Source organism: Haliotis rufescens, unplaced genomic scaffold (genome assembly GCF_023055435.1).
Source record: "Haliotis rufescens isolate VD_foot unplaced genomic scaffold, xgHalRufe1.0.p SCAF_135, whole genome shotgun sequence".
In the NCBI taxonomy this organism is placed as follows: Eukaryota; Metazoa; Mollusca; class Gastropoda; order Lepetellida; family Haliotidae; genus Haliotis; species Haliotis rufescens.
Window position 1 is genome coordinate 208,343 of NW_025963819.1, and position 144,179 is coordinate 352,521.

Genomic DNA, 144,179 nt, shown 5'->3' on the forward strand with positions numbered 1-144,179 from the left:
GCGATTCGTGGCTTGCAACGCGCCCCATGTGTTCATTACGCGGGGTTTTCAGAGGAGAGGAGGATTTTCGAGGGATCCTATAATTTTACATAAATGTGTCATGTAAGTAATCAGAAACAATCTGACAATCTGCATACTAGATTTTGTTTTTATGTTTTCCAATGTAACTATAGTGTTTACAATAGACGATGGAAAATATCCATTCTCACCCCCGAATAGTATTGGTGTGTCATAGGTCGGAGGTCAATGTGCGATACCATAATACGTCATCATTAATGCTGTAAGAATATGATGTCATCACATGACGTCATTCACGAGACGTGTGGCCGCCATTAAGCAGTGTACCAAAAGAACACAGAATAAACCATGTGTTACAAGCAACACAGATGTCTTTATTCCATATCAACATTACATTCTGGCGACGATACTTGTGAAGTGTTTGAATGTGTTTGAAATACAAATATCCTGTCTTTCTGAAGTTTCGATGTGCATCTGGATCCAAACACAGGACCGCGCCGGACAAAATGGCTGTGCGTTGTTGATGTACTATGCTGGACCAAATGTGGATGACATATTTGACAGATTAGAAGGGACAGGTAATAATGACCATTATGAAATTGCGAAAACCAAACTGAATATTTCATGACGGTTGTCAATACTGCATTTGAACTTCATTGTTTTCGAAATGCGAAACAGCGTGATGGAGAGAACATTGATGCATATTGTACACGTCATCGGTTGTTTGCGAAATCATGTGACTTCGATAACGTTGGTTAGGAAACGTGCACAAATTGAGCTCAGTGGCACATCGCGGAGACCACGGACCTATATAAACGGTTATACAAGTCCGTGCGGAGACCAAGGACCTATATAAACGGTTATACAAGTCCGTGCGGAGACCACGGACCTATATAAACGGTTATACAAGTCCGTGCGGAGACCAAGGACCTATATAAACGGTTATACAAGTCCGGGCGGAGACCACGGACCTATATAAACGGTTATACAAGTCCGGGCGGAGACCACGGACCTATATAAACGGTTATACAAGTCCGTGCGGAGACCACGGACCTATATAAACGGTTATACAAGTCCGTGCGGAGACCAAGGACCTATATAAACGGTTATACAAGTCCGGGCGGAGACCACGGACCTATATAAACGGTTATACAAGTCCGGGCGGAGACCAAGGACCTATATAAACGGTTATACAAGTCCGTGCGGAGACCAAGGACCTATATAAACGGTTATACAAGTCCGTGCGGAGACCAAGGACCTATATAAACGGTTATACAAGTCCGTGCGGAGACCAAGGACCTATATAAACGGTTATACAAGTCCGTGCGGAGACCACGGACCTATATAAACGGTTATACAAGTCCGTGCGGAGACCACGGACCTATATAAACGGTTATACAAGTCCGTGCGGAGACCAAGGACCTATATAAACGGTTATACAAGTCCGTGCGGAGACCACGGACCTATATAAACGGTTATACAAGTCCGTGCGGAGACCAAGGACCTATATAAACGGTTATACAAGTCCGTGCGGAGACCAAGGACCTATATAAACGGTTATACAAGTCCGGGCGGAGACCACGGACCTATATAAACGGTTATACAAGTTCATGCGGAGACCACGGACCTATATAAACGGTTATACAAGTCCGTGCGGAGACCACGGAGAAGGGCCCTCAGCTAAAACCTTGTTTTGGAAGACTTACTTAGTGCAGAATAATCGCCTGAATTAAGTGAATTCCAGGCATCTGATGTGGAAAAGTCGGAGTCGAATTCTATAAATTGCGTCTCCCGTGGAAGAAGTAGAAATAGACATCAGGGACAACGTGGTCGTGGTTCCCGGAGATTCAATCATCGCAGTCAGTCAAGGAAAAGATTCAATAGAAATTCAAGTCAATCATAAGACAATCATCACCCAGAACCACAATCACAAGCGTCACGAAATCAAAGACGGTCAGAGAGCCAACACAGTTTCATATCAATAACATGATTTCACATTTTTATCAACATTTACTTCACATGACTTTCCTTTTACAATAAAAAACAAAACTACGTCTGCCTTTGTTTGTAAACAAATATGGCTGACCATTTGAGATCTGACTGACAGGAAGAATTATTAGAAAAACTCCACCTCTGAACACGACAAATGTCTTTGTTGTTAAAACTGCATATGGCCAGATTGAAGTTCCACGATTCATAGTGCATGTGTTGCCAGTAAGTGTTTCTAGTGCGCTAAAGCCAACACCACGAAGTCCGGGTTTGCCAGCGTCTGTGATCGCTGTTTGACGAATTTTTCGACCACCCGAATCTGGACTAAGTACAGACAGGTTGGCCTTTGTGAACGATGATGACATCGATAAGATCCAACTGCCAATGAAAATGAAACACACTAAGAAAGACGGGAGCAGGTCAAAACGGCTTCAAAGGGTAAAATCAATACGGCCATAAAGAAGTAAGAACGATTACAACCCATAGTCAAAAGGGCCACCCAAAGTAAGAACGGCCACCCCAAAAAAGTCTTAACCCTTAGCCTAAACAGGACATGAATTTAGTTCACAAAAGTATACATACAAGCGTAATGGCACAAGGAAGGTGAGACTAAATATTAATCTTAGCCAATTTTTATTTCAGTACGCAAAAAAGATGGTTCCGAATTCGGACTGTCTACTTTGAAGGAGATCAAGGGTAGTATAGAGCGCTACCTTAGCGACATGATGACAAACATCTGCTCGCGAAATCGATGCACTTTGCTAAACGCTGGGAGGTTTTAAAATCAAAACAAAAATCAAATTACAAAAGCAAGGAAACTTACCCGTGGGAGCTGATCCTGTGTCCGATATTGAACTAAATATACTCCGTGAATGCGGACAGCTTGGCACCAAGTCTCCAGATGCGGTGTTAGTCTATCAACATCTATTCGACCATCATGCTAATGAATCACATCAAAATATCAACAAACTCCTGTCAACTACCACTGTAGGCTATGGCCACCCCACACGCGTGCTTGACTAGTCACACACGATGTTCATAGAACTTGCTGTCCGGCTTAAATTGTAACGCCGGTTCTGTTGTTCCTAGTTTCGAGTGTCTCACATCTGGGTCAAGTCGCGTCATTCATTCCGACACTGATACAGCAATCGTACTTTCCAAAGTTTACCTACTTTTCCTATCTGTTCTCTCACAAACAAGACCGCCTCCGTGGCCTAGTGGTAGAGCGTCCGCCCGGAGAGCGGAAGGTCCGGGGTTCGATCCCCGCCCAAAAGACGTTAAAAGATGGTACTTGTTGTTACCCTGTCTGGCGCTCGGCATTAAGGGGCTAAAACAAGGACTGGTCGGCTCGGAGTCAGTATACTGTGTCTGAGTGGGGTATTCATGTTAAACTGCGGCATGGTATTTCAGTGGGCTAGCACTATAAATCGGCATCAGTCCGGACTATTACAAGCAGCCACACACACACAAACACACACACACACCCACACACACACACACACACACACACACACACGTTAAACCCCATTTCACGTCACCTTTAACAAACAAGACTTCTGTACATTCCTTCTATGTTGTTAGAGGTTTGGGCATTTTTTTTTTTCGAAAGACACATAAAAAAAATGACAGGTTTCCCACGTTTCCTCTTCTCAATGTGAGGGGGCACGGGTGGCCCAGTCGTCTAAGGCGCCGCGATTCGCTGTGCAGAGTCGCGTCCCTTGGGCACGCCAGAAACCTATGATTGTGGGTTCGAATCCCGGTTCGCCCCGATTATGTTTCTAGGTTTGTCAGCACCATACCCTTGCACGTGGGTTTCACTGAAGTGGTAAAAGTCTGAGACCTGCATCACTTCGGGCTTTCCTCCCACATTAAGCTGACACGCCGTGATATAACTGTAATACTGTCAAAAGCGGCGTTAAACCCAACTCACTCACTCACTTCCCAATGTGAAATGCATGTCAATGCTAATGCACGACGGTGGCTGTCTGTCAAAGACGAGATCTTGTCAAAACAAGCCTTGATTAAAAAACCTGAACATTGTTTGAAACTTGTCTTCTTTATCAATGCTAGATAGTGTATTCTACAGAAATCAGACAGAATTCTACCTGTTTTAATGATATCTTTGAAGGTTTTTTAACAGAACTATATTTTTCTTAACAACATGTTAACACGTAATGTGGTTGGAGTGAGTGAGTGTTTTTTCACACGCGGATTGATACGAAGCAGATGATTCTTAACCGCGACATTTATTCTTCTTGAAATATTTCCTTGAAAGGATTATGAGTAATAAATAGAATAACCCACCTCGTGTGTTATTCTATAAGTAATGGTTGTAATTTTCTAAACTGTGCTAAGTTTTCTATTTTCTTCTGATCAATCAATTATGAAATTAAACTGTAACTTGGCACGAGACATGCAACTACTTCAATTAAAACAAAACAAAGAACCACAAGTTCTGATATGTACATTTAATACCCACGTGGTGAGTGAGTGAGTGAGTATGGTTTTACGCCGCTTTTAGCAATATTCCAGCAATATCACGGCGGGGACACCAGAAATGGGCTTCACACATTGTACCCATGTCGGGAATAGAACCCGGGTCCTCGGCGTGACGCTTTAACCACTAGGCTACCCGACCGCCCCCTACGTGGTGAAGATACAGGTGGTAAGATACTAAATCCGTACGTCACACGTGTGTCGTACAAGGCTGACGTTGTTTTATTCGTTTTGATTGAATAACCGTGACCTCTGTCACATCGGGACTACTTTTTCATTCATAAAAAAATCATGAGACGTCATTCATTTGCAACCATAAGCAATCTCATGAGAGCGAGAGATATTTACAAACACTTTATTAAACCAAACAAGATAGTCACACGCATCAAATTCGGTTTGCATTCTATATAAGCTTTTACAGACACTATATAATCGAGCTATATCCATTTACAAAGTACGACTACCGATCTATAGATCGAGGGTCCCCATGAGCGTGACCCATGCGCACCCGACCACTTTCACAACTTTAAATTTGATTTAACGTAAAAGGATAAGCGTGGTGAAATGAAGTGAGTTTAAACCATCTGGTCAGATATATAAACTTACATGGGATGATCCGCTTGTGCCATCAGTGTCCCCTTTGAAGAGTATTTTGTGGCGCTGTTTCGGGAGTTGTTGAGCAGTGACCATCATTCCGACAGACTGCTACCTTTAGACATCTCCATGGGATGGTGTTACTTTGAGAAAATTAGGGGAGCAGTGACCATCATTCCGACTGACTGGTACCTTTAGACATCTCCATGGATTGGTGTTACTGTGAGATGTTCAGGGGAGCAGTGCCCATCTTTCCGACAGACTATTACCTTTAGACATCTCTGTGGGATGGTGTTACTGTGAGATGTTTAGGGGAGCAGTGACCATCATTCCGTCTGACTGGTACCTTTAGACATCTCCATGGGATGGTGTTACTTTGAGATGTTTAGGGGAGCAGTGCCCTTCATTCCGTCTGACTGGTACCGTTTGACACCTCAATGGGATGGTGTTACTGTGACAAGATTAGGGGAGCAGTGACCATCATTCCGTCTGACAGGTACCTTTAGACATCTCCATGGGATGGTGTTACTTTGAGAAAATTAGGGGAGCAGTGACCATCATTCCGACTGACTGGTACCTTTAGACATCTCCATGGATTGGTGTTACTGTGAGATGTTCAGGGGAGCAGTGCCCATCTTTCCGACAGACTATTACCTTTAGACATCTCTGTGGGATGGTGTTACTGTGAGATGTTTAGGGGAGCAGTGACCATCATTCCGTCTGACTGGTACCTTTAGACATCTCCATGGGATGGTGTTACTTTGAGATGTTTAGGGGAGCAGTGCCCTTCATTCCGTCTGACTGGTACCGTTTGACACCTCAATGGGATGGTGTTACTGTGACAAGATTAGGGGAGCAGTGACCATCATTCCGTCTGACAGGTACCTTTAGACATCTCCATGGGATGGTGTTACTGTGAGAATATTAGGGGAGCAGTGCCCATCATTCCGTCTGACTGGTACCTTTAGCCATCTCCATGGGATGGCGTTACTGTGAGACGATTAGGGGAGCAGTGACCATCATTCCGACAGACTGGTACCTTTAGACATCTCCGTTAGATGATGTCACTGTGAGAAGATTCCGAGGGGAGCAGTGACCATCATTCCGACTGACTGGTACCTTTAGACATCTCCGTGGGATGGTGTTACTGCGAGAAGATAAGGGGAGCAGTGACCATCATTCCGACTGACTGGTACCTTTAGACATCTCCATGGGATGGTGTTACTGTGAGAAGATTAGGGGAGCCGTGATCATCATTCCGACTGACCGGTAGCTTCAGATATTTCCATGGGATGGTGTTACTGTGAGAAAATTTGGGGAGCAGTGACCATCATTCAATCTGACTGGTACCTTTAGACATCTCCGTGGGATGATGTTACCATGAGAAAATTAGGGGAGCAGTGATCATCATTCCGTCTGACTGGTACCTTTTGACATCTCCAGGGATTGGGGGTAGTTGAACTAATCTAGACTGGGTGTATACTGCTAGTATACTGTGATCCCATGCTACAGAAACCCTACCATGTGGTTGCTTTGCATGTACAATCGGAGCCGACCAGTCTTGTTTTTTCCACCGAACACAAGGCCGTGTAACAAAAAATACCATCTTTTTACGTCTTTTGGTTTAATTCGGTCAGGCATTCAAACCACCGACATTCCACTCTCAGGGCAGACTCTCTTTCCACTACACCACGGAGGCGGTCTGAATAAGGATAGGGGACGTTATCGGTTACATCTTTCTTCTTGACTATACAATCCATTGATCGATATTGTGAGTACGATGGGGTAAGATGAGTTATCAAACAAGTCTCCGAACCTGACTAAACAATCCATGATGTCGCAATCTCTTGGTCCAACTGACAATTTGATTTATTTTCTTTGGTTGTTGGTACATTTAGTGCAGTAAAGTAAGCATTACCTTGAAAAGAGGGAGTGAGTGAGTGAGTGAGTGAGTTTGGTTCAACGCCGCTTTTAACAGTATTACAATTATATCACGGGGCCGAACCAGGATTCGATCCCACAATCATAGGTTTTTTGGCGTGTCCAAGGGACGCAACTCTGCACAACGAATCGCGGCGCCTTCGGCGACTGGGCCATCCGTGCCCCCACCTTGAAAAGAGGGAGTTGGTGGTAGCACTGCTTTCAACAGTATTTTGGGTGTCAGCTTAATGGGAGGAAAACCCGAAGTGATGCAGGTCTTAGACGGTTACCATTTTGGTGAGGCCCAAGAGTATAGGTGCTGTAGTGTCAAACCCGTAACAGTGATCGATATTGTGACCAATGCTGTCTGGGTACGATAAACCACCGACGGCAACTCCCGACAGTGTTCTGGTAGGTAGCATGTTGCAGCCAAGAAGGTTTGAAGCTCTGTGTATTTTGCATCAGATTAGGTTTCTCACATACTTGTAGCGAGAGTGGACCAATATGGCTATCATATGGCTAAAGTATGTGACTCAGCTGATTGTCAACGTATCGCGATGGCGGGCGCCATTGCGTGATGTCACATCAGCCAATAATTGATGTGACCAAAACTTGGTTAGTTGCGAGACGCAGTTATAAATAGTGAACCTTGTGCAGACAATACCACTTCCTTTAGTATGAGAGTCTAAGAGATTCATTGGGTCAGTATCGTACTTGTACTGAAATCAGTTTTGACAAATAGGAACATCACACATTTCCCAGCGTGCACCTGGATTCGTAGTGTAACACCACAAGAATCCGTTACGTGCTGGGTCACGGCAGTAGTTAGCAGATCCTGCTACAGTTTGGGGTGTGTCAAAGCCTGGGACAGCAAACTTGGCGTCTGTGTTTCTGTCGTGAGTGTGTGGCTCCTGAGCATCCCACCGCTGGCAGGTCTTCCCGGATTTGGTTGTTGACTGAGTGCCAGTATATAACACTCTTGGACCATATACCACCCCACAGCCGGATACTGTAAAAGACAACAGAAATACATTGATACATAAAGTGATGCCAATACTCACATGTCTTCTCTGGTGCATTGCTCTTCTACGGTTATACAGACAAATACCACCAAGAGAAAGACTAGCCAAATATGCATCTGTTCACTGAATGGGCAGTAGTAGTATTCGTAGTGGTAGTAGTAGAACACAAGTAGTAGAAGTGGTAGTGGTAGCAGCAGTAGCAATAGCAGTAGTAGTAGTCGTAGTATCAGTGGTGGTAGTAGTAGTGGTAGTAGAAGTCGTCGTATCAGTAGCCAAAGTGGTAGCAGAAGAGTTGTAGTATAAGAGTAGTAGTAGTAGCAGTAGTAGTAGTAGTAGTAGTAGCAGTAGTAGCAGCAGCAGTAGTAGTAGTAGCAGTAGCACAGGTAGAGTAGAGTAGAGTAGTGGTAGTAGTTGTAGTAGTAGAGTGGAGTGGAGTGGAGTGGAATGGAGTGGAGTGGAGTGGAGTGGAGTGGAGTGGAGAGGAGTAGTAGAGTGGAGTGGAGTGGAGTGGAGTGTAATGGAGCGGAGCGGAGCGGAGTGGAGTGGAGTGGAGTGGAGCAGTAGTAGTTGTTGTAGTATTAGTCGTAGTAGCAGGAGTAGCAGCAGCAGCAGTAGTAGTAGTAGTAGTAGTAGTAGTAGCAGCATAGTAGACTAGAGTAGTAGTGTAGCAGTAGTAGTTGTTGTAATAGTAGTAGCAGTAGTAGTAGCAGTAGCAGTAGCAAAGGTAGAGTAGAGTAGTGGAGTGGAGTTGAGTGGAGTGGAGCGGAGTGGAGTGGAGTGGAGTGGAGGCGAGTGGAGTGGAGCGGAGCGGGACGGGGCGGGGCGGGGCGGGGCGGGGCGGGGCGAAGCGGGGTGGGGTTTGGATGGGTGGTGTGGGGTGGGGTGGGGTGGAGTGGAGTGGAGTGGAGTGGAGTGGAGTGGAGTGGAGCGGAGTGGGGCGGAGTGGAGTGGAGTGGAGTGGAGCGGAGCGTAGTGGAGTGGAGTGGAGTGGAGTGGAGTGGAGTGGAGTGGAGTGGAGTGGAGTGGAGCGGAGCGTAGTGGAGTGGAGTGGAGTGGAGTGGAGTGGAGCGGAGTGGAGCGGAGCGGAGTGGAGTAGTACTAGTAGAGTGGAGTAGTAGTAGTAGAGTACAGTAGTAGCAGAAGTAGACGTAGGAGTTGTAGCAGCATAGTAGACTAGAGTAGTAGAAATATTTCTCGTCTCTAGGATTTCTGTTTACATTTTAAAACGAGTATTCTTACGGCTCATATTTTGGCTTAAACTTAAAAAAAAAAAAGTATTTAAAAAACTCTCACGTCACAGTTATGAAAGTGTGAGTGAGTGAGTTGGATTTAACGCCGCTTTTAACAGTATTCCAGTTTATCATGGCGTGTCAGCTTAATGTGGGAGGAAAGCCCGAAGTAATGCAGGTCTCAGACGTTTACCACTTCGGAGAAACCCACGAGCACGGGTATGGTGCTGACAAACCTAGAAACATAATCGGGGCGAACCGGGATTCGAACACAAAATCATAGGTTTCTGGCGTGCCCAAGGGACGCAACTCTGCACGACGAATCGCGGCGCCTTAGACGACTGGGCCACCTGTGCCCCCTGTTAAGAGGAAATTAATTTATCACAACCGCATAACATCCATATTTTAACTGTGTTTGTTTTCAGAAACAAAACATTATACACAAAAACAATGTCTATATGAGTTTTGTACATATATGTTATTGTATTGATCTTATCTATTTCTTCATTTATTTATTTATTTATTGATTATGCACGGAATGCTAAAACTAAAATTAAATAATGACACCAAATAGATACTTCTTCAAATAATCTATGTTGAGATGAAACATAATAATTGACGATTGATCAGCTGCATTGTGCCGATGCATTGATCAATTTTTAGTGTCTGTATACATAATTATCTTGGAAAATATATCAAAAAGACCCTGAAATGTTAAAACTTGTAAACAGTTGTAAATATCTAAGCATTTACAAATGTATCATCAGTACACAACCATGGCGGTATTTTAAGTTCAGGAATAAATCTATAAATGTCATTGGAAAGTTTCTAAAATCATGTTAGAACCATTACAGCTTTATATATTTTAATATGAATTATTTATTAGAGCAAAAATCTTTCAAATATCCTAAACGTAATGCGTGAGAGTAATACTGAAAATACCTATTTATTATCATATCAATATATATTATTCAGTAAAGGTGATCCACGATATCTAAAGATGTTTTCGTTGGTTGTTTGTTGTTTAACGCCCCACTCAGCAACATTCCAGCTGTATGACGGCGAACTGTAAATAATCGAGTCTGGACCAGACAATCCAGTGATTGATATCATGAGCATCGATCCTCGCAGTTGGGATACGATGACATGCATCACCGAAGTCACCGAGCGTGACCACCCGATCCCGAGTTAAGACGTACTGCGTCATTCACAATAATCATTGTGAAGAGGAGAGTCCTCAGCCTATACACGTCAGCATCATACACCTCAATATTAAAGGTAAAGGCACATTGTGATCCTTAACATTACTTTAAATAAAAGATACCGAGAAACCTCATGTGGCTTGTTGTAAAATTTTCCACCGTTTCCTGGGTCACGGGAGTAGACAAGGTCAAACGGATTTAATAATATGCCAATAAAAGTCACATTATAATTTCATAATAGTTGTGATTACTGATACTGATTGTGTTTAGTCTGCATGTGGCAGGCGAAATATTTCAAAATGTTCTGTTATTGTTTTGTAACGACAAATTATCAGTAGACTTCCCTTGTCTGGGACATCACATCCAGTGACCTTTGCACTTAGTAAAACATTGCTGTCATATTTCGCGATGTTTATTTTCGTTTCTCTCTCGTCACATTGATATGAAAATGAAACACTCGTTGATTTAGAAGATCGTCAACTTTTGCGTCTAAGGCGCCGCGATTCGCTGTGCAGAGTTGCGTCCCTTGGGCATGCCAGAAACCTATGATTTATGTTTCGAATCCCAGTTCTCCCCGATTATGTTTCTAGGTTTGTCAGCAAACGTCTGACACCTGCATCACTTAGGCCTTTCCTCCTACATTAAGCTGACACGAAGTGATATGACTGGAATAATGTTAAAAGCGGTGTTAAACCCAACTCACTCACTCACTCACTCACTCACCCACTCACTCACTCACTAACTCAATTCACATTCAGGAGGCTAAAGTTGACGGCACATGAGATGCTACTTTATGAAGCAATTATAGTGACTAGTGTCACTGATATTGATCAAGTCATTTATCAACGTACACGTTATGTACATACTACACTCTCTTTGTTTATATTGTTTATTTATGTGTCCCTAAAACTGTGTTTTATATTTAAGGTGAATTAGAACGTAACCAGTGTACAGCACGAACGCTGTATCTTCACAATCGAAATACTGTCCTCTTTGATGCACAGGGTCAGTCATGCACGGCGTATGAAACTGTTCAATGTACATACAATCTTATACAATCTGATACAACGTAGGGCTATGTTATCTATTTAACCATGCTTATTTTAGTTTGGAACCGAGCGCGCAGCCTCAAGTTTGTTGACTGACGTGTGTAGGGTGCCTAAGTGACGTTGCTTCATACTCACCTCTTCAATTGAATGTGTTTAGTGTTATCTCCGGAATAGTGTTCTACAAGTTAATATGCGATGCTACAGTATAATCACTAGACTTAGACCAGCTTTTTGGAGGTTAGTGCTGTAGGGTGTTATCAAACTCACTCAGAAAGGATAAACAGTGCTGTACCGCATAGGGTGACATTTTGGAGGCGGGTAAATAAGTTTGGACCAGACAAACCAATGATTGACAAGCAGGAACATCCAGTAACCAGAAGACAAAACTAACACGGTAAGAATGCCGTGTGGGGTGGCTAGGTAATGGCTTCAATATACTCACCACTGCGCACGTCCGAGTTCCCACAGGTTTCATCCCTGGAAGCCAGAAAGTTGTCCACGGATGTCTTAAAGGTGTCGTAGTTGACCAGAACCCTACAGTAGTCAGTGGATTTGGTAGCATATCCACAAGCACACACCAAGACCACACAGAGACAAAGTCGGAACACCATGCTGTTGACAGGGTCGTTTCCTTTAAGGACTGAATGTCATCCGAGTGAATGTGTGCTTGAGTGAGAAGTACTTTATCTTTATAGCCAGACTTAGCTGTCAATCAAAATATTATACACATGTAATATGAATATGAGTCATGTGATGGTACCTCTCGTGATATTAATATGCTGCATGACTTGCGTATTGGTACTTGTACATTGAACTGACAAACAATACCAAGTGAAGTAAGTTTCAGCTGTAACTGAAGTAGGCCATTAGTCCGGTCCTCTCTAGCATCCTTCTCCTCCCAATGCACGCACTTGTCTATCAATTGTCTGACACTTATCTACACATTGTCTAACACTTGTATAATGATGGTCTAACGTTTGAGCAAAATGAGATCAGAGTTAAAGGTTTACTGACCTAAATTGCCAGTCAACATTTAAGTAATATCTAAACACTTGGATAGGCAAAAACTGTTATAGTTTCTACACACGTAGATATGTTTTGTCGCGTTAATTACGTTTTAAATGTATTTCACACACACACACACACACACACACACACACACACACACACACACACACACACACACACACACACACACACAGAGGAAGATATAGAGATACATCCCACTAGGGTATAATTACATGACTTTTGACGACAAAACAAATCTGAAATTTTCAAAAGTTGTCCCGCGAGATGAAAGGTTGAACAATGTCCATAATTTCAAAACAAAGAAATATCTGACTTGAATTCCTAATACGAATACATCTTGAAGGATATTGACAAAGACCACTTGTCCCCAAGTGTTTGTGCACGATGCCATAGCGTCAGGCAGTTGCTTCATGGGCGTCAATCCCTGTTCAATGACGAATCAAGACCCTTTGCCGAACTGGGGCACAGAACGAATGTTTGTTTGTTTGTTTGTTAACGCTGCACTCAGCAACATTACAGCAATATGACGGCGGTCTGTAAATAATCGAGTCTGGACCAGACAATCCAGTAATTTAAGCATCAATCCACACAATTGGGACACGATGACATGCATCAACCAAGTTAGCAAGCCTGACCACCCGATCCCGTTAGTCGCCTCTTACGACAGCATAGTCACCTTTTATGGCAAGCATGGGTTGCTGAAGACCTATTTTACCCCGGATCTTCACGGGTCCACTTGCAAGTGGCATAGACGTTGTGCTGTGTTATTTCATCCGGTTTGGTGGCCTGGTTATGTAGCACTTGCTTGCCTCGGTTTATGGGCCGAAACCATTCTAAGATTTACCAAATGAAATCATATACTCATTTTAAATGTGTAGAAATTACTTGGAGGTAAATCCCATGTAGCAATCATCACTTACTTATGATTGTATGCTTAAAATATTTCGTGAAGTTATTTTAACTTTTTGTATTTTCATTTGCATTTCATATCCTGAAGCAGCAGCTTAAAACTATTTTGTGTTGCTCAAAGTTACTTTAGGTCAAGTTTTAACTACTTTTTCTAATTTTTTTTTTTTCTGTAGTCTTAATTTAAATTCAGTTTCATACTGGAATTACAATTGTGTCTTTCACACTCACATGTTTTTAATTGTAGAAATATCCAAATTAATGGTGTAATTAAATAACATTTATAGATTTATTGTCGGCTTTTTTTATAATAAATACATAGAGAATACTACACTCATTCTCGTTAGATACCATAGAAAGTTCACTCGTTTTGTAAAAATGGTATAAAGAGAATGAGTGTGGTATATTGTATTTATTAGCCACTTTAAGTATATATTTAAGTGTTAATACATAACAACTTTCATTCGTTGACAGACCAAACTGAAACCGGTTGCAAAATCTGGATGCGTATGAATATTGATATATGCCCAAATATGGGCATTGTTGACATTTCTATGCATACGCATTGGCAACAAGCGCCTGCAGTTGTGTTTGTAAACATAACAGCACCGACGCTCAAGATCCTTTTGGAAGAAATTCTTCAACTCCTGGTAATTCAAGCGCCATGCTGTTATTACGCAGGACACCTCCAAGAAAACTTGAAAGTTCACATTAGCGCCGCGCTTTGAATATCGGACCAACAGTCGGTCACTCGCACTGCCGGGGTCCCGTCTGTGCATTCAAAATGGTTCGGTTTTCTTGGTCTATCAGCTGAATTTTAATCATGTCCGTATCGTTTTGGAAGAGAGAATCATAGTGTTCGCCAAAGACATTCATGTTAACTGTACCACCCTATACTGAAGACGTGAAAATCAACAAACCCAAGTCTGCTTGTATGTCAGTGACAGCTTCGAACGAAGGGCGACCCGTGAAGATTCCGGGGTAGAATAGGTCTTAAGCAACCCATGCTTGCCGTAAAAGGTGACTATGCTTGTCGTAAAAGGCGACTAACGGGATCGGGTGGTCAGGCTCGCTGACTAGGTTGATGCATGTCATCGATCCCAATTGCGTGGATCGATGCTCATGATATTAATCACTGGATTGTCTGGTCCAGACTCGATTATTTACAGACCGCCGTCATATAGCTGGAATATTGCTGAGTGCGGCGTTAAACAACAAACCAACCAACCAAAAATCGAGCGAAGGGTAAGGTCACTACCGGAATAAGAAAAGACAACCGTGATCTACTCACAGCATTTTACGCTAGAGATAGGGAATGTTATTGTTCACATTTGGGATATTTTTGGTCACGAAATCAGAAATCAGACACACTTCTACGGAGTTTTCGAATGATTTGTATCGGAAATGTTCACTTTGAGTGATCTGGTCATGCAGTCGTGAACAAACAACTCCCGAAACAGTGCCACAAAATACTCTTCAAAGGGGACACTGATGGCACAAGCGGATCATCCCATGTAAGTTTATATATCTGACCAGATGGTTTAAACTCACTTCATTTCACCACGCTAACACACACACACACACACACACACACACACACACACACACACACACACACACACACACGTGCATGCACGTCGCTATATAAGTGCAATAATCTTGGACGCGACGTTAAACCCCATTTCACCTCACCTCTAACAAACAAGACTTCTGTACATTTCTTCAATGTTGTTACAGGTTTGGGCATTTTTTTCGAAAGACACATAAAAAAAATGACAGGTTTCCCACGTTTCCTCTTCCCAATGTGAGGGGGCACGGGTGGCCCAGTCGTCTAAGGCGCCGCGATTCGCTGTGCAGAGTCGCGTCCCTTGGGCACGCCAGAAACCTATGATTGTGGGTTCGAATCCCGGTTCGCCCCGATTATGTTTCTAGGTTTGTCAGCACCATTCCCGTGCTCCTGGGTTTCACTGAAGTGGTAAACGTCCGAGACCTGCATCACTTCGGGCTTTCCTCCCACATTAAGCTGACACGCCGTGATATAACTGGAATACTGTAAAAGGCGGCGTTAAACCAAACTCACTCACTCACTTCCCAATGTGAAATGCATGTCAATGCTAATGCACGACGGTGGCTGTCTGTCAAAGACGAGATCATGTCAAAACAAGCCTTGATTAAAAAACCTGAACATTGTTTGAAACTTGTCTTCTTTATCAATGCTAGATAGTGTATTCTGCAGAAATCAGACAGAAATTTACCTGCTTTAATGATATCTTTGAAGGTTTTTAACAGAACTATATTTTTCGTAACAACATGTTAACACGTAATGCGGTTAGAGTGAGTGAGTGATTTTTCACACGCGGATTGATACGAAGCAGATGATTCTTAACCGTGACATTTATTCTTCTTGAAATATTTCTTTGAAAGGATTATGAGTAATAAATAGAATAACCCACTCGGTACAAGAGATTACGGAAAATATGTCACTCGTGAAATTAATGTTTTAACTTTAAAACATTAATTTCACTCGTGACATATATTCCGTAATCACTCATACCTCGTGTGCTATTCTATAAGTAATGGTTGTAATTTTCTAAACTGTGCTAAGTTTTCTATTTACTTCTGATCAATCAATTATGAAATTAAACTGTAACTTGGCACGAGACATGCAACTACATCAATTAAAACAAAACAAAGAACCACAAGTTCTGATATGTACATTTAATACCCACGTGGTGAGTGAGTGAGTGAGTATGGTTTTACGCCGCTTTTAGCAATATTCCAGCAATATCACGGCGGGGACACCAGAAATGGGCTTCACACATTGTACCCATGTCGGGAATAGAACCCGGGTCCTCGGCGTGACGAGCTAACGCTTTAACCACTAGGCTACCCGACCGCCCCCTACGTGGTGAAGATACAGGTGGTAAGATACTTAATCCGTACGTCACACGTGTGTCGTACAAGGCTGACGTTGTTTTATTCGTTTTGATTGAATAACCGTGACCTCTGTCACATCGGGACTACTTTTTCATTCATAAAAAAATCATGAGACGTCATTCATTTGCAACCATAAGCAATCTCATGAGAGCGAGAGATATTTACAAACACTTTATTAAACCAAACAAGATAGTCACACGCATCAAATTCGGTTTGCATTCTATATAAGCTTTTACAGACACTATATAATCGAGCTATATCCATTTACAAAGTACGACTACCGATCTATAGATCGAGGGTCCCCATGAGCGTGACCCATGCGCACCCGACCACTTTCACAACTTTAAATTTGATTTAACGTAAAAGGATAAGCGTGGTGAAATGAAGTGAGTTTAAACCATCTGGTCAGATATATAAACTTACATGGGATGATCCGCTTGTGCCATCAGTGTCCCCTTTGAAGAGTATTTTGTGGCACTGTTTCGGGAGTTGTTTGTTCACGACTGCATGACCAGATCACTCAAAGTGAACATTTCCGATACAAATCATTCGAAAACCCCGTAGAAGTGTGTCTGATTTCTGATTTCGTGACCAAAAATATCCCAAATGTGAACAATAACATTCCCTATCTCTAGCGTAAAATGCTGTGAGTAGATCACGGTTGTCTTTTCTTATTCCGGTAGTGACCTTACCCTTCGCTCGATTTTTGGTTGGTTGGTTTGTTGTTTAACGCCGCACTCAGCAATATTCCAGCTATATGACGGCGGTCTGTAAATAATCGAGTCTGGACCAGACAATCCAGTGATTAATATCATGAGCATCGATCCACGCAATTGGGATCGATGACATGCATCAACCAAGTCAGCGAGCCTGACCACCCGATCCCGTTAGTCGCCTTTTACGACAAGCATAGTCATCTTTTACGGCAAGCATGGGTTGCTGAAGACCTATTCTACCCCGGAATCTTCACGGGTCGCCCTTAGTTCGAAGCTGTCACTGACATGCAAGCAGACTTGGGTTTGTTGATTTTCACGTCTTCAGTATAGGGTGGTACAGTTAACATGAATGTCTTTGGCGAACACTATGATTCTCTCTTCCAAAACGATACGGACATGATTAAAATTCAGCTGATAGACCAAGAAAACCGAACCATTTTGAATGCACAGACGGGACCCCGGCAGTGCGAGTGACCGACTGTTGGTCCGATATTCAAAGCGCGGCGCTAATGTGAACTTTCAAGTTTTCTTAGAGGTGTCCTGCGTAATAACAGCATGGCGCTTGAATTACCAGGAGTTGAAGAATTTCTTCCAAAAGGATCTTGAGCGTCGGTGCTGTTATGTTTACAAACACAACTGCAGGCGCTTGTTGTCAATGCGTATGCATAGAAATGTCAACAATGCCCATATTTGGGCATATATCAATATTCATACGCATCCAGATTTTGCAACCGGTTTCAGTTTGGTCTGTCAACGAATGAAAGTTGTTATGTATTAACACTTAAATATATACTTAAAGTGGCTAATAAATACAATATACCACACTCATTCTCTTTATACCATTTTTACAAAACGAGTGAACTTTCTATGGTATCTAACGAGAATGAGTGTAGTATTCTCTATGTATTTATTATAAAAAAAGCCGACAATAAATCTATAAATGTTATTTAATTACACCATTAATTTGGATATTTCTACAATTAAAAACATGTGAGTGTGAAAGACACAATTGTAATTCCAGTATGAAACTGAATTTAAATTAAGACTACAGAAAAAAAAAAAATTAGAAAAAGTAGTTAAAACTTGACCTAAAGTAACTTTGAGCAACACAAAATAGTTTTAAGCTGCTGCTTCAGGATATGAAATGCAAATGAAAATACAAAAAGTTAAAATAACTTCACGAAATATTTTAAGCATACAATCATAAGTAAGTGATGATTGCTACATGGGATTTACCTCCAAGTAATTTCTACACATTTAAAATGAGTATATGATTTCATTTGGTAAATCTTAGAATGGTTTCGGCCCATAAACCGAGGCAAGCAAGTGCTACATAACCAGGCCACCAAACCGGATGAAATAACACAGCACAACGTCTATGCCACTTGCAAGTGGACCCGTGAAGATCCGGGGTAAAATAGGTCTTCAGCAACCCATGCTTGCCATAAAAGGTGACTATGCTGTCGTAAGAGGCGACTAACGGGATCGGGTGGTCAGGCTTGCTAACTTGGTTGATGCATGTCATCGTGTCCCAATTGTGTGGATTGATGCTTATGTTGTCAATTACTGGATTGTCTGGTCCAGACTCGATTATTTACAGACCGCCGTCATATAGCTGTAGTGTTGCTGAGTGCAGCGTTAACAAACAAACAAACAAACATTCGTTCTGTGCCCCAGTTCGGCAAAGGGTCTTGATTCGTCATTGAACAGGGATTGACGCCCATGAAGCAACTGCCTGACGCTATGGCATCGTGCACAAACACTTGGGGACAAGTGGTCTTTGTCAATATCCTTCAAGATGTATTCGTATTAGGAATTCAAGTCAGATATTTCTTTGTTTTGAAATTATGGACATTGTTCAACGTTTCATCTCGCGGGACAACTTTTGAAAATTTCAGATTTGTTTTGTCGTCAAAAGTCATGTAATTATACCCTAGTGGGATGTATCTCTATATCTTCCTCTGTGTGTGTGTGTGTGTGTGTGTGTGTGTGTGTGTGTGTGTGTGTGTGTGTGTGTGTGTGTGTGTGTGTGTGTGTGTGTGTGTGTGAAATACATTTAAAACGTAATTAACGCGACAAAACATATCTACGTGTGTAGAAACTATAACAGTTTTTGCCTATCCAAGTGTTTAGATATTACTTAAATGTTGACTGGCAATTTAGGTCAGTAAACCTTTAACTCTGATCTCATTTTGCTCAAACGTTAGACCATGATTATACAAGTGTTAGACAATGTGTAGATAAGTGTCAGACAATTGATAGACAAGTGCGTGCATTGGGAGGAGAAGGATGCTAGAGAGGACCGGGCTAATGGCCTACTTCAGTTACAGCTGAAACTTACTTCACTTGGTATTGTTTGTCAGTTCAATGTACAAGTACCAATACTCATGTAATGCAGCATATTAATATCACGAGAGGTACCATCACATGACTCATATTCATATTACATGTGTATAGTATTTTGATTGACAGCTAAGTCTGGCTATAAAGATAAAGTACTTCTCACTCAAGCACACACTCATTTGGATGACATTCAGTCCTTAAAGGAAACGACCCTGTCAACAGCATGGTGTTCCGACTTTGTCTCTGTGTGGTCTTGCTTTGTGCTTGTGGATATGCTACCAAATCCACTGACTACTGTAGGGTTCTGGTCAACTACGACACCTTTAAGACATCCGTGGACAACTTTCTGGCTTCCAGGGATGAAACCTGTGGGAACTCGGACGTGCGCAATGGTGAGTATATTGAAGCCATTACCTAGCCACCCCACACACGGCATTCTTACCGTGTTCGTTTTGTCTTCTGGTTACTGGATGTTCCTGCTTGTCAATCATTGGTTTGTCTGGTCCAAACTTATTTACCCGCCTCCAAAATGTCACCCTATGTGGTACAGCAGTGTATATCTTTTCTGAGTGAGTTTGATAACACCCTACAGCACTAACCTCCAAAAGGCTGGTCTAAGTCTAGTGGTAATACTGTAGCATCGCATATTAACTTGTAGAACACAATTTCGGAGATTACACTAAACTCATTCAATTGAAAGTGGTGAGTATGAAGCAACGTCACTTAGACATCCTCCAAACTAAAATAAGCATGGTTAAATAGCTAACATAGCCCTACGTTGTATTAGATTGTGTAAGATTGTATGTACATTGAACAGTTTCATACACCGTGCATGACTGACCCTGTGCATCATAGAGGACAGTATTTCGATTGTGAATATACAGCGTTCGTGCTGTACACTGGTTACGTCCTAATTCACCTTAAATAAAAACACAGTTTTAGGGACACATAAATAAACAATATAAACAAAGAGAGTGTAGTATGTACATAACGTGTACTTTGATAAATGACTTGATCAATATCAGTGACACTAGTCACTATAATTGCTTCATAAAGTAGCATCTCATGTGCCGTCAACTTTAGCCTCCTGAATGTGAATTGAGTTAGTGAGTGAGTGAGTGAGTGAGTGAGTGAGTTGGGTTTAACACCGCTTTTAACATTATTCCAGTCATATCACTGCGTGTCAGCTTAATGTAGGAGGAAAGGCCTAAGTGATGCAGGGCTCAGACGTTTGCTGACAAACCTAGAAACCTAAATCATAGGTTTCTGGCATGCCCAAGGGACGCAACTCTGCACAGCGAATCGCGGCGCCTTAGACGCAAAAGTTGACGATCTTCTAAATCAACGAGTGTTTCATTTTCATATCAATGTGACGAGAGAGAAACGAAAATAAACATCGCGAAATATGACAGCAATGTTTTACTAAGTGCAAAGGTCACTGGATGTGATGTCCCAGACAGGAGAAGTCTACTGATAATTTGTCGTTACAAAACAATAACAGAACATTTTGAAATATTTCGCCTGCCACATGCAGACAAAACACAATCAGTATCAGTAATCACAACTATTATGAAATTATAATGTGACTTTGACGATATTATTGGCATATTATTAAATCCGTTTGACCTTGTATACTCTTGTGACCCGGAAACGGTGGAAAATTTTACAACACGCCACATGAGGTTTCTCGGTATCTTTTATTTAAAGTTATTTTACGATCACAATGCGCTTTTACGTTTAATATTGAGGTGTATGATGCATTATGCTGGTGTGTATAGGCTGATGACTCTCTTTTCACAATGATTATCGTGAATGACGCAGTACGTCTTTACACGGGATCGGGTGGTCATGCTCAGACTTCGTTGATGCATGTCATCGCATCCCAATTGCTCATGATCCAGACTCGATTATTTACAGACCGCCGTTATACACGTGGACTATTGCTGTGTGCTGCGTTAAACAACAACCAACCAAAGAAAACGTCATTAGATATCGTGGATCACCTTTACTGAATATGATATATTGATAAATAGGTATTTTCAGTATAACTCTCACACATTACGATTTGGATATTTGAAAGATTTTTGCTCTAATAAATAATTCATATTAAAATATATAAAGCTGTAATGATTCTAACATGATTTTAGAAAATTTCCAATAACATTTATAGATTTATTCCTTAACCTAAAAATACCGTCATGGTTGTGTACTGATGATAGATTTGTATATGCTTAGATATTTACAACTGTTTACAAGTTTTAACATTTCAGGGGTCTTTTTGATATATTTTCCAAGATAATTATGTATAAAGACACTAAAAATTAATCAATTGATCAGCGCAATGTAGCTTATCAATCTTCAATTATTATGTTTCATCTCAACATAGATTATTTGAAGAAGTATCTATTTGGTGTCATTATTTAATTTTAGTTTTAGAATTCCGTGCGTAATAATAAATAAATAAATAAATGAATAAATAGATACAATAACACATATGTACAAAACTCATAAAGACATTGTTTTTGTGTATAATGTTTTGTTTCTGAAAACAAACAGTTAAAATATGGATGTTATGCGATTATGATAAATAAATTCTTTCCTAACAGGGGGCACAGGTGGCCCAGTCGTCTAAGGCGTCGCGATTTGCTGTGCAGGGTTGCGTCCCCTTGGCACGCCAGAAACCTATGATTTTGTGTTCGAATCCCGGTTCGCCCCGATTATGTTTCTAGGTTTGTCAGCACCATACCCGTGCTCGTGGGTTTCTCCGAAGTGGTAAACGTCTGTGACCTGCATTACTTCGGGCTTTCCTCCCACATTAAGCTGACACGCCATGATAAACTGGAATACTGTTAAAAGCGGCGTTAAATCCAACTCACTCACTCACTCTTTCATAACTGTGACGTGAGAGTTTTTTAAATACTTTTTTTTTTAAGTTTAAGCCAAAATATGAGCCGTAAGAATACACGTTTTAAAATGTAAACAGAAATCCTAGAGACGAGAAATATTTCTTTATCCCCAAGTTTCACTAAATCTATTTGAAATATAGTGATTTTGTACCCATAATAATTTGGCATAAGTTTTGATTTCAGCAACCTTAAGTTATTTTACAATCACTTTCCAGTCAAAAGAATACAATTGACTAAGGTTTAACTTATTAAACTGGCCTCAACTGGGGGTTCTCAGGTAAAAGTTTCAACGACATATTTAATATTCCGATGAATTGTCATTGCAATGAAATCCCAATAACAACAGTATATTGTTATTATTATGTCATGTCAATATGTTACATCACTCCTCGACGCCCTCATTGACAGAATATAATTAGGTCCAGCTTAGAAATATCTGTCGAAATAAAAGAGAAGGTTTTACTTTCTCTTTGTAAATTTCAAGAAGGCGTTCTATTCGATTAATAGAGATCTGCTTTTTGCAGCGAAATTAGGCTGATACGTTTTTAACTCGAGATATTTCCGTTTTCAGGTAAATAAACTATTGGAAATCTTGAGATTTAGCAAGCTGAGCATTTCAGCATATCATACGTAATTTAAAGATGTAAAAAGCCTACTCGGTTACTGCGATGTTCATTTCCGGGTGTCCTTATGCTGTTCGCCTGCATCATTTTGAGCTTTAAGGATGACTTTCATATGCTGTTATAGTCATACACTACACAGCCGATTGTCCAATACCGTGAGTGAGTTGAACAGTATTCCAGTTATACATTTGACACGGTGTGTCAGCTTTATGTGGGAGGAAAACCCGAACTGGTGCAGGTCTCAGACGTTTACCACTTTGATGAAACCAACGAGCACGGGTGTGGTGCTGACACACTTGGAAACATAATAGGGGCCAACCGGGATTCGAACCCACGATCACTGTACTAAACAAGTAAGTGTAATCTGCATAGCAGAGGGATGTGTCATCTCAATTAACTTGGTGATATGGTTTGACAATGGTTACTTATCATTACTATGTTAGCCATTGTGTGTTGAAATGATTCTAATTCCTTATTGCAGATTTAGAATTATTGTGGAAAATTGGTTACCTGTTTCATATTTGTTACTAATTATCTCCTCTCCTGATGCACAAAATATTGGAATATTTGACAGCATCTTCTATGAGGTGTCTGTCTTTGTTCACTTGCAGAACTGTGGGCTACATAACCAGGTGAGCTACAGTGCCATGTGCCAGTTCTTAGTATGCACAGGTTTGTTATCCGATTACAGTAAACTATGGTTATAACGCTTTCAAAGGGACCACTATTTTTAGTTGGTTGTAACCGTAGTTTTTTATGAGCATATATACAGCAAATGTACAGCACATGGACAGGATCATAACACATTTCAATATATCAGTCAGTTCGTTTTAAGCGTGTCCGTTATAAACGTACTGTATATCAACTAGCTCACTCCTTAAGGTATGAAGTTTTAACTTCTGAATTATTATCTTCAAGATGTAGGCCTACGTACCTCATATATATATGATGTATGTAGGCCTACATCTTGTGAACATATAACATTGTGTACATGGGAGACTTATGGGATATTTCCTGTAATTTGCACGCTTCCTGTAATATTAGCACGCCTACATCCGAGGACTGCAGGATTGTTATCACATTCTCCCTTGGATTAGCATTAGTTTGAACATTGTAAAATGGGAAATATTTTGAACGAATGCAGCATATCAGTGAATTCATTTTTAATCACATGTTAGTAACATAATGTGCAAAAGGATAAAAGCGCAGCGTCTTTTCGATGTCTGCTCTCCTCCCTATACCATACATAATTTCCAGTTCGCCAATCCTTTATAAAGTCAGCATACGTCCATGTTCTATCAATAGCATACTTAACAAGAAGGGCTCTATGTGAACAAACTCTTCAACATGTTTGTGTTTGACAATCTTTAACCCTTTAATCTTTTATCAATTCATTTTACAACCTTTCAGTGTCACCACCACCCTGAAACCATAAACAAAATAATATATTCTTGATATGTTAAGCCCATGTTTATATTCCGACTGCATCTAGCTCAAATAACACTGTCTTGAGACATACTAAGGAGTTTAAACCAGTATTTTGTACATCTAGTGAAAGTAGCAACATGTCTTGAATAGCAAAATGAAAATTATATCTGTGAGGTCGTGTATATATTTAATTGACGTTTTCTGTGAGCTCGTATATGTGACAATTTCACGTAGTGTGTAATTTGCAAGGGTAGGAAAACTGAAATATTTTTGAGGGGTAATGATAATTGCTTTAGTGACAACATTCACTAAAACTGTTCTTTGATGGATGGACAAAAGTGATACTTGATTGAGAATGGTTTTAATTAGGGTTGAATGACAAATAGTTCGAAAATGTCCATACTGTCACCAAGATGAAATTGTCTGATGAGGTATCTCCAATTATAATTAAGTTCTTTGTTTTTGCACATTGAATCAAACAATGAATCTATGAATCTATCCTAAAATGACAAATGTTAAAGATAATTATGCATTGAAAACTATAAATATATGTTATCAGAATAATACACAATAACTATTTCAGTCATAAGAAACTACACTGACATAGAGTTTATCTTATATTTCTTATAAAATACGTGCCGCCATTTGAAGTTGCTGGAACATATACTTTTGCATATTATTATATTTTTGTTATATATTTGTCTATAACAGTTATAGACATCTGTTATAGAGAGATACTAAGGAGTTTAAACCAGTATTTTGGGCGAAAACAGTTACAGAGTGGACAGATGAGTTACGTGTCTGATTTAATGTACACACAATGAATAGAGAAACATATCCTTGATTCATTCCATCTAAACATACTAAATATACAAATGGTTATTCTGCCAAACAAAACAATATAGATGTGATTTTTGTCTGTAACAGTTATGAACATCTGTTATAAAAGTGTGGGGTAAAACAGTTACAGTGTGGACAGATGAGTTACAAATCAATATAGATGTGAGATCGTGGGGACCAGCTGGCACTATTACCGTATGGACATTAGTTGTAACGGTATTGGCATCTGTCAACACAGGAGTAACATATTGTAAAATCTTACAGGGAAACAGCTGCTAGAATATTGAAGAGATGAGACATTGTCTTTTATGTCACCCCTTCCATAACGAACGGCGGTACATAGAGACAACTGTCACCTCTTCCATAACGAACGGCGGCACATAGAGACAACTGTCACTCCTTCCATAACGAACGGCGGTACATAGAGACAACTGTCAACCCTTCCATAACGAACGGCGGTACATAGAGACAACTGTCACCCCTTCCATAACGAACGGCGGTACATAGAGACAACTGTCACCCCTTCCATAACGAACGGCGGTACATAGAGACAACTGTCATCTTTCCATAACGAACGACGGCACGTAGAGACAACTGTCACCCCTTCCGTAACGGCGGCACATAGAGACAACTGTCACCCCTTCCATAACGAACGGCGGTACATAGCGACAACTGTCACCCCTTCCGTAACGGCGGTACATAGAGACAACTGTCACCCCTTCCATAACGGCGGTACATAGAGACAACTGTCACCCCTTCCATAACGAACGGCGGTACATAGAGACAACTGTCACCCCTTCCATAACGAACGGCGGTGCATAGAGACAACTGTCACCCCTTCCGTAACGGCGGTACATAGAGACAACTGTCACCCCTTCCATAACGAACGGCGGTACATAGAGACAACTGTCACCCCTTCCATAACGAACGGCGGTACATAGAGACAACTGTCACCCCTTCCATAACGAACGGCGGCACATGGAGACAACTGTCAACCCTTCCATAACGAACGGCGGTACATAGAGACAACTGTCACCCCTTCCATAACGAACGGCGGTACATAGAGACAACTGTCACCCCTTCCATAACGGCGGTACATAGAGACAACTGTCACCCCTTCCATAACGAACGGCGGCACATGGAGACAACTGTCACCCCTTCCATAACGAACGGCGGTACATAGAGACAACTGTCACCCCTTCCATAACGAACGGCGGTACATAGAGACAACTGTCATCCTTCCATAACGAACGGCGGTACATAGAGACAACTGTCACCCCTTCCATAACGAACGGCGGTACATAGAGACAACTGTCACCCCTTCCATAACGAACGGCGGTACATAGAGACAACTGTCACCCCTTCCGTAACGGCGGCACATAGAGACAACTGTAACCCCTTCCATAACGAACGGCGGTACATAGAGACAACTGTCACCCCTTCCGTAACGGCGGTGCATAGAGACAACTGTCACCCCTTCCATAACGAACGGCGGTACATAGAGACAACTGTCACCCCTTCCATAACGAACGGCGGTACATAGAGACAACTGTCACCCCTTCCATAACGAACGGCGGTACATAGAGACAACTGTCACCCCTTCCATAACGAACGGCGGTACATAGAGACAACTGTCATCCTTCCATAACGAACGACGGCACATAGAGACAACTGTCACCCCTTCCATAACGAACGGCGGTACATAGCGACAACTGTCACCCCTTTCGTAACGGCGGTACATAGAGACAACTGTCACCCCTTCCATAACGGCGGTACATAGAGACAACTGTCACCCCTTCCATAACGAACGGCGGTACATAGAGACAACTCTCATTCTTCCATAACGAACGACGGCACATAGAGACAACTGTCACCCCTTCCGTAACGGCGGCACATAGAGACAACTGTCACCCCTTCCATAACGAACGGCGGTACATAGAGACAACTGTCACCCCTTCCGTAACGGCGGTACATAGAGACAACTGTCACTCCTTCCATAACGAACGGCGGTACATAGAGACAACTGTCACCCCTTCCGTAACGGCGGCACATAGAGACAACTGTCACCCCTTCCATAACGGCGGTACATAGAGACAACTGTCACCCCTTCCATAACGAACGGCGGTACATAGAGACAACTGGTTAACTAACATCTATTAACAGTTTGGGCATATTCAGCAACAGTCTGAACATTTAGTTCTACTACAAATGTACATAGTCCTAACACATTCTCAGCAATCCATTATCTGTCAACACACAAACAAATACTGAATTAACACATTTTTGTTGAACAGGTAAATAATATCTTGACATTAAGAACATTAAGAGCGATCTGTAAATGACCTCAAAAGGGAAAATGTGAAATCCACGAAGGATTTCTAAAAAAATCCATAATTATTTGCTATATTTCACCTAGAATTGGCCCTAGTTTTGGTTCAGGAATGCCACACAAGATACTGGTGTCAAAAGGGTACCATCATCTGTCCTTCTTTTAGGCCTACACAAACAATTGTTTTTGTTGATATGTTGCGTGCATTCTACTACAGGTCATGTTACTCACCACAATTTGAAAAAATGTTTTCTATGAGCTTGTGTACATACAATGTATATATATTGTTATCCGTGGGTTGGTGTATACGTTTAATACATACAACCATGATACTGTTTGCCGGTTTGCAGTTTAACGCCGCACTCAGCAATATTCAAGGAGGTATATGACGGCGGTCTGTAAATAATCGGGGCTGGACCAGACAATCCAGTAACTGATATCATGAGCATCGATCAACGCAATTGGGATACGATGACATGCTTTAACCAAGTCAGCGAGCCTGACCACCCTATCCCGTTGGTTATGACAAGCATCGGTTGCTGAAGTTCATATTCTAACTCGGATCACGGGTCTGTTATCTATGAGTTCGTGTATATATTTAAGACATGTTATCTGTGGGCTTGTGTATATATTTTATACGTGAAATCGGATTGCAGGCTTTATTGTTGCAATCTATAGAGTAACTGAGTTGCCTCTGTATAGGGTAAGCATGGTCATCTGTGACTAATTCTACTCCAGAATACCCTGGGGCAGTAACCGCCAAGGATCATGTTGATTTACTGCTTCGCATATTTTACTTTCAGAAAGCAAAGAAACATGTCTGGACGCTGTGGACAACCGTATAAATGACCTCGAGAAGGAAGTCGGTAACTGGTCATTTCTTAAATAGCATTATGTTATATGCGTTCATACTGTCCAGGGGGCACGGGTGGCACAGTTGTCTAAGGCACCGCGATTCGCTGTGCATATTTGCATCCCTTGGGCACGCCAGAAACCTATGATTTTGGGTTCGAATCCCGGTTCGCCCCGATCATGTTTCAAGGTTTGTCAGCACCATACCTGTGCTTGTGGGTTTCACCGAAGTGGTAAAAGTCTGAGACCTGCATCACTTTGGGCTTTCCTCCCACATTAAGCTGACACGCCGTGATATAACTGGAATACTGTTGAAAGCGGCGTTAAACCCAACTCACTCACTCACTCACTCAGACTGTCCTGAAGTCGTCACAGGGGTGTAGTAGATAGAGCGTAAATTCGATGGTTCAGTCCCCTGGCCATTTCGGAACAAAGCAGGTTCAACTGTGACTAGGCGTGTCAGTGGGCTAGACTTAAGAACGACTACGTCCGCACTGGTTCATGCAAGTTGACATAATCGTAATACCATTTCACTTCCCCTCGCCTCGTTTCTTACAGAAGGTATAGTGAAATGTTTTTTTCAGTTACCGTTGGATATATACTGACGGACAAAAGTACCTATGCTTTATATAAAGCGGTGTAATCAATATGTTTAAACCTAATATTTGGTGTCGCATTCATTATAGTAAAGAGGTTTTAGAATGTCCATAAAACCGTCTCCTTTGTTAATGTTTGGTTATTCGCCTGATCATTCTGTTATCTTAAAGGGCAAGTTCACACGGAAATGAACCTATTTTTCTTGTACTTTTTCCACATTACAAGTGTTAACCTAGTAGTGTCATAGACAAAAATATAAAAATATCACAATTAATTAACATGTGTTTGCATTTAAACGATTTATATTTTTCACATTTACCAAGAGTTCTATTTTCATAACAATAACACCATTGCTTATGCCCCTTGCAATATGACGTCATTGGTGCCAATTGATAAACATTATGACGTCATCATTCGCCTGATCATTCTGTTATCCTAAGACATTCATTGCCAACATCCATACCCAAATCACAATGTCATTATGACCCCTAAGATACAGGCAAGGCAGTGGCGGTGCATTGAAGACACCAGATGATGATTGGAAACAGCCTTGGGAATCTTGTTCCAGATATCAAATAAGATTGAGCTATATCTATTACACCACTCCACAAGAAGCATAATTACTTTTGTCTGTCGGTATATATCTAACGGGAATTGAAAATAAGGGACTGAAATTTCCGCTCTATCTACTGCACCACTGTGACGACTTCAGGACACTATGAGTGAGTGAGTTGGGTTTAACGCCACTTTTAACAGTAGTCCACACCAGATGATGATTGGAAACAGCCTTGGGAATGTTGTTCCAGATAACAAATAAGATTGGCACAACTGAGCTAGCGTTACCTGCTGGTTCTGGTCCTGTCGTATGCATCGTTTCATCTCATCTCAGACTTGTTCTATGTAGAAGAGGTCATGAGAAACAACCGGCCACGGCAGTACAGCAACGTTATGCTGCCTCACAAAGTCTGTTACAACACAAGCAACGTGTAACCGGACGTTATCCTGCTGCAACGTTACGTCCCTGCATTTGCACAAAGCTAGTACATGATCTCGAACGGTTTCGGTTCGTCGGTAGCGTACGCCATTCAAATTGCAGTTTACATTACGAATATATAACGGTATATATAGGTCGGCCAGCCACGGGAATAACACGCCGTATAACATACGCTCCATCCAATCACTATATAACAACCACCAGATATATACCAGCGTGTATTCGACAACTTACCCGTATTCTTAGAGCTGGGTGTTCCGGGTAGTCTACCCAGTCACACAATTACAGACATCTGTGGGTGTCCGGGTGTCTGGTCTGGGTACAGCTGACGTCGCCCTTCTGTGTTTATTTAAGTATGATAGGACACTCAGTGGTGCAATCATGTGTGGTAACTATTTATACTTGGTTAGGGCAGTTGCGTGTTTATTTATAGCCCTGAATGAGATTTCAGATCCTTTTGTTGACGGCAAATATCCAGTTGGGAGCCACGTGGAGCGGGCATTTACTATGACCGAGACACAATGTGATGATTCAGCTTTATGTTGTAATGTGATGTTTCTGTCGTTTTAGGATTGGTTATAGATTTACGAAGAAGAGGAACCTGAATAGCGCTCCCTTGTTTGCACAGGCATTGTGTGGGTCTGTTGTTGTATCTTAGCAACCATCAACAAAGAGATCAAGGGAAGCTACTCTGGTTTTCATCTCTTGTCCCTTGAAGACAGGACCGCCGTGGTCTAGTGGTAGAGTGTCTGCCAGAAGGCGGAGGGTCCGGGGTTCGATCCCCGGCCGCGTCATATGAAAAGACGTTGAGACATGGTATTTGTTATTACCTTGTCTGTTGCTCGGCATTAAGAGGCTAAAACAAGGACTGGTCGGCTCGTAGTCACAATACTGTATCTGAGTGGGGTATCCATGTAAAACCGCGGCATGGTATCTCAGTGGGCTAGCACTATAAAATCGGCATTGGTCCGGACTAGTACAATCAGCCACAGACACTGACACAGACACAGACACAGACACAGACACACACACAGACACAGACACAGACACACACACACACACACACACACACACACACACACACACACACACGCTACTGCTAGTATATAAGTGGAATTATCTTGGACGCGCCGTTAAATCCCGTGTCACCTCCCCGCACCTCTTGAAGACAGAACTCTACCGGTCATAGTTCGGCCATGCAGAAGTAATCGGACAAACTAGTGGTCGATAGCATGAGCAGCAAACCATATTGAAGGTCGGAAGCGAGGATCAGGTGGCATTTCCTTCCATTTCCGCAGTTTTAGAAATCACACTTTTAGATAATTCCGCAAGAAAGGGAATGAAAATAATAAAAAATAAGTGGGTAAGCAGTTTATTATTTAGAAAAATGAATAAAATAATCATAAGTTTTACAAAACGCAGCAAATTATATTCACGTGTCTTGATTAACATCGAGAAACAAATTACAATAAAAGCTACGACTAATCACGGATAAGCTCAACCTTGTGACCCCAACGGAAGGTCGGGGTTCGATCCAAAAGACGTCAAAAGAAAGTACTTCTTGTAACCCTTTTAACAATATTCCAGCAACATCACGCGGGGGACACCATAAATGGGCTTCACACGTTGTACCCATGTCGGGAAGCGAGCCCGGACCTAGGTGTGACGAGGGAGCGCTTTAACCACTAGGCACCGTCCCCGACATTGATAGGTATACAATGTATGAGAACAAGGTCCAACAACGATATAACATAGGATACTACTGTCTCTGAAATATGAAAAAAAAATAAGAAAAAAATGCCGAACAATACAATACTGCACATCCCATCGTAAAATGAAGCAATAAGTTTAGGCACATGTGACATTGGATCGACTTTAGACTAAAGCAAGATAAAATATTAAAACATATGTTATACAATCTTCTTTAAAGGTAACATATTTTTGTAATATAATTCTGGTATATTATTTGCATTAACAAAATATGGTAAAAATATTTGTAACCACAATTTTAGCTTGACACCCGGTAAATAAAATATCCGATAAAGGACAACAACAGTCGGGCAAGTCTTGAATTCTTAACAAATTCTCCGTGTGCATTTTCAATTACACACTTCACAAAACAAATCTAATACTTTGTTTTCCGTCATTTCAGATGCTAAGCGTATTAGCGGTAGTTGTTAATGCACTGATTTGAGCGTCAGACGTGAAAGTACCGTTAGAAAATAAACAAAACAAGTAAGGATCATATGAATATTGTTGAGGGGATGTTTTTTTAGACTTCATTACAAAAGAATACCCCCCCAAAAAGTCATGATCGCTCACTTATTTTGTTAAGAATAGCATAGTACTGTGCCTGTTCTCCTATGGAGACACGTGTATCTTACAAGGTTCGTGGGGCGGTCGGGTAGTCGAGTTCGCTCGTCAGGCCGAACACATCGGTTTCGATTCCCCACATGGGTACAATGTGTGAAGCCCATTTCTGGTGACCCCGCAATGATATTGCCGGAGTATTGCTAAAAGCGGCGTAAAATCAAACTCACTCACTAACCCACTACAAGGGTCGACCCGTGAAGATCCGGGGTAGAATAGGCCTTCAGCAGCAACTGCTTGCCGTAAAAGGCGACTGCTTTTCGTAAGAGGCGACTAACTGGATCGGGCGGTCAAGCTCGCTGACTTGGTTGATGCATGTGATCGATCCCAATTGCATGGATCGATGCTCACGACATCATCCACTGGATTGTCTGGTTTAGACTCTATTATTTACAGATCGCCGTCATATAGCTGGAATATTGCTGAATGCGGCGTTAAAAAACAAACAAACAATCCACAAGGTTCGTTTCTATGACAACGAATACGATCCTTTCTGTTTCGTGCGTATTTCAGGTATAATGACAGTCCATGTGTTAACATGATTAGCTCTGTAACAACTCAGGGCGACATACACAGCAGTGCTATTCTCAGTATGGTACAGAGCGATTACGATCCTTCCTGTTTCGTGTGTATTTCAGGTATAATGACAGTCCATGTGTTAACATGATTAGCTCTGTAACAACTCAGGGCGACATACACAGCAGTGATATTCTCAGTATGGTACAGAGAGATTATTGCATGGTATTCTGATTTAAGAAATTAGTGTCAAAATTCCTTGGCGAGGTTAAGGTAAATATACTGAACAAAAGTTTTTGGGGATCATGAACATTTTGGGGGATATTTTTATGAGAGTGTGTGCTCAGTCTTTGCTCCAAACAATGTCCCCCAAATAGTCATGATCCCTAACTTTGTTTGTTCAGTATATATGAACTCTGACACGTGTTTTTTGACACAGATAAGTATAATCATCTCCTCTTGGTCCATTATTAATTAGCAACTATACATCATGTCCGTTGTTTATCCTAATTATTATTTATGTGGGGAAATGGGAACATTTAGAGATCATATTTGAAGGAAACTAAATACTGTTGGAGCGTGACCTTAAGCATAGTGTGGAGGTCATATAAATCAGGCAAAGTTAGCAAAGCTGGCGGCGGAGAGTCGGTGGATGGATGGCCACACTCGAAAAGTAGACTCCTGTGAGCTCAGGGACTTAGAATACTCCGAAACACAGGTGTGTTCTTGTCTTCGTTTACCCAGCGGCGAATGGGTACCCGGTAGGATGAGAATAGTGAACTAAGCTGGGCGTTTATATTCCCAATGCAACTTACATCCACACTGGATAGCAATTTCACATTATTAACAGATTTCCAATTATTGTAATTTGTAATTTTCTGTTTTTGTATTTGAGATTGGTAAAGAAGTCCCCAATATGTGGTATTTGTCACCATTCCTCAGCGTTATACAAGAGGGATATTTTCAACAAAAGGGATATTCTCAACAGAAGGGATATTCTCAACTGAAGGGATATTCTCAACAAAAGGGATATTCTCAACAGAAGGGATATCCAAATTTGGGTGCCAATTAGACAATTATTCATCAACATTGATATGGACCCACATGCACAAAGCAATCTTAGCGATAACTCCAACACTTTAACACATGCTTACCACAGGTTTTGTACAAGTGGGTCATGATCGTTTGACTATACGTTAAACCTCGATAGTACAGACACCTTGGTAATCTGGACAGAGAGGTAACCACGTAAACAAAGTAACATATCAAGACTACGACCCGCATCAAACCAACGGAAGTCATTGTTACCAAGGCAACACAATGTTTAACCTAATGTACAGTGTTACCATAACAGCTATTTACTAATATGTAAATCGGTAATCGTTTGTGGTTGCGGCATTGGCTACGTAACCGTCATCGTTGCTGAAGTCGTATTTTGCCGAAACAGTCACTAAGTTCACTGTAACAGTCTGTAGATGAAGTTTCTGCAATACTGTTTCTGGGTGTTGCTGAAGTCGTAATTAGCTGAAATATCACCAAGCTCTCTGTAACAATATGTTGATGACGTTCCTGTAACGTTGTTTCCATGTGTTGCTGAAGTCGTAATTAGCTGAAATATCACCAAACTCTCTGTAACAATATGTTGATGACGTTCCTGTAACGTTGTTTCCATGTGTTGCTGAAGTCGTAATCAGCTGAAATATCACCAAGCTCTCTGTAACAATATGTTGATGACGTTCCTGTAACGTTGTTTCCATGTGTTGCTGAAGTCGTAATCAGCTGAAATATCACCAAGCTCTCTGTAACAATATGTTGATGACGTTCCTGCAACGTTGTTTCCATGTGTTGCTGAAGTCGTAATCAGCTGAAGAAAGACACTGAGGTGAAATGCGACGTTGCTTCAAAGTTGATAAGAACGTTGTGCCTGCTTTTACGTTACATGTAACAGCCTGTTGATGAAGTTCCTGCAATGTTGTCTCTGGGTGTTGCTGAAGTCGCTGTAGATACTCAGAATCCTTTCATCGCTTTTCAGCTGAGTCAACTCCTGCTGTCTGTGGATGGAGCCAAGGTCCTGATTGAAAAGACGGCTGTCCAAATTCACTGACCCCTGGTCACCACAGTAGATCACCGTCACGTCGGCTGAAACAGGAACGTGTGTTACTGCCACTCCCTCTAACATGGGGGGGGGGGGGGGGGGTAGTTTCATGGATAAAGCGTTCGCCTGTCACGCCTTAGGCCGGAGTTCGATTTCCCACATACATACAGTGTGCGAAGTCCATGTCTGGTGTCACCCGCCGTGGCATTGCTGAAATATTGCTTAAGCGGCGGAAAACTGAAGTTCCTCACACAACTCTGCTTAGCTCAAAGGAAAACTGTTCTGAAACAACTTCCCGTCACCACACCATTCACTGTCTACCCCAGACTCAATTTCTCAGCTTACCTCCTGACACAACTTCACAGCTTACCCCTGACACAACTTCACAGCTTACCCCTGACACAACTTCACAGCTTACCCCCTGACACAACTTCACAGCTTACCCCCTGACACAACTTCACAGCTAACCTCCTGACACAACTTCACAGCTTACCCCCTGATACAACTTCACAGCTTACCCCCTGATACAACTTCACAGCTTACCCCCTGCCACAACTTCACAGCTTACCCCTGACACAACTTCACAGCTTACCCCCTGACACAACTTCACAGCTTACCTCCTGACACAACTTCACAGCTTACCCCCTGACACAACTTCACAGCTTACCCCCTGACACAACTTCACAGCTTACCTCCTGACACAACTTCACAGCTTACCCCCTGATACAACCTCACAGCCTACCCCCTGACACAACTTCACAGCTTACCCCCTGATAAAACTTCACAGCTAACCCCCTGATACAACTTCACAGCTTACCCCCTGATACAACCTCACAGCCTACCCCCTGACACAACTTCACAGCCTACCCCCTGACACAACTTCACAGCTTACCCCCTGATACAACTTCACAGCTTACCTCCTGACACAACATTTTTGCTCACCCCTGATACAACCTCACAGCCTACCCCCTGACACAACTTCACAGCTTACCCCCTGACACAATTTCACAGCTTACCTCCTGACACAACATTTTTGCTCACCCCTGACACAAGTTCACAGCTTCCCCCTCACACAACTTGACCCCTCGCCCCCCGTCACAACTTCACAGCTTACCTCCCGACACAAATCCACAGCTTACCCCGTGACACAACTTCACAGCTTCCCCCTTACACAACTTCACAGCTTATCCCCTGACACAACTTCACAGCTCACCCTCTGACACAACTTAACAGCTTACCTCGACACAACTTCACAGCTTACCCTCTGACACAACTGCACAGCTAAACCCCTGACACATCTTCACAGCTTACCCCTGACACAACTTCACAGCTTACTCCCTGACACAACTTAACAGCTTACTCCCTGACACAACTTCACAGCTTACCCCCTGACAAAACTTCACAGCTCACCCCCTGACACAACTTTACAGCTTATCCCTGACACAACTTCACAGCTTCCTCCTGACACAACTTCACAGCTTACCTCCTGACACAACTTCACAGCTTACCTCCTGACACAACTTCACAGCTTATTTCCTGACACAACTTCACAGCTTCACCCTGACACAACTTCACAGCTTACCTCCAAACCTCCAGAGACTCCGCACAGTGGTCACCCTGAGATCGCCCAGCCCCTTGGTCGGATCCTCCAAGATGACGTTCCGCTCGTTGAAGTCGACAAAGACGAGGAAGACACGCGACCCCGGCAGCTGTGTAATGTCTGTGTGGCGTCTGATGACCCGAGAGTGGATGGTGGGACATGGTTGCTTCACAGACTCGAACACAGACCTGGTCTGGTCAGCATGTCTCCCCTCTGTCTCGGTATGGAAGGCCACCACACACACCGAGTCCTCCATCGGCCGGCTCCACTGCAGCTCGTACAGCTCCTCACGACGGGAGCCCCTCTGCTGAGAAAAAGACACATTGACAACTCCTCGACAACACCAACCAATCGGGAGCACAGCCATTTACTGTGCAGAGTTGCGTCCCTTGGGTACGAGAGAATCCCGGTTCACCCCGATCATGTTTCTAGTGAATGCAGACTCAAGTTTGGTGAGGTATGGATGTTCCTGTAGACGGTGCACCAAGGCGACTTTCCTGGAAGTCAAGTATATCGGGTTGCGTCCCTTGGGCATGCCAGAAACCTATGATTATGGGTTCAAATCCCGGTTCGACCCAATTATGTTTCTAGGTTTGTCAGCACCATACCTGTGCTCGTGGGTTCCACTGAAGTGGTAAACGTCTGAGACCTGTATCACTTCGGGCTTTCCTCCCACATTAAGCTGACACGCGGTGATATAACTGGAATACTGTTTAAAGCGGTGGTAAACCCAACTAATTCAACAACCAATCACCGACTTTCTGGTTAACTGATACGGGTCATAGTACGTCCTGTTTGTGTGGTGTGTTCCTCTTTTGAGAAACACCCCAGTAGTAGTAATAGTATAGGTAATTGTAGTTGTAGTAGTAGTAGTAGTAGTAGTAGTAGTAGTAGTAGTAGTAGTAGTAGTAGTAGTAGTAGTAGTAGTAGTTGTTGTTGTTGTAATGATGTTAGTGGCAGCAGTGGTGATAGTAGTTGTAGTAGTAGTAGTTGTTATAGTAGTAGTAGTAGTTGTAGTTGTAGTAGTAGTAGTTGTAGTAGTTGTAGTAGTAGTAGGAGTAGTAGAAGTAGTTGTAACAGCAGTAGTAGTAGAAGTAATTTTATTATTATCATTCGTAGTAGTGGTGACAGTAGTAGCAGTAGTAATAGTATTAGCAGCAGTAGTAGTAGCAGTAGTAGGAGTAGTAGTAATAGTAGATGTAGCACCTGTACATTGTTGCGGGAGGCTGCTGCTGTTGATGCTGGTGCTGTTGACGATGCTGTTGCTGATGACTGAGTCTGCCTCACATACATCACTACAAAGACGACGGCAATTATGTTCAGCAGAGTTAGAAGGAAGGCGAAATCTGAAATACAAAGACATACTCTGATAAATATTCACATGAATACTGATTCTATCATGCAGTTGGAAACTACTCGTTTCTGATTGATCAATCACAATAAACCCCCTCTGATTGAAACAGCTGGTAAGACGGCCGCATCACCGCGGAAAACTAATTTTCATAGAATAGTACTTTTTCAGTCATTGTTGGTAAGCATATTGAAATAATGATATCTCCAATTGCAGGTTACAGAATGCAAAGTTGCTGTTACTACAATATTCAAAGGATGTGTGACAATTTTCGGCAGGAAAACACGAAAGAAATCTTCAAAGAGAATGTATTCTAAGTTTTGGCGACAAAAGCGAGCTTGGAATTTGTCGCTTCTCGGGATACGACGGTGACGTCATATCTCTTGCGTCACAATGAGCGATATGACATCATAATGTTGACGTGTGGTGTTGAGCGAAAGCTGCGCTAAAATTTAATATTTGAAACCTCACGCTGCGCCTTCGGTTCCAAATTCAATCTAGCGCGGTTAAATCTGCAGGTAACCTATCTCTACATTGAAAGCACACAATATTTATCTCCTCATTTTAGTATAAACGTAAGACACACAAATAATATCCATCTAGATTTGAATTTGCTAGTTTCAAAATTTACATAATTCTTGAACACAGGATATCAAAGGGCATTGTATATAAATGAGGGATTGAATACATTTGCCTTTACTGCTAAGTCATGTCTACACCTGCCTACATTGCTGAATGCTGTCTACACTTGCCTACATTGCTGAATGCTGTCTACACTTGCCTACATTGCTTAATCTTGTCTACACCTACCTACATTGCTGAATGCTGTTTACACTTGCTTACATTGCTAAATCTTGTCTACACCTGCCTACATTGCTAAATCTTGTCTACACCTGCCTACATTGCTAAATCTTGTCTACACCTGCCTACATTGCTAAATCTTGTCTACACTTGCTTACATTGCTAAATCTTGTCTACACCTGCCTACATTGCTAAATCATGTCAGCACTTGCCTACATTGCTTAATCTTGTCTACACCTGCCCACATTGCTGAATGCTGTCTACACTTGCCTACATTGCTAAATCATGTCAGCACTTGCCTACATTGCTATATCTTGTCTACACCTGCCCACATTGCTGAATGCTGTCTACACTTGCCAACATTGCTAAATCATGTCAGCACTAGCCTACATTGCTTCATCTTGTCTACACCTGCCTAAATTGCTACATCCTGTCAACACTTGCCTGCATTGCTAAATCCCGTCAACACTTGCCTACATTGCCAAATATTGTCTTCTGTTGCCTACATTGTTAAATCATGTGTACACTAGCCTACATTGCCAAATCTTGCCTACATTGTGAAATCTTGTCTACTTTTGCCTACATTGCCAAATCGGTAACACCTGCCTACATTGATAAATCCTGTCTACACCCTCCTGCATTGCTAAATCATGTGTACACCTGCTTACACTGCTAAATTGTGTCTCAAGTTGCCTACATTGATAAATCATGTCTACACTTGACTACATTGCTAAATCTTGTCCACACTTGCCTATATTGCAATAGCATGTCTACACTTGCCTACATTGCTAAAACTTGTCTACATTTGCCTCCATTGCTATATCTTGTCCACACTTGCCTACATTGCTAAATCTTGTCTACATTTGCCTACATTGATAAATCATGTCTACACTTGCCTACATTGCTAAATCTTGTCTACATTTGCCTACATTGCTAAATCTTGTCCACACTTGCCTACATTGCCATAAATTGTCTGCACTTGCCTACATTGCTAAAACTTGTCCACACTTGCCTACATTGCTAAAACCTGTCTGCACCTGCCTACATTGCTAAAACTTGTCTACATTTTCCTACATTGCTATATCTTGTCTACACTTGCCTACATTGCTAAAACTTGTCTACATTTTCCTACATTGCTATATCTTGTCTACACTTGCCTACATTGCTAAAACTTGTCTACATTTGCCTACATTGCTAAAACTTGTCTACATTTGCCTACATTGCTATATCTTGTCTACACTTGCCTACATTGCTATATCTTGTCTACACTTGCCTACATTGCTAAAACTTGTCTACATTTGCCTACATTGCTATATCTTGTCTACACTTGCCTACATTGCTAAAACTTGTCTACATTTGCCTACATTGCTATATCTTGTCTACACTTGCCTACATTGCTAAAACTTGTCTACATTTGCCTACATTGCAATTTCTTGTCTACACTTGCCTACATTGCTAAATCTTGTCTACATTTGCCTCCATTGCTATATCTTGCCTACACTTGCCTACATTGCTAAAACTTGTCTACACTTGCCTCAATTGCTAAAACTTGTCTACATTTGCCTCAATTGCTAAATCTTGCCTACATTGCTAAAACATGTCCACACTGGCCTACATTGCTATATCTTGTCTACACTTGCCTACAATGCTATATCTTGGCTATGCTGCTAAATCTTGTCTACATTTGCCTACACTGCTAAATCGTGTCTACACCTGCCTACATTGCTAAATCATGTCAACACCAGCCTACACTGCTAAATCATGTCAACACCAGCCTACACTGCTAAATAGTGTCTACACCAGCCTACACTGCTAAATAGTGTCTACACCAGCCTACACTGCTAAATCATGTCAACACCAGCCTACACTGCTAAATCATGTCAACACCTGCCTACATTGCTAAATCGTGTCAACACCAGCCTACATTGCTAAATCATGTCTACACCAGCCTACATTGCTATATCTTGTCTACACTTGCCTACATTGCTATATCTTGGCTATGCTGCTAAATCTTGTCTACATTTACCTACACTGCTAAATCGTGTCTACACCTGCCTACATTGCTAAATCATGTCAACACCAGCCTACACTGCTAAATCTTGTCTACACCAGCCTACATTGCTATATCTTGTCTACACTTGCCTACATTGCTATATCTTGGCTATGCTGCTAAATCTTGTCTACATTTGCCTCCATTGCTATATCTTGTCTACACCTGCCTACATTGCTAAAACTTGTCCACACTTGCCTACATTGCTATATCTTGTCTACATTTGCCTACACTGCTAAATAGTGTCTACACCTGTCTACATTGCTAAATCATGTCAACACCAGCCTACACTGCTAAATCATGTCAACACCAGCCTACACTGCTAAATAGTGTCTACACCAGCCTACACTGCTAAATAGTGTCTACACCAGCCTACACTGCTAAATCATGTCAACACCAGCCTACACTGCTAAATCATGTCAACACCAGCCTACACTGCTAAATAGTGTCTACACCTCTCTACATTGCTAAATCATGTCAACACCAGCCTACACTGCTAAATAGTGTCTACACCAGCCTACACTGCTAAATCATGTCAACACCAGCCTACATTGCTAAATCATGTCAACACCAGCCTACACTGCTAAATAGTGTCTACACCTCTCTACATTGCTAAATCATGTCAACACCAGCCTACACTGCTAAATAGTGTCTACACCAGCCTACACTGCTAAATAGTGTCTACACCTGCCTACATTGCTAAATCATGTCAACACCAGCCTACACTGCTAAATAGTGTCTACACCAGCCTACACTGCTAAATAGTGTCTACACCAGCCTACACTGCTAAATAGTGTCTACACCTGCCTACATTGCTAAATCATGTCAACACCAGTCTACACTGCTAAATCATGTCAACACCAGCCTACATTGCTAAATCATGTCAACACCAGCCTACACTGCTCTAGTGTCTACACCTGTCTACATTGCTAAATCGTGTCAACACCAGCCTACATTGCTAAATCATGTCAACACCAGCCTACACTGCCAAATAGCGTCTACACCAGCCTACACTGCTAAATAGTGTCTACACCAGCCTACACTGCTTAATAGTGTCTGCACCTGCCTACACTGCAAACACGAAAACGTCGTTTTTTCCCGTATATGGTCATTGGACGGAAAAACGACGTTATTTGGACGTTTTCAAACCATCGTTTTTCCGTCCAAATAACGTCGTTATTTGACATCGGAATTTACTGGGAGAGAACGATAGCGTTAAGCTCCTCCCTTTCTTGATTGACATTGTCAATCAAGCAACAGCGTCTACCGGTATTTCTACTTCTCGGTTTTCATTGGTCAGTCCCCGCGTGTTAGATTACAGGCCCGCGTTTGACGCAGCACTCGAAGCGCTTAGCGGAAGTATTGAAATCAATCTTTCTGCGCATGCGGATTACTTAATGCCTTGACCAAATTTTCCGTTCTGTGCATGCGCGATTTCGCGTATTGTTTCCTAGATTTAATGTCACCACTATTTGACAATGGTTCATAAACACAGTCACGTGAAGGTTCGGAATCGTAACGAGTAACTCCATTTAAATTGAAGAGTATCCCCAGTGATATTGGAGATTCCAAGATGAAACTATTCTATGGCTATCTAGGCTGCCACCCAAACCGATCTAAACGGGACCCGATAGCTTATTGTATGCTATATAGTCATATGGAAGTGGACAAGAACTATACATTGTATTCCGGCCGATCGTGTTCTTGCATTTACTTATAAGTCAGGAAAATGGACTTAAAAGGGGAGTTGTTGAATGTAATTATTTTAATTATTAAATGTTGCCTATACACTAATCTGGACGAACTTCTCATTGTTCTGTTTATGTCATCCTATATACTATTAGTATGTTACCGTTCTAAAGTCATCCTCTAACATAACATTATATTGTTCATAGTATCAAAGTTTAATCAACAATATCAAGAGCAGCGATTTAAACCACTGAAACACCCAAACACAAGGCTGTTATCAAGCGCTAGTGCAGACGTGATGCATCGTAAAAACTGTATCGTGATGTCTTCAGAAATACAATTATACTACGAGATAGTACGGCTAACGCTGACTCACCGGTGGAACAAAGACAATATCGCTAATACAGATATAACGTATTTGAATGTTAATACTAAAGACAAACAATCATTATTTTTGCAGTGACGATACAACACGTATACACGTTTATTGTTAACTTTCATCAGTTTTGCTCTTCATTTTAATAACTTTGTTTTCACATATATATGTAGCAGTACCCGACAAGCCTGTCATACATAATTATGGGGCAGTTTTCAATCTTGTACTGACTTACTCTGGTGTTAATGAGCGAAATTTATTGGCTTGTGTGTAAAACCCCGTTTTTCTGGTAATCCTATTATTACTTAGTTTATTTCTATCTAATGACACCCTGTACTCTGGATCATGGCTCCGTGACTATCCATAACAATGAAGATGAACATTCAGTTCAAGTAAATGAATGAGTTTGTTTGGACGCTACAGTCAGTCAAAAAACCAATGCTGTGAGGTTTGATAACACACTTCTAAAGTTCATATGCTAATCCATCTGGGAATACCCCCCACTCAATATGACCTTACCCCCAACGCTCCAACCCCCCCCCCCCCCCCCCCCCGCACGCACGCACGCACGCACACACACACACACACACACACACACACACACACACACACACACACACACACACACACACACACACACACACACGCATTAATTGTTTTGTTAAATGTATCTTCGAGAGTCAGTAAGAAAATAGAAATAACTGCCTTTGTTCTGTAAACCTCACCAAGTTTCAGCTTTCGCCTCTTCCTTTGTGGACTGAGGTTTCACATTTGTAAAATGATCTCTCTTATCTGTCTGTACCATCAACTTAACTGCCCTCACCCCCTGCAGTTTTCCCGTCCCATATTGCCAAGCAGGTGACCCACAAGGAGGAATACCGCCCTCCCTCAGTCCAGTGATACTGTGCCTAGCACAATATGTTGGGGATATGTAGCCTTGCTGTGGGCAAACATTTTGTAACAATTTGGCAAACTTTGATATGTAAACAGCAAATATTATTCAGTTTTATTTCAACAAAAACGGAACAAATCGGATCCTACTTATTTTGTGGATACCATAACAATAAATCAAGCCAACAGATCGTTTGAGCTGGCATGAATATAAAAAATAATTAGCAAGTCGATAGTCATAATTCCCTCTGTTTGTCCCACGTGAAATGTTCTTCATAAATAGAATAGATGGCTGATAGACGTTCGACCGAATAATATCATTTGCTAACTTCAACTGTTCATCTAATTTCCATGAATGTATGTTACATAGTTCATATGTTCATGGGCTTCTTCACTGAATGTATAGTGTGGAGGACTACTTCACTTGAGGATAAGTAACATAAATAATGATGATAATTATGATAGTATTGCCATTATTATTCCTTCAGATTATTAAAAAAAAGTTATTATGTTTTCATAGAGAGAAAGAGGTATGGAGATTGTGAGATTATTTTTAGCATCGGAATTGTTAGCATAATTCTTAAAGATATTATGTTTTGTTTGTTTGTTGTTAAATGCTGCACTCAGCAACGTAAGGATATTAAAACATTACATTTCGGTTCAGTTGTATTTTTATATTTGTATCATTTTGCAAATGTTACAGAGACCTGATAAGGGATATATAATAATGTATAGTCGCTATTCTTAAAGTAAGAACATGTTAGATTTATCAACCAGAAATATTGCACACAAGAGGATAATCATATTTCATGACACTATTCAACGTCGAAGTCAACGATATCTGTGTATGTTATTGCTACATGACACGGATACGTCATGATAAAGCAATTAGAAATTGGCATTTGATGATATACGATAGCTACGCGATAAATCAAAAAGAACAAAGAAGGAAGCGATATTTATTTCACGATAAAACATTGTTCTATCATGACGTCATTTATTGAGATTCGAACATGCACTCGCAACTTGAAAAGTAAAAATTGTAAATTTGACCTTATTTTTGAGAGGTATGTGTCTAGTGAGTTGTTCCCAATAAATGTTGCTGGAGAATCCGAAAGTGAGAGTGATATGACAATCGGTATTGGGAGAAAAGGTACAGATGATTGGCGGGAAAATTGTGAGAATATGCGGGACCAAACTCAAATCCTAAAAAGGATTTATCTAGCATGGCCGCTGTCGGATTCTATTCAAGGAATCGTCATTATTTAAGTACGGGTAAATATTGTAAAGCGTGTATTGTTTCCTAATTTAACACCCTAAAAGAGGCTGTACGTAATGTTGACATCTCTTATAGAAAGAAACGAGTCTCGGTCGTTGTTTATCGTACAATAAACAACTCCCACTCGTCGTTTGTTTCTTAATTACATGACCATATACACTAACATTATATCTTTTCATGTTTATCGGTCAACAAAAGCGACATAAGCATTTCCATTATCATGAGAAACCCTTGCCAAAAGTAGCGCCAACTGCACCATTGCGACAACATAGGAGCATGTTTCATGATTCATCATAATAAATGATGACATTGGATGCTCGCAAAAACGCGAGCTCATTCCGATCCACTAGTGGCACCCGCCACAAACACATCCAAGGGCAAGCCAATTGTTCACCCGAAAAGGCAGAGACATCTGACATCATTTTTGTCATTGATACGTCAAACCTGGAAATGCCGTCTACACGTCCAACACAAAGCCCAAGCCAGGACCCAAATACTTCAAACCCGGCCAAAGTTCTGTTAATTACATACATTTCCCCCTAACCTTAAATAATCTATACTAGTTCTGAAGTAAATCGTATTTACCCGTATGAATCGTCTTATGTTATTTATTGCCGATAAACAGAATATGCACACTTTCTGAAAGTACTGTGTGATAAGTCACGCACCAAACCTATACTCTCGATATACATGCTGCTCTTACTTAAAAAAGAATATTGGGTTGACAAGATACGTATATTAAAGTACCATGCTTTCCTGATGTGCTCTCATTCTAATTTGAAATAATGGCATAAATAGTTACCACTCATCTTTCAATAGTTTTCAAGGTTGGGTTAATCACGAACATATTTGAATATGTACAACATCTATACTTACTTATCTTTATACTTAAAGGCATCAGGTTTGTCTGTCATAAGACCCCGAAACAAATATGTCCAACACAGCCCAATATTTGGCTCTTGGCTCCTTGTTCTTATATTTTATAAGTATTGTTTAAACAACTGTTTTTTTCTGTAAAATATGTTCATTTCAGAAATTAGATGTTATTCTAGCATCAGGTCTGTGGTACGTTTACTGCATCAGCATAACATTAAAACGATATTACATTATATAAATCCACACAGAGGAATTGCTTAACATTTATCTTTTAAGGAAGAGTGACGGACGACTTGCTTTATACATATAAATGTGGACATATATGTATGGACATTTGGATGATACAGATATATACCTCCTTAAAGATAGTGTTCGTAGATGACTGTAGAAAATGGAATAATTATGTGAGTAATCGGGTTAATACCACGTTCAGCAATATTTAGCCATATTGCGATATTGGTTTCCAACATACAAGACGGACCATGAAATTATGACTTGAATTTGGACCTGGCTTTCTGGTGTGATGTAACACCCCAGAATCTCCGGTAGGAAAAGGGATCAAAGCACGAATTAAGATCACGAGATGATACTGATGTATACATCTGGACATATATTTGCGTAGTATTACTACCTTAATTCATCAGTATATATGTATTTTGCATAAAAGGATATTATAGGATCGACGCTGACATGCGCATATAACCTATTCACCAGTGCTGTAATATTTCATTTCTTCTGACACATATCGACACGAGAAATTATATTTAAATTTAAAAGGAGCCCAAGTGGGATAGAAATTTGAGTCTGAACCTGTTGAACAAGGCTTGTCTCATTTTGGGCTATAGCATTGCCGCAAGGCCTGGGCGGAAGGGAACACCTGTTTGCACCCATTAGATACCAATCACAACTTCTCTCTCCAAACGAAAACAAAATACGAAAAATGTCGGAAGTGTATCCTTCTAATTTTCTATTTAGATACATGTTTTAACTTTAAAGTAATTATATGTATCTCATGTATTATTGGTATCTGTGATGCTGGTACCGTTTTGTTGTCATTGTGTAGCTTTTGTGGAGTTATTATGAATATCAAATACATGCCTTGAAATATGGACTTGTGAAAGAACTCATCATTGAATCATTTGCATTTAAATTAATGCATATACCATTTACTTGGCGTGTATGGACATATTATCCATCTACTTATACACACTTATTATGGACATAAACAGAATTTCATTGTACCTTATTATTTCAAAAATACACGTGAAGATCCGGGTTAGAATAGGCATTCAACAACCCATGCTTGTACGAAGGCGACTTGGCTCGCTGACTTGGTTGATGTATGTCATCGTATCCCAAATGCGTAGATCGGTGCTCTTGATGATAATGACTAAATTGTTTGGTCCAGACTGGATTATTTACGAACCACCGTCATATAGCTGGTATATTGCTGAGTGCGGCGTTAAACAACAAACAATCAAACAAAATCTATATAATTATTAAACACCTTCCAACAATGAGAAATTAAACTTATATTTTCTAAATATTCTGTTATATTTATAACATAATTTGATTCATAATTTAATTATTGCGTTGCTTTCTTCTCTGTCATTCAATGTGCATGTTCAAACCCCTAAACTTTTAATATTTCATTTTTCATAAATGGCTACGTTAGTGCGTTGCCTAGATCTCTCGTTACCTATTCACAAGAATAGATTAAAATAATTTGTTTTACTATCATATTTCTGTTTATCTAATTCATAATACGAAATTGATAATTCATTTATAATAGTATAGATCATATTCGCGTATATCACTATCTGATGCTAAGGTTTTATTTCAGAAAATATAATTAATTCAAAATGAAGAAAGATACACAATTTGCCTTTATTTGACTTTTAAACTGTACAAAGTATGATATAATGATCAGAATGCCTGTAACGGGTAGTATTTAAGAAAGAAATATTTGTCGAGAAGTCCCATTTTTCAGATATGCCCTTCAGTAGTATTATTGTTTATCTCCAGAGAGAGGTTTACATTGTAGTTCTCATTATTTGTGGATAATTTAAAAAGCAACATAGAAAATATATATGCTACCATGACGAAAGAATACAGAGTATACATAACTCGCAATTCTATATATTCAGCAAACAGCCCAAAACCGAAACTCCACAACATATCCGATTACACTGATTAAGGCTGTCCCAGTTCTCCATGCGATACTGACGCCCGTTCGTCTCCCAGACCATACAGAATAAATTTAAAAGGAATCCAGCTCAAGTCTAGAACGATTTGGCAAGACTAGATTGCCTTAATTCTATCCATGAAAGTAAGCATTAATACAAAAATATTGTTCTTGTCTGCTTCAGATTATATTTTGTAGATACTTATTTTAACTAGGAAAATTGTACTGACACCGGCGCTGTCCCTATTGAAGCTATCCATAAGAATTTCGAATTGCCGTCCATTGTTCGATGTCAATACATCGATGACAAGTGAGGATATCATAAAGTAATCGTTGATGCCGCGCTACACTTTGATAAAAAATATAATCAAGTTGACTGGTGTGTACATTACTACAGTGAACATGTACATGATCATGCCCTATTAATCAAATGCCGTAATGTCAAATACTAATTTATTATTGTGTGATGAATTTAACTGGATCAGTGGTTACATGTGATATTAATATTCCATCAATTTCTTTCCTGGTTGGTCCATCCATGTCTACAAAATGAAAATAATACAATTAAAATGGAGCATAGAACAATTCTTAATTTCAGGCTAGGGCTGTGGAAATCTAGACTTTCCCAATCATTATAGACTTGAGTTGGTCTCATGTTTTACATTATTCTCTTGGGTCAACGTCACAGCTCATACCATACACTAACAAGACCAGCTTGCCCCCCGCCGGAGCTCCCGGATTTTGGTTATATCATCTAACATGGCCAACTCTGCTCTTAAGTAAACACAGAACCTAATCAGCGAGGGGTCCTTTATCATCCCTATGTGGCTGCGTATAAAAATCTGATATCTTTTCCCAAAGACCTGGTTAATAATATATTTTCTGCTGAATATTCGAAACAAATAGAGTGAGTTGGTACTACATGTACATATGTATACGGTTCTATTTTAAATGACTGCAGCGCTCCATTATGAAAACAATTTGTTTTAACGCCACTCTCAGCAGTATTCCAGTGATATATGACGGCGGTCTGTTGTATATGAAATATATACAAATTGAATCTTGAATCTTGAAAGTTGTAACATTTCCGCAAATAAGTATCACATGCAGTATACAGTATATCAACTGCAATATACTGTATACATCAGTATACAGTGTGTCGCGAGCTCTGCGCTGGGCTGGAGCACACATTTCCTACCCCTCTCCCTTCGGCAAACACATCACTGGGGTTGCAACGAGGTCACAGGTCAGGCGTGCACTCGTCAGTTGTCTAATACGGTCAAGAGTAAGATCTTCCGGAAGACCACTGCACTGGAGGTATGTGGATTATTGAGGAGGTACTACGTGTTTGGAACTGGGAGTTGAACACTAAGCACTTTTAGAGAAGAGCTCACAATAAAACGTTATGGACTCGCGGACGGACTTGTGTTTTCATTTCAAGACGTACATTTATCAGGTTGAACTTCCTAACTGTAACAATAACTGAACTTTACGCCTTTTATACACATTTGTGATGGGGCGACAATACGACAACAAGACATATTTTGACCTTGAAAATGTCGCGTTACGGCATCGTCGCCCTTTTGTAAAATAAAGAAAAGGATTATCAAAGAGCTACAATGCGAACACGCGACAATGCGACAAATGGCCAATTGTCGCGCTTTTTTTAATTTTGACACGTTTTGCTTGTTTTTGTAAAGGCGTCAATGCGACAACGAGACAATGTCCCTTCCATAGTAATCCGTGCAAATAAAACTGAGTAATGAAATAGAAGTCTGACATGCCAGTTAAAAGATAGAGTGTTGCAGCTTCTGATTTCATAGATCTTCAAGAAGGGTTATCAATATGGGATGGGTGATGAGTTCAACTGCATACTCTGTGATTAACAATAATGCTCCGAGTCAATACATTTTGTCAAATGTATGACATGTATTACGTGAATGAACATATTGTTTATACTCGTCCATGTTTTTGACGGACAAAATAATTTACATGCTCGGTAAAACTGAGGACGGGCATCATTGTGTGTTTCCGTGCTTTGTTCAGGTGAACAATTGACTTGTCCTTGCATGTGTTTGTGACGGGTGCCACTTGTGTGGCAGGATACGCTCACCTTTTCCCGAACACCCATTGGATGACCTGAACCACTTCGGATTTTTATCCCACATACAGTCTGATACACCATGATATAACTGAAATACTGAAATACTGAAATACTGAAATACTGTACAGTTGAAAATGATGTTTAATGCGATTACCGTATTGTGTTACTGCAACTGTTCATATTTTGTGGAGTGATGTTATGTAATATGTAAAAGAAAGCATATTCAATTGTCCAATTGATTTGAATAGAATATACTTGCGTCAGTGTATTTTATCAACGCCCCAAATCGTAATTTAAACACATAAAATAACAGATCACGCATGGTGCCTTGACTTACTACTAGATTTAATGGGCCACCCCGGAATAAAATAGTTCCCCCCAAAGCGAGGAACATATGTTTTAGTATGTTTACAAGAAATATATTCCAAACAATATCCTCATTAGATGAGAAGATCTTTTACAGAATTACCTCAGTAAGTCAATTACAATGACAGAGCGTCGTAATACATTTACATCAAGTACAATACGTCAAAATGGCCGACACGATAAACGTGACGGGAGATATTTCCGAAGTTGTTAATTAACCTGTGGCTACTTCAAGCCTTTGGCATCACTGATCAATTGGCCGATCATTGAAAGGTGATTGTGAAGATGTGTCAAATAGATACTAAGGTAAATTCATAGATTTCTGTAAATTGTCACTGCGACAGTTTGGATTTTTTTTCGTGTTTTTTCTCTCTGGGATGGGTTGTAGCGAGGGTATCCTTAAATGGGCTTGCAACCACGCTTCTGTATGAATTCGTACCAGGGAATTCCAAGGGTTTTCCCCAGGAATGTGGAAGTAGTCAGTGTTTACGCCTTTTCAAGAATACAGTCACGTGAAGAACGTCATGTGACCGACCTCGCGTCCAAGTCGTATATCTTGTAAACTTCACTTTAAAAAATTAGTTATTGTTATAACCAAATGAAACACAACCCATGATCCGATAGGGGTAACTGTACATAGCCGTTACCACAATAAACTTAGTAACATTGTTTGGTTTGACTTCTTGGCGCGTGTCTGAATTCCATTTACATGTAACATATCCTAAAACTAGCTTATCAGCAAATCTCGCTGCACAGCGCGCGACAGATACTAGAGCAAGGCATGCCAGAAATACGAAACCTAAAGCGTCCGAAAGGAAGCCTTGGACATCACGTGCGTCGTGGGACCAGCGCCATCTGATTGGCCGTTAACAGTTGTACAAGGCGGAGCAAAAAGCATCGTTTTTCCGTCCATTTTACGCTTGAAAAACTCGACCCTTTTCTGGACACTTTCTAGACGCTGACCAATTAATCAATTTTAATGAATTTTTAGTCGTTTTTCCGTCCAATGACCATATACGGAAAAAAACGACGTTTTCGTGTTTGCAGTGCTACATTGCTAAATAGTGTCTGCACCTGCCTAAATTGCTAAATCTTGTCTACACTTGCCTACATTGCTATATCTTGGCTATGCTGCTAAATCTTCTCTACATTTGCCTACACTGCTAAATCGTGTTTACACATGTCTTCATTGCTAAATAGTGTCTACACCAGCCTACACTGCTAAATAGTGTCTACACCAGCCTACACTGCTAAATCTTGTCTACACCTGCCTACATTGCTAAATAGTGTCTGCACCTGCCTACATTGCTAAATCTTGTCTACATTTTCCTACATTGCTATATCTTGTCTACACTTGCCTACATTGCTAAAACTTGTCTACATTTGCCTACATTGCTAAAACTTGTCTACATTTGCCTACATTGCTATATCTTGTCTACACTTGCCTACATTGCTAAAACTTGTCTACATTTGCCTCCATTGCTAAAACTTGTCTACATTTGCCTACATTGCTATATCTTGTCCACACTTGCCTACATTGCTAAAACTTGTCTGCACCTGCCTACATTGCTAAAACTTGTCTACATTTGCCTACATTGCTATATCTTGTCTACACTTGCCTACATTGCTAAAACTTGTCTACATTTTCCTACATTGCTATATCTTGTCTACACTTGCCTACATTGCTAAAACTTGTCTACATTTGCCTACATTGCAATTTCTTGTCTACACTTGCCTACATTGCTAAATCTTGTCTACATTTGCCTCCATTGCTATATCTTGCCTACACTTGCCTACATTGCTAAAACTTGTCTACACTTGCCTCAATTGCTAAAACTTGTCTACATTTGCCTCAATTGCTAAATCTTGCCTTCATTGCTAAAACATGTCCACACTGGCCTACATTGCTATATCTTGTCTACACTTGCCTACAATGCTATATCTTGGCTATGCTGCTAAATCTTGTCTACATTTGCCTACACTGCTAAATCGTGTCTACACCTGCCTACATTGCTAAATCATGTCAACACCAGCCTACACTGCTAAATCATGTCAACACCAGCCTACACTGCTAAATAGTGTCTACACCAGCCTACACTGCTAAATAGTGTCTACACCAGCCTACACTGCTAAATCATGTCAACACCAGCCTACACTGCTAAATCATGTCAACACCTGCCTACATTGCTAAATCGTGTCAACACCAGCCTACATTGCTAAATCATGTCAACACCAGCCTACACTGCTAAATAGTGTCTACACCTCTCTACATTGCTAAATCATGTCAACACCAGCCTACACTGCTAAATAGTGTCTACACCAGCCTACACTGCTAAATCATGTCAACACCAGCCTACACTGCTAAATCATGTCAACACCTGCCTACATTGCTAAATCGTGTCAACACCAGCCTACATTGCTAAATCATGTCAACACCAGCCTACACTGCTAAATAGTGTCTACACCTCTCTACATTGCTAAATCATGTCAACACCAGCCTACACTGCTAAATAGTGTCTACACCAGCCTACACTGCTAAATAGTGTCTACACCTGCCTACATTGCTAAATCATGTCAACACCAGCCTACACTGCTAAATAGTGTCTACACCAGCCTACACTGCTAAATAGTGTCTACACCAGCCTACACTGCTAAATAGTGTCTACACCTGCCTACATTGCTAAACCATGTCAACACCAGCCTACACTGCTAAATCATGTCAACACCAGCCTACATTGCTAAATCATGTCAACACCAGCCTACACTGCTCTAGTGTCTACACCTGTCTACATTGCTAAATCGTGTCAACACCAGCCTACATTGCTAAATCATGTCAACACCAGCCTACACTGCCAAATAGCGTCTACACCAGCCTACACTGCTAAATAGTGTCTACACCAGCCTACACTGCTTAATAGTGTCTGCACCTGCCTACATTGCTAAATAGTGTCTGCACCTGCCTAAATTGCTAAATCTTGTCTACACTTGCCTACATTGCTATATCTTGGCTATGCTGCTAAATCTTCTCTACATTTGCCTACACTGCTAAATCGTGTTTACACATGTCTTCATTGCTAAATAGTGTCTACACCAGCCTACACTGCTAAATAGTGTCTACACCAGCCTACACTGCTAAATCTTGTCTACACCTGCCTACATTGCTAAATAGTGTCTGCACCTGCCTACATTGCTAAATCTTGTCTACACTTGCCTACATTGCTTTATCTTGGCTATGCTGCTAAATCTTGTCTACATTTGCCTACACTGCTAAATCGTGTCTACACCTGCCTACACTGCTAAATCTTGTCTACACCTGCCTACACTGCTAAATCGTGTCTACACCTGCCTACATTGCTAAATCATGTCAACACCAGCCTACACTGCTAAATCTTGTCTACACCAGCCTACATTGCTATATCTTGTCTACACTTGCCTATATTGCTATATCTTGGCTATGCTGCTAAATCTTGTCTACATTTGCCTACACTGCTAAATCGTGTCTACACCTGCCTACATTGCTAAATCATGTCAACACCAGCCTACACTGCTAAATCTTGTCTACACCAGCCTACATTGCTATATCTTGTCTACACTTGCATACATTGCTATATCTTGGCTATGCTGCTAAATCTTGTCTACATTTGCCTCCATTGCTATATCTTGTCTACACCAGCCTACATTGCGAAAACTTGTCCACACTTGCCTACACTGCTACATAGTGTCTACACCTGCCTACATTGCTAAATCATGTCAACACCAGCCTACACTGCTATATCTTGGCTATGCTGCTAAATCTTGTCTACACCTGCCTACACTGCTAAATCATGTCTACACCTGCCTACATTGCTAAAACTTGTCCACACTTGCCAAAATTGCTATATCTTGCCTACACTTGCCTAAATTGCTAAAACTTGTCTACACTTGCCTCAATTGCTATATCTTGGCTATGCTGCTAAATCTTGTCTACATTTGCCTACACTGCTAAATAGTGTCTACACCTGTCTACATTACTAAATCATGTCAACACCAGCCTACACTGCCAAATCCTGTCTACACCAGCCTACATTGCTAAATCGTGTCAACACCAGCCTACATTGCTAAATCATGTCAACACCAGCCTACATTGCTAAATCTTGTCTACACCTGCCTTCACTGCTAAATAGTGTCTACACCTGCCTACACTGCTAAATCATGTCAACACCAGCCTACACTGCTAAATCTTGTCTACACCAGCCTACATTGCTATATCTTGTCTACACTTGCCTACATTGCTATATCTTGGCTATGCTGCTAAATCTTGTCTACATTTACCTACACTGCTAAATCGTGTCTACACCTGCCTACATTGCTAAATCATGTCAACACCAGCCTACACTGCTAAATCTTGTCTACACCAGCCTACATTGCTATATCTTGTCTACACTTGCCTACATTGCTATATCTTGGCTATGCTGCTAAATCTTGTCTACATTTGCCTCCATTGCTATATCTTGTCTACACCTGCCTACATTGCTAAAACTTGTCCACACTTGCCTACATTGCTATATCTTGTCTACATTTGCCTACACTGCTAAATAGTGTCTACACCTGTCTACATTGCTAAATCATGTCAACACCAGCCTACACTGCCAAATCCTGTCTACACCAGCCTACATTGCTAAATCGTGTCAACACCAGCCTAAATTGCTAAATCATGTCAACACCAGCCTACACTGCTAAATCTTGTCTACACCTGCCTACACTGCTAAATAGTGTCTGCACCTGCCTACATTGGAAAATCATGTTAACACCAGCCTACACTGCTAAATCTTGTCTACACCTGCCTACACTCCTTAATAGTGTCTGCACCTGCCTACATTGCTAAACCATGTCAACACCAGCCTACACTGCTAAATCTTGTCTACACCTGCCTACACTGCTAAATAGTGTCTGCACCTGCCTACATTGCTAAATCATGTCAACACCAGCCTACACTGCTAAATCTTGTCTACACCTGCCTACACTGCTAAATAGTGTCTGCACCTGCCTACATTGCTAAATCATGTCAACACTAGCCTACACTGCTAAATCTTGTCTACACCTGCCTACACTGCTAAAAAGTGTCCACACCCGCCTACACTGCTAAATCATGTCAACACCAGCCTACATTGCTAAATCTTGTCTACACCTGCCTACACTGCTTAATATTGTCTACACCCGCCTACATTGCTAAATCATGTCAACACCAGCATACATTGCTAAATCTTGTCTACACCTGCCTACACTGCTAAAGCATGTCAACACCTGCCTACATTGCTAAAACTTGTCCACACTTGCCTACATTGCTATATCTTGCCTACACTTGCCTACATTGCTAAATCATGTCAACACCAGCCTACATTGCTAAATCTTGTCTACATTTGCCTACACTGCTAAATAGTGTCTACACCTGCCTACATTGCTAAATCATGTCAACACAAGCCTACATTGCTAAATCTTGTCTACACCTGTCTACATTGCTACATCATGTCAACACCTGCCTACATTGCTAAATCTTGTCTACACCTGCCTACACTGCTAAATAGTGTCTACACCTGCCTACATTGCTAAATCTTGTCTACACCTGCCTACACTGCTAAATAGTGTCTGCACCCGCCTACATTGGTAAATCATGTTAACACCAGCCTACACTGCTAAATCTTGTCTACACCTGCCTACACTGCTTAATAGTGTCTGCACCTGCCTACATTGCTAAATCATGTCAACACCAGCCTACACTGCTAAATCTTGTCTACACCTGCCTACACTGCTAAATAGTGTCTACACCAGCCTACACTGCTAAATCTTGTCTACACCTGCCTACACTGCTAAATAGTGTCTGCACCTGCCTACATTGCTAAATCATGTCAACACTAGCCTACACTGCTAAATCTTGTCTACACCTGCCTACACTGCTAAATAGTGTCCACACCCGCCTACACTGCTAAATCATGTCAACACCAGCCTACATTGCTAAATCTTGTCTACACCTGCCTACACTGCTTAATAGTGTCTACACCTGCCTACATTGCTAAATCATGTCAACACCAGCCTACATTGCTAAATCTTGTCTACACCTGCCTACACTGCTTAAGCATGTCAACACCTGCCTACATTGCTAAAACTTGTCCACACTTGCCTACATTGCTATATCTTGCCTACACTTGCCTACATTGCTAAATCATGTCAACACCAGCCTACATTGCTAAATCTTGTCTACATTTGCCTACACTGCTAAATAGTGTCTACACCTGCCTACATTGCTAAATCATGTCAACACAAGCCTACTTTGCTAAATCTTGTCTACACCTGTCTACATTGCTAAATCATGTCAACACCTGCCTACATTGCTAAATCGTGCCTACACCTGCCTACACTGCTAAATAGTGTCTACACCTGCCTACATTGCTAAATCTTGTCTACACCTGCCTACACTGCTAAATAGTGTCTGCACCTGCCTACATTGGTAAATCATGTTAACACCAGCCTACACTGCTAAATCTTGTCTACACCTGCCTACACTGCTTAATAGTGTCTGCACCTGCCTACATTGCTAAATCATGTCAACACCAGCCTACACTGCTAAATCTTGTCTACACCTGCCTACACTGCTAAATAGTGTCTGCAACTGCCTACATTGCTAAATCATTTCAACACCAGCCTACATTGCTAAATCTTGTCTACACCTGCCTACACTGCTAAATAGTGTCTGCACCTGCCTACATTGCTAAATCATGTCAACACCAGCCTACACTGCTAAATCTTGTCTACACCTGCCTACACTGCTAAATAGTGTCCACACCCGCCTACACTGCTAAATCATGTCAACACCAGCCTACATTGCTAAATCTTGTCTACACCTGCCTACACTGCTAAATAGTGTCTACACCTCTCTACATTGATAAATCATGTCAACACCAGCCTACATTGCTAAATCTTGTCTACACCTGCCTACACTGCTAAAGCATGTCAACACCTGCCTACATTGCTAAAACTTGTCCACACTTGCCTACATTGCTATATCTTGCCTACACTTGCCTACATTGCTAAATCATGTCAACACCAGCCTACATTGCTAAATCTTGTCTACACCTGTCTACATTGCTACATCATGTCAACACCTGCCTACATTGCTAAATCTTGTCTACACCTGTCTACATTGCTACATCATGTCAACACCAGCCTACATTGCTAAATCTTGTCTACATCAGCCTACACTGCTAAATAGTGTCTGTACCTGCCTACATTGCTAAACCATGTCAACACTAGCCTACACTGCTAAATCTTGTCTACACCTGCCTACACTGCTAAATAGTGTCCACACCCGCCTACACTGCTAAATCATGTCAACACCAGCCTACATTGCTAAATCTTGTCTACACCTGCCTACACTGCTTAATAGTGTCTACACCTGCCTACATTGCTAAATCATGTCAACACCAGCCTACATTGCTAAATCTTGTCTACACCTGCCTACACTGCTTAAGCATGTCAACACCTGCCTACATTGCTAAAACTTGTCCACACTTGCCTACATTGCTATATCTTGCCTACACTTGCCTACATTGCTAAATCATGTCAACACCAGCCTACATTGCTAAATCTTGTCTACATTTGCCTACACTGCTAAATAGTGTCTACACCTGCCTACATTGCTAAATCATGTCAACACAAGCCTACTTTGCTAAATCTTGTCTACACCTGTCTACATTGCTACATCATGTCAACACCTGCCTACATTGCTAAATCGTGCCTACACCTGCCTACACTGCTAAATAGTGTCTACACCTGCCTACATTGCTAAATCTTGTCTACACCTGCCTACACTGCTAAATAGTGTCTGCACCTGCCTACATTGGTAAATCATGTTAACACCAGCCTACACTGCTAAATCTTGTCTACACCTGCCTACACTGCTTAATAGTGTCTGCACCTGCCTACATTGCTAAATCATGTCAACACCAGCCTACACTGCTAAATCTTGTCTACACCTGCCTACACTGCTAAATAGTGTCTGCAACTGCCTACATTGCTAAATCATTTCAACACCAGCCTACATTGCTAAATCTTGTCTACACCTGCCTACACTGCTAAATAGTGTCTGCACCTGCCTACATTGCTAAATCATGTCAACACCAGCCTACACTGCTAAATCTTGTCTACACCTGCCTACACTGCTAAATAGTGTCCACACCCGCCTACACTGCTAAATGATGTCAACACCAGCCTACATTGCTAAATCTTGTCTACACCTGCCTACACTGCTAAATAGTGTCTACACCTCTCTACATTGATAAATCATGTCAACACCAGCCTACATTGCTAAATCTTGTCTACACCTGCCTACACTGCTAAAGCATGTCAACACCTGCCTACATTGCTAAAACTTGTCCACACTTGCCTACATTGCTATATCTTGCCTACACTTGCCTACATTGCTAAATCATGTCAACACCAGCCTACATTGCTAAATCTTGTCTACACCTGTCTACATTGCTACATCATGTCAACACCTGCCTACATTGCTAAATCTTGTCTACACCTGTCTACATTGCTACATCATGTCAACACCAGCCTACATTGCTAAATCTTGTCTACATCAGCCTACACTGCTAAATAGTGTCTGTACCTGCCTACATTGCTAAACCATGTCAACACTAGCCTACACTGCTAAATCTTGTCTACACCTGCCTACACTGCTAAATAGTGTCCACACCCGCCTACACTGCTAAATCATGTCAACACCAGCCTACATTGCTAAATCTTGTCTACACCTGCCTACACTGCTTAATAGTGTCTACACCTGCCTACATTGCTAAATCATGTCAACACCAGCCTACATTGCTAAATCTTGTCTACACCTGCCTATACTGCTAAAGCATGTCAACACCTGCCTACATTGCTAAAACTTGTCCACACTTGCCTACATTGCTATATCTTGCCTACACTTGCCTACATTGCTAAATCATGTCAACACCAGCCTACATTGCTAAATCTTGTCTACATTTGCCTACACTGCTAAATAGTGTCTACACCTGCCTACATTGCTAAATCATGTCAACACAAGCCTACATTGCTAAATCTTGTCTACACCTGTCTACATTGCTACATCATGTCAACACCTGCCTACATTGCTAAATCTTGTCTACACCTGCCTACACTGCTAAATAGTGTCTACACCTGCCTACATTGCTAAATCTTGTCTACACCTGCCTACACTGCTAAATAGTGTCTGCACCTGCCTACATTGGTAAATCATGTTAACACCAGCCTACACTGCTAAATCTTGTCTACACCTGCCTACACTGCTTAATAGTGTCTGCACCTGCCTACATTGCTAAATCATGTCAACACCAGCCTACACTGCTAAATCTTGTCTACACCTGCCTACACTGCTAAATAGTGTCTGCACCTGCCTACATTGCTAAATCATGTCAACACCAGCCTACACTGCTAAATCTTGTCTACACCTGCCTACACTGCTAAATAGTGTCTGCACCTGCCTACATTGCTAAATCATGTCAACACTAGCCTACACTGCTACATCTTGTCTACACCTGCCTACACTGCTAAATAGTGTCCACACCCGCCTACACTGCTAAATGATGTCAACACCAGCCTACATTGCTAAATCTTGTCTTCACCTGCCTACACTGCTAAATAGTGTCTACACCTGCCTACATTGCTAAATCATGTCAACACCAGCCTACATTGCTAAATCTTGTCTACACCTGCCTATACTGCTAAAGCATGTCAACACCTGCCTACATTGCTAAAACTTGTGAACACTTGCCTACATTGCTATATCTTGCCTACACTTGCCTACATTGCTAAATCATGTCAACACCAGCCTACATTGCTAAATCTTGTCTACATTTGCCTACACTGCTAAATAGTGTCTACACCTGCCTACATTGCTAAATCTTGTCTACACCTGCCTACACTGCTAAATAGTGTCTGCACCTGCCTACATTGGTAAATCATGTTAACACCAGCCTACACTGCTAAATCTTGTCTACACCTGCCTACACTGCTTAATAGTGTCTGCACCTGCCTACATTGCTAAATCATGTCAACACCAGCCTACACTGCTAAATCTTGTCTACACCTGCCTACACTGCTAAATAGTGTCTGCAACTGCCTACATTGCTAAATCATTTCAACACCAGCCTACACTGCTAAAACTTGTCTACACCTGCCTACACTGCTAAATAGTGTCTGCACCTGCCTACATTGCTAAATCATGTCAACACTAGCCTACACTGCTAAATCTTGTCTACACCTGCCTACACTGCTAAATAGTGTCCACACCCGCCTACACTGCTAAATCATGTCAACACCAGCCTACATTGCTAAATCTTGTCTACACCTGCCTACACTGCTTAATAGTGTCTACACCTGCCTACACTGCTAAATCATGTCAACACCAGCCTACATTGCTAAATCTTGTCTACACCTGCCTACACTGCTAAAGCATGTCAACACCTGCCTACATTGCTAAAACTTGTCCACACTTGCCTACATTGCTATATCTTGCCTACACTTGCCTACATTGCTAAATCATGTCAACACCAGCCTACATTGCTAAATCTTGTCTGCATTTGCCTACACTGCTAAATAGTGTCTACACCTGCCTACATTGCTAAATCATGTCAACACAAGCCTACATTGCTAAATCATGTCAACACCAGCCTACATTGCTAAATCTTGTCTACATTTGCCTACACTGCTAAATCTTGTCTACACCTGTCTACATTGCTACATCATGTCAACACCTGCCTACATTGCTAAATCTTGTCTACACCTGCCTACACTGCTAAATAGTGTCTGCACCTGCCTACATTGCTAAATCATGTCAACACCAGCCTACACTGCTAAATCTTGTCTACACCTGCCTACACTGCTAAATAGTGTCTGCACCTGCCTACATTGCTAAATCATGTCAACACCAGCCTACACTGCTAAATCTTGTCTACACCAGCCTACACTGCTAAATCTTGTCTACACCTGCCTACACTGCTTAATAGTGTCTGCACCTGCCTACATTGCTAAATCATGTCAACACCAGCCTACACTGCTAAATCTTGTCTACACCTGCCTACACTGCTAAATAGTGTCTGCACCTGCCTACATTGCTAAATCATGTCAACACCAGCCTACACTGCTAAATCTTGTCTACACCTGCCTACACTGCTAAATAGTGTCTGCACCTGCCTACATTGCTAAATCATGTCAACACTAGCCTACACTGCTAAATCTTGTCTACACCTGCCTACACTGCTAAATAGTGTCCACACCCGCCTACACTGCTAAATCATGTCAACACCAGCCTACATTGCTAAATCTTGTCTACACCTGCCTACACTGCTAAATAGTGTCTACACCTGCCTACATTGCTAAATCATGTCAACACCAGCCTACATTGCTAAATCTTGTCTACACCTGCCTATACTGCTAAAGCATGTCAACACCTGCCTACATTGCTAAAACTTGTCCACACTTGCCTACATTGCTATATCTTGCCTACACTTGCCTACATTGCTAAATCATGTCAACACCAGCCTACATTGCTAAATCTTGTCTACATTTGCCTACACTGCTAAATCTTGTCTACACCTGTCTACATTGCTACATCATGTCAACACCTGCCTACATTGCTAAATCTTGTCTACACCTGTCTACATTGCTACATCATGTCAACACCAGCCTACATTGCTAAATCTTGTCTACACCTGCCTACACTGCTAAATAGTGTCTACACCTGCCTACATTGCTAAATCATGTCAACACCAGCCTACGCTGCCAAATCCTGTCTACACTTGCCTACATTGCTAAATCCTGTCAACACTTGCCTACACTGCTAAATCATGTCTACATTTTCCTACATTGCTCAATCATTTCTACATTTGCCTACACTGCTTAATCTAGTCTACGTTTGCCTACATTTCTAAATCTTGTCTACATTTGCCTCCATTGCTATATCTTGTCTACACCTGCCTACATTGCTAAATCTTGTCCACACTTGCCTACATTGCTAAATCTGTCTACACATGCCTACACTGCTAAATAGTGTCTACACCTGCCTACATTGCTAAATGATGTGTACACTAGCCTACATTGCAAATATTGTCTACGTTTGCCTACATTGCCAAATCTTGTCTACTTTTGCCTACACTGCTAAATCTTGTCTACACTTGCCTACATTGCTTAATCATGTCAACACCAGCCTACACTGCTAAATCTTGTCTCCACCTGCCTACACTGTTTTCTCGTGCCTACACTTCTCACACCTACCTCACTCACTCACTCACCGTAAACTGTTGTTCTGCCTTTCAGATGGTCTAACTCCGCCTTGGTCATGGCGCCGTCCAGTTCCTCTCCGTCTAGTTTCCTCTCAGTGGTGTCATGCTTCCTCGCAAACTCCGACACTTTCTTGTTTGTGTCGCTTCGGTGGTTTTTGAACTCCGCATATGTCGAATTTGCCCACACAATGTGACCGTTAAGTAGACTACCAGTTTTATCTGTGGCCTGCTTAACGTCTTCAGCTGTCTTACTAAGATGCCCTATCTGGGACTTTAGGTCAGGTATTACGGTATCCTGGACAACCCCTTTCCACCTCTCATGCTGGACAGTACTGTCCTCTACTTTCACAAGCTTCGAGTTGGTTTCAGTAAGTTTCGTACTAGTTTCAGTAAGTTTCGTATTGGTTTCAGTGAGTTTCGTACTGGTTTCAGTAAGTTTTGTTTTCGTTTCAGTAAGATCCTTGTTTACGTCTTCAATGGAGTTTTCCAGCTTCTTAACCTTGGCTTCAACCCCACTCAAATCTGTCCCATCATTGCTGTGTGCACCGGCGGAGCTAATAGTTTCCAAATCTCGATAATTGTCCTTCAGATAAATCAAAGGTTCGGACATATGACTGGGATCGTCAAAAACTGATTCAAGTCTAGCAATCCACTTGTTGTCTCGAAGATGTTTGAATTGCTGCTTTAGGTTCTCGAACTGACTCTCAAGGTGGGTCAAATCTGGCGTAACACATTCCTCCCTTACACCGTTTTTACACACGTTATTCGAGTTCTTTCGTGTCAGTAATTTCTGAATACATTTCTTGGCGTTCGCGGCGTCGTTTCCGCATTGACCTTTGAGAACGTCCAACAGAGCGCGCTCGGTGTGGTCGGGTGTTGTACAGTGTACACACAACAGGTAGATCACGACTAGGAATATAATACCCTCCAATGCAGGCCTCCTAACAGACGAAAAACAGAAATATCAGAAATAATTAACACATATGCATAATGCATGTTGACAAGAGGCGACTAACGGGATCGGGTGGTGAGACTCGCTGACTTGGTTGATGCAAATCATCGTATCCCAATTGCGTGGATCGATGCTCATGATCCAGACTCGATTACATACCGCCATATAGCTTGAATATTGCTGGGTGCGGTGTTAAACAACAAACAATCAAACAAACAGCATATGGAAAACCATGTCCCGTAAAACGGAAGCTGAAGGTTATTTCAAGGAAATATTATTTCCATTTCTTTAAAGTTGTGTGTCTGTGTGTGTCTCTCTTTCTGCACAATCTTATCATGCAGATTGTAGCTGACATGTAGGAGGTCCCCGAGAGGTTATGAAAGATGGTATTGAATCGTGTGAAAGGCCACAGGCCCAAATACATAAAGTGCATGCAATACAGTACAGAATCATTTTACAAATAGATTCACGTGTTTTAGGTCAGTACATTTCTGATCTTGAAGGCATATTTGAAAGATAACACAAAATATTTTAGACATTGATAATTTGTGATAGAAAATAATAATTTAATTTAAAGTTTTGTACGAATTCCCCATTACAGGATTAACATAAATTTGTAATCGAAATATATTAAAATGTCATCAACGTTGCAGAATGGTGATAAAGCAAATAAGAGTTGCATGGACTACATTGTAATTATAACATCCTGAACACTCTTGTCATCCCTATGCATATATTTGTTACAGCAGCGAGTTGAACTTATTATGAACATACAAAAATAATTACAAGAACATGCCTCTAACGAAACATTAAACATACAATGACACGGTCAAAGCGTCTTTGAGCATACATTTGCTGCTTAAATGTTTTATATCATGCAACAAATAAATGACTAAACACACAAAAACCTTATAAAGCATTTAGTCATGAATAGTTTACTTACACATAAGGCAATATGGTATCCCGAAGTCTGTCGCTCTGTATCTCTTGGTCCGGCAGGTTTGGAGGTTCGGATTGATCTGTACCTGATGTTGTGCTTGGTTTGTCTGGAGTTGCCTCCCTTCGTCCGCGCCGGCGAGGCCCAGGTTTGTCCATGCTTGGCGGTAGGTCGAGTGTCCGTTTGGACAACTGTGTGTCTGAATCTGTCACGCTCACAAGATGTGTTGGTTTGGTCGACTCGATCTGGCTCTGTAGATACGAGTCCACCAGCTACACCTGAACGCCACGAATCCGTCAGACAAACCGCAACGAGCGATAGACTGGGAATCCCTCAAGGAACTATGTAGCAGGTGACCCCTGACCCCGGCCCTGGAACGAGCATGTTTATACAGCGCAGTGACCTGATACGATTACTAAGAAACCGAAACAACACCAGCAGCGCTGACGCATGCGTTTATCTGCAAAATAAGCTCGCGTTATATCTGACATATATCTCGGATTTTGTAATATCGACTAGATATGTTTTCAGCTTCACGTGCAAAACCAGATATCTTTTTTAAAATCAAAACTGTGAGCCTAAATATTTTTGTTTTATGTTGCACACAATTTATATTTCAACAGTTTTTCAAAAATTATTGAGCACAATTTATTTATTTTCATAAATTCCCAGGCTTCAAGACTTACAATTTCTCTCGGGTCGGTCTCTTATAACATACACACAAACATAAATGTCGTTATTGTATTGTTTTATTTACTGTCCTAACAGGTTCACAAATGGACGGGTTTATTTTTACCGACAAGCCACACCTTCTCAATCAAACCACAAAGACAATAGAAAAATAATAAACGATGTTTTTTTGTGCGGTCAGGGCCATAATCATCCTGGATTATCATATGTATTATATTTCGTATGTATTGTCATAAATACTCTTGACCCTTCAGTCGTTTAAAGGCACAGCTTCGTTACATCACATCTGCAGATCCCAACTGTTGCCACAGCATTTCTCTCGCATGTTAGAGCAATTTGATTGGACGATTTTTAGTGTCATGTCAGCCGGGTTTAAAAGGAAGCTATGGTAGAGTATTGGTCCCGGCTAGTTAGAACAACTCATTGGGGATTTAATACACTAACCGATAATGAGTTACATGTTCAACACTGACGGGACTATATGACTGTATGTGTATGAAGTCGATGTTGTACTGCTTGTCACATCAGTGCTGATGTCGGCTTATGACCTGCATGACTGTAACGCAGTCGGCTAATGACCTGCAGGACTGTAACACAGTGGGCTAATGACCTGCAGGACTGTAACACAGTCGGCTAATGACCTGCAGGACTGTAACACAGTGGGCTAATGACCTGCAGGACTGTAACACTGTCGGCAAATGACCTGCAGGACTGTACCTCCGCGGCTAATGACCTGCAGAACTGTAACACTGTCGGCTAATGACCTGCAGGACTGTAACACAGTCGGCTAATGACCTGCAGGACTGTAACACAGTGGGTTAATGACCTGCAGAACTGTAACACTGTCGGCTAATGACCTGCAGGACTGTAACACTGTCGGCTAATGACCTGCAGGACTGTAACACAGTGGGTTAATGACCTGCAGAACTGTAACACAGTCGGCTAATGACCTGCAGGACTGTAACACTGTGGGCTAATGACCTGCAGAACTGTAACACTGTCGGTTAATGAGCTGCTTGTCACATCAGTGCTGATGTCGGCTTATGACCTGCATGACTGTAACGCAGTCGGCTAATGACCTGCAGAACTGTAACGCTGTTGCCTAATGACCTGCAGGACTGTAAGAAAGTCGGCTAATGATCTGCAGAACTGTAACACTGTCGGCTTATGACCTGCAGGACTGTAACACTGTCGGCTAATGACCTGCAGGACTGTAACACAGTCGGCTAATGACCTGCAGGACTGTAACACAGTGGGCTAATGACCTGCAGAACTGTAACACAGTCGGCTAATGACCTGCAGGACTGTAACACAGTCGGCTAATGACCTGCAGAACTGTAACACAGTCGGGTAATGACCTGCAGGACTGTAACACAGTGGGCTAATGACCTGCAGGACTGTAACACTGTCGGCTAATGACCTGCAGGACTGTAACACAGTGGGCTAATGACCTGCAGGACTGTAACACAGTCGGCAAATGACCTGCAGGACTGTACCTCCGCGGCTAATGACCTGCAGAACTGTAACACTGTCGGCGAATGACCTGCAGGACTGTAACACAGTCGGCTAATGACCTGCAGGACTGTAACACAGTGGGTTAATGACCTGCAGAACTGTAACACTGTCGGCTAATGACCTGCAGGACTGTAACACAGTGGGCTAATGACCTGCAGAACTGTAACACAGTCGGCTAATGACCTGCAGGAATGTAACACAGTCGGCTAATGACCTGCAGGACTGTAACACAGTCGGGTAATGAGCTGCAGGACTGTAACACAGTGGGCTAATGACCTGCAGGACTGTAACACAGTGGGCTAATGACCTGCAGGACTGTAACACAGTCGGTTAATGACCTGCAGGAATGTAACACAGTCGGTTAATGACCTGCAGAACTGTAACACTGTCGGCTAATGACCTGCAGGACTGTAACACTGTTGCCTAATGACCTGCAGGACTGTAACAAAGTCGGCTAAAGGCCTGCAGAACTGTAACGCTGTTGCCTAATGACCTGCAGGACTGTAACACAGTCGGCTAATGACCTGCAGGACTGTAACACAGTGGGCTAATGACCTGCAGAACTGTAACACTGTCGGCTAATGACCTGCAGGACTGTAACACAGTGGGCTAATGACCTGCAGAACTGTAACACTGTCGGCTAATGACCTGCAGGACTGTAACACTGTCGGCTAATGACCTGCAGGACTGTAACACAGTCGGCTAATGACCTGCAGAACTGTAACACTGTCGGCTAATGACCTGCAGGACTGTAACACAGTCGGCTAATGACCTGCAGGACTGTAACACTGTGGGCTAATGACCTGCAGAACTGTAACACTGTCGGTTAATGAGCTGCAGGACTGTAACACAGTGGGCCAATGACCTGCAGGACTGTAACACAGTCGGCAAATGACCTGCAGGACTGTAACACTGTGGGCTAATGACCTGCAGGACTGTAACACAGTGGGCTAATGACCTGCAGAACTGTAACACTGTCGGCTAATGACCTGCAGGACTGTAACACAGTCGGCTAATGACCTGCAGGACTGTAACACAGTGGGCTAATGACCTGCAGAACTGTAACACTGTCGGTTAATGACCTGCAGGACTGTAACACTGTCGGCTAATTGCCTGCAGGACTGTAACACAGTGGGCTAATGACCTGCAGAACTGCAACACTGTCGGCTAATGACCTGCAGAACTGTAACACAGTCGGCTAATGACCTGTAGGACTGTAACACAGTGGGCTAATGACCTGCAGGACTGTAACACTGTCGGCTAATGACCTGCAGGACTGTAACACAGTCGGCTAATGACCTGCAGAACTGTAACACTGTCGGCTAATGACCTGCAGGACTGTAACACAGTCGGCTAATGACCTGCAGGACTGTAACACAGTGGGCTAATGACCTGCAGAACTGTAACACAGTCGGCTAATGACCTGCAGGACTGTAACACAGTGGGCTAATGACCTGCAGAACTGTAACACAGTCGGCTAATGACCTGCAGCACTGTAACACTGTCGGCTAATGACCTGCAGGACTGTAACACAGTGGGCTAATGACCTGCAGAACTGTAACACTGTCGGCTAATGACCTGCAGGACTGTAACACAGTCGGCTAATGACCTGCAGGACTGTAACACTGTGGGCTAATGACCTGCAGAACTGTAACACTGTCGGTTAATGAGCTGCAGGACTGTAACACAGTGGGCTAATGACCTGAAGGACTGTAACACAGTCGGCAAATGAGCTGCAGGACTGTAACACAGTGGGCTAATGACCTGCAGGACTGTAACACAGTGGGCTAATGACCTGCAGAACTGTAACACTGTCGGCTAATGACCTGCAGGACTGTAACACAGTCGGCTAATGACCTGCAGAACTGTAACACAGTGGGCTAATGACCTGCAGAACTGTAACACTGTCGGTTAATGACCTGCAGGACTGTAACACTGTCGGCTAATTGCCTGCAGGGCTGTAACACAGTGGGCTAATGACCTGCAGAACTGCAACACTGTCGGCTAATGACCTGCAGAACTGTAACACAGTCGGCTAATGACCTGTAGGACTGTAACACAGTGGGCTAATGACCTGCAGAACTGTAACACTGTCGGCTAATGACCTGCAGGACTGTAACACAGTCGGCTAATGACCTGCAGGACTGTAACACCGTGGGCTAATGACCTGCAGAACTGTAACACTGTCGGTTAATGAGCTGCAGGACTGTAACACAGTGGGCTAATGACCTGCAGGACTGTAACACAGTCGGCAAATGACCTGCAGGACTGTAACACTGTCGGCTAATGACCTGCAGGACTGTAACACAGTGGGCTAATGACCTGCAGGACTGTAACACAGTGGGCTAATGACCTGCAGAACTGTAACACTGTCGGTTAATGACCTGCAGGACTGTAACACAGTGGGCTAATGACCTGCAGAACTGTAACACTGTCGGCTAATGACCTGCAGGACTGTAACACAGTCGGCTAATGACCTGCAGGACTGTAACACAGTCGGTAAATGACCTGCAGGACTGTAACACTGTGGGCTAATGACCTGCAGGACTGTAACACAGTGGGCTAATGACCTGTAGAACTGCAACACTGTCGGCTAATGACCATGCAGAACTGTAACACTGTCGATTAATAGCGAAGCCAACTGTAACACAAAAGCACATTGTTGCTGCAATTTGTTTCTAAAGTTCGTGCGAGGTTGTTTCTGGTCGTGCCTGAGGTCATTATCAGCTGCAGTAGTCACTATGTTCGCTGTAACAGTCTGTTGATGAAGTTCCTGCAATGTTGTCTCTGGGTGTTGCTGAAGTCCCTGTAGATACTCAGAATCCTTTCATCATTTTTCAGCTGAGTCAACTCCTGCTGTCTGTGGATGGAGCCAAGGTCCTGATTGAAAAGACGGCTGTCCAAATTCACAGACCCCTGGTCACCACAGTAGATCACCGTCACGTCGGCTGAAACAGGAACGTGTGTTACTGCCACATCCGCTACCACTACTACAACTACCCCAAACTATACCATTGTCAATGTACTAAGATGATATACAAACATGTAAATAATCTTTAGATAATAATAATAAATAATAATATAATTACAACTTCACAGCTCACAACCTGACACAACTTCACAGCTCACCTCCAGACACAACTTCACAGCTTACCCCCTGGCATAACTTCACAACTCACCCCCTGACAGAACTTCACAGCTTACCCCCTGACACAACTTCACAACTCACCCCGACATAACTTCACAGCTTACCCCCCTGACACAACTTCACAGCTTATCCCTGACACAACTTCACAGCTTACACCCTGACACAACTTCACAGCTTCCCCCTGACACAACTTCACAGCTTACCCCCGACACAACTTCACAGCTTCCCCCTGACACAACTTCACAGCTCACCCCCTGACACATCTTCACAGCTTACCTCCTGACACAACTTCACAGCTTACCTCCTGACACAACTTCACAGCTTACCCCCTGACACAACTTCACAGCTTCCCCCTCACACAACTTCACAGCTTACTTCCAAACCTCCAGAGACTCCGCACAGTGGTCACCCTGAGATCGCCAAGCCCCTTGGTCGGATCCTCCAAGATGACGTTCCGCTCGTTGAAGTCGACAAAGACGAGGAAGACACGCGACCCCGGCAGCTGTGTAATGTCTGCGTGGCGTCTGATGACCCGAGAGTGGATGGTGGGACATGGTTGCTGCACAGACTCGAACACAGACCTGGTCTGGTCAGCATGTCTCCCCTCTGTCGCGGTATGGAAGGCCACCACACACACCGAGTCCTCCATCGGCCGGCTCCACTGCAGCTCGTACACCTCCTCACGTCGGGAGCCCCTCTGCTGAGAAAAAGACACATTAACAATGTATACTCCCCAGGGATGAGAACTGTATCTGACAGCACTATTGGATATAGTCAACAGTCACGATATTGACTCTCTGTGAAACAATTGTGTGGTATTGATATCGTCTTGTTGTTTTGTCATCACCAGCCACTGTGTACTCTACAGCTGATGTAGTAGTAGTTGAAGTAGGAGCAGCAGCCGTAGTAATCTGGTAGAAGTAGTAGCAGTTGTAGGAGAAGTAGAAGTAGTCACCTGTATATCGTTGCGGGAAGCTGCAGCTGTAGCTGGTGCTGTTGCTGATGCTGTTGCTGGCCCAGGTGTGGATGACGGAGCCTTCATCACGTACTTCACTAACATGGCGACAGCTATCAAGTTCAACACAGACAGATAGAGGGCGATATCTGAAATGCAAACACATGTGCAATAGTAGCTGGGACAAAAGTTGCTCAAAGTTATATGATATGGGCAGAAATAGGGAAACAAACCTGTTGTCCCGACAATGCATGCGTTGTCGGGGGATGACTCATTTGATATTGATAACGTGTAAGCAGTGAATAGATTCCCAAAATGACTCTCATTGAGTGGTTAATTCTCCCTAGAATAAACGCTGTTCCGACAGTGTAGAACTGAGTTACTGAGTGACTGACTGAGTGAGTGAGTGAGTGAGTGACTGACTGACTGACTGACTGACTGACTGACTGACTCCGTGTAGTGACTGACTGACTGACTGACTGACTGACTGACTGACTGACTGACTCCGTGTAGTGACTGACTGACTGACTGACTGACTGACTGACTGACTGAATGACTGACTGACTGACTGACTGACTGAATGAATGACTGACTGACTGACTGACTGATTGACTCACCGTGTACTGATGATTTTCCTTTCAGCTCGTCCACCACCGCCTTGGTCATGAAGCCGTCCAGTTCTTCTCCGTCTAGTTTCCTCTCGGTGTGGTCATGCTTCTTTGCGAACTCTTGCTCTTTCTTGACTGTTTCATTCCGGTGTTTTTGGAACTCCAGATATGTCCAATTTGCCCACAAAATGTGACCAGTAAGAAGATCTCCATTTGCACTGCTACTACGTGTTGCTTGTTTCGCCTCCTGGGAGGCGTTCTGGATGTCTCGTTTGAGGGTCGGTAATTCCGTGTCCACAATCTCAGTTCTCCAAGTATCTAATCCATCTACCCTTCCATCCATGACGTCCACGCGTGAAGAGAGCTGTTCAGCCGTTATATTTATAGCTGTAATGTTTGTTGTGATATTTCCCACTGCCTGTGTCAAAGTTTCAAGCTTCCCAACATTACTAAAGGCACATTTCTGAATAGTATCAGCAAAAATTTGGACGGCACTTAAATCTACTTTTAGTTTTTCCACTTCATCTGCAGTTCGTGACCCTCTGCGCTCTTCCAGACGAACCTTCTCTTCGATGCTATTATGTTTGTCATTAAATTCTTCATCCTGTTTAAGGGTTTCTGTCTGTTGTTTCTTGAACTCAACATACGTAGCATTTGCCCACAGAATGTGATCTTTAAGGAGTCTTGAATTCGCGCCTGCATCATGTTTAGCTTCTTCACCCAATTGCTGATTATTTGTTATGTTTTGTCTAATCCTCGGCAATTCCTTGTCACTGACCTCAGTTCTCCAAGCCATTAATTCAGAAATGGTTTCATTCATAACATGAGAGGTGTTTAACACTGTGGTATTGATACCCCTCATTTCTAATACAAGTGTCTGTAGATTCATGGTATTTTGTTCTGCAACCTTCTCAGCATGTTCGGCTATTACCTGGATAGAATTCACATCTTTCCTGAGTGACAGTAAATCCTGAATGTTTGCTGTAAACTCCGTTTTCGCTTTATCCAAATCATGTGAGAGCTTCTCTAGGTTCTCTGCATTACTGATAGAAGATCCCTTGGCTTCCGTGGCCACACTGTGAATAGCACGTACGTTTTGTGTTAGCATGGACAATTCCTTGTCAACAATCGTATTCTTCCAGTCATCTAATTCAGCTTGGCGTGTGTGCAGAACTGTGGCTTGGTCAGACAGTTTGGAGACAGTGTTGTTGACAGATGTGATGTTGGTGTTAATATTTCCAACATCCTTTACGACTGTCTCCAGCTTCTCGACACAACCTGCAGCAACATGATGAGCATCTTCTGCATCTTGTCTGACTTTCTGTATTTCCATATTCTCAAAATCAGTCTTCCAAACTTCTAATCTTTCAACACGATCAGAGAGTGTTGATATTGTGTTAGCCGTTTCTGTAGATGATGAGGTGAAACTCTCCACTTCTCTTGCTCGTTCCCCCAGCTTCTCGGAGTGGTCTTCCTTGTGAGCCTCAGCATCCTGTCTGGCTAGTGTCTCCTCCTCCCTTCCGCTCCGATCATGTAACTCGTCCAGTCTCTCTTGTAACTGAACAATCATTTTCTTCATATCTTCCATCTGTTTAGAGAGTGTTAAGACGGTCACAGTGTCAACTGTCAATCCACCTTCTCCATCTGTAATGCCTTTACTGACAGTATCACAAGTGTTGGGACTTCCACGTGCTTTATCCCACCGACTGTTTGGTGGAGTGCACTCTTGAAAGGTCGCCCGATCTTTCCTTGTGTAAGTTTTGTCTTTAGGGTGTGGAGAGGCTTCTGCCATCCCCAGACAAAATGAATTAATAACCAAAACAATCGCGATGAAAAGCATCCATTTGTTGAAGACCATCCCGCTAAAATATCAAATGATAAATAACATCATTGGCTATCATATTGCAGTCATATATTGGAGCTGATGTAAAAGAATGAGTACAAATTGTATTAGTGTTACATATGTCGTAGTCCTGCATGTCTCTATTTACTGTGACCACAGGGGCACGGGTGTCCCAGTCGTCTACGGCGCCGCGATTCGATGTGCAGAGTTGCGTTCCTTGGGCACGCCAGAAACCTATACCCGTGCTTGTGGGTTTCACCGAAGTGGTAAACGTCTGAGACCTGCATCACTTCGGGCTTTCCTCCAACATTAAGCTGACACGCCGTGATATAACTGGATTACTGTTAAAAGAGGCGTTAAACCCACTCACTCACTCACTCACTACTGTGATCAAAACCTAGATAATAAAATGAAAATCTAGACAAAAAAAATATGTGGGCATAGCCATATTATAAATTAGCATTAAAAAGATAGGAGTTTAGAAGAGAGATCTGTATTATCATAAGATATGTTATTGGTCATCTGTTAGTCGGCATCTGTTACCCTGCTATCCAGGTTGGGGATACAAAGCAACTGTGAGGTTCTTTTTCTGAATGCTTTAGCTTATAAAGGGTACCCGGTAGAACTTGTGTTGATGTTGATATAACAAGAGGTGAGGTGAGGTGAAATGTGATTGAACCTAGCGTCCAAGATTATTGCACTTATATAGCGCGTGCGTGCGTGCGTGCGTGCGTGCGTGCGTGTGTGTTTATTGTGCTAGCCTATTGAGATACCATGCCGCAGTTTAACAAGAATACACACACACCTTCAGACACAGTATACTGACTCCTAGCCGGCCAGTCGTTGTTTTAGCCCCTTAATGCCGAGCGCCAGACGGGGAGGATATAATAAGACATTATAAGGTATATGTCATGTAAGTTATTGCGTCTGCATTATGCACAGTATATTTATTAGTGAAAATTTAGTGTTCAATCTTAAATTGAACACACTCTCGCAGTCAGCATAAAAACATATACTTTATTTTTTAATTTACTCACACATTCCAGAATAATTCTGATGTCTTCTCGTTTTCTGACTGCTTTGCATCCAACGTGTTTTCCTCGTTGGCATGGTCACTGATGTAACCCTCGCCCAGCCTCTGAAGCCTTCGTGCAGTTTGGAAACTGAGGAGACACGCTGGTTCACCTCGAGTTCCCTCCCTTGCACGATCACGGTGACTAGCCTTGGTGTGTTTGTTGTCTGACATGGTTGCTGGTTCACCTCGAGTTCCCTCCCTTGCACGATCACGGTGACTAGCCTTGGTGTGTTTGTTGTCTGACATGGTTGCTGGTTCACCTCGAGTTCCCTCCCTTGCACGATCACGGTGACTAGCCTTGGTGTGTTTGTTGTCTGACATGGTTGCTGGTTCACCTCGAGTTCCCTCCCTTGCACGATCACGGTGACTAGCCTTGGTGTGTTTGTTGTCTGACATGGTTGCTGGTTCACCTCGAGTTCCCTCCCTTGCACGATCACGGTGACTAGCCTTGGTGTGTTTGTTGTCTGACATGGTTGCTGGTTCACCTCGAGTTCCCTCCCTTGCACGATCACGGTGACTAGCCTTGGTGTGTTTGTTGTCTGACATGGTTGCTGGTTCACCTCGAGTTCCCTCCCTTGCACGATCACGGTGACTAGCCTTGGTGTGTTTGTTGTCTGACATGGTTGCTGCAGAGACCATTTCGGGGGACAACAGATGTATGTTACTCTCTAATTTTGTCACACGGCATCATCTACTTGAGTCATTCAATCATTGGGGAATTCTCCGACAGACTGCTGTCTGACTGCCACGTAAAGTTCAGACAAAACGAAACACAACGGGAAACCCACACGGAACTACATATGTGATGACCCCTGACCGCCGCCCTGAAGCGAGCATGATGTAATCGGCTCACTTGACCTAAATTCGAATTCTAGGAAACGATACGCAACCGACGCTTGTTGCACGCTGAGAGGTATATGATCGTAGGAGAGACAGAGCATATCGGCTGTAGGTGTTGAAGGATTGGATCAGTCCGCGTCTGCTGTTTGAGGAGGTAGGTTGTCAGAAATATGTGCACATATTTAATATCGACTCCCCCTCCCCCTCCCCCAGCGTTATAACCACCTGTGTCTAATTTGCACTGTTGACAGCGGGTAAAATGCTTATCGATACACATGCCCAAGGTGTATGGTTGTCTCCCTTGAATTTATTCATCGACACGTAGACAAGCGACACCCCTTTGTAAATAACATTTTTTCCAGAATGGTGTAAACCCCATTAAAAACCATAGAAATGTTATTTTTATTTCTTCTATGTGTGTGTGTGTGTGTGTGTGTGTGTGTGTGTGTATGTGTGTGTGTATGTATGTATGTATGTATGTATGTATGTATGTATCTGGTTCTTCTATTTGTTTATGTATGTATGTATGTATGTATGTATGTATGTATGTATGTATGTATGTATGTATGTATGTATGTATGTTCATTAACGCACTTTATTTATTTCGTTATCATTTCTCCTATTTATTTTTGTACAGTTTCCTGGACTGTAAAGTTCTGCGACAACACATTCCGCCTGCAATGTCCATAATTTGAGACCTCATATTCAATTTGACCCAAGAGAAAAAACACCGTAGGTATGATTGATCAAAAGCGACGGCTTCAGACTCAGATTAAGGACAATCTAAACAGTATCGGAGAGCGACTAAATGGACGACCTGTTACTGTGGCTTTTATTGGGACCGTCGGAGTGGGCAAGTCGTCCCTCATCAACACCATAGCAACCGCCATGGCTACCGGAAGCTGGCAGCAACACGCCTACACGGGAGGTCACGGGGGTCAGGCTGAGCCGGTCACAGCTGTCATCAGACGGTACGTCTCTATTTATAAAGTAACCTTGAACTGAATATCATCACCATCATCATCTTCATCTTCATCAGCAGCAGCATCTCCATAACAACTCTTCTCCATCATCACCACTACAATCATCATCACCATCACCAACAGCAGCAGCATCTCCATAACAACCCTTCTCCATCATCACCACTACAATCATCATCACCATCAGCAGCAGCACCAGCATCTCCATAACAACCCTTCTCCATCATCACCACTACAATCATCATCACCATCACCAACAGCACCAGCATCTCCATAACAACCCTTCTCCATCATCACCACTACAATCATCATCACCATCATCATCATCAGCACCAACATCTCCATAACAACCCTTCTCCATCATCACCACTACAAGCATCATCACCATCACCAACAGCACCAGCATCTCCATAACAACCCTTCTCAATCATCACCACTACAAGCATCATCACCATCACCAACAGCACCAGCATCTCCATAACAACCCTTCTCCATCATCACCACTATAAGCATCATCACCATCACCAACAGCACCAGCATCTCCATAACAACCCTTCTCCATCATCACCACTACAATCATCATCACCATCATCATCATCAGCACCAACATCTCCAAAACAACCCTTCTCCATCATCACCACTACAATCATCATCACCATCATCATCACCATCACCAACAGCACCAGCATCTCCATAACAACCCTTCTCCATCATCACCACTACAATCATCATCACCATCACCAACAGCACCAGCATCTCCATAACAACCCTTCTCCATCATCACCACTACAAGCATCATCACCATCACCAACAGCACCAGCATCTCCATAACAACCCTTCTCCATCATCACCACTACAAGCATCATCACCATCACCAACAGCACCAGCATCTCCATAACAACCCTTCTCCATCATCACCACTACAATCATCATCACCATCATCATCATCAGCACCAACATCTCCATAACAACCCTTCTCAATCATCACCACTACAATCATCATCACCATCATCATCACCATCACCAACAGCACCAGCATCTCCATAACAACCCTTCTCCATCATCACCACTGCAATCATCATCACCATCATCATCAGCAGCAGCAAACTCTCCATAACAACCCTTCTCCATCATCACCACTACAATCATCATCACCATCATCATCATCAGCACCAACATCTCCATAACAACCCTTCTCCATCATCACCACTACAATCATCATCACCATCATCATCATCAGCACCAACATCTCCATAACAACCCTTCTCCATCATCACTACTACAATCATAATCATCATCATCAGCAGCAGCAGCTGCAGCATCTCAATAACAACCCTTCTCAATCATCAACACTATAATCACCCCCCCCCAAAAGATTTATTTGGTCATGAAGGTTTTCTTTGTAAAATCGCAAAGATTGTATGTTAATAATATCATGTTTTCTATAATCATCAGTTTTTATCTGTTTCATTCATAATTTTGTTTCACACTGTTATCTTAAGAATACAGTAAGTCTTCCTCTTGTGTCATTGCGAATCAAATATATTCAGCTTTGATATATTTTACATGAAAAGAGAAGCGGGTCAAATTCCGTTAAGCATTAAGTCAATCTTTAATTTTTTTCCGATTGTAAACAGTGCCTTGAGTGCTAAAAAAACAGCTAAACAGCTTCAAGGGCAGTGAGTGACGCCAAGCGATGACGTCACAATGATCTGCTTACCTTTGTCAAATTCATTGTAGTGATATCACCTTGTACTGACTTCTAACACTATTCACTCTGTGCTTTACTTTAAATTTTCCAAATGATATGCAGGTAACTGGCATGAATTAAATTAGGTCAGTACCGAACTTCACACAGCCTGCGGAGCAAACGAGAGAGGACAAGGCAGTCAGGCTCATCGCATGTCATGGATGGTGTTGAACATCGTTCTTGTTGCCAATCACTGGTTTGTCTGGTCCCTACTCCTTCAACCTATGCTTCCCTTGATCCACCCAGCCACCCCGAAGTATGGTGGACGAAGAGGCGGCTATATGGATCGGGTAGTCAAGCTCAGTTGTTGATTGTGTGTCATCGTACCCATACGCCATTGATCAATGCTCATGATATCAATCACTGGTTTGTCTGGTCCCTACTCCTTCAACCTATGCTTCCCTTGATCCACCCGGCCACCCCGAAGTATGGTGGACGAAGAGGCGGCTATATGGATCGGGTAGTCAAGCTCAGTTGTTGATTGTATGTCATCGTACCCAGACGCCATTGATCAATGCTCATGATATCAATCACTGGTTTGTCTGGTCCCTACTCCTTCAACCTATGCTTCCCTTGATCCACCCGGCCACCCCGAAGTATGGTGGACGAAGAGGCGGCTATATGGATCGGGTAGTCAAGCTCAGTTGTTGATTGTGTGTCATCGTACCCAGACGCCATTGATCAATGCTCATGATATCAATCACTGGTTTATCTGGTCCCTACTCCTTCAACTTATGCTTCCCTTGATCCACCCAGCCACCCCGAAGTATGGTGGACGAAGAGGCGGCTATATGGATCGGGTAGTCAAGCTCAGTTGTTGATTGTATGTCATAGTACCCAGACGCCATTGATCAATGCTCATGATATCAATCACTGGTTTGTCTGGTCCCTACTCCTTCAACCTATGCTTCCCTTGATCCACCCGGCCACCCCGAAGTATGGTGGACGAAGAGGCGGCTATATGGATCGGGTAGTCAAGCTCAGTTGTTGATTGTATGTCATCGTACCCAGACGCCATTGATCAATGCTCATGATATCAATCACTGGTTTGTCTGGTCCCTACTCCTTCAACCTATGCTTCCCTTGATCCACCCGGCCACCCCGAAGTATGGTGGACGAAGAGGCGGCTATATGGATCGGGTAGTCAAGCTCAGTTGTTGATTGTATGTCATCGTACCCAGACGCCATTGATCAATGCTCATGATATCAATCACTGGTTTGTCTGGTCCCTACTCCTTCAACTTATGCTTCCCTTGATCCACCCAGCCACCCCGAAGTATGGTGGACTAAGAGGCGGCTATATGGATCGGGTAGTCAAGCTCAGTTGTTGATTGTGTGTCATCGTACCCAGACGCCATTGATCAATGCTCATGATATCAATCACTGGTTTGTCTGGTCCCTACTCCTTCAACTTATGCTTCCCTTGATCCACCCAGCCACCCCGAAGTATGGTGGACGAAGAGGCGGCTATATGGATCGGGTAGTCAAGCTCAGTTGTTGATTGTATGTCATCGTACCCAGACGCCATTGATCAATGCTCATGATATCAATCACTGGTTTGTCTGGTCCCTACTCCTTCAACCTATGCTTCCCTTGATCCACCCGGCCACCCCGAAGTATGGTGGACGAAGAGGCGGCTATATGGATCGGGTAGTCAAGCTCAGTTGTTGATTGTATGTCATCGTACCCAGACGCCATTGATCAATGCTCATGATATCAATCACTGGTTTGTCTGGTCCCTACTCCTTCAACCTATGCTTCCCTTGATCCACCCGGCCACCCCGAAGTATGGTGGACGAAGAGGCGGCTATATGGATCGGGTAGTCAAGCTCAGTTGTTGATTGTATGTCAACGTACCCAGACGCCATTGATCAATGCTCATGATATCAATCACTGGTTTGTCTGGTCCCTACTCCTTCAACCTATGCTTCCCTTGATCCACCCGGCCACCCCGAAGTATGGTGGACTAAGAGGCGGCTATATGGATCGGGTAGTCAAGCTCAGTTGTTGATTGTTTGTCATCGTACCCAGACGCCATTGATCAATGCTCATGATATCAATCACTGGTTTGTCTGGTCCCTACTCCTTCAACCTATGCTTCCCTTGATCCACCCGGCCACCCCGAAGTATGGTGGACGAAGAGGCGGCTATATGGATCGGGTAGTCAAGCTCAGTTGTTGATTGTATGTCATCGTACCCACACGCCATTGATCAATGCTCATGATATCAATCACTGGTTTGTCTGGTCCCTACTCCTTCAACCTATGCTTCCCTTGATCCACCCGGCCACCCCGAAGTATGGTGGACGAAGAGGCGGCTATATGGATCGGGTAGTCAAGCTCAGTTGTTGATTGTATGTCATCGTACCCACACGCCATTGATCAATGCTCATGATATCAATCACTGGCTGTAATCACAATTACAGGTTGTCAAGTAGGAATATTGCAGACTTTGGCGATAGACAACTCTCACTTTAGATGGATACAATTTAATGTGATTGTCACTCATTGTAGTTCGTTCTGTCCCTTGTAAGATACGAGCATATGTCCATAGATACCCACAATGTTGTCGACCTGAAAGGCACAACAACACGCTGTTCCCGACCCTAATGGACGTCCAGGGACTTCCGGATCACATAGACGCCACCTGGCGGAAGGTCCTGTCTCTTCTGTTCTATGGGCGTATTCCCGAGCAGGAAAACCTCCTGGACGTGGTGGCCTACTTGGAGGCCAGGGATGAGTTCCGGCGTCCTAAGTACTGTCGGGGTCGCGATGACCTGAAGGTGGACCGGGTTGTCGTCGTTGCCTCGGCACAAGAGGACTTACCCATGGACCTGCTGGAAGCTCTCGTCGAGGTGGCCAGGCCTATCAGGGGACGCAGTCGAAGAGGTAACTAGAATAAGCTTCTGTGAGGGTAAAGTCATTTTTCAGGGATTTTGCATTTGTAGAAACCCAAGGTCTGCAATTAGCTGCTCGACGACGGGAGGCAGTTTAACAGACCGATGGTTTCTGCAAATTATAATGTGCTGAAATAAAGAGTTACCGTTATCAAAACTAAAAGGGATACAATTTGCCATGACAGAATCCCCCAAACAAACAAATGAAAACAAACACCAACGTGTGATAAGCATTAGTTCTTCACACGAAGACACAACAGAGGTCAGTGTGACACCGGCCTAGAAACACGTCGTCGACAGTCGATTGCGTCAATACTAGTCTCGTGAAGTCGTTTGACCTTAACCTTCATTTACGGCAACATGAAGACAGTTTTGTGGGCTATATAACGTCAGTTTTCGGATTTTTCTTGACATTGACACTGGACTTTGATAATGACATGACTCACAGTGCAATGATTCAAACTAGCACTTGCAAGGAACGTCAGATTAGTGTCATGGGTTGCGCTTCGCCAGAGTGTTCGCTTGTCCCTCAATCTTCAATCTAGCGATTGTTTATTCGGACAAATCACAACAGTTTTCCTGTAAATATACGCACAGGGCATCCCCGACCCATATATCATCAGCTACTCGTGATGCGCTTGGTCATTCACCAAAGTCCACCTCAGACGCCACGTTTGTTTACGTGTGTATGCAAACTACCTGTGACGTCATATGAGTGTGGGTTTTACGACGCCTCTTTTGCAAATATCTAGGAATATCACGACGAGGGACAACAGAAATGGGCTCCACACATTGTACCCATGTGGGGAATCGAACCCGGGCTTTTGGCGTGACGAGCAACGCTTTAACTACTAGCCTACCTCTCCAACCCTCTGACGCCATAACGACAACGTCATTAATGATGGTCCCGTCTTTAGACAAAGTAAAGGCAGTATGATATTGCAGTTTAGCCCGCCAATTCCCTGATAACCGTTTTGGGATAATTCTATCCATGTAAGGTATGATGTGGTATCTGTTTCACTTACAAACATCTGGAAAAAGTTCATGGAAATCCCAAAGTTCAAGAAATCGCGTATCCTATACTTAGTTTCTGATGAAATACACTTTCAGCAGCCTGCAGTATGTATTACACACGATGCAATATGTACGATACTTGTGTCATTTATATTACGTTGTATGAATGACCCTGGATGTAGCACGAATGACACTGTATGTAGCATGAATGACACTGTATGTAGTATGAATAACACAAGATGTAGCATGAACGACACTGGATGTAGCATGAATGACACTGTATGTAGCATGAATGACACTGTATGTAGTATGAATAACACAAGATGTAGCACGAACGACACTGGATGTAGCATGGATGACAAAGTTCAAGAAATCGCGTATCCTATACTTAGTTTCTGATGAAATACACTTTCAGCAGCCTGCAGTATATATTACACACGATGCAATATGTACGATACTTGTGTTATTTATATTACGTTGTATGAATGACACTTGATGTAATATGAATGACACTGGATGTAGAATGGATGACAGTGAATGTAGTATGAATGACACAAGATGTATTATTGATGACACTGGATGTAGTATGAATGACAGTGAATGTAGTATGAATGACACAAGATGTATTATTTATGACACTGTATGTAGTATGAATGACAGTGAATGTAGCATGAATGACACAATAGGTAGTATTGATGACACTGGATGTAGCATGAATGACACTGGGTGTAGTATGAATGACACTTGATGTAGCATGAATGACACTGGATGTAGCATGAATGACACTGTATGTAGCATGAATGACACTGTATGTAGTATGAATAACACAAGATGTAGCATGAACGACACTGGATGTAGCATGAATGACAAAGTTCAAGAAATCGCGTATCCTATACTTAGTTTCTGATGAAATACACTTTCAGCAGCCTGCACACGATGCAATATGTACGATACTTGTGTTATTTATATTACGTTGTATGAATGACACTGGATGTAGTATGAATGACACTGGATGTAGAATGGATGACACTGGATGAAGTATGAATGACACAAGATGTAGTATTGATGACACTGGATGTAGTATGAATGACAGTGAATGTAGCATGAATGACACAAGATGTATTATTTATGACACTGTATGTAATATGAATGACACTGTATGTAGCATGAATGACACTGGATGTAGAATGCATGACACTGGATGTAGTATGAATGACACAAGATGTAGTATTGATGACACTGGATGTAGTATGAATGACACAAGATGTAGTATGAATGACACTTGATGTAGTATAAATGACGCTGGATGTAGTATGAATGACACTGGATGTAGTATGAATTACAGTGGAGGTGGTATGAATGACACTGGATGTAGTATGAATTACAGTGGATGTAGTATGAATGACACTGGATGTAGCATGAATGACACTGGATGTAGAATGCATGACACTGGATGTAGTATGAATGACACAAGATGTAGTATTGATGACACTGGATGTAGTATGAATGACAGTGAATGTAGCATGAATGACACAAGATGTATTATTTATGACACTGTATGTAATATGAATGACACTGTAAGTAGTATGAATTACAGTGGATGTAGTATGAATGACACTGGATGTAGCATGAATGACACTTGATGTAGAATGCATGACACTGGATGTAGTATGAATGACACAAGATGTAGTATGAATGACACTTGATGTAGTATGAATTACAGTGGAGGTAGCATGAACGACACTGGATGTAGTATGAAGGACACTTGATGTAGTATGAATAACACTGGATGTAGTATAAATGACACTGGATGTAGTATAAATGGCACCTGATGTAGTATGAATGACACTTGATGTAGTATAAATGACACTGGATGTAGTATAAATGACACTGGATGTAGTATGAATTACCGTGGAGGTAGTATGAATGAGACTGGATGTAGTATGAAGGACACTTGATGTAGTATGAATGACACTGGATGTAGTATGAATGACACTGGATGTAGTATGAATGACACTGGATGTAGCATGAATGACACTGGATGTAGTATGAATGACAATGGATGTAGTATAAATGACACTGGATGTAGCATGAATGACACTGGATGTAGTATAAATGACACTGGATGTAGTATGAATGACACTGGATGTAGCATGAATGACACTGGATGTAGTATGGATGTAGTATGAATGACACTGGATGTAGCATGAATGACACTGGATGTAGTATAAATGACACTGGATGTAGTATGAATGACACTGGATGTAGCATGACTGACACTGGATGTAGTATAAATGACACTGGATGTAGCATGAATGACACTGGATGTAGTATAAATGACACCTGATGTAGTATAAATGACACCTGATGTAGTATGAATGACCCTGGATGTAGTATGAATGACAATGGATGTAGCATGAATGACAATTGAGGTAGCATGAATGACATTGAATGTGGCATGAATTACACTGGATGTAGTATGAATGACACTTGATGTAGTATAAATGATACTGGATGTAGTATAAATGACACTGGATGTAGTATGAATGACACTTGATGTAGTATAAATGACACCTGATGTAGTATGAATGACACTGGATGTAGTATGAATGACAATGGATGTAGCATGAATGACAATTGAGGTAGCATGAATGACATTGAATGTGGCATGAATTACACTGGATGTTTATATCACTATCTGTTTATCTGAGCAATGTTTATTTCCACCCACAAAGAACACCTATTCGGTTGGAGTGGTTCAACATATACTTCTGTTCCAACAGGCATTCCCATATTTGGGGTCATGACGAAGTGTGATCTCGTCGACCCGGAAGTAGACGTCGATTATCAGCACAGAGAGAGGAGGTTCAAAGACGTCTTGGGTCTACAGGGTACACCACGTTTCCTCCGCTGCATCAACTACTGCAGCGACATCGACCCCGACAACAACATGATCTTCACCAGCTATCCGTACATCGACGTCCCAGTGCTGCGTCTGATGACCCAGATCTGCGACCCAGCCATAGAAGTGGTGCACCAACACGAACCATACCCCTACTGGCACTTTCTCAGAGAAAAGAGTTTATGGATCATAGTGACAATTTTTGTGATCTTTCTGGCGTTCATATGTATTTTGTCCCCAAACCGTCCCCGATACTGATTTTCTGTACGCTGTAGACTCAGTGAAATGAATTTAAAAAAGCGTCCATATGGATATTGCTCATGCTAGGCTGCATAACAAAACCAAAGTTTCCCGAATGGTGTAAGACCTTTTATATTATTATTCATTTTTAAAACAAAAGGTTTTTGGAAGCCCACTTTCAATTTTCCCCCGCCAGAAATACGAAGAAACACAACGGGACACAACTGAAAGTAGGCTCTATGATACAATGTCATTTGTCAAGGATGGACACCAGAGTCTGTTCCCTATCTCATTATTACCTGGCATGCGGTAGTGTAACGTCCACGCAGTATTATCAGAGGGAACACTGGACACTGATTGGATGTTGAGGGACTCCCATCTACACATGCACCTCTGTAGCATTCAATACACCAGGACAGTATCATGTAAAGTAAATATCCCATCCTCTGTCTCTCCCTCTCTCGTATCGAGAGCGTCTGTATGATAACATTTTTTCTGGAATAAAAATGTAAGAAATATAGTTGTTTAGTTTTGTCACACTCCTGTTGAGAGAGATCATAACCTTCAGTGGGTCTACGGGGCAGAGAGAGAGAGAGAAAGAGAGAGAGAGAGAGAGAGAGAGAGAGAGAGAGAGAGAGAGAGAGAGAGAGAGAGAGAGATCATAACCTTCAGTGGGTCTACGGGGCAGAGAGAGAGAGAGAGAGAGAGAGAGAGAGAGAGAGAGAGAGAGAGAGAGTCTTACGGGATCGGGTGGTCAGGCTCGCTGACTTGGTTGATGCATGTCATCGTATCCCAATTGCGTAGATTGATGCTCAGTCACTGAATTATTAACAGACCGCCGACAGCTGGAATATTGCTGAGTGGGGCGTCAAACAACAAACACACAAACAAAAACTTTATGTTCGCACACATATACCCCAGGTTCTGTATACATAAATATTTTCCAAGGTAAATTTCTGTAAGCACATGTATAACCCAGTTTCCTTTTCGTGACACAAACGTTCCCCAGGTACCTTTCTGTATACACAGATATACCCCAGGTGCCTTTCTGTATACACAGATATACCCCAGGTGCCTTTCTGTATACACAGATATACCACAGGTGCCTTTCTGTATACACAGATATACCCAAGGTGCCTTCCTGTTCACACAAATAAACCCCCATGTCCCTTTCTGTATACACACTCATACCCAAGGTGCCTTTCTGTATACACAGATATATCCCAGATGCCTTTCTGTATACACAAATATACCCCAGGTGCCATTCTGTACAGACAGATATACCCCAGGTGCCTTTCTGTACACAGAGATACATGTATACCCCAGTTGCCTTTCTGTACACACAAATATACCCCAGGTGCCTTTCTGTATACACAGATAAACCCCAGGTGCCTTTCTGTTTATACAATCATACCCAAGGTGCCTTTCTGTACACACAAATATACCCCAGGTACCTTTCTGTATACATAAATATACCCCAGGTACCTTTCTGTACACACAAATATACCCCAGGTACCTTTCTGTTCACACAAATATACCCCAGGTGCCTTTCTGTTCACACAAATATACCCCAGGTGCCTTCTGTATACACACTCATACCCAAGGTGCCTTTCTGTATGGAGAGATATATCCCAGATGCCTTTCTGTATACACAAATATACCCCAGGTGCCATTCTGTTCACACAGATATACCCCAGGTGCCTTTCTGTACAGACAAATATCCCCAGGTGCCTTTCTGTATACACAAATATACCCCAGGTGCCTTTCTGTATACACAGATATGCCCAAGGTGCCTTTCTGTTCACACAAATATACCCCATGTGCCTTTCTGTACACACAAATATACCCCAGGTGCCTTTCTGTATACACAAATATACCCCAGGTGCCTTTCTGTATACACAGATATGCCCAAGGTGCCTTTCTGTTCACACAAATATACCCCAGGTGCCTTTCTGTACACACAAATATACCCCAGGTGCCTTTCTGTACACACAGATATATCCCAGGTGCCTTTCTGTTCACACAAATATACCCCAGGTGCCTTTCTGTACACACAAATATCCCCAGGTGCCTTTCTGTATACACAAATATACCTCAGGTGCCTTTCTGTATACACAAATATACCCCAGGTGCCTTTCTGTATACACAGATATGCCCAAGGTGCCTTTCTGTTCACACAAATATACCCCATGTGCCTTTCTGTTCACACAAATATACCCCAGGTGCCTTTCTGTTCACACAAATATACCCCAGGTGCCTTTCTGTATACACAAATATACCCCAGGTGCCTTTCTGTATACACAGATATGCCCAAGGTGCCTTTCTGTTCACACAAATATACCCCAGGTGCCTTTCTGTACACACAAATATACCCCAGGTGCCTTTCTGTACACACAGATATATCCCAGGTGCCTTTCTGTATACACAGATATACCCCAGGTGCCTTTCTGTATATACAATGATACCCAAGGTGCCTTTCTGTACACACAAATATACCCCAGGTGCCTTTCTGTATACACAGATATGCCCAAGGTGCCTTTCTGTTCACACAAATATACCCCATGTGCCTTTCTGTTCACACAAATATACCCCAGGTGCCTTTCTGTTCACACAAATATACCGCAGGTGCCTTTCTGTATACACAGATATATCCCAGGTACCTTTCTGTACACACAGATATACCCCAGGTGCCTTTCTGTACACACAAATATACCCCAGGTACCTTTCTGTATATACAATCATACCCAAGATGCCTTTCTGTACACACAGATATACCCCAGATGCCTTTCTGTATACACAAATATACCCCAGGTACTTTACTGTACACATAAATGTACCTGAAATACCTTTCTGTACACATAGATATACCCCTGGTGTCTGAATGTATACACAATTATACCCAAGCTTCCTGACTGTATACAAAGATATAGCCTAGGTATCTAAATGTATACAGAAATATACTCCAGGTTCATGACTGTATTCATTCTTATACCCCAGGTGTCTAAATATATACATTAATATACCCCAGCTTCCTAACTGTGATACATAAATATAACACAGGTACCTGACTGTATACGTAAATATACCCCAGGTTCCTGACTGTATACCTAAATATGTCCACAGGTTCCCGACTGTATACATAAATATACCCCAGGCGTCTAAATGTTAACATAAATATACCCCAGGTTCCTGACTGTATACATAAATATAACCTATGTGTCTAAATATATACATAAATATACCCCAGCTTCCTAAATGCGATACATAAATATACCCAAGGTTCCTGACTGTATACATAAGTATACCCCAGGTGCCTTTTTGTACACACAGATATATCCCAGGTGCCTTTCTGTATACACAGATATACCCCAGGTGCCTTTCTTTTCACACAAATATACCCAAGGTGCCTTTCTTTTCACACAAATATACCCCAGGTGCCTTTCTGTTCACACAAATATACCCCAGGTGCCTTTCTGTATACACAGATATATCCCAGGTACCTTTCTGTACACACAGATATACCCCAGGTGCCTTTCTGTACACACAAATATACCCCAGGTACCTTTCTGTATATACAATCATACCCAAGGTGCCTTTCTGTACACACAGATATACCCCAGGTGCCTTTCTGTATACACAGATATACCCCAGGTACTTTACTGTACACATAAATGTACCCGAGGTACCTTTCTGTACATATAGATATACCCCTGGTGTCTGAATGTATACACAATTATACCCCAGCTTCCTGACTGTATACAAAGATATAGCCTAGGTATCTAAATGTATACAGAAATATACCCCAGGTTCATGACTGTATTCATTCTTATACCCCAGGTGTCTAAATATATACATTAATATACCCCAGCTTCCTAACTGTGATACATAAATATAACACAGGTACCTGACTGTATACGTAAATATACCCCAGGTTCCTGACTGTATACCTAAATATACCCCAGGTTCCCGACTGTATACATAAATATACCCCAGGTGTCTAAATGTATACATAAATATACACCAGCTTCCTAACTGTGATACATAAATATACCCCAGGTACCTTGCTGTATACATAAATATACCGCCTCTGTGTAGGTAATATTTCTGGTATTGAGACATTGATATAATTTTACCAGGTTTGAGCAATATTGAGCACTTAAACATCTGACAGTCCCTGGAAAGCCGAACTCATAATTCGAGAGGTCCTGCTGTTGCCAAATCGATGGAGTGACCGTGATACATACCGCTTTAGGATATAAACGAGTCACACAGAAATAAATTAATAGAAATACGCTCATAAATACGATATAAACGAGCTATTCAGAAATAGAACAAATACACAGAATGCTTCTTTGATAGGCACGCTCTTAATTGTAATAAAGAAGTTGTTCATCCATAAATTCTTATCCTTACATAGAATGCATTAAACAAAAATACAGTAATCTCCAATCACAATTAATCAGTTGAAACAGGCAGAAAATACCATTAACGGAACGAAAATGTCCAGTCTGCCTGCCGTGTGACACAGGAGAGGGTAGATGTCCTTCGTTTGAAAATGTCCACTCTGCCTGCCGTGTGACACAGGAGATGTGGGTAGATGTCCTTCGTTTGAAAATGTCCACTCTGCCTGCCTGCCGTGTGACACAGGAGATGTGGGTAGATGTCCTTCGTTTGAAAATGTCCAGTCTGCCTGCCGTGTGACACAGGAGATGTGGGTAGATGTCCTTCGTTTGAAAATGTCCACTCTGCCTGCCTGCCGTGTGACACAGGAGATGTGGGTAGATGTCCTTCGTTTGAAAATGTCCAGTCTGCCTGCCGTGTGACACAGGAGATGTGGGTAGAAGTCCTTCGTTTGAAAATGTCGAGTCTGCCTGCCGTGTGACACAGGAGATGTGGGTAGATGTCCTTCGTTTGAAAATGTCCAGTCTGCCTGCCGTGTGACACAGGAGACGTGGGTAGATGTCCTTCGTTTGAAAATGGGAGGAACTATTATTACATTAGACCTGACATGTTTAAAATGAATTTACTTTTTTTTAGAGCACCAGAAACATTGAAACTATATATATCCACCTTGCCAGTTTACGTGTGTAGTGGAGTACGAGGTGACTAACGGGATCGTGTGGTCAGGCTCGCTGACATGGTTGATACATGTTATCGATTCCAATTGCCTGGATCGATGCTCATGATGTCAGTCACTGGATTGTCTGATCCCGAGTCGATTGTTTACAGCCCGCGTCAGCAAAGTGACAAGGTAAGGATGTCATCTGTGGGATAAATCCATACTATGCTTCTTGTTCTTCAAAGTAGACGCTCATGGAGGCCATGTAATAACATCTAATTTGGAGAGGGGGCACGGGTGGCCCAATTGTCTTAGGCGCCGCGATTCGCTGTGCAGAGTTGTGCCCTTTCCCACGCCAGAAACCTATGATTGTGGGTTCGAATCCCGGTTCGCCCCGAGTAGGTTTTTCAGCAACATACCCGTGCTCGTGGGTTTCACCGAAGTGATAAACGTCTGAGATCTGCATCAATTCCGGCTTTCCTCCCACATTGGAGGTGGCTCGCCGTGATATATTTGGAATACTGTTAAAAGTGGCGTTAAAGGGCAAGTTCACACGGAAATGAACCTATTTTTCTTGTACTTTTTCCACATTAAAAGTGTTAACATAGAAGTGTCATAGACAAAAATATAAAAATATCACAATTAATTAACATATTTTTCGCATTAAACGATTTATATTTTTCACATTTACCAAGTGTTCTATTTCCACAACAAAAACACCATGGCTTATGCCCCTTGCAATATGACGTCATTGGTGCCAATTGATAAACATTATGACGTCATCATGCTTATTTGGAGCCGCTTCACGTGGTGTAGGTCCAGGTGTGTGATTCTAGCGTCTCAGATGCCAGCCAGCATAGTGTTATGCTGAGTCACCACTGCGCCGGAGTGTGTCGTAGGCCATGTTGTTTTACCGCAAACTGGTACTTGATATCTTTTGCGTTGAGAATAGACAGGGACCCAGTTGAATTGGCACCAATTACGTCATAATCTAAGGGTGATAACTCAGGCCTGTTTAGCTCGAAAAACGAAGGCCTCATAACGGCATATCATTTTCACACTATTGTGAGCTTCCTACGTTCACTGTGAAAAAATTGAGTGTATATTTTCAAAAACAGATACTAATTAATTCTAAAATTGCGTTTTGTTTAGAAAAAGAAAGAAAATGATTTTTGCGTGTACACTTCCCCTTTAAACCAATTCAATCACTGACTGATTCATTCTCTGCTGTGCAGATGTACATTATCATAATAGACCTTCAGTTTCAGTGGGGGAAAAGTAACATTTTAAACTCCGAATTTGAGTCGTTTGATTAAGATATTCGAAGCAATGATATACATATCCAGGTTTCCAATCGCCATTTAAAAAAGACAGAAAACACGTGGTAGGGAGTTGCGGTTAATGGTAAAAATAATGTAATCTCTAAAACAAGCAGTTGGTCGCCGCCCTGCGAATGAACCAGTAAGACACCCTTCCCGGGTCTATCTGGTATCAAAATGTGGCGACCCCGTGCCGAAACTAAATACTTCCCTTCAATGACGTTGTGAGAGGGCCCCTACCATGGAGAATCCGTCATTCACATATGGTACAGACGTTTACCACATGACAATGTATAATGCTTTATTGATTCGCTCAGTACATATTCAATATGTAAAGGCTTTAACCGTCACGATGTAGGCCACACATACACGCTCTTTGTCGTTGGCCCTGTAGCGAGTATAGTAACACATTATTTCCAGGAAGCGAAAGCGAAAGTAAACAATTGCCCCCTACGGAATGAATCAGACACTGACAACGAAACAAGCCTGGTCATACTGGGGAACTTCCCCCTGGGTAATTTGTGCCGTACCCGTGACGTCTACAACTACAACATAAACTACTACTACTACTACTACTACGACTACTTCTACTTATACTTCCACCACCACTACCATTACCATCCCCACAACCACTACCACCACCAAGACCACTATCATCACCACAACCAAGACCACCACTACTACCACTACTACTACTACAACCAGCACCACCACCACTACAATTACTACTACCACCACCACTACAACCACTACCACCACTACCACTATCATCACCACCACCAATACCACCACTACTACTACAACCACCACCACCACCACTACAATTACTACTACCACCACCACTACAACTACTACCACCACCACAACCACTATCATCACCACCACCAAGACTACCACTACTACCACTACTACTACTACTACTACCACCACCACCACTACAACTACTACTACCACCAGCACTACTACTACTACTACTACTACCACTACTACTACTACCACCATCACTACTACTACTACCACCACTACTACTTCTACTACTACTACTACAACCACCACTACTACTACTACTACTACGACCACCACCACCACTACTACTACAACTACTAATGCTACCGGAGGCACGGGTGGCCCAGTCGTAAAAGGCGCCGCAATTCGCTGTGCAGAGTTGCGTCCCTTGGGCACGCCAGAAACCTATGATTGTGGGTTCGAATCCCGATTCGCCCCGATTATGTTTCTAGGTTTATCAGCGCCATACCCGTGCTTGTGGGTTTCACCGAAGTGGTAAACGTCTGAGACCTGCATCACTTCGGGCTTTCCTCCCACATTAAGCTGACACGCCGTGATATAACTGTAATACTGTTAAAAGCGGCGTTAAACCCAATTCACTCACCAATGCTACCTCCACTACCACTACAACTACAACTACTTATACTACCACCACCACTACCACCACTACCACCACCATTACAACCATTACCACCACTACTACCACCACCACTACCACTACTGCCACCACCATTACCACCACCACCACTACTACTACTACTACCACCACCACTACCACTACTGCCACCACCATTACCACCACCACTACTACTACTACTACTACCACCACCACTACCACTACTGCCACCACCATTACCACCACCACCACTACTACTACTACTACCACCACCACTACCACCACCACTACTACTACTACTACCACCACCACTACCACTACTGCCACCACCATTACCACCACCACCACTACTACTACAACTACCACTACTACTAATGTCTGCACCGTATAACTCCATTAAGCTCAATCACTCAGAGATTATTGGAGGTAAACTAACAACACGTTTAGAATATCCTCCATTACGCCCGCCTGAAAATGCATATATATATATATATATATATATACACCACACCACACAGTCATGGCACAGGACTACGATGCCGGGAGTATGTGAGAGTATACAGGTTCAAAATTGATGAACTCTTGAGTATTGTTTAAATATTCTCTAAACAGCTCACTCTGACGTTGTGCATGACGTGTTCGTGGCTTAACTCTGTTTTAAGTACAAGGACAACATGGGTGGAAAACCCCCAGCGATGCACATCTTTGACGTCCATTGATGTCTTGTAATCAAAGGGACGCAACTCCGCTGAGCTAATTGCGATGCCTAAAAGACACATACATGTATGAATATAAACACGTACACAATATTGTTATTCTTCTTATTCTTATTATAATTTCCTTAAAAATATTCAATATTAGATAAGCATGTCTTTCATAAAACTTTATTTCAGATAGCCCATCGAAACACATATTGTACATGAAAGGGTTTCATCAAGACAATAAGAACAGAAGCAAAGCCCTGGTGAAGTGTCAACAAGCCACAACAATATACGACATATTGTTCTATATCGGCGAGCCCTGTGTCCCCATCGCCTTGTTTATTTATTTATTTATTTATTTATTCATTCATTCATTCATTCATTCATTCATTCATTCATTCATTCATTCATTCATTCATTCATTCATTCATTCATTCATTCATTCATTCATTCATTTATTTATTTATTTATTTATGTGTTTGTTTGTTTATTTATTTATGTGTTTGTTTGTTTGTTTATTTATTTATGTGTTTGTTTGTTGTTAAACGCCGCACTTAACAGCCTGTACATAACAGCGTTTCGCCCTACAACCATAATTGATACTATGATCTATTGATTCGCCGCTTAGGAAAAGCTTTGATTGCTGGGGAGCAATTCTACCCTGGAATCCCCAAGAGATGGGCCTGGTGCCATGTACTATATAAACAGACAAAGTGTGAAATACGTTGGTAAAAGTTCGAACCCCAGTCGTCTATACCACTCATATATGCAATGCAAGCAAATGTTATCACAAACATTTGTGTGCTAGGAGTTAGAAGAAATATGTATGTGTATGTTCATGAGTTTAAATATACAATTATTAATAATGCACATATTTGTGTCTTATTCAGTAATAATGCATTAACTTGACCGTTCTCGTCGGCTTCACACGGGGCCATGTAGGGTGACGTCACAGACACAACTCACTGATCACAAAATGTGCATAAATAACAAAATCGATTTCAAATGAATCTGTTTTTTCTTTAGAGGGAGACAACTCTACTGATATTCCGGACATTGATTGTGTGCCTTTGAGTGTTTCAAGGTGGTGCAATGTGGATGTAATGTGACGTCAATCGTCATAGTTTTAAAAGATTGTATTCTTTTTGAGTTGATTTCATGGCTGCATATTATACTCAAAAGCAGGTAAAGAACATCCGATTTTTTCATATGAGTAATTAATATGTCATGGTGGGTATGGAAACAAAGCGTTCAAAAATGTGATGACCCTTTAACTTGTTTGGAGTAGTGTAGGCAGTTTGTCAGCTCTATGTGGAAGGGGCGGTCGGGTAGCCTAGTGGCTAAAGCGTTCGCTCGTCACGCCGAAGACCCGGGTTCGATTCCCGACATGGGTATAATGTGTGAAGCCCATTTCTGGTTTCCCCGCCGTGATGCTGCTGGAATATTGCTAAAAGGGGTGTACATTACTCACTCACTCACCCACCAACCCACTCACTCACTCACTCACTCAGTGTTCTCACTCATTTCATTCGCAAACAGCTGGTGGCTTCAATCATATTCAGAGATCCATTCATATAATGTCACCACTATTTTGCCATTTATGTCCATTTGAATGTGCGTTGTCGGCTAATCGAGACTGGTTATTCTCTGGCGTTGATGTGTTACATTATAATGATTGAATGGCTTAGAATGGAGATATAAAGGACGCTATGGTAGCGAACAGATTCAGGGTATTTATTGTGATAGAAGGGCGATATAATACTCCGGATAATCGAGACTGGTTATTCTCTGGCGTTGATGTGTTACATTGTAATGTTTGAATGGCTCAGAATGGAGATATAAAGGACGCTATGGTAGTGAACAGATTCAGGGTATTTATTGTGATAGAAGGCCGATATAATACTCCGGATAATCGAGGATGGGGCGATCCACTGCCCGAGAAATACATTATCACAAATTGCCTAAACACAGGCGGTAAAATAAACACGTTATATCTAAACACATAATAGCAAATAAATACGATTATGTCCACTTTCAAGTTACATAACACTTCCAGCAGGCAGGTGATAATTAAACCTACATGTTATAACTAAACACTTAACAGCAAATAAATAGTGACTTCGCTTATGTCCACTTTCCAGCTACATAACACTTTCTGTACTCCTGGCAGGCGGTAATTAAACCTACATGTTATAGCTAAACACTTAATAGCAAATAAATAGTGACTTCGCTTATGTCCACTTTCCAGCTACATAACACTTTCTGTACTCCTGGCAGGCGGTAATTAAACCTACATGTTATAGCTAAACACTTAATAGCAAATAAATAGTGACTTCGCTTATGTCCACTTTCCAGCTACATAACACTTTCTGTACTCCTGGCAGGCGGTAATTAAACCTACATGTTATAGCCAATAAATACGTTTATGTCCACTTTTAAGTTACATAACACTTTCTGGAGGCTAACTAAACACCAGGCAGGTGATAATCCGCTCAATCGAATGTAAATTATCCGTATTTTAGTACAGTCTGTGTACTTTCATAAATTACGAAGTGACCAACCATTTTATATACTGAAGGGTTGTTATTTCAGTCAGAGCTTTAAGGCATACATTTAGTTATATCTAAAAGAAAGGGACCACAATCCAGCCCCTCCACTCCCAATATCAAATGATGGGCCCCTAAATGCTAAAAGACTTAGTTTCGCTTTCTCCCGATCCTGGTCCGCTTGTTGTGAAGAGTTGACTTTTCTGAGACCCGTTTTCATTGAGAACCACACAGAGACCACACAGAGACCTGCTACATTCCATGTTCTTTCACTATCTTCACAATATGATCAATCTGTGACGGGGTGAACTTCTCAAACACACTGAGCATGCGCTGGGTGTTGTCTAGGCGACGGAGATCGGGGTGTTTCTTGATCGAGGTTAAGCTGCTGTTATATAATGCCCCGGATGGAAGGGACGTGGATCCGCCATCTTTGCTGTATATAAGTACGACATCTCCTGCAATAGATCATGGTCAAAATGATATTGTGTCCGTATAAGTGCGAGGACTGTACACATTAATTATATCAAATACCTAATTATTGCGTTCGCCATACTGTAGTCCTGGGTCATGAATATGGTAAGTCTGGATTTAATTTAATCAAAACCAGTCTAGATGATGGCATTAGACAAAAACATTAAATGGAGAAATATTTGTTGTGTAATAATCTTTGTCTAATTATAATATCGCAAAGCACCCTGTAGTAATTTTCATAACCCTGTGCCCTGTTCCAGAAAGTGATCATAGCACTATAACTGTCGTAGGTAAGCATTGACGTATACGATTGATTGACGTTCGCTACGACCGTCGTAGGTCAGCATTAACGTATACATTGTTTTAACGCTCGCTATGGTCGTCGTAGGTCAGCATTAACGTATACATTGTCTTAACGCTCGCTACAACCGTCGTTGGTCAGTATTAACGTATACATTGTTTTAACGCTCGCTATGGTCGTCGTAGGTCAGCATTAACGTATATGATTGTCTTAACGCTCGCTATGGTCGTCGTAGGTCAGCATTAACATATACATTGTCTTAACGCTCGCTACGACCGTCGTTGGTCAGCATTAACATATACATTGTCTTAACGCTCGCTACGACCGTCGTTGGTCAGCATTAACGTATACATTGTCTTAACGCTCGCTACGACCGTCGTTGGTCAGCATTAACATATACATTGTCTTAACGCTCGCTACGACCGTCGTTGGTCAGCATTAACGTATACATTGTCTTAACGCTCGCTACGACCGTCGTTGGTCAGTATTAACGTATACATAGTCCTAACGCTCGCTATGGTCGTCGTAGGTCAGCATTAACGTATATGATTGTCTTAACGCTCGCTATGGTCGTCGTAGGTCAGCATTAACATATCCATTGTCTAAACGCTCGCTACGACCGTCGTTGGTCAACATTAACGTATACATTGTCTTAACGCTCGCTACGACCGTCGTTGGTCAGTATTAACGTATACATAGTCCTAACGCTCGCTATGGTCGTCGTAGGTCAGCATTAACGTATATGATTGTCGTAACGCTCGCTATGGTCGTCGTAGGTCAGCATTAACATATACATTGTCTTAACGCTCGCTACGACCGTCGTTGGTCAGCATTAACGTATACATTGTCTTAACGCTCGCTACGACCGTCGTTGGTCAGTATTAACATATACATAGTCCTAACGCTCGCTATGGTCGTCGTAGGTCAGCATTAACGTATATGATTGTCGTAACGCTCGCTATGGTCGTCGTAGGTCAGCATTAACATATACATTGTCTAAACGCTCGCTACGACCGTCGTTGGTCAGCATTAACGTATAAATTGTCTTAACGCTCGCTATGGTCGTCGTTGGTCAGCATTAACATATACATTGTCTTAACGCTCGCTACGACCGTCGTTGGTCAGCATTAACGTATAAATTGTCTTAACGCTCGCTACGACCGTCGTTGGTCAGCATTAACATATACATTGTCTTAACGCTCGCTACGACCGTCGTTGGTCAGCATTAACGTAGAGGAGATACGATTGTCGTAACGCCATGATGGTTCTGATCATGAGCTTTCTAACCAAATGAGGAACAAGAATGTTTATCATTTGGCCTCACAATGTTTGCAGTGGCTTTCCACAGATGTGTTCTCACCTCCCATTTTCTGGATAGCTTGTACCGTTGTAAGCCGGAGATCCCCCAGTCCCTTTGTAGGGTCCTCGAGGATGACATGTCGTTCATTAAAGTCCACACACACAAAGTAGATTTTACAAAGTGGAAGGTTTAATATTTGCTCGTGTCCTTTGACGTGGTGATTTTCGACAGCAATGTTCTCAGATAGGACAGCCTGGATTTTGGCGTGGTGTTGGTTGGTGGTCTCTGAATGGAAGCCGACCACACACATACGGTTCTCAAGATGGCGGCGTGTCACTCTGTTCAACGTCTTCTCGTCTCCCTGGAAATTCATCTTTTCGTTATGGGCTGTATTTATGTATTTTGCCAGCAACTCAAAATAACAGAACAATAAATAAAGTTGGTTGCTTGAGTTTCGATCTCGCCCAACCCAGACTAAATTGAACAATTAGGAAACAATATTATACAAATACCCAAGAGTTGCTTCCCTTGAAATAATGACGGCAAACATACAATGAAATTATTAAAGGTCTTGCAAAAAACTGTTCACACAGCATTTGTAACTTGATCATGACTCTCACGGTGAGAATCGTGCTTAAAACTTGTCGTGTATTGCAAAATTGTTTACCTTCAGAATATGGACCATGTCGTATTTTCTATGTTACCAAATACGTTTATTTTATATCCATCACAAACAAGACTTACCCGAATGATGTCGTTATCAGGGAGTGGTCCCCCATTAGGGGCCTCTCGCCTTGCCCCTCCCCCGCGGCGGTCCAACATGGCGGCGAGGATGTCACCGAAGTTGGACCACATCTTCCACACAGCAACCATCACAGCGACCTCAAATATCCCCATCAATAGGATGAGGAAAATCCATTCTGGAACAAATAATGATGTACAACAAAAATGTACACTTATCGTGTAGAATGGGACAAGTGGTTGATTATTCGTGTGAGAGATGGGTTTTAACGCACTTGAAACAGCAGTTGTGTTTTGTCAAAGCCTGTCCACTTGATGTGTACCCCACTTGGTGAAACCCAAGAGCAGGGTAGCAACTTAGAAGCACCATCTGGGGGAATTTGGGAGTGGATTCCACGATCATAGTTACTATATACTACAGTTGTAGTTAAACCCAAGAGCAGGGGTAGCGCTGACAACCTAGAAGCACCATCAGGGCGAATCTGGGAGTGGATTCCACGATCATAGTTACTATATACTACAGTTGTAGTTAAACCCAAGAGCAGGGGTAGCGCTGACAACCTAGAAGCACCATCAGGGCGAATCTGGGAGTGGATTCCACGATCATAGTTACTATATACTACAGTTATATCTAAAGAACACATGCTAATTTCATATTACTATATGCTACAGTTATAGTTAAGAACCCATGCTTATTTCATATTACTATATACTGCAGTTATAGTTCAAGAACTCATGATTATGTCACATTACTATATACTACAGTTATAGTTAAAGAACTCATGATTATTTAATATTACTATATACTACAGTTATAGTTAAAGAACTCATGATTATTTAATATTACTATATACTACAGTTATATCTAAAGAACACATGCTAATTTCATATTACTATATGCTACAGTTATAGTTAAGAACCCATGCTTATTTCATATTACTATATACTGCAGTTATAGTTCAAGAACTCATGATTATGTCACATTACTATATACTACAGTTATAGTTAAAGAACTCATGATTATTTCATATTACTATATACTACATTTATAGCTAAAGAACTCATGATTATTTCACATTACTATATACAACATTTGTAGTTAAAGAACCCATGCTAATTTCATATTACTATATGCTACAGTTATAGTTAAAGAACCCATGCTTATTTCATATTACTATATACTGCAGTTATAGTTCAAGAACTCATGATTATGTCACATTACTATATACTACAGTTATAGTTAAAGAACTCATGATTATTTCACATTACTATATACTACAGTTATAGTTAAAGAACTCATGATTATTTAATATTACTATATACTACAGTTATAGTTAAAGAACTCATGATTATTTCACATTACTATATACTACAGTTATAGTTAAAGAACTCATGATTATTTCACATTACTATATACTACAGTTATAGTTAAAGAACTCATGATTATTTAATATTACTATATACTACAGTTATAGTTAAAGAACTCATGATTATTTCACATTACTATATACTACAGTTATAGTTAAAGAACTCATGATTATTTCACATTACTATATACTACAGTTATAGTTAAAGAACTCATGATTATTTCACATTACTATATACTACAGTTATAGTTAAAGAACCCATGCTTATTTAATATTACTATATGCTACAGTTATAGTTAAAGAACTCATGATTATTTCACATTACTATATACAACAGTTATAGTTAAAGAACCCATGCTTATTTAATATTACTATATGCTACAGTTATAGTTAAAGAACTCATGATTATTTCACATTACTATATACTACAGTTATAGTTAAAGAACTCATGATTATTTCACATTACTATATACTACAGTTATAGTTAAAGAACCCATGCTTATTTAATATTACTATATGCTACAGTTATAGTTAAAGAACTCATGATTATTTCACATTACTATATACAACAGTTATAGTTAAAGAACCCATGCTTATTTAATATTACTATATGCTACAGTTATAGTTAAAGAACTCATGATTATTTCACATTACTATATACTACAGTTATAGTTAAAGAACCCATGCTTATTTAATATTACTATATGCTACAGTTATAGTTAAAGAACTCATGATTATTTCACATTACTATATACTACAGTTATAGTTAAAGAACCCATGCTAATTTCATATTACTATATACTACATTTATAGCTAAAGAACTCATGATTATTTCACATTACTATATACTACATTTATAGCTAAAGAACTCATGCTAATTTCATATTACTATATACTACATTTGTAGTTAAAGAACCCATGCTAATTTCATATTACTATATACAACAGTTATAGTTAAAGAACTCATGATTATTTCACATTACTATATACTACAGTTATAGTTAAAGAACTCATGATTATTTAATATTACTATATACTACAGTTATAGTTAAAGAACTCATGATTATTTCACATTACTATACACTACAGTTATAGTTAAAGAACTCATGATTATTTAATATTACTATATACTACAGTTATAGTTAAAGAACCCATGCTTATTTAATATTATTTTTACTACAGTTATAGTTTAAGAACTCATGAGCATTTCACATTACTATATACTACAGTTGTAGTTAAAGAACTCATGCTTATTTCATATTACTATATACTACATTTATAGCTAAAGAACTCATGATTATTTCACATTACTATATACAACATTTGTAGTTAAAGAACCCATGCTAATTTCACATTACTATATACTACAGTTGTAGTTAAAGAACTCATGATTATTTCACATTACTATATACTACAGTTATAGTTATAGAACTCATGATTATTTCATATTACTATATGCTACAGTTATAGTTAAAGAACTCATGATTATTTCACATTACTATATACTACAGTTATAGTTAAAGACCTCATGATTATTTCACATTACAACAGTTAATCTGTCATGGCGTGACAATCTTTCAGGACATCCAGCATGTCCCAAGAAGAGTTTATTTTTGTACATACCCTTCGACAAAAACTTGTTCCTGAGTTCTTCCAAGCGACCGTCGAGGATGTAGCTTTTCAGCTCAACGTTGGAGTAGTTGCTAAACATGTCGTCACGTATAACCGTGATGTTGGCCTCTAACCACTTAATCCTTTCCTGGTCTGCGAAGTTTCGCGCCAAGCACTGTTCCAGATCTGTGCCCATGGCGCTCATCTTCCGATGCAGCCCGGGATCCACTTCGACAGTCGCTGACGGGATGGAGTTGTTGCTGTTCCAGACGTTGACAAAGGCGGGGGCGAAATACAGGGTGCCGAGTGTCCCCAGTATGCCGCCTGCGAATCCCCTAAAAATAAAGTTCACGAGTGAGTGAGTGAGTAAGTGAGTGAGTGAGTGAGTGAGTGAACGTAGCATTATAACAGTATTTCAGATACATCACGGCCTGACGGCTTCATGATGGAGGAACGCAACTTTGGTGAAACCTAGAAACTTATCAGCTCGAAATGGGATTCGAACTTAGGGTCATAGTGTTCTGACACCCCTAAGGGACGCAACTCCACACAGCAACGGCTGCCTCACCTTAAAGTTAATCCCATTCTAATATATATAAGTTCTTAGTTACATTTTCGGTGGCAAAGGTGTGTCGGGATCTAACTCAGTATTGTTAAACGGGGTAATCAGCAATTTGTAACGATATCACTCTAGACTGTAAATCATAGAGTCTTGACAAGGCAAACCAGTGACCGAAAGCATGAACACGGATCTACGTCATGGGGGTATAGCTTACTTTTGTCAGCTTTTCTGACAACCATGGCGTACTCCGGAGCAATTCTGACAATAGATCGCAAAAGGATATGTTTTTCTTTGAGAGATATGTAAACCGTTTTGAAACATTGTGTAAGATTTTATTCCAAAGTCCCGCCATCAGTAGTTAACGTAAACTACAACGAAAAGTATTTTAATTTATTTTGCAAAATTTCGTCACAAACTACGCAGGAATTTTATAAAACATCGGCGTAGATACGCGGGGATTCCGTAGAAGTTTTGTGTAAAAGATTTGTGTCCTTGTCGTCTAAGGCACTGATGTTGGTTTGCAGAGTTGTGTCCCTTAGTGATGTCAGGACATTATGACCGTTGGTTCGAATCCTAGACACGTCCTGATTATGGTCGCTATCATCAACTTGTCCTTGTCCGTCTACCCCGCCGTCCACCACGTCTAGTGGTGAGTGAGGATGGTTTTACGCCGCTTTAGCAATATTCCGGCAATATCACGGCGGGGGACACCAGACACCGCGTTTAGAAAGGATTACAACAAGACGAAATACTCACGTGGTTATCGACATTGCACATATGAATAAGACTGGAATCTTCGGATGGAGGTCTGTGTGTGGCTTCTCACTCCTCGGGGTATCTGCAGCAGGACTTCTGTTTGTCACTGTGGTATCTTTGTTAGACAATGTCGAATCCGACTTAGCGTCTGACTGTGATCCCTCAGTTCTGAGGGTATCTGCAGCAGGACTTCTGTTTGTCACTGTGGTATCTTTGTTAGACAATGTCGAATCCGACTTAGCGTCTGACTGTGATCCCTCAGTTCTGAGCGTATCTGCAGCAGGACTTCTGTTTGTCACTGTGGTATCTTTGTTAGACAATGTCGAATCCGACTTAGCGTCTGACTGTGATCCCTCAGTTCTGAGGGTATCTGCAGCAGGACTTCTGTTTGTCACTGTGGTATCTTTGTTAGACAATGTCGAATCCGACTTAGCGTCTGACTGTGATCCCTCAGTTCTGAGGGTATCTGCAGCAGGACTTCTGTTTGTCACTGTGGTATCTTTGTTAGACAATGTCGAATCCGACTTAGCGTCTGACTGTGATCCCTCAGTTCTGAGGGTATCTGCAGCAGGACTTCTGTTTGTCACTGTGGTATCTTTGTTAGACAATGTCGAATCCGACTTAGCGTCTGACTGTGATCCCTCAGTTCTGAGGGTATCTGTAGCAGGACCTCTGTTTGTCACTGTGGTATCTTTGTTAGACAATGTCGAATCCGACTTAGCGTCTGACTGTAATCCCTCAGTTCTGAGGGTATCTGTAGCAGGACCTCTGTTTGTCACTTTGGTATCTTTGTTAGACAATGTCGAATCCGACTTAGCGTCTGATTGTGATCCCTCAGTTCTGAGGGTATCTGCAGCAGGACTTCTGTTTGTCACTGTGGTATCTTTGTTAGACAATGTCGAATCCGACTTAGCGTCTGACTGTGATCCCTCAGTTCTGAGGGTATCTGTAGCAGGACCTCTGTTTGTCACTGTGGTATCTTTGTTAGACAATGTCGAATCCGACTTAGCGTCTGACTGTGATCCCTCAGTTCTGAGGGTATCTGCAGCAGGACTTCTGTTTGTCACTGTGGTATCTTTGTTAGACAATGTCGAATCCGACTTAGCGTCTGACTGTGATCCCTCAGTTCTGAGGGTATCTGTAGCAGGACCTCTGTTTGTCACTGTGGTATCTTTGTTAGACAATGTCGAATCCGACTTAGCGTCTGACTGTGATCCCTCAGTTCTGAGGGTATCTGTAGCAGGACCTCTGTTTGTCACTGTGGTATCTTTGTTAGACAATGTCGAATCCGACTTAGCGTCTGACTGTGATCCCTCAGTTCTGAGCGTATCTGCAGCAGGACTTCTGTTTGTCACTGTGGTATCTTTGTTAGACAATGTCGAATCCGACTTAGCGTCTGACTGTGATCCCTCAGTTCTGAGGGTATCTGCAGCAGGACTTCTGTTTGTCACTGTGGTATCTTTGTTAGACAATGTCGAATCCGACTTAGCGTCTGACTGTGATCCCTCAGTTCTGAGGGTATCTGCAGCAGGACTTCTGTTTGTCACTGTGGTATCTTTGTTAGACAATGTCGAATCCGACTTAGCGTCTGACTGTGATCCCTCAGTTCTGAGGGTATCTGCAGCAGGACTTCTGTTTGTCACTGTGGTATCTTTGTTAGACAATGTCGAATCCGACTTAGCGTCTGACTGTGATCCCTCAGTTCTGAGGGTATCTGTAGCAGGACCTCTGTTTGTCACTGTGGTATCTTTGTTAGACAATGTCGAATCCGACTTAGCGTCTGACTGTAATCCCTCAGTTCTGAGGGTATCTGTAGCAGGACCTCTGTTTGTCACTTTGGTATCTTTGTTAGACAATGTCGAATCCGACTTAGCGTCTGATTGTGATCCCTCAGTTCTGAGGGTATCTGCAGCAGGACTTCTGTTTGTCACTGTGGTATCTTTGTTAGACAATGTCGAATCCGACTTAGCGTCTGACTGTGATCCCTCAGTTCTGAGGGTATCTGTAGCAGGACCTCTGTTTGTCACTGTGGTATCTTTGTTAGACAATGTCGAATCCGACTTAGCGTCTGACTGTGATCCTTCAGTTCTGAGGGTATCTGTAGCAGGACCTCTGTTTGTCACTGTGGTATCTTTGTTAGACAATGTCGAATCCGACTTAGCGTCTGACTGTGATCCCTCAGTTCTGAGCGTATCTGTAGCGGGACCTCTGTTTGTCACTGTGGTATCTTTGTTAGACAATGTCGAATCCGACTTAGCGTCTGACTGTAATCCCTCAGTTCTGAGGGTATCTGTAGCAGGACCTCTGTTTGTCACTGTGGTATCTTTGTTAGACAATGTCGAATCCGACTTAGCGTCTGACTGTGATCCCTCAGTTCTGAGGGTATCTGTAGCAGGACCTCTGTTTGTCACTGTGGTAGCTCCCTTAGTTGGTTCACCGCCGGGTCCAGATTTAATCCCGTCAACGGTTATCTCCCTTCCTCGTCCCGCCCCGTGTTCTGTTTGATTTGTTTTTTGTCCTGAACCTGCTTTGCCTATCGCCAGTGGCTTTTTTCTCTCAGCCCGAGACGCCATTCATGCGTGAATAATGGAGTCGGTGCAGTTGTAAGAGCGGGCGACAAGGCTGCCATTCACAGTGCCGTTCACATATGCTTAGTCGTTATACACTTCCATCAACAATAGTAAGGTTCAACCCGGCCAATGGCTTATCAGCTGCTTCTAAACCTCACTAGGTCACACGGACGGTTCGCGGAACTATATCGCCTTCTCCGCTGAAGAGAAATATACCTAATGCTCGATCAGGTCCTTTTAAATATATCCCGATTCAGTCAATTGTTAGATGTCCCGTTAGGACGTGCGATCAATGTATTTGTGTCTCGACGTTCTTTATACTCACTGCGCAATATAAAACCAGTTTCAAGGGTCGCCCTGACCTTAACATCGCATCCAAGAAACGATCGACACGTCTAGTGAATCGACAGCCCGGGGTCCTGGGGATTCCCCTAAATCCGCCTTACGTACTGATCGCTACGCGGGAGTAAATAGTTCTCAATGCACCGTGTGTCACTGCTGTTAAGGTATGGTTTTAAGTGACAGCACGTCGCATGTATACGTAGCGAGATTTAAACGTTGTAATATCATTCTTACATAGTGAGTATCAATTGCTGAACACGTGTCGCTTACACAAACCCTTGACTGCAAACAAAGGCGTAGGAATATGTGGTTAAAAATAACCACAGGTAATGTTGAGCTCGGCGTATGGATAAGAACCCCTGCCCAGCATAACACGCCATATTTCTCTCGGAGGCGCAGTGAGGGCTGGATCGAGGTAGGTTTCTGCCAAGTAGGGCAGTGTACACACACTATACATGTTGACATGTTTTCATACGCGTCGTGTGTGTATTTTAACACGTGAAAACAAGGTTAACAGTCTCTTCCTTCCCTGAATATGGCAGCTGTTGTTTGGTCGGCACAACAACACAACATAGTTCTCTCGGAGTTGTTGTGAGTGCTGGGTTGAGGTTAGTGTCAACCGAGTAGGTGATGTCAAAACAAGCTTGCATCTCCTCCAACCCCGCATATAGTTGCATGACCACTGTCCCTGGCCATCCTGTAACTGTTTGGACACTTGACCGCCGACCGAGGAATAAATTGTCATGGCTGTGTTTCCGCTTCGCGACTGGTACGAATATAATTGAGTCCGCGAGGTGCGGTGAACTCTGAACTGTTTGTTTGTTTGTTTGTTTGTTTGTTTGTTGTTGAACGTCGCACTCAGTAATATTCAATCTACATGACGGTGGTCTGGACCAGACAATCCAGTGATTGACGTCATGAGTATTTCACTAGTATAATTGCTAGGTAGCCAAGTGACTACGCCGAAGCTCCTAGTACGATTCCTACATACGTACAAGATGTGACGCCCATTTCTGGCGTCCCCCGCCGTGATATTGACGGAATAGTGTTAACAGAGGCGTAAATATATACTCACTCACTCATGTGGAAAGAGACCCGGAAGTGAAGCTTGTAACAAACATTTAACACTACCAAAAATCAGATCAAGTGTCACCATCGGGTCAAATCTTGGACTCGAACCTTTGACCTGTCGATCTAGTGGGCTAACGGGTATGGCTCGAGAGAGTTTTTTTCACAGCTGTCTGTATAGATGGTAATTCTTGTTCATGCAAAGCTGACGAATATATAGCTGCTGATGAGAATTCTTTCACACCACTTTTACCAATTCCGTCTCCCTATTGCATGGATCGATGCTCATGATATCAATCACTATTTACTGTTATTTACAGACAGCCGTCATATATCTGTACTATTCCTGAGTGCGGCGTTAAACAACAAACAAAACAAAACCAATTCCGTCTGTAAATAATGATAAAAATACTCATGACGATATTGATAACAATGACGAATGGGTAACAGCAAATGTAATAACCGTTTTTTATATGAATCCATATTTATAATGAAAACATTTTAAATATTTTTTGCGAAAGCTAATATACATGAATTTGGTGAATGGTTTATAGTGTTTTCGCCGTTGTCAAGTCGACCGTGAATGTCGCCACATTACCAAGTCGCGTCGTTAGATCACGCCCTCTGCGTATTGAAGTATCGGTATGAGCCAGGCTCGAGGCTAATCCGTGATATCTTGAAGTTGACATGTCAAACCTGGCCCCTCGCGTCAAGATGGCCGGCTCGTCTGCAGCCTGGAAAGCGGTTGTTCAGTTATGCCCCTGTTCCTATTAAATCTACAGGTTAATATCAAACCACACGAAAGATCGGGGTTGTCTTCTTCCTTCTGACACTTGTCTGAGGCAGGGAGAAAGTAAACGGCATTGGCAGCCATTGACAGTTAGAGGTATTTATTTTCAATGTGTATTAATTACTGAGGGTATTTGCTGACTAACTAATAAGACTTACACATGTAACATGAATAGTATGTTAATTCATAAAGTTTGTTGGAGAAATATATTCGTTTAGCATTTTAACTATTGCTACAACCTGTCACCCCTTCAGTGGAAAATGGCATGACAGTTTCCAAGAAATGACTTGTCGCACTGATTGTCAAGAAATGAAACAGTCCAAACAGGTTGCGATGAAATGATACCATATCTTTGGACTAAATTTTGACGGTTATTTTGCAACTTCTTTTTCAAAAACTATGTGTTTTGAACACTTAGTTTGAACTACTCTAGACTAAGAGTATGTTAATGTTGAACTTTAGTATCATTTCTTACTAATATGTGACCCCTTTTCGGACAGTTCTAAGATAGCGGACCTTGGACCATGTTTAGTCACGCGTTGCAAGAGAGCACTGTTTTCAGAGAGCTAATTTACTTTCCGAGTCCACTGTGTATATTTAGAACAGTTATCATGGTTATGTACATCTAAAACATTATTTCATTTTTTAAAAAATCTGAAACACCAAATAGAGTGATGAATAGATGAGTGAAAAGATATTGTTTATCCAATGAAAATGTAATAACCCAATTAAAATGGAAACCCAAGATTAAAATCTCAACTGCTCAAAACATTATCTGGAGCTCTGTAGTGTTATACTTAAGCAATTTTGACACGAAAAGCTGTAGCTATCTAGCGAATAAAAAGTCAATTGGAGACGTCTAGAATTGTGAGGTCAGCTTCGCTAGATTGGCCCACGACCCTACATAGATTGATACGTATATGATACACATTTAGAATTGATTTACTATCAAAAGCACAAATGTTTGTGCGAAATTGTGTACACACAATGTAGACATGACCCGTTGATGAATAGAATCTGGCCCATTCCACCACCCGTCAAGGCAAAGTTAGGGTCAAAGTGGTGTGTTGCCGGATAGGCGCCCCCAACCACCAGACTTCCTTCCTCTGCTGACACAGGGGCGCAACCCACCGCAAACAGGTTGCCCAATTCGATCGCCTCTTACGACCAAGCAATGGGGTGCTGGGGACACACCCTACCCCACGTCTGCTGACACAGGGGCGCAACCCACCGCAAACAGGTTGCCCAATTCGATCGCCTCTTACAACCAAGCAATGGGGTGCTGGGGACACACCCTACCCCACGTCTGCTGACACAGGGGCGCAACCCACCGCAAACAGGTTGCCCAATTCGATCGCCTCTTACGACCAAGCAATGGGGTGCTGGGGACACACCCTACCCCACGTCCACATGGCACTACTAAAGAAGGAAGAAAGTTGCAGTACTACGATGACACAATGTCATAGAGACATTTTAGTAGGCTCTTACATGCATAGCGTGATATGGACCTATTTGACTCCGGGATTCTCAACGGAATTTCCCAATAACAGTTTCTGTTTCAGTTTATTGAAACTCGCTGCGTAGTTTGCCAACAGAACGTGCACATGGCTGATACTATGAGCGGGTAGTGAGCATGTCTATTGTCAATAGCACTGATTAAGAATCTTCACGAGTGAAAAAAACAACATATTAAATCTAAACATATTTATGATGTCATTGTATTGATTCTACATTTGGTTTTGCAGTAAATATTCTGTTTTTATGTAAACGTTAGCCAGTGGGTTGAGGGGTGAGCAACTTTCTTCTTGTCAAAATTGGTTGACAAAAAAACATTGGGTGGAAAAAGTGGCCTCCACTGTTTGTTTGGGCCTGGCCTATACTGGTACACACAGGTCTGTGGACGGTGGGCGCCACGCATGCTGGGGCAGTCCCCAATAGTGTTGTCGTACTACTGTTGCCAGTCACAGAGCAACTCTCACCCTAGCACACCTTTGAAGCGTGCCACTCATTCCTTATCATGATCATTGGAGTCACCCTCTGGTCCAGTAATCCTTCCTGTGTTTCCCAGTCATAGAAAACGCGTTAGCCAGGAAAGGATAGATACGAGGATATATAGCCAAAGTGCAATACGTTTGATTTGCATTCCATTCTCATGATCACAGTGGGGGCACTGGTGGCCCAGTCGTCTAAGGCGCCGCGATTCGCTGTGCAGAGCTGCGTCCCTTGGGCATGCCAGAAACTTATGATTGTGGGTTCGAATCCCGGTTCGCCCTGATTATGTTTCTAGGTTTGTCATCACCATACCCGTGCTCGTGGGTTTCACCGAAGCGGTAAACGTCTGAGACCCGCATCACGTCGGGCTTTCCTACCACATTAAGCTGACACGCCGCAATATAACTGGAATACTGTTAAAAGCGGCGTTAAATCCAACTCACTCACTCACTCATGATCACAGTGGCGCATTAATACGTTTACACAAGGGTCCTGAGTGACGTCATGCGGCTGACTGATAACTTCACATTCCTAGATAAGATCAAATAAGTGTTTGTTGTTTAACATGCCACTCAGCAATATTCCTAGATATGGGGTTTGTCCTCCTTCACTTAGTAGCAGATATTAACAATACTTTACCCATGAATATAGACAGAATGAACGTAGCGCAAGTTCTTCATTGCTTTTTTAGAATTTGATTTTATTTCCCTTGTCGATTATTTGTAGCTGAATCATCTAAATATATAAAAGAATAGATTAATAAAATAGATAAGAATAAAATAATATAAATAAATTAAAACAATAAAATAAATAAATTAATACAAAAATATTGTTTTAATAGTAAATATGAAGCGAGGTGAAGAAAGAACAGACAATGAGTACGTCTGGGACTTTCAATTTATGTTTTCAGAATTTCAAAATGGAGGCGGTTGATCGCGAATCCTTTTCCGTGTTGGGCGAAGACTCGGACGCCGAGACGGACATACAGGAAGAGGACTGGACGCCGGACTTTAAGAAAAACCAGAAGCGGATGAGCATCATCAGGAAAATACAGCAGCTGTGTGGGAAGGATGACAGCAACTCCACGCCTCTCCATGTTGTCGTTATAGGTGAGTATTGATTTCAGTCCTGGTCACAATGGCAAGGATGACGGCAGCTCCAAGCCTCTCCATGTTGTCGTTATAGGTGAGTATTGATTTCAGTCCTGGTCACAATGGCAAGGATGACGGCAGCTCCAAGCCTCTCCATGTTGTCGTTATAGGTGAGTATTGATTTCAGTCCTGGTCACAATGGCAAGGATGACGGCAGCTCCAAGCCTCTCCATGTTGTCGTTATAGGTGAGTATTGATTTCAGTCCTGTTCAAGAGATGAGGCAGGCTCGCGTGGCCTTGTTGTCTGTGGAGTGGCAACTGGCTGTGCAGAGTTATGTCCCTTAGGCGTTCAGAATCCTGGATCGTGGTTAAAATCTCTGATTCGCCCAGATTTTGATTCTTGGTGTCATACCTGTTTCTCCAAACTTGTAAGCGTCTGGAACCAGCATTGTGTGGTGTTTTCTGTCCTTCTTAAAGGTTTGCATCGAGTGCTTATTCCAAGCGCTGCTTAATCCAACAAGTCGTTTCTACACTTAAGACGCACCTGTAGTTATTACACTGTGTTGTGTGCAAAATGTTAACTCTACTTTGACTAACGTAGGTCACGTGTTACTGAACGACTGTCAGCCTCTGGGTACAGCTCGATGGCCTCCTTTAAGCGCCACGGCGACACATAACATAAACACTGTCAATGTTTGGTTAAACTCACTCACTCACCCACGTGACTGTATGGTTATCTATATTGCCAGGGCCTGCTGGGGTGGGGAAGTCGGCGTTTATCAACACTGTCGGAGCTGCGTTTGACGGCGACAGGTGGCGGGAGCACAGCTACTCGGGGTCTCACGGCGAGGCGGGAGGACAGATCACGGTATTTACCACAAAGTAAGATGCATGTGAAGCCTCTATAACTCAAATCTCATTGAAAAAGTCGTGTTATTCGAAGTTCGAAAGAGTTGATATTGGACCATAGTGTCAATAATGAAGCTGTCGTGGCATAAAAGTAGTTTTAGGGCACGGGTGCAGAGTTCCGTCCCTTTGGTGTGCCAGGATCTGATGATAGTGGGTCCAAATCTTAGATTCCTTAATTCAGCATCAATATTTGAGTGTTTGTTTACGCTACGTTGTTCAATCACCTATTTTTGACCAACCAATCAAACGATGACCGGTTCCAGTGAGAGGAAATCCAATCGAACCCTCAGATTATATTACACAAGCGGCAGTATTATAGGCTTGATTTCGTGTGGAACGTGTCATATCCTTGTAGATGCACTACACAAGCGGCAGTATTATAGGCTTGACTTCGTGTAGAACGTGTCATATCCTTGTAGCTGCTCTACACAAGCGGCAGTATTATAGGCTTGACTTCGTGTGGAACGTGTCATATCCTTGTAGATGCACTACACAAGCGGCAGTATTATAGGCTTGATTTCGTGTGGAACGTGTCATATCCTTGTAGATGCACTACACAAGCGGCAGTATTATAGGCTTGACTTCGTGTAGAACGTGTCATATCCTTGTAGCTGCTCTACACAAGCGGCAGTATTATAGGCTTGACTTCGTGTAGAACGTGTCATATCCTTGTAGATGCTCTACACAAGCGGCAGTATTATAGGCTTGACTTCGTGTGGGACGTGTCATATCCTTGTAGATGCTCTACACAAGCGGCAGTATTAAAGGCTTGACTTCGTGTAGAACGTGTCATATCCTTGTAGATGCTCTACACAAGCGGCAGTATTATAGGCTTGACTTCGTGTAGAACGTGTCATATCCTTGTAGATGCACTACACAAGCGGCAGTATTATAGGCTTGACTTCGTGTAGAACGTGTCATATCCTTGTAGCTGCTCTACACAAGCGGCAGTATTATAGGCTTGACTTCGTGTGGGACGTGTCATATCCTTGTAGCTGCCCTAGACTTTCGTTCAATGCCAGACAATGGTAGGGTTCACACACAATTCATGCACCCAGTAGGGTTTATTCCACACCTCATTTCATGACTGTAAACAGACCGCATTTCGGCCCTTAGTGTTAACTAGCGATAGAGGAGGGTGTGTGTGTGTGTGTGTGTGTGGGGGGGGGGGGGGGGGGGGGGGGGGGTATATATACCTGGGGAGTATTGACCATGCCTTTAATTAGGATCCTTGGCATGTCAGCTCTATTCACCAAAGCGGTACAGCTCTATTTGTGTGTTTGTTTGTTTGTTGTTTAACGCCGCACTCAGCAATATTCCAGCTATATGACGGCGGGCTGTATATAATCGAGTCTTGACCAGACAATCCAGTGATTAACATCATGAACATCGATCCACACAATTGGGATACGATGACATACATCAACCAAGTCAGCGAGCCTGACCACCCGATCCCGATAGTCGCCTCTTACGACAAGCATAGTCACCTTTTACGGCAAGCATGGGTTGCTGATGACCTATTTTACCCCGGATCTTCACGGGTCCGGTACAGCTCTCAGTCGTGGCTGATACTAGAAAGTAGGGTGTATAAAGCAAGACGCGATACTTACTCCATAAAGGACCTTATTACCCAAAGAGTTAGAAATAACAGAGTTAATAATATCGTATGTGCACAAGTGCAAATATCACTCCACCAGTGCATTGTTTACGTCATCCGGACGGCGTTTTGACGTCATTAGAATCTTATTGTGACGTAGAGTTCGGAATGACGTCACACTGGAAACGCCGTCATAGCTGAAGAATAGATAATTGTGGTTTTCAATGACCGCGGTCGTGATAAGTGATTTTTCTCAAGGGGGGCATGAAAACGGATAAAGAAATTATGGGTAATAAAGAATTTTTCACGATCGCATGTGAGTTACACTCACTCGCTCGGGAAATGCGCGAATTCTTACACTTGTTTCGAATGACACACATGCTCGTATAATAATCTCTATAAAGCCCACCGCATCACTTTACAAAAACTTGTTTCTTCTGCCAGCTATGAGAAGTGCTGCAAGGCCGATAAGTACCCGGATGATCTTCTACCAACCCTCATCGATGTGGCTGGATTTCACGACCAGGCCGGGGATGAGTTTGTGGAACTACTTCGCATTGTGTTCTACGGTCGACTTCCGGTTGGCGAATCACTGGCGGAAGCGGCGAAGTACTACAAGGATTGTGGACTGGAAGGACTCCGGTCCAAGTACAACCAGAACAATGAGAAGCTGAAGGTAGACCGTGTCATCTTTCTCTCCTCCGCCATCCAGCTCGTCCCAGAGAACCTCATTTCATGCGTCATGCAGGCGGCCAGACCGTCGGGAATCCAAGACAAAAAGAGAAGTGAGCACCAGTTAGAAATCTCTCGGGTTCAGGTTAGAACAGGTCCCCAGGGGAGCGATCCACAAAGCGTTTGTAGCACTACAATGTTCGCAAACCTGTGTTAGACTATATTATCTCGATAGCTACGAAGGCTTTGTGGGTCAGGGCCAGGAACCTCATAGTTGGTCGTAAGAGGCAATTAGATGGACGGGTGGTCAGCCTTGGTGACTACGAGTAACAAGACTAAATTTGACATCTGTCTGCCATGAAGGCACCATATGTTGAGACACAATAAAAACGTATTTGGGACTCCGGTTTATAAGAGATAGGACGATACAATACAAAAAGCAAAAGTGGCAGTAGGTTTATGACTAGATTTCAACAACCTGTGCTTGTCGTTGGAAGGATTGTCGACTTGATGAATAGGGTGGTCTGATTCGGCGGCTTGGGGTGAGTGCTAGCCATAATCTTATTCGCCCTGATTATGTTATGTTTTTTAGCACCATACCTGTAAATATCTTAGATCTGTATCACTTCGGGTTTCATCCCACAGGAAGCTGACACGCCGTGTGATAACTGAAATACTGTGATTTTAAAAGAAACTCAATCACTCCCACTTACTCAATAATTAATACAATATTTCATCTTTCAGCAATTCCGTTGTTCGGCGTCATGACGAAGTACGACAAGGTGGTGCCACAGGCAGAGTTCGAGAAGCTGAAAGAAAAGGCAGGATCCAATTCTGCCAAAATTGATGTCATCGGACAAGTGGACTATGATAAGCGAGAGAGTCGGTTCATCGAGGCGTTAGGTCTTGGAGGATCCAAACATCGGTTCCTTCGCTGCTCCAACTACTGCGATGACGTCGACAAGGACCACAGGCGCACAGAAACCGTCATCCCTGACCTTGACATTCCGGTGCTGAAATTCTTCACCCAGGTCACTGACCCCGTCATGAAAGTGCTGAGCAAGGATGAGTCCTACTCCCGTGGACTCGCACCGGAAACGGTTCCCGAACCGGAAGTTGAGACCACGACGCAAACGCGGGCACCGAAAGGCGCGACTCCAGAAAAAGGAAGCCGAACGGGAATTGTTGAGAATTTTGGTGAAACTGGGGTGTCGGTTCTGTTGATTACCATCGAGGCGATCTTTGTAGCTTTTTTCCTCAACTTCCTTCTGAAGTCCCAGGTTGACGTCAACAAAGTGAAAGTAGCCTGTCAATTTATGACGGCCCGAAACACCCCCCATGCCCAGGTCGGGATGACAGACATATGCAAGGACGTGAACAGCTCGGATGACTGGACCAGTCTGACGTTCTACATTGCACTTATCATGATGATTGTCATCAGAGTGGCATCGACGCTGGCCACCATACATATCTTTCGACGTAACTGATGGCCCCGGATTCTTCATTGTTCTGTTCAGGTTTGCCATCGCTTGACAGCATGATAATTCACACTCGCAGTTTTCTGTCTTTCATTGGTACATACGCTATACTGGAGGAATGAGTGAGTGAGTGAATGACTGTTGTTTTAAACCGCATTTTGGTAGCAGTGTGACAGTTTAACGGCGGGGGACACCAGAAATTGTGTCACACATTGTTCACACGTAGGACATTGAACCCGGACCATCGGCGTAACGAGCCAACACGTACACCACAAGGCTAACCTACCGTGTAAGAATGTCCCGAAGCAATTACAAGGTGGCTTACTTTCAGAGACAAAGAATTGTGTGAAATACGTTAAAGATGACACCAAGGACTGTGTTCGATCGCCTAGGGTGATTTAAACACTCGAAGGTGGGCCCTCCCTCGGTCATTGTTAAAGGCGCCACACCTTCACTTAACTTTGTAGATAGTCGGATTTAGTTTCTCTTAAAGGCCGAACTCATAATTATATGTGCGTAATGTATTATGTTAACAGTGAAACCTCGTTAATCCAGACAGGACAGTCTCCTATGAAATCACCCGGACATCAACACCCGGATTAACTTAGAGCGCTTGTTTTATTATAAATATAGTTCCTTTGTAAATATATATATGCAGACGGTTCCAACAGTATTCGTCCAGAAGGCAATGTGTCTGGATTAGGGTTTCGCTGTCCAACTGTCGATAATAATTGTAACCGGACTCAATAAAGAACATATGTTCTTCAATAATTTATTTTTTTTTCACAAAAGGAAACGACCCGGATGTTAAAAAGTCTTTTCCTTTGCGATGGTCTCCTACATACCATCCTCGCGCATCCAGGGTGTTATCACAACATCAACGATTCTATTACGATAAAGATCCTGGAGCCATTCACTACAGTACTGCTTTGTTTATGAAATAGTCGAATGACACTACGAGTGATAGTGCCGTCTACCCAGGGTACATTTACATTCATCTGTGGGCAATCACTGATTAGCGATGTAAAGATTTGCTGGAATCCAGAGTATTTATAGAATGGGGATTAAATACACTGGATAAACTAGGGTTTCATTGTCATAAGAATGGGCCCCCACAAGCTAAACTAAATTACATTTTTGAAAAACTGGAAAGACACCTGGTGTTCGCGAAACAGTTTCCTGTTTCCTGTTTTCGAGGTAAATCCGTCATTAGTGGAGATTTAGGGGCATGAGGGAAAGGGTTCGGTTTGACGCCGCTTTGTGCGTGTTTTACTCATGTCATGCAATGTCGGCACAAATTGGGAGTGAGTGAGTTTGGTTTGACGCCGCTCTGTGCCTGTTTTACTCATATCATGCAATGTCGGCACAAATTGGGAGTGAGTGAGTTTGGTTTGACGCACGCCGCTTTATATTCTAGCAATATTCCAGCAATATCATGACGGGAAACACCAGAAATGAGGGGAATCGAACGAGACGAGCGAACGCTTTAACTACGAGGCTACCCCACCGCCCTCAAAAATTGAGAGGAGTGAGTGAGTTGGGTTTAACGCCACTTTAACACTTTTCCAGTAATTTCGCGGCGTGCCAGCTCAATGTGGGAGGAAAGCCCCAAGTGATGCAGGTCTTAGACGTTTACCACTTCGGTGAAACCCACGAGCACGGGTATGGTGCTGACAAACCTAGAAACATAATCGGGGCGAACCGGAATTCGAACCCACAATCATAGGTTTCTGGCGTGCCCAAGGGACGCAACTCTGCACAGAGAATCGCAGCGCCCTAGACGACTGGGCCACCCGTGCCCCCTAAATTGAGAGGAAAGCTCCAGGTGACGCATTAACCACTGTTAAGAAACATACCAGCAAGATATGGTGCCGAGAAATAATGAAAAGTATCAGATCGAACCCACGATCACGGTAATGATAATGCACGATTATAGGATACTGACAGTCATAAGGGACGCAACTCCGCACAGTAAATTGCGGCGCCTTGGACCATTCAGCCGCCAGTACCCTCAAATGTCCCTTCCAGTAAACACAGATAGTTGTAGATGCAGAGATGCATCTGTGAATGTTGTTGCTTGGTGTTCCAGTAAACACAGATAGTTGTAGATGCACTGACGCATCTGTGAATGTTGTTGCTTGGTGTTCCAGTAAACACAGATAGTTGTAGATGCACTGACGCATCTGTTAATGTTGTTGCTTGGTGTTCCAGTAAACACAGATAGTTGTAGATGCAGAGACGCATCTGTGAATGTTGTTGCTTGGTGTTCCAGTAAACACAGATAGTTGTAGATACAGAGACGCATCTGTGAATGTTGTTGCTTGGTGTTCCAGTAAACACAGATAGTTGTAGATGCACTGACGCATCTGTGAAAGTTGTTGTTCTTGGGTGATCCCAGTACAGTAAACTAACACGCTTATAACGAAGTGACGGATATAACGAACTCAAGGGGAACAATATGTCGTTTAGTGTATTTCAAAGGTAGTTTGCATTTGTTTGACATTCACGTGAACGACACAACTGTTGCTGGTAAACAGCGCAACTTTGAGCCCTGTATATGTTTGACATTCACGTGAACGACACAACTGTTGCTGGTAAACAGCGCAACTTTGAGCCCTGTATATGTTTGACATTCACGTGAACGACACAACTGTTGCTGGTAAACAGCGCAACTTTGAGCCCTGTATATGTTTGACATTCACGTGAACGACACAACTGTTGCTGGTAAACAGCGCAACTTTGAGCCCTGTATATGTTTGACATTCACGTGAACGACACAACTGTTGCTGGTAAACAGCGCAACTTTGAGCCCTGTATATGTTTGACATTCACGTGAACGACACAACTGTTGCTGGTAAACAGCGCAACTTTGAGCCCTGTATATGTTTGACATTCACGTGAACGACACAACTGTTGCTGGTAAACAGCGCAACTTGGAGCCCTGTATATGTTTGACATTCACGTGAACGACACAACTGTTGCTGGTAAACAGCGCAACTTTGAGCCCTGTATATGTTTGACATTCACGTGAACGACACAACTGTTGCTGGTAAACAGCGCAACTTGGAGCCCTGTATATGTTTGACATTCACGTGAACGACACAACTGTTGCTGGTAAACAGCGCAACTTGGAGCCCTGTATATGTTTGACATTCACGTGAACGAAACAACTGTTGCTGGTAAACAGCGCAACTTTGAGCCCTGTATATGTTTGATATTCACGTGAACGACACAACTGTTGCTGGTAAACAGCGCAACTTTGACCCCTGCATATGTTTGACATTCACGTGAACGACACTGTTGCTGGCAACAGCGCAACTTTGACCCCTGCATATGTTTGAACCGGGCCACTCATTCCTAATTATTGGGATCACCACTCAGGTCCAGTTATCTGTCCAGTGTTGTCCAGTGAGCCACGAGGAACACGTTTCCGAGGAATGGAAAGATCCCAGGATATTTATTTAGTCATAGGTTTGATATGCAGTCGAAAACGGAAAATATGTTTGTGTTGTCAAACACTGCACGTCAGCAATATTCCAGCTGTATGACGGCGGCGTGAAAATAATCGAGTCTGGACCATACCAGTGGTTGATATCATGAGCAAAGGGATGCAAAGACAGGCAATCAACTAAGGCACCGAGCCTGAACACTCATTTACTTATTGTTGACAACATAAATAGGTGTTGGGGACATATTTTAACCCGGAGTGTTCACGGAGTGTTTTGCAAATAATAATCTCGTGTTGTTTCTGTGGTTCTCTCATACAATTCACTGACGCCAGTGTTGTTGCCATGGTATTTTCTTGCAGGACGCTGACCCCAGTGTTGTTGCCATGGTATTTTCATGCTGCACGCTGACGTCAGTGTTGTTGCTATGGTATTGTCATGCAGTACGCTGACGTCAGTGTTGTTGTCATGGTATGTTCATGCTGCACGCTGACGTCAGTGTTGTTACCATGGTAATTTCATGCAGGACGCTGACGTCAGTGTTGTTGCCATGGTATTGTCATGCAGGAAGCTGACGCCAGTGTTGTTGCCATGGTATTGTCATGCTGTACGCTGACGCCAGTGTTGTTACCATGGTAATTGCATGCAGGACGCTGACGCCAGTGTTGTTACCATGGTATTTTCATGCAGGACGCTGACGTCAGTGTTGTTGCCATGGTATTGTCATGCAGGACGCTGACCCCAGTGTTGTTGCCATGGTATTTTCATGCTGCACGCTGACGTCAGTGTTGTTGCTATGGTATTGTCATGCAGTACGCTGACGTCAGTGTTGTTGTCATGGCATGTTCATGCTGCACGCTGACGTCAGTGTTGTTACCATGGTAATTTCATGCAGGACGCTGACGTCAGTGTTGTTGCCATGGTATTGTCATGCAGGAAGCTGACGCCAGTGTTGTTGCCATGGTATTGTCATGCTGTACGCTGACGCCAGTGTTGTTACCATGGTAATTTCATGCAGGACGCTGACGCCAGTGTTGTTACCATGGTATTTTCATGCAGGACGCTGACGTCAGTGTTGTTGCCATGGTATTGTCATGCAGGACGCTGACGCCAGTGTTGTTGCCATGGTATTTTCATGCAGGAAGCTGACGCCAGTGTTGTTGCCATGGTATTGTCATGCAGGAAGCTGACGCCAGTGTTGTTACCATGGTATTGTCATGCAGGACGCTGACCCCAGTGTTGTTGTCATGGTATTTCCATGCAGGACGCTGACGTCAGTGTTGTTGTCATGGTATTTTCATGCAGGACGCTGACGTCATTTCTGTTGTCAAGGTATTTTCATGCAGGACGCTGACGTCAGCATGGTTGCCATGGCACTGATATGCACATGCACAGGCACATTGATGACGTGAGGTCAAGGACAGTCATTACAAATAAAGGAGGAGCCAGTGAACGAATATCCCGTTATGTGTGCGTTATCTGACTTACAATACAGGATGATTTAACAGAATACTGCGTTATCAGATTAAAACTACAGTCTGAAAGTTGAAGTAAATCAATAAATAAATGACAATGCAATACAAATCTGCTGCGCGGAAATTGCATACAGTACATTCGTAATACATGAGAATTTTTAACGCCAGGCTTCGATATCCGTGCTGCGTGTGAACCAGCCTGTACATTCATTGGGAATGCAGTGCTTAGAATTAATGCAGGAGCTTAGAATTTCCACTGAAGAAAGTAGGTCAGTTAACTGTAAAATGAATTACAGATATTCTACAGTTGAGGTAAGGTGAGATAAATGGGGTTTAACGTCATGTTAAAAATGATAATTATTGCACTAACAGAGCGCACGCGTGCGTGCGTGAGTGCGTGCGTGCGAGTAGCTGCTTGTACTATTCCGGACTGATGCCGATTTATAGTACTAGCCCACTGAGATACCATGCCACAGTTTAACATGGATACCCCACTCTGACACAGTATACTGACTCCGAGCCGACCAGTCCTTGTTTAGCCTCTAAATGCCAAGCATCAGGAAGGGCAACAACAAGTACGATTTTTATACGTCTTTTGGTATGGTGCTGCCGGGGATCGAACCACGGACCTTCCGCTTTCCGGGCGGACGCTCTACCACTTCTACAGTTGAAACATTAGATTGATGTCATAGCTGTATTTTAACACCGTTAACGCATGAAACAGTGTTATGGCAACATCACGGTTGTAGGATCAGTTTCAGCCGATACCTTGCACAAGATCTGTGTCCGTGGCTGTCGCTGTACCAGCATCTTACACCATGGCATTTAAGGGCACGGTTGGCTGAAGGAATATGAGCTATTCGTTGGTTCGAATCCAGCTGTCTGTTAGAAGCTAACGCCCTGATAATTCCAATACTTTTACAACAAACATACTCACAACGTTTCCATGCTACGTCACCACCACCTAAACACATGGCCGACTCGTCATTCCGCTAAAACGCTCTGATACAACTCAAATACTTGTAAAACCAACGGGGGCGCGGGTAGCGATTCGCTGTGCAGAGTTGCGTCCCTTGGGCACGCCAGAAACCTATGATTGTGGATTCGAATCCCGGTTCGCCCCGATTATGTTTCTGGGTTTGTCAACACCATACCCGTGCTCGTGGGTTTCGCCGAAGTGGTAAACGTCTGAGACCTGCATCACTTTGGGCTTTCCTCCCACATTAAGCTGACACGCCGCGATATAACTGGAATACTGTTAAAAGCGGCGTTAAACCCAACTCACTCACTCACTCACTCACTCACACACTCACTCATTCACCTTAAAACCAACATTCTTTGCCTTGCGACTTCAGCTTTATGAAAATACCATCATTAAAACACATCGCCGACTCCTCATTAAACACATCGCCGACTCCTCATTAAACACATCGCCGACTCCTCATTAAAACACATCGCGGACTCCTCATTAAACACATTGCCGACTCCTCATTAAACACATCGCCGACTCCTCATTTAACACATCGCCGACTCCTCATTAAAACACATCGCCGACTCCTCATTAAAACAAATCGCCGACTCCTCATTAAAACACATCGCGGACTCCTCATTAAACACATCGCCGACTCCTCATTAAACACATCGCCGACTCCTCATTTAACACATCGCCGACTCATCATTAAAACACATCGCCGACTCCTCATTAAACACATCGCCGACTCCTCATTAAACACATCGCCGACTCCTCATTTAACACATCGCCGACTCCTCATTAAACACATCGCCGACTCCTCATTTAACACATCGCCGACTCCTCATCAAAACACATCGCCGACTCCTCATTAAACACATCGCCGACTCCTCATTAAACACATCGCCGACTCCTCATTTAACACATCGCCGACTCCTCATTAAAACAGATCGCCGACTCCTCATTAAACACATCGCCGACTCCTCATTAAACACATCGCCGACTCCTCATTTAACACATCGCCGACTCCTCATTAAACACATCGCCGACTCCTCATTAAACACATCGCCGACTCCTCATTTAACACATAGCCGACTCCTCATTAAAACACATCGCCGACTCCTCATTAAACACATCGCCGACTCCTCATTAAACACATCGCCGACTCCTCATTTAACACATCGCCGACTCCTCATTAAACACATCGCCGACTCCTCATTAAACACATCGCCGACTCCTCATTAAACACATCGCCGACTCCTCATTAAACACATCGCCGACTCCTCATTAAAACACATCGCCGACTCCTCATTAAACACATCACCGACTCCTCATTAAAACACATCGCGGACTCCTCATTAAACACATTGCCGACTCCTCATTTAACACATCACCGACTCCTCATTAAACACATTGCCGACTCCTCATTAAACACATCACCGACTCCTCATTAAACACATCGCCGACTCCTCATTAAAACACATCGCGGACTCCTCATTAAACACATTGCCGACTCCTCATTAAACACATCGCCGACTCCTCATGGTGAATGTACCTTAACTGTGTAAGAATAGGAAAGATAATATTGCAGTTTGTCTGTCGGCTTTTGTTCAGTACGTGTGAAGTGATTTTGAACAATGATTTCAGGTTATTAATGTATGTAAAGATATGTAAACGTGTATTTCCTAATTATGTCATGATATTTCCTTCAATATGAATAAACATATACCAGCTTGCTCTAGTCTCGTTCGTGATGAAGGAAATCCATGTATCTTATCTAATCAGGTCAGGTTCTAACGTCAACACTCTAACATTCATTAAACAGTATATAACTACAATCAGTAACATTTGTCAGCAAAGAACAACCGCCTTGTTATAGCATCAAATACACCTGCTTTATCCGTGCAGGTACATGTATGGTTTGTCCAGGTATCTAAGGCATCGCAAATCCATGTGCAAGATTGACGCCCATAGTTGTACCAGGATCCGCTGAATGATCACCTGTGCTATGATTGTTCAACGTTTTCCTTTCTCATCCACATTATGGTCGTTCTGATGTAGACTGTTGCTCATTCTATCAACCACTAGTCGTTACCCAATTACGTCATACACTTGCCCTGTTAGTAGTTGTGGTTTGTGGGGGTTGACATCACCTGCGGGGCGGCCGGGTAGCCTAGTTGTTAAAGCGTTCACGCGGAAGACCCGGGTTCGATTCCCGACACGGGTAAAATGTGTAAAGCCAATTCCTTGTGTTCCCTGCCGTGATATTGATGGAATATTGCTAAAAGCGGCGTAAAACCATACTCACTCACTCACTCACTGAAATCACCTGCAGGTGTGGCAAATGTTCTGGCAACATTTCCATTATCCATTACACACATTTGTACAGCTCCGCGAGATGAGGTTAAATGTGGTTTAGCGTCGAGTTCAAGATTATTGCCCTTAAATAGCGACGTGCATGGACATGTGGGTGCTCGCGCTTCTGAATGTATAGGAGTGTGTGTGCTTATATGAAGCCGTTATTTCCCACTCTGACGCATTATACTGATTCCGACGCCGACCAGTCCTTTTTTTGTCCAGTTTGTGCTGACTACCAGACAAGGTATCAACAAGTACCGTCTTCCAACGTCTTTTGGTATGACGCGCCCACGGAATCGAACCACTGGTCTTACGTCATTCGGGCATACGCTCTGTCCACTATACATCGAATCCAGTAAAAATCGTCATTGTGACATTTTTGGCTATCATTTGTACATGTATGACTGGATGAGTGTCAAACTCTTAAATTGAAAAAAAAAAATCATATATATGAAAATAATGTCCGATGTATTTTCTCTTCGCTTTCTGATTCATGCAATCTTAATTATGTACAGAAATGCAACGTGATAACGAACGATAAACAAGTGGGAGTTCTATGTGATAATGCCCTCACAATAATGAACATAATATAAATAATGAAAATTCTATTTGATGAAACTACATAATGCACAGAAATCACACATTTCTCTTCTTATCATCAATGGCAAATAACTTAAATAAAAAATATGACAAACAAGAACCAGTATTGTAGTTCGAAGAGTTAAATTATCATGCTTTTTGAGCGTCACTGAAGAACGGCAATTCCATTGTAACGTTTGTAGTATTTGTAACGTTTAATATCCTTGACGGTTTCCTACAACAAAGCAAGAGTTGGGTTCTGAAAGCTGTCTGTGGAATATCTGGACAATGTAAAATGTATGGAATATGTGGGATGTGTTGAATATGTAGAATATTTGGAAGGTGTTGAATGTGTGGAATATGTGGAATGTGTGGAATGTGTGGAATATATGGAATGTGTGGAATGTGTGGAATGTGTGGAATATGTGGAATGTGTGGAATGTGTAGAATGCCACTTTAACACTTTTCCAGTAATTTCGCGGCGTGCCAGCTCAATGTGGGAGGAAAGCCCCAAGTGATGCAGGTCTTAGACGTTTACCACTTCGGTGAAACCCACGAGCACGGGTATGGTGCTGACAAACCTAGAAACATAATCGGGGCGAACCGGAATTCGAACCCACAATCATAGGTTTCTGGCGTGCCCAAGGGACGCAACTCTGCACAGAGAATCGCAGCGCCCTAGACGACTGGGCCACCCGTGCCCCCTAAATTGAGAGGAAAGCTCCAGGTGACGCATTAACCACTGTTAAGAAACATACCAGCAAGATATGGTGCCGAGAAATAATGAAAAGTATCAGATCGAACCCACGATCACGGTAATGATAATGCACGATTATAGGATACTGACAGTCATAAGGGACGCAACTCCGCACAGTAAATTGCGGCGCCTTGGACCATTCAGCCGCCAGTACCCTCAAATGTCCCTTCCAGTAAACACAGATAGTTGTAGATGCAGAGATGCATCTGTGAATGTTGTTGCTTGGTGTTCCAGTAAACACAGATAGTTGTAGATGCACTGACGCATCTGTGAATGTTGTTGCTTGGTGTTCCAGTAAACACAGATAGTTGTAGATGCACTGACGCATCTGTTAATGTTGTTGCTTGGTGTTCCAGTAAACACAGATAGTTGTAGATGCAGAGACGCATCTGTGAATGTTGTTGCTTGGTGTTCCAGTAAACACAGATAGTTGTAGATACAGAGACGCATCTGTGAATGTTGTTGCTTGGTGTTCCAGTAAACACAGATAGTTGTAGATGCACTGACGCATCTGTGAAAGTTGTTGTTCTTGGGTGATCCCAGTACAGTAAACTAACACGCTTATAACGAAGTGACGGATATAACGAACTCAAGGGGAACAATATGTCGTTTAGTGTATTTCAAAGGTAGTTTGCATTTGTTTGACATTCACGTGAACGACACAACTGTTGCTGGTAAACAGCGCAACTTTGAGCCCTGTATATGTTTGACATTCACGTGAACGACACAACTGTTGCTGGTAAACAGCGCAACTTTGAGCCCTGTATATGTTTGACATTCACGTGAACGACACAACTGTTGCTGGTAAACAGCGCAACTTTGAGCCCTGTATATGTTTGACATTCACGTGAACGACACAACTGTTGCTGGTAAACAGCGCAACTTTGAGCCCTGTATATGTTTGACATTCACGTGAACGACACAACTGTTGCTGGTAAACAGCGCAACTTTGAGCCCTGTATATGTTTGACATTCACGTGAACGACACAACTGTTGCTGGTAAACAGCGCAACTTTGAGCCCTGTATATGTTTGACATTCACGTGAACGACACAACTGTTGCTGGTAAACAGCGCAACTTGGAGCCCTGTATATGTTTGACATTCACGTGAACGACACAACTGTTGCTGGTAAACAGCGCAACTTTGAGCCCTGTATATGTTTGACATTCACGTGAACGACACAACTGTTGCTGGTAAACAGCGCAACTTGGAGCCCTGTATATGTTTGACATTCACGTGAACGACACAACTGTTGCTGGTAAACAGCGCAACTTGGAGCCCTGTATATGTTTGACATTCACGTGAACGAAACAACTGTTGCTGGTAAACAGCGCAACTTTGAGCCCTGTATATGTTTGATATTCACGTGAACGACACAACTGTTGCTGGTAAACAGCGCAACTTTGACCCCTGCATATGTTTGACATTCACGTGAACGACACTGTTGCTGGCAACAGCGCAACTTTGACCCCTGCATATGTTTGAACCGGGCCACTCATTCCTAATTATTGGGATCACCACTCAGGTCCAGTTATCTGTCCAGTGTTGTCCAGTGAGCCACGAGGAACACGTTTCCGAGGAATGGAAAGATCCCAGGATATTTATTTAGTCATAGGTTTGATATGCAGTCGAAAACGGAAAATATGTTTGTGTTGTCAAACACTGCACGTCAGCAATATTCCAGCTGTATGACGGCGGCGTGAAAATAATCGAGTCTGGACCATACCAGTGGTTGATATCATGAGCAAAGGGATGCAAAGACAGGCAATCAACTAAGGCACCGAGCCTGAACACTCATTTACTTATTGTTGACAACATAAATAGGTGTTGGGGACATATTTTAACCCGGAGTGTTCACGGAGTGTTTTGCAAATAATAATCTCGTGTTGTTTCTGTGGTTCTCTCATACAATTCACTGACGCCAGTGTTGTTGCCATGGTATTTTCTTGCAGGACGCTGACCCCAGTGTTGTTGCCATGGTATTTTCATGCTGCACGCTGACGTCAGTGTTGTTGCTATGGTATTGTCATGCAGTACGCTGACGTCAGTGTTGTTGTCATGGTATGTTCATGCTGCACGCTGACGTCAGTGTTGTTACCATGGTAATTTCATGCAGGACGCTGACGTCAGTGTTGTTGCCATGGTATTGTCATGCAGGAAGCTGACGCCAGTGTTGTTGCCATGGTATTGTCATGCTGTACGCTGACGCCAGTGTTGTTACCATGGTAATTGCATGCAGGACGCTGACGCCAGTGTTGTTACCATGGTATTTTCATGCAGGACGCTGACGTCAGTGTTGTTGCCATGGTATTGTCATGCAGGACGCTGACCCCAGTGTTGTTGCCATGGTATTTTCATGCTGCACGCTGACGTCAGTGTTGTTGCTATGGTATTGTCATGCAGTACGCTGACGTCAGTGTTGTTGTCATGGCATGTTCATGCTGCACGCTGACGTCAGTGTTGTTACCATGGTAATTTCATGCAGGACGCTGACGTCAGTGTTGTTGCCATGGTATTGTCATGCAGGAAGCTGACGCCAGTGTTGTTGCCATGGTATTGTCATGCTGTACGCTGACGCCAGTGTTGTTACCATGGTAATTTCATGCAGGACGCTGACGCCAGTGTTGTTACCATGGTATTTTCATGCAGGACGCTGACGTCAGTGTTGTTGCCATGGTATTGTCATGCAGGACGCTGACGCCAGTGTTGTTGCCATGGTATTTTCATGCAGGAAGCTGACGCCAGTGTTGTTGCCATGGTATTGTCATGCAGGAAGCTGACGCCAGTGTTGTTACCATGGTATTGTCATGCAGGACGCTGACCCCAGTGTTGTTGTCATGGTATTTCCATGCAGGACGCTGACGTCAGTGTTGTTGTCATGGTATTTTCATGCAGGACGCTGACGTCATTTCTGTTGTCAAGGTATTTTCATGCAGGACGCTGACGTCAGCATGGTTGCCATGGCACTGATATGCACATGCACAGGCACATTGATGACGTGAGGTCAAGGACAGTCATTACAAATAAAGGAGGAGCCAGTGAACGAATATCCCGTTATGTGTGCGTTATCTGACTTACAATACAGGATGATTTAACAGAATACTGCGTTATCAGATTAAAACTACAGTCTGAAAGTTGAAGTAAATCAATAAATAAATGACAATGCAATACAAATCTGCTGCGCGGAAATTGCATACAGTACATTCGTAATACATGAGAATTTTTAACGCCAGGCTTCGATATCCGTGCTGCGTGTGAACCAGCCTGTACATTCATTGGGAATGCAGTGCTTAGAATTAATGCAGGAGCTTAGAATTTCCACTGAAGAAAGTAGGTCAGTTAACTGTAAAATGAATTACAGATATTCTACAGTTGAGGTAAGGTGAGATAAATGGGGTTTAACGTCATGTTAAAAATGATAATTATTGCACTAACAGAGCGCACGCGTGCGTGCGTGAGTGCGTGCGTGCGAGTAGCTGCTTGTACTATTCCGGACTGATGCCGATTTATAGTACTAGCCCACTGAGATACCATGCCACAGTTTAACATGGATACCCCACTCTGACACAGTATACTGACTCCGAGCCGACCAGTCCTTGTTTAGCCTCTAAATGCCAAGCATCAGGAAGGGCAACAACAAGTACGATTTTTATACGTCTTTTGGTATGGTGCTGCCGGGGATCGAACCACGGACCTTCCGCTTTCCGGGCGGACGCTCTACCACTTCTACAGTTGAAACATTAGATTGATGTCATAGCTGTATTTTAACACCGTTAACGCATGAAACAGTGTTATGGCAACATCACGGTTGTAGGATCAGTTTCAGCCGATACCTTGCACAAGATCTGTGTCCGTGGCTGTCGCTGTACCAGCATCTTACACCATGGCATTTAAGGGCACGGTTGGCTGAAGGAATATGAGCTATTCGTTGGTTCGAATCCAGCTGTCTGTTAGAAGCTAACGCCCTGATAATTCCAATACTTTTACAACAAACATACTCACAACGTTTCCATGCTACGTCACCACCACCTAAACACATGGCCGACTCGTCATTCCGCTAAAACGCTCTGATACAACTCAAATACTTGTAAAACCAACGGGGGCGCGGGTAGCGATTCGCTGTGCAGAGTTGCGTCCCTTGGGCACGCCAGAAACCTATGATTGTGGATTCGAATCCCGGTTCGCCCCGATTATGTTTCTGGGTTTGTCAACACCATACCCGTGCTCGTGGGTTTCGCCGAAGTGGTAAACGTCTGAGACCTGCATCACTTTGGGCTTTCCTCCCACATTAAGCTGACACGCCGCGATATAACTGGAATACTGTTAAAAGCGGCGTTAAACCCAACTCACTCACTCACTCACTCACTCACACACTCACTCATTCACCTTAAAACCAACATTCTTTGCCTTGCGACTTCAGCTTTATGAAAATACCATCATTAAAACACATCGCCGACTCCTCATTAAACACATCGCCGACTCCTCATTAAACACATCGCCGACTCCTCATTAAAACACATCGCGGACTCCTCATTAAACACATTGCCGACTCCTCATTAAACACATCGCCGACTCCTCATTTAACACATCGCCGACTCCTCATTAAAACACATCGCCGACTCCTCATTAAAACAAATCGCCGACTCCTCATTAAAACACATCGCGGACTCCTCATTAAACACATCGCCGACTCCTCATTAAACACATCGCCGACTCCTCATTTAACACATCGCCGACTCATCATTAAAACACATCGCCGACTCCTCATTAAACACATCGCCGACTCCTCATTAAACACATCGCCGACTCCTCATTTAACACATCGCCGACTCCTCATTAAACACATCGCCGACTCCTCATTTAACACATCGCCGACTCCTCATCAAAACACATCGCCGACTCCTCATTAAACACATCGCCGACTCCTCATTAAACACATCGCCGACTCCTCATTTAACACATCGCCGACTCCTCATTAAAACAGATCGCCGACTCCTCATTAAACACATCGCCGACTCCTCATTAAACACATCGCCGACTCCTCATTTAACACATCGCCGACTCCTCATTAAACACATCGCCGACTCCTCATTAAACACATCGCCGACTCCTCATTTAACACATAGCCGACTCCTCATTAAAACACATCGCCGACTCCTCATTAAACACATCGCCGACTCCTCATTAAACACATCGCCGACTCCTCATTTAACACATCGCCGACTCCTCATTAAACACATCGCCGACTCCTCATTAAACACATCGCCGACTCCTCATTAAACACATCGCCGACTCCTCATTAAACACATCGCCGACTCCTCATTAAAACACATCGCCGACTCCTCATTAAACACATCACCGACTCCTCATTAAAACACATCGCGGACTCCTCATTAAACACATTGCCGACTCCTCATTTAACACATCACCGACTCCTCATTAAACACATTGCCGACTCCTCATTAAACACATCACCGACTCCTCATTAAACACATCGCCGACTCCTCATTAAAACACATCGCGGACTCCTCATTAAACACATTGCCGACTCCTCATTAAACACATCGCCGACTCCTCATGGTGAATGTACCTTAACTGTGTAAGAATAGGAAAGATAATATTGCAGTTTGTCTGTCGGCTTTTGTTCAGTACGTGTGAAGTGATTTTGAACAATGATTTCAGGTTATTAATGTATGTAAAGATATGTAAACGTGTATTTCCTAATTATGTCATGATATTTCCTTCAATATGAATAAACATATACCAGCTTGCTCTAGTCTCGTTCGTGATGAAGGAAATCCATGTATCTTATCTAATCAGGTCAGGTTCTAACGTCAACACTCTAACATTCATTAAACAGTATATAACTACAATCAGTAACATTTGTCAGCAAAGAACAACCGCCTTGTTATAGCATCAAATACACCTGCTTTATCCGTGCAGGTACATGTATGGTTTGTCCAGGTATCTAAGGCATCGCAAATCCATGTGCAAGATTGACGCCCATAGTTGTACCAGGATCCGCTGAATGATCACCTGTGCTATGATTGTTCAACGTTTTCCTTTCTCATCCACATTATGGTCGTTCTGATGTAGACTGTTGCTCATTCTATCAACCACTAGTCGTTACCCAATTACGTCATACACTTGCCCTGTTAGTAGTTGTGGTTTGTGGGGGTTGACATCACCTGCGGGGCGGCCGGGTAGCCTAGTTGTTAAAGCGTTCACGCGGAAGACCCGGGTTCGATTCCCGACACGGGTAAAATGTGTAAAGCCAATTCCTTGTGTTCCCTGCCGTGATATTGATGGAATATTGCTAAAAGCGGCGTAAAACCATACTCACTCACTCACTCACTGAAATCACCTGCAGGTGTGGCAAATGTTCTGGCAACATTTCCATTATCCATTACACACATTTGTACAGCTCCGCGAGATGAGGTTAAATGTGGTTTAGCGTCGAGTTCAAGATTATTGCCCTTAAATAGCGACGTGCATGGACATGTGGGTGCTCGCGCTTCTGAATGTATAGGAGTGTGTGTGCTTATATGAAGCCGTTATTTCCCACTCTGACGCATTATACTGATTCCGACGCCGACCAGTCCTTTTTTTGTCCAGTTTGTGCTGACTACCAGACAAGGTATCAACAAGTACCGTCTTCCAACGTCTTTTGGTATGACGCGCCCACGGAATCGAACCACTGGTCTTACGTCATTCGGGCATACGCTCTGTCCACTATACATCGAATCCAGTAAAAATCGTCATTGTGACATTTTTGGCTATCATTTGTACATGTATGACTGGATGAGTGTCAAACTCTTAAATTGAAAAAAAAAAATCATATATATGAAAATAATGTCCGATGTATTTTCTCTTCGCTTTCTGATTCATGCAATCTTAATTATGTACAGAAATGCAACGTGATAACGAACGATAAACAAGTGGGAGTTCTATGTGATAATGCCCTCACAATAATGAACATAATATAAATAATGAAAATTCTATTTGATGAAACTACATAATGCACAGAAATCACACATTTCTCTTCTTATCATCAATGGCAAATAACTTAAATAAAAAATATGACAAACAAGAACCAGTATTGTAGTTCGAAGAGTTAAATTATCATGCTTTTTGAGCGTCACTGAAGAACGGCAATTCCATTGTAACGTTTGTAGTATTTGTAACGTTTAATATCCTTGACGGTTTCCTACAACAAAGCAAGAGTTGGGTTCTGAAAGCTGTCTGTGGAATATCTGGACAATGTAAAATGTATGGAATATGTGGGATGTGTTGAATATGTAGAATATTTGGAAGGTGTTGAATGTGTGGAATATGTGGAATGTGTGGAATGTGTGGAATATATGGAATGTGTGGAATGTGTGGAATGTGTGGAATATGTGGAATGTGTGGAATGTGTAGAAGATGTGGAATGTGTTGAATATGTGGAATATGTGGAATGTGTGGAAGATGTGGAAGATGTGGAATGTGTGGAATGTGTGGAAGATGTGGAATGTGTTGAATATGTGGAATGCGTGGAATGTGTTGAATATGTGGAATGCGTGGAATGTGTGGAATATGTGTAATGTGTGGAATGTGTGGAAGATGTGTAATGTGTGTAATGTGTGGAAAATGTGGAATGTGTGTAATGTGTGTAATGTGTGTAATGTGTGTAATGTGTGGAAGATGTGGAAGATGTGGAATGTGTGGAAGATGTGGAATGTGAGGAATGTGTGGAATGTGTGGAATGTGTGGAATGTGTGGAAGATGTGGAATATGTGGAATATGTGGAATATGTGGAATGTGTGGAATGTGTAGAATGTGTGAAAGATGTGGAATATGTGGAATGTGTGGAATGTGTGGAAGATGTGGAAGATGTTGAATGTGTGGAATTTGTGGAATGTGTGGAATGTGTGGAATATATGGAATGTGTGGAATGTGTGGAAGATGTGGAATATGTGGAATATGTGGAATGTGTGGAATGTGTGGAATGTGTAGAATGTGTGGAAGATGTGGAATATGTGGAATGTGTGGAATGTGTGGAATGTGTGGAAGATGTGGAAGATGTGGAATGTGTGGAATGTGTGGAATGTGTGGAATGTGTGGAAGATGTGGAATGTGTGGAATGTGTGGAATGTGTGGAATGTGTAGATGATGTGGAATGTGAGGAATGTGTAGGAGATGTGGAATGTGTGGAAGATGTGGAATGTGTGGAAGATGTGGAAGATGTGGAATGTGTGGAATGTGTGGAAGATGTGGAATGTGTGGAATATGTGGAATGTGTGGAATGTGTGGAATGTGTGGAATATGTGGAATGTGTGGAATGTGTAGAAGATGTGGAATGTGTTGAATATGTGGAATATGTGGAATGTGTGGAAGATTGGGAAGATGTGGAATGTGTGGAATGTGTGGAAGATGTGGAATGTGTTGAATATGTGGAATGCGTGGAATGTGTGGAATATGTGGAATGTGTGGAAGATGTGGAAGATGTGTAATGTGTGTAATGTGTGTAATGTGTGTAATGTGTGGAAGATGTGGAATATGTGGAATGTGTGGAAGATGTGGAAGATGTGGAATGTGTGGAAGATGTGGAATATGTGGAAGATGTGGAATGTGTGGAAGATGTGGAATATGTGGAATATGTGGAATTTGTGGAATGTGTGGAATGTGAGGAATGTGTAAAATAAGAATGACAAGGGGCCTTGCTCCAGAAGTCCAGTTATGCAAGTTGGTTAAGGACAAAGCATTGTTTCCAGTGAAACCCTGTCAGTCGTGAAGATATAAAACCGAGTCCGGGCCGGGCAGAGGTGGGGTGTCTTTCTCTATACAGCACGTGTTGTGTTATTGACAGGCGTTTTCGTCCTACCACTACCCTTTCTTCTTCTATCCTTTCTTTTTTTCTTTCCATCCTTTTGAGCTTTTCTCCCCTTTTCCCCCTTTCTCCCCTTCACCCTCTTCCGTCCCCCTTTTCTTCTCTTTTGACTTTTCCCGCACCCTCTCAATAACGCCTTCACACATCTGTGGTAGTTGGTGGCCTTATGCTGTTTCTGTAAACACTTTCCGAAACATTTCATTTGTTTAAATATAAATCTAGCGTTCATTGTCTGTGTAGCCTCTGAGGAAAGAGTGATATTGTAGCATTGTTATCCGGCCAGTTCAAATCCTCGTCATGAACTTTTGTGAGAGTGGCACCGATGCGTTCATTAGATGTACAGGTATACAACACGGCCGCTTCTGTTTGTGTTTTCTTGTATATCTGCAGCAGGTGCCCGGTGTATTGAGACAAGACGTGGATAGCGGCCAGATGGCTCTCTTGCTTCTGAATCTGAACCCGGCAAAGACAGAGAAGAGCAGAGTTAGACTGATTATAGACATGGGGAAATCGTCCAAAATGTCCAACAGTAATGACCAGAGTCTTTGTATAAAACGTACTGCTATCTACCTTTAGTGGCAGAGGGATTAGCGACGTCATGGTAGCCGATGACGTCACAATGGTTTTCACATTATTGTGATGTAATTTCATTTCATTATCCAGGCAATAACTCCAGATGAGCGTATCCTGTCTCACTGGTGGCGCCCGTCACAAACACATGCAAAGGCCAGGTCATCAACGTTTGAGTGAGTGTCGATGGCGATCTTTGAAGCTTTCGTCGAAAGCATTTTCTCGATTGTAAACCAGTGAGATAAACTTGTTCTCACGATCAGTTGAATATGTAAATTATGTCATCTAGCATGAACTACTAATAATAAGTTGTCGATGGGTTGGGTTGTCGAAACTTACCCCTTTCAGGAGATTCCTCTTGGCTGGACGGAGTATGTTCCCATTTGTTGTTCCAGGCCACTTGTCAGGTAGCTTGAAACACAACATACAGGTGAGTGAGAGAGTGAGTGAGTGAGTGAGTGAGTGAGTGAGTGAGTGAGTGAGTGAGTGAGTGAGTGGCTGGACGGAGTATGTTCCCATTGGTTGTTCCAGGCCACTTGTCAGGTAGCTTGAAACACAACATACAGGTGAGTGAGAGAGTGAGTGAGTGAGTGAGTGAGTGAGTGAGTGAGTGAGTGAGTGAGTGAGTGTGTGAGTGAGTGAGTGAGTGAGTGTGTGAGTGTGTGAGTGAGTGAGTGAGTGAGTGAGTGAGTGAGTGAGTGAGTGAGACACATCTCAGACTTTTACTACTACTCCTACAACTACTACTACAAGAAGGTTTCACTACTACTACTACTTCTACTACTACTACCTCTACCACTACCACTACAATTACCACTACCACCACCACTACCACTACCTCAACCACTGCCACTGCCACTACCACCACCGCTACCGCGACCACTACCACTACCACCACCATTACCACTACCACTACCACTACCGCCACCACTACCACCACCACTACCACTACCACCACCACTAACACTAACACTAACACCACCACTACCACTACCACTAACACCACCACTACCACTACCACTATCACCACCACTACCACTAACACTAACACCACCACTACCACTACCGCCACCACTACCACCACCACTACCACTACCACCACCACTACCACTAACACTAACACCACCACTACCACTATCACCACCACTAACACTAACACTAACACCAACACTACCACTACTACTACTACCACAACTACAACTGCTGCTGCTACTACTACTACTTCTAATACCACAACTACTACTACTACTACCACAACTACAACTGCTGCCTCTGCTAATACTACTACTACTTCTAACACTACTAACAATTTTAATAAAGTAATAAGCCATTTCAAATGTTGTCTGTCGTGGTGTTCACCATTATACGTGCGTGTATATGTGTTGTACACGCCGTGACTCATGTTGGTTTTATAGTGCTCGCCCACTGATGCTTCATTAACATGGATACCCCACCCAGACACAGTATACTGACTCCGAGCCGACCAGTTCTCATTTAATCCCCGTACAGTACAGGCCCACTGAGATACCATGCTGCAGTTTTAAATCAATACCCCACCCAGACACAGTATACTGACTCCGAGCCGACCAGTTCTCATTCAATCCCCGTACAGTACAGGCCCACTGAGATACCATGCTGCAGTTTTAAATCAATACCCCACCCAGACACAGTATACTGACTCCGAGTCGACCAGTTCTCATTCAATCCCCGTACAGTACAGGCCCACTGAGATACCATGCTGCAGTTTTAAATCAATACCCCACCCAGACACAGTATACTGACTCCGAGTCGACCAGTTCTCATTCAATCCCCGTACAGTACAGGCCCACTGAGATACCATGCTGCAGTTTAACATGGATACCCCACCCAGACACAGTATACTGACTCCGAGCCGACCAGTTCTCATTCAATCCCCGTACAGTACAGGCCCACTGAGATACCATGCTGCAGTTTAACATGGATACCCCACCCAGACACAGTATACTGACTCGGAGCCGACCAGTTCTCATTCAATCCCCGTACAGTACAGGCCCACTGAGATACCATGCTGCAGTTTTAAATCAATACCCCACCCAGACACAGTATACTGACTCGGAGCCGACCAGTTCTCATTCAATCCCCGTACAGTACAGGCCCACTGAGATACCATGCTGCAGTTTAACATGGGTACCCCACCCAGACACAGTATACTGACTCGGAGCCGATCAGTTCTCATTCAATCCCCGTACAGTACAGGCCCACTGAGATACCATGCTGCAGTTTAACATGGATACCCCACCGAGACACAGTATACTGACTCGGAGCCGACCAGTTCTCATTCAATCCCCGTACAGTACAGGCCCACTGAGATACCATGCTGCAGTTTAACATGGATACCCCACCCAGACACAGTATACTGACTCCGAGCCGACCAGTTCTCATTCAATCCCCGTACAGTACAGGCCCACTGAGATACCATGCTGCAGTTTAACATGGATACCCCACCCAGACACAGTATACTGACTCCGAGCCGACCAGTTCTCATTCAATCCCCGTACAGTACAGGCCCACTGAGATACCATGCTGCAGTTTAACATGGATACCCCACCCAGACACAGTATACTGACTCCGAGCCGACCAGTTCTCATTCAATCCCCGTACAGTACAGGCCCACTGAGATACCATGCTGCAGTTTAACATGGATACCCCACCCAGACACAGTATACTGACTCGGAGCCGACCAGTTCTCATTCAATCCCCGTACAGTACAGGCCCACTGAGATACCATGCTGCAGTTTAACATGGATACCCCACCCAGACACAGTATACTGACTCCGAGCCGACCAGTTCTCATTCAATCCCCGTATAGTACAGGCCCACTGAGATACCATGCTGCAGTTTTAAATCAATACCCCACCCAGACACAGTATACTGACTCGGAGCCGATCAGTTCTCATTCAATCCCCGTACAGTACAGGCCCACTGAGATACCATGCTGCAGTTTAACATGGATACCCCACCCAGACACAGTATACTGACTCCGAGCCGACCAGTTCTCATTCAATCCCCGTATAGTACAGGCCCACTGAGATACCATGCTGCAGTTTTAAATCAATACCCCACCCAGACACAGTATACTGACTCCGAGCCGACCAGTTCTCATTCAATCCCCGTACAGTACAGGCCCACTGAGATACCATGCTGCAGTTTAACATGGATACCCCACCCAGACACAGTATACTGACTCCGAGCCGACCACTTCTCATTCAATCCCCGTACAGTACAGGCCCACTGAGATACAATGCTGCAGTTTAACATGGATACCCCACCCAGACACAGTATACTGACTCCGAGCCGACCAGTTCTCATTCAATCCCCGTACAGTACAGGCCCACTGAGATACCATGCTGCAGTTTAACATGGATACCCCACCCAGACACAGCATACTGACTCCGAGCCGACCACTTCTCATTCAATCCCCGTACAGTACAGGCCCACTGAGATACCATGCTGCAGTTTAACATGGATACCCCACCCAGACACAGTATACTGACTCCGAGCCGACCAGTTCTCATTCAATCCCCGTACAGTACAGGCCCACTGAGATACCATGCTGCAGTTTAACATGGATACCCCACCCAGACACAGTATACTGACTCCGAGCCGACCAGTTCTCATTCAATCCCCGTATAGTACAGGCCCACTGAGATACCATGCTGCAGTTTTAAATCAATACCCCACCCAGACACAGTATACTGACTCCGAGCCGACCAGTTCTCATTCAATCCCAGTACAGTACAGGCCCACTGAGATACCATGCTGCAGTTTAACATGGATACCCCACCCAGACACAGTATACTGACTCCGAGCCGACCACTTCTCATTCAATCCCCGTACAGTACAGGCCCACTGAGATACCATGCTGCAGTTTAACATGGATACCCCACCCAGACACAGTATACTGACTCCGAGCCGACCAGTTCTCATTCAATCCCCGTACAGTACAGGCCCACTGAGATACCATGCTGCAGTTTAACATGGATACCCCACCCAGACACAGCATACTGACTCCGAGCCGACCACTTCTCATTCAATCCCCGTACAGTACAGGCCCACTGAGATACCATGCTGCAGTTTAACATGGATACCCCACCCAGACACAGTATACTGACTCCGAGCCGACCAGTTCTCATTCAATCCCCGTACAGTACAGGCCCACTGAGATACCATGCTGCAGTTTAACATGGATACCCCACCCAGACACAGCATACTGACTCCGAGCCGACCAGTCCTTGTTGAGCGCCAGGCAGAGTAACAACAAGTTCTTTTAGCGTTTTGGTATGACACGACGTTCGCTCTCCGGGCAGGGGGTCTATCCACTAAACCACGGACGTGGTTATATAGAGGAGATCGTGTGATATATATACCTGTTTAGATAAATGTTCTGCTGTACAGGCCAAATTGTGGCCTCTGTTACAAACAGCACACGTAGAACTTCTGGATGTGTCATCTCTGGCCTCACAGTCGCAGGACACACCTGCATGAGAAACATAATTCATATTAGATAGACGATGCAATTAAATATATTTAAAAAGGGCTCTATATTCGGGGGATGTGACTTTCTTAGAAAAGAAATAATAAGTGAAATTTGCAATGTTTTACAAAATACACAGGTTCCGCGCCTCTCATTGACTGACAAAAGTCTTCTGTCCTTCTGTGTCTTGGAGGGGTGAACGAAAACATATACTGTCCTCTAAACGTTTGTAACAATATAGTAACAATATAACACAGAGTGAGTGAGTGAGTGAGTATGGTTTAACGCCGCTTTTAGCAATATTCCAGCAATATCACAGCGGGGGACACCAGAAATGGGCTTCACACATTATAACACGTAGAGTTGGTTTCACTCATTGTGTCCATGTGGGAAATGGAAACACTATTTTCATCGCGACAAACCAACGTTTTAAACACTGCCTTACATATCATAAATATACACGTACGAAATGTTACAAAAGAATTAACACAAGTCGAACCGACGTCAATTAACACTGAAATAAATAATTAAGCATTATATGCAACTGGATAAAATATAATATTATGTTCAGATAACATAATTATAGTAATAAGGATAGTAGAGATTGAATAGATAAGAAATATAAATAATAATAAATATAACACATAATATCATATTCAATATTCGGGTATTGTGTCCACCTAGGATTGCGGTTCCGAAGACTATAACTGTGAAAATATCCATCACACAGTTCGCAATGAGTCGCTGATCAGTGGAATTGATGTCAAATCAACATTCAAGACCTTTTTATAATGTACGAATTCCTACTTGAGATGGGAATTTCAGAGATGTTTTTCTTGCTACTTACATGAAGTCATGCGGAGTATCGGTTGCCATGGTAGAACAAAGAGACATGTCCAGTGTGACAGATTTTCACATCGAGAGTGTCTGCGCCAAGGTGAAGCATTAGGCCGCTACTGTTACTGTTATACTTGGATATCTTCACCCCCACACTCAGCTACCGGTTTCAGACATTTACTTCCTTGATGCACCCGTGGCAAGACGGGCAGGAGGTTGACATGACACAGTGTGGTGGTTTAGGATGTTACAATCCCCGCGGCATACCCATAACGAACAGTCGCTGATTTCGAAGGACTTGCGATAATAGCGTCAATAAAAATGAAACACGATTAAGCTTATGGCTGTTTCCCAGCTGTGAAGTGAACATTTCCTCACGACTCGAATCAGTGTTTCAGTGTAGCATGAAACACATGTCCGCTGGGGTATCGTGTGCGCTAGACTGGTGGTACTGCAGTACGTTCAAAGTAGGGGATTCACAGTATCTTCTTTGGTTCATTCTCACAAGCTTTGAGGGGCGGTGGGGTAGACTTGTGGTTAAAGCGTTCGCTCGTCACGACGAAGGCCCGGGTTCGATTCCCATATGGGTACAATGTGTAACCCATGTGTACACCATGCTATTGCTTGAATATTGCTAAAAGCGGCGTAAAACCATACTCACTCACTCACTCACTCACTCATTCACTCACTCACTCACTCACTCACTCACTCACTCACTCACTCACTCACTCACTCACTCACTCACTCACTCACTCACAAGCTTTGACGTTTTGACGTTTTGACGTTTAAAGGGATGCTACGTTCCACAGTCCAGATCCCATGTCCAGTCCAGGTCTAGATGTTGGCGGTATGTACAAAATTGAACCTGGAACAGACAACCCAGTGATTAACATCATGAGCATCGAGCTACGCAGTTGGGATACGATGACATGCATCAACCAAGTCAACGACAAGGATGAGTTAATGAAGACCAATTCTAACCCGGAAGATTTGAAGCACTGACTCAAACTAGGCTAACCATTAACTGCTATTCATCCAAAATTGCGAATTTACAGACAAACAGGCTTCGAATGACTTGAATACACATTGCGGGGTCCGTCAATAAACATGAACCTGGTTCCGCTTTAAATACAATTTTACCTCCAAAACTCCATGTTGCCATGTGGCTCTATAAAGGAAAATATGATTATATTAATTACAAATGACAGTGTCTTCATGTTAAGCCTGAGTTCTAACTACGACAATATTGATGACAAAACAAACTACAGGGGTTGTTGTCGGAAGGAATACGCTTTCCTGTCAATTCGTGTGCAAGGGAGTTTCTCACGTCGCACAGCAAGGAACACATACTTCACAAAGCAGCGGCACAGCAAGGAACACATACTTCACAAGGCAGTCGCAGAGCAAGGAACACATACTTCACAAAGCAGCTGCACAGCAAGGAACACATACTTCACAAAGCAGTCGCACAACAAGGAACACTTGCTTCACAAAGCAGCTGCACAGCAAGGAACACATACCTCACAAGGCAGTCGCACAGCAAGGAACACATACTTCACAAAGCAGTCAGACAGCAAGGAACACGTACTTCACAAAGCAGATGCAAAGCAAGGAACACATACTTCACAAAACAGCTGCACAGCAATGAACACATACTTCACAAAACAGTCGCACAGGAATGAACACGTACTTCACAAAGCAGCTGCACAGCAAGGAACACATACTTCACAAAGCAGCTTCACAGCAAGGAACACATACTTCACAAAGCAGCTGCACAGCAAGGAACACATACTTCACAAAGCAGCTGCACAGCAAGGAACACATACTTCACAAAGCAGCTGCACAGCAAGGAACACATACTTCATAAAACAGCTGCACAGCAATGAACACATACTTCACAAAGTAGTCGCACAGCAAGGAACACATACTTCACAAAGCAGCTGCACAGCAATGAACACATACTTCACAAAGCAGTCGCACAGCAAGGAACACATACTTCACAAAGCAGCTGCACAGCAAGGAACACATACTTCACAAAGCAGCTGCACAGCAAGGAACACATGCTTCACAAAGCAGCTGCACAGCAAGGGTGAAACAAACTAAAAGGACTAAGACCAGCATCACTTTCGGCTTTTCTCCCGCATCAAGGGGGCGATGGGGCAGCCTAGTGGTTGAAGTGTTCGATTCCCCACATGGGTAGAATGTGTGAAGTCCATTTCCGGCGTGCCACGCCGTGATATTCCTGGAATATTGCTTAAAGCGGCGTTACACCATACTCACTAGGAGGTAGATGGAATAAAGATGGATGGAATAGGGATGGATGGAGTGGGGATAGATGGAATAGGGATAGGAGGAATAGGGATCGATAGAATAGAGATAGATGGAATAGGATGGATGGAATAGAGATGGATGGAATAGGGATGGATGGAATAGGGATGGATTGAATAGGGATAGAAGGAATAGGGATCGATGGAATAAAAATAGATGGAATAGGATGGATGGAATAGGGATGGATGGAATAGGGATGGATTGAATAGGGATAGAAGGAATAGGGATGGATGGGATAGGGATAGATGGAATAGGGATGGATGGAATAGGGATGGATGGAATAGGGATGGATGGAATAGGGATAGATGGAATAGGGATGGATGGAATAGGGAAAGATGGAATAGGGATAGATAGAATAGGGATAGATGGAATAGGGATGGATGGAATAGGGATAGATGGAATAGGGATGGATGAAATAGGGATAGATGGAATAGGGATGGATGGAATAGGGATGGATGGAATAGGGATAGATGGAATAGGGATGGATGGAATAGGGATAGAAGGAATAGGGATGGATGGAATAGGGATAGATGGAAGCCAATTATTACTGACAAGTAATATAAATGAACGTGGGTGGGTTGATGGTAATGGTTACAAACCAATAAACTAATCTAATATGTCACAGGGCATATCACCATGGGATGGGGGTAACAGGGAATCATTTTCATGAGGCTGTTTCCAGGTCTGCTTGGCCGACTAGTTTACTGTATGAAGAAATCACTTCGTGATGTTATAATCAGATAAATACCGGGGTTCCTAAAGTTGAGTAGCGGTGAATTCATGTCCGTTCAAAAGTCACGAAAATACCCCAAATCAGGAATAAAAGAAGTGTGCCATTTCTTGGAAGCATGTCTAAAGTATACAGCGCAAGAAGAAATATACCTTTACTAACTTGTAAACACTTGTTGTAAATGTGACATTTACAAGCCAAAGACATTGGAGTAAATATTATGTCTACGAGCGTGAACAATTATTATAAATAAGACATTTACAAGCAAAAGGAATTTTTGTGAATATGACATTTATAAGCCAAAGGAATTTTTATAAATAAGACGTTTACTAGCCAAAGGAAATGTTCGTTTACCTGTGCAGCCATTGCAAAGATCAAACTGATAATCGTCTGTAAATCAAGATTGCTAAGGCGTGGGTTTAGTCATATTTGCAGCTCTATCACAGCGTACAAAAGTATAACAAAAATTACAAAATTACAAAAATAATAAATACACCACGTCATTTGGTACATGTTAGGATTCATTGAAATTTCCTCTTGCAATTGCATTAGAAGAATACAGTAGAGTTGTTTATTGTGCAATGATCTTTTTGTGAGGAATATAAACAATATTTAACTATTAAAACATAGTATTATTGTCAATACCTTTAAAACATACATTAATGCCCCTTATCCGCAAAGCTCCATTTCTGAAACCTATTTTTAAGTACATCTTGGTTTAAATACATTTAGTGGGACACAGTTTCATATCATCAGTACATTGATCCTAACATTTGTTAGTTCGGACATTTTGAACATAACGGAGTTTCACTGTAATACAAGTAGTACAATACTTCTTTTTTTACTGTATTTTGAATTGTGAAAT

The 144,179-nt window shown here is 42.6% G+C and overlaps 8 protein-coding genes across 27 annotated transcripts; 3 read left to right on the forward strand and 5 right to left on the reverse strand.

Moving 5' to 3' along the window:
- Positions 1–6,942: 6,942 nt before the first annotated feature.
- Positions 6,943–12,219, reverse strand: LOC124125610 (plasminogen-like). Its single transcript, XM_048394955.1, has 2 exons — positions 11,962–12,219; positions 6,943–8,026 (listed from the first exon to the last, which is right to left on the reverse strand). Exons 1-2 carry the CDS (start codon positions 12,128–12,130, stop codon positions 7,743–7,745), a joined length of 453 nt encoding a protein of 150 aa, XP_048250912.1. The 5' UTR covers positions 12,131–12,219; the 3' UTR covers positions 6,943–7,742.
- Positions 12,220–33,347: 21,128 nt separating this feature from the next.
- On the reverse strand, positions 33,348–65,318 carry LOC124124987. Of its 4 annotated transcripts, none has more exons than XM_048394963.1 (5): positions 64,784–65,318; positions 62,898–63,829; positions 37,813–37,946; positions 36,583–36,904; positions 33,348–35,044 (listed from the first exon to the last, which is right to left on the reverse strand). In XM_048394963.1, exons 1-5 carry the CDS (start codon positions 64,933–64,935, stop codon positions 34,836–34,838), a joined length of 1,749 nt encoding a protein of 582 aa, XP_048250920.1. In that variant the 5' UTR covers positions 64,936–65,318; the 3' UTR covers positions 33,348–34,835. The 4 variants fall into 4 exon arrangements, with proteins under 4 accessions (XP_048250920.1, XP_048250919.1, XP_048250917.1 ...); XM_048394962.1 differs by having other exon boundaries at positions 36,583–36,907; XM_048394960.1 differs by having other exon boundaries at positions 36,583–36,907; positions 37,807–37,946; positions 64,784–65,315.
- Positions 65,319–65,508: 190 nt separating this feature from the next.
- Positions 65,509–75,250, reverse strand: LOC124124986. Of its 15 annotated transcripts, none has more exons than XR_007220556.1 (6): positions 74,574–75,250; positions 71,703–73,555; positions 71,086–71,234; positions 70,506–70,830; positions 69,522–69,930; positions 65,509–66,479 (listed from the first exon to the last, which is right to left on the reverse strand). XR_007220556.1 is itself a non-coding variant. In XM_048394959.1 (6 exons), exons 1-6 carry the CDS (start codon positions 75,248–75,250, stop codon positions 69,722–69,724), a joined length of 3,138 nt encoding a protein of 1,045 aa, XP_048250916.1. In that variant the 3' UTR covers positions 65,509–69,721. The 15 variants fall into 15 exon arrangements, 3 of the variants coding, with proteins under 3 accessions (XP_048250916.1, XP_048250915.1, XP_048250913.1); XR_007220554.1 differs by having other exon boundaries at positions 65,509–66,949; XR_007220553.1 differs by having other exon boundaries at positions 65,509–66,949; positions 67,476–69,930.
- Positions 75,251–75,469: 219 nt separating this feature from the next.
- Positions 75,470–85,753, forward strand: LOC124124988. The gene is made up of 4 exons (XM_046488298.2): positions 75,470–75,605; positions 76,089–76,422; positions 80,735–81,069; positions 84,875–85,753. The coding sequence occupies exons 2-4, from the start codon at positions 76,190–76,192 to the stop codon at positions 85,249–85,251; spliced, it is 945 nt and encodes a 314-aa protein (XP_046344254.2). The 5' UTR covers positions 75,470–75,605; positions 76,089–76,189; the 3' UTR covers positions 85,252–85,753.
- Positions 85,754–86,890: 1,137 nt separating this feature from the next.
- On the forward strand, positions 86,891–89,943 carry LOC125378960 (putative protein CRIPAK). Its single transcript, XM_048394964.1, has 2 exons — positions 86,891–88,543; positions 89,134–89,943. The coding sequence occupies exon 1, from the start codon at positions 87,052–87,054 to the stop codon at positions 88,072–88,074; it is 1,023 nt and encodes a 340-aa protein (XP_048250921.1). The 5' UTR covers positions 86,891–87,051; the 3' UTR covers positions 88,075–88,543; positions 89,134–89,943.
- Positions 89,944–95,427: 5,484 nt separating this feature from the next.
- LOC124124981 (serine-aspartate repeat-containing protein F-like) lies at positions 95,428–106,395 on the reverse strand. 2 transcript variants are annotated; one of them, XR_007220558.1, is made up of 6 exons: positions 103,373–106,395; positions 102,067–102,389; positions 99,080–99,255; positions 98,396–98,696; positions 96,112–96,718; positions 95,428–96,004 (listed from the first exon to the last, which is right to left on the reverse strand). XR_007220558.1 is itself a non-coding variant. In XM_046488283.2 (6 exons), exons 2-6 carry the CDS (start codon positions 105,943–105,945, stop codon positions 96,513–96,515), a joined length of 3,579 nt encoding a protein of 1,192 aa, XP_046344239.2. In that variant the 5' UTR covers positions 105,946–106,142; positions 106,268–106,395; the 3' UTR covers positions 95,428–96,512. The 2 variants fall into 2 exon arrangements, 1 of the variants encoding a protein (XP_046344239.2); XM_046488283.2 differs by having other exon boundaries at positions 95,428–96,718; positions 103,373–106,142; positions 106,268–106,395.
- Positions 106,396–106,545: 150 nt separating this feature from the next.
- LOC124124982 lies at positions 106,546–116,649 on the forward strand. Of its 2 annotated transcripts, XM_046488285.2 has the most exons (6): positions 106,627–106,699; positions 108,135–108,238; positions 111,045–111,243; positions 111,975–112,107; positions 114,176–114,516; positions 115,148–116,649. In XM_046488285.2, the coding sequence occupies exons 3-6, from the start codon at positions 111,054–111,056 to the stop codon at positions 115,888–115,890; spliced, it is 1,407 nt and encodes a 468-aa protein (XP_046344241.2). In that variant the 5' UTR covers positions 106,627–106,699; positions 108,135–108,238; positions 111,045–111,053; the 3' UTR covers positions 115,891–116,649. The 2 variants fall into 2 exon arrangements, with proteins under 2 accessions (XP_046344240.2, XP_046344241.2); XM_046488284.2 differs by lacking the exon at positions 108,135–108,238 and having other exon boundaries at positions 106,546–106,699.
- A 17,365-nt stretch (positions 116,650–134,014) lies between these two features.
- Positions 134,015–140,789, reverse strand: LOC124124984. Its single transcript, XM_048394966.1, has 4 exons — positions 140,267–140,789; positions 139,313–139,422; positions 135,246–135,317; positions 134,015–134,789 (listed from the first exon to the last, which is right to left on the reverse strand). Exons 1-4 carry the CDS (start codon positions 140,274–140,276, stop codon positions 134,562–134,564), a joined length of 420 nt encoding a protein of 139 aa, XP_048250923.1. The 5' UTR covers positions 140,277–140,789; the 3' UTR covers positions 134,015–134,561.
- Between the last annotated feature and the right edge of the window lie 3,390 nt (positions 140,790–144,179).

What these genes read in the sequence shown, in the direction of transcription:
- LOC124124987 (XM_048394960.1), bottom strand. Translation starts at nt 64,935, where the DNA reads ATGGACAAACCTGGGCCTCGCCGGCGCGGACGAAGGGAGGCAACTCCA. An exon ending in GATACCATATTGCCTTATGT is followed by an intron (nt 63,830 to 64,783) that starts GTAAGTAAACTA and finishes TTCGTCTGTTAG; the next exon opens with GAGGCCTGCATTGGAGGGTA. An exon ending in AGGCAGAACAACAGTTTACG is followed by an intron (nt 37,947 to 62,897) that starts GTGAGTGAGTGA and finishes TTTGTATTTCAG; the next exon opens with ATTTCGCCTTCCTTCTAACT.
- LOC125378960 (XM_048394964.1), top strand. Translation starts at nt 87,052, where the DNA reads ATGTGCCTTTCTGTACACACAAATATACCCCAGGTGCCTTTCTGTATA.
- LOC124125610 (XM_048394955.1), bottom strand. Translation starts at nt 12,130, where the DNA reads ATGGTGTTCCGACTTTGTCTCTGTGTGGTCTTGGTGTGTGCTTGTGGA. An exon ending in GAACTCGGACGTGCGCAGTG is followed by an intron (nt 8,027 to 11,961) that starts GTGAGTATATTG and finishes TGTCTTTTACAG; the next exon opens with TATCCGGCTGTGGGGTGGTA.
- LOC124124982 (XM_046488284.2), top strand. Translation starts at nt 106,589, where the DNA reads ATGTGGTTAAAAATAACCACAGGTAATGTTGAGCTCGGCGTATGGATA. An exon ending in GCAGTGAGGGCTGGATCGAG is followed by an intron (nt 106,700 to 111,044) that starts GTAGGTTTCTGC and finishes TTATGTTTTCAG; the next exon opens with AATTTCAAAATGGAGGCGGT. An exon ending in ATCACGGTATTTACCACAAA is followed by an intron (nt 112,108 to 114,175) that starts GTAAGATGCATG and finishes TTCTTCTGCCAG; the next exon opens with CTATGAGAAGTGCTGCAAGG.
- LOC124124981 (XM_046488283.2), bottom strand. Translation starts at nt 105,945, where the DNA reads ATGGCGTCTCGGGCTGAGAGAAAAAAGCCACTGGCGATAGGCAAAGCA. An exon ending in CTGATAACGACATCATTCGG is followed by an intron (nt 98,697 to 99,079) that starts GTAAGTCTTGTT and finishes ATGAATTTCCAG; the next exon opens with GGAGACGAGAAGACGTTGAA. An exon ending in AGCTATCCAGAAAATGGGAG is followed by an intron (nt 96,719 to 98,395) that starts GTGAGAACACAT and finishes GATCTATTGCAG; the next exon opens with GAGATGTCGTACTTATATAC.
- LOC124124984 (XM_048394966.1), bottom strand. An exon ending in CAGAACATTTATCTAAACAG is followed by an intron (nt 135,318 to 139,312) that starts GTATATATATCA and finishes TTGTGTTTCAAG; the next exon opens with CTACCTGACAAGTGGCCTGG. An exon ending in AGAGGAATCTCCTGAAAGGG is followed by an intron (nt 134,790 to 135,245) that starts GTAAGTTTCGAC and finishes TGCCGGGTTCAG; the next exon opens with ATTCAGAAGCAAGAGAGCCA.
- LOC124124986 (XM_048394956.1), bottom strand. Translation starts at nt 75,250, where the DNA reads ATGGTCTCTGCAGCAACCATGTCAGACAACAAACACACCAAGGCTAGT. An exon ending in TCAGAATTATTCTGGAATGT is followed by an intron (nt 73,556 to 74,573) that starts GTGAGTAAATTA and finishes TTGATATTTTAG; the next exon opens with CGGGATGGTCTTCAACAAAT. An exon ending in GAGTCTCTGGAGGTTTGGAA is followed by an intron (nt 69,931 to 70,505) that starts GTAAGCTGTGAA and finishes TTCCTGTTTCAG; the next exon opens with CCGACGTGACGGTGATCTAC.
- LOC124124988 (XM_046488298.2), top strand. Translation starts at nt 76,190, where the DNA reads ATGATTGATCAAAAGCGACGGCTTCAGACTCAGATTAAGGACAATCTA. An exon ending in GTCACAGCTGTCATCAGACG is followed by an intron (nt 76,423 to 80,734) that starts GTACGTCTCTAT and finishes ATATGTCCATAG; the next exon opens with ATACCCACAATGTTGTCGAC. An exon ending in CAGGGGACGCAGTCGAAGAG is followed by an intron (nt 81,070 to 84,874) that starts GTAACTAGAATA and finishes CTGTTCCAACAG; the next exon opens with GCATTCCCATATTTGGGGTC.